The 101,837-nt window shown below is 45.8% G+C and overlaps 4 protein-coding genes across 5 annotated transcripts; 1 reads left to right on the forward strand and 3 right to left on the reverse strand.

Annotated features, from left to right (window-relative positions):
• Positions 1–5,291: 5,291 nt before the first annotated feature.
• On the reverse strand, positions 5,292–5,828 carry NEUROG3 (neurogenin 3; the record flags this gene model as incomplete). Its single annotated transcript, XM_080621538.1, has 1 exon — positions 5,292–5,828. The coding sequence occupies one exon, from the start codon at positions 5,826–5,828 to the stop codon at positions 5,292–5,294; it is 537 nt and encodes a 178-aa protein (XP_080477664.1).
• A 12,320-nt stretch (positions 5,829–18,148) lies between these two features.
• On the reverse strand, positions 18,149–35,979 carry TSPAN15 (tetraspanin 15; the record flags this gene model as incomplete). Its single annotated transcript, XM_080621259.1, has 8 exons — positions 18,149–18,301; positions 18,795–18,911; positions 20,311–20,358; positions 23,798–23,914; positions 25,465–25,560; positions 28,040–28,114; positions 30,307–30,492; positions 35,884–35,979. 8 exons carry the CDS (start codon positions 35,977–35,979, stop codon positions 18,149–18,151), a joined length of 888 nt encoding a protein of 295 aa, XP_080477385.1.
• Positions 35,980–41,052: 5,073 nt separating this feature from the next.
• On the forward strand, positions 41,053–51,131 carry TACR2 (tachykinin receptor 2; the record flags this gene model as incomplete). The annotated part of the gene is made up of 5 exons (XM_080621508.1): positions 41,053–41,456; positions 45,323–45,517; positions 48,642–48,798; positions 49,427–49,623; positions 50,936–51,131. 5 exons carry the CDS (start codon positions 41,053–41,055, stop codon positions 51,129–51,131), a joined length of 1,149 nt encoding a protein of 382 aa, XP_080477634.1.
• A 3,991-nt stretch (positions 51,132–55,122) lies between these two features.
• Positions 55,123–101,463, reverse strand: LOC308223187 (hexokinase-1). 2 transcript variants are annotated; one of them, XM_080621920.1, is made up of 18 exons: positions 101,390–101,463; positions 86,360–86,522; positions 81,084–81,232; positions 76,203–76,322; positions 72,741–72,836; positions 71,404–71,503; positions 71,130–71,313; positions 70,759–70,914; positions 68,539–68,772; positions 66,628–66,932; positions 65,895–66,043; positions 65,675–65,794; positions 64,335–64,430; positions 63,273–63,372; positions 60,694–60,877; positions 58,498–58,653; positions 57,567–57,800; positions 55,123–56,693 (listed from the first exon to the last, which is right to left on the reverse strand). In XM_080621920.1, exons 1-18 carry the CDS (start codon positions 101,453–101,455, stop codon positions 56,549–56,551), a joined length of 2,757 nt encoding a protein of 918 aa, XP_080478046.1. In that variant the 5' UTR covers positions 101,456–101,463; the 3' UTR covers positions 55,123–56,548. The 2 variants fall into 2 exon arrangements, with proteins under 2 accessions (XP_080478046.1, XP_080478047.1); XM_080621921.1 differs by lacking the exon at positions 101,390–101,463 and adding an exon at positions 93,703–94,261.
• Between the last annotated feature and the right edge of the window lie 374 nt (positions 101,464–101,837).

Consider the following 101,837-nt stretch of genomic DNA (forward strand, 5'->3'; position numbering starts at 1 on the left):
ATCCCAATTGCCTCACGCCCAGCAACCTAATCTTGCCCATGTCCCAGCGAATACTGCTATGAGGGTACATGGAGCTGTAGCGGTGCCAACCAGTGCCTGATGGACAAACTCATTCCTCCTGCTTGCCCTGGCATGGGTTTTCTAGGGGCATCCCCGGTCAAAGAATAACCAGGGAGACAGGATGACGGAAGCAAAGCCAACACCAAGCTTTTGCTGTAAAACCCACTCAAGGACACAGTGTGTTCAGGAATGAAGAAGTGATGCTACTGCACTACTCCTCCTTCTCCAAGGAGAGAGCATAGTGTAAGCTGGGAAGAGTCTAACTTGACAGCCAGGGACTTGGATCCACAAGTAGATAGGACTTGCTCAGAGGTTAGCTAGCACAGTCTAGCCCAGTTCCAAATACAAATACACATTGATTTATCCTTTTCTTCTGCACTATGAAGCCCACAACTCCAAAAGGGCAATCTGCACTGGATCAGCCTTGTCAGAAAGCAGGACTGACACATGGGTCATATGCTGCAAAGCCTCTGAGTGGAGAAGCGGACACTGCAGGGAGAGGAGGCACTGCTCCTTGAAGAGCTCACTGCTTGGATGATGCTTTTGCCCTCTCCTTAAAAACCCCTTAAACCTTTAGTTTACATTTTCTTTGATGCAGAAAGCCCCAATTATTTTGGTGAGTGCACAATATGAACCCCAGGCAGAGCTTGAAGGCAGCTTGGGGGCACTGGCATTCAGCGCCCTCCCCCCTCCTACTCTCCTCGTCTGTGCTGTGCAGACAGAATGGAGTTTCTCCTTCCTTACATAAACTTGGGATCTTCTTTCAGCTATTGCTTTTTTTGTATTGATTTTTAAAAGGGAGCACTGCAGCTTTAAAGAGCTTCCCAGACTTGCCTTTGTGACGGGAGGAGAGGGTGGGGTGGTGGCGGAGGTGGGGACCCAGAAGAATGAAATAAAGAGAAGTACAACAAAAAGAAGTTAAAAATGTGAGTGACAAGTTTTCGGCAACAGGCTTCGGCCCCTGTGGGGTCGTTTGGTCAAAGAATGGCAACAAATGAACAAATGAGCTGGATTTTCATGCTTGGTGGACAGTGAATGAATAAGCATCTTTTAAAACCCTATCAGGAACTCTTTGGATTGTCATTATAGCTGGGAGGAGAGGGGAAAGGCAGACTTTTGAGGGCTGACCATGTGAAAGAATCCCAATTCTTTGCCTTTTCTCTGCCAGTGAGTATGGCTACACCAAAATGTGCTGGCAGTGCAGGAGGACAGGCGTGCAGCCACAGTCATCCTGCATCGTCCCAGCACAGGAACATTTCTGGAGGACCCCAGGGCACCCTGATGTAAGTTGGAAGAAGCAAGAGGGTCTGCTCTGATTGCAGAATGCCCCAGGGATACCCAGCAGCATGGAGGGGACAGGCAATTGGTTAGCAGCCCTGGCTGCCTCCTCTGCCAGAAAACTTGATTGCAATGTCAGAGGCAGACAATGTGAAAGGGCAGGAGGCAAGTCACTTAAAGCCATATTTAGAGTGCAGAGTGGAGGTCTGGGGTCAAAGGAATTGCCCTGGGATTATGGGAATCACCTTCATTTTCTCCATAGTCTTCAGACATGAGGGAGCCGGCCAAGAGCAAGGAAGAGGGGAATGAGTTTGTCACTGAGGAAAGGACCCTGATGTTTCCCCTTCCCTGGCCCTGGCAACGAGCATGGCCTCTCTGGGCCATGCAAATCATTTACAGGCTCTGTTTTCAACTGTTCGTTATCCTCAATCCCCTTTAACCTTGATCGGAACAGAGCATTGGTGAGGCAGTTGCAGGAGGCTCCGCTTCGGAGGCATGGCCGGAGTTCACTGACTATCATTACAGCTAGGGTTCAGCAGTAAGATGCAGATACGGAGAAAAAAAAAACCTAAAACTGAGTGTTGGGGGCATGGAAACATCAGCTTGTAGTGAGGAAGTCTCCCCTGGCTGTGAAAATAAAAGTTGAGTCCACCTTGCATGGGATTTCAGCAACCAAATGTGGCAGCACCCAGGCTAAGTTTGTTTTCAACCTGTTGCTTGCACGTATGCAATGGCACAAGCCTCTGTCTCTGAAACGGTCATGGTCCCAGCAGCCACCTGTTTCTTCCACATCAAAAAGTCCCTAGGCCATTACAGCAGCCATGGTTATAAAGGCCAGGCATTGGGGCTGGGACAGCCCCGTCAAGAGAAATGAGACCATCACGCACTAAACATAGAGAAAAGATAAATGGAAAAGGAGTCTTTCAGTCTTCATTATCAAGTTTCCATGGGTTTGCCAAAACCATAGCAACCAGTTCAAGCAATGATTAACCTAATAATGTGGAGGCAAAGAAAAAAAGGGGAAAAAAGCATTCAAGCTCCTAAAGAAGTCACTAGTTCTCCAGAGGTAGTAAATCCGCCTGCCCCCCCCATCCACCCCAGCATATGCCCCCCCTCCCCCCCCCCCCAGCATTTAGCCTCACGGCTGGAAGACCAGAAGCACCCTAAGCCTCCAGAGAAAAGAATCTGCAATGCAGTAAAACCCAGTAAAGCAACCACTTTCAAAAAATACAGCTGTGCAGACATCCCTTTGGACTTTTGTAATACCTGCTGTTATTGAGGCTCTCAGGCTCTTCTTGACTCTTTTCTTGCCTATAGAGACACTGAACTCTCTTTTGCAATTTTGGTGGTTTTTTGCTTTGGTTTGGTTTGGTTTTTTTGCAAAAATGCTACTTTTGTAGACTGAGTGTGTTTGTTACCCTCCTTAGTCTGGCAGCACACACAGATAGTTAGGGCAAGGTGATACCTCCCATAGAGAGATACCAGAGTGGAGCTGGACTAGCAGGGAAAACATTAAATGATTTTATCACCCAAGTAATCACAGTGTTTCTCCTGTGGCCACACACAGAGGCCTTGAAGCACTCTGTAGACTGTTAGAGTATGAAAACAATACGCAATTCAGCCAGAAAAGGGGGGAAGGGGTAGGAATACTATTAGGTCTTTCATTCTGCCTATCTGATCTACGACACAGATAGATCACGTTCAGGACTATAACAGTACACACAGAAATAGGCACACACAGCCCTTTCCTAGTCCTCAACCTTGCCCCATGGCCTGTGTTTCGCCAGAAATGTGGGTATTTCTTCTCAAAGCAGTGAACAGGCAAAGTAGCGGTGCTCTGCCTGGATGAACAGGTCTCAAGATGCAGCAGAAGGAGCAGATCTCCCAAAAAGGTCAAGAAGGAAGAGACACCTGCTTGCCTTGCTTGTCGGCACCGGCATCGTGGTGCCCTCACTCCCTTCTCCCAGGTGCATGAGACACCTGCAGCTCCTCTCTGTGAGACAGTTCATTGACTTGGGGCCGGATCAACTGCACAAGAAGAGATCACTGCTTCTCCAAAATCCACTAAGCCTATGTGTTTTCTGAGATGCAAAGTGTCTTGTTAGCACCAGGGCCAAGCTGACCTCTCCCTTCGCCACAGAACTAGGCAATGTTGCCCACAGCCCACCTGCATGCACAGCACTCAGCAGCTAGCCTGCGCCAGGGCTGAGTCCAGCAAATCTAAGCAGAGATGCACAGGGCGGGGGTTCGCAGCGGCGGGGGTCCGCACCAGGGGAGATTTCTCATGACGTCGAGCCCCGCCGCGGCAAACCCCGAAGGATGAACCCCGACTGAGGGAAACTGGGAGAGGAGGCGGCGCACAGAGGCTTGGGGCCGCGGAAGTCCAGGCCCGGCCTGCCACCGCCTTTCAGCACCATGGCCAGAGCCCGCGGCGCACGTGCGGGACGGAGCGCTGCGGCGTCTCCGCGCAGCGCTCACTGCTCCGAGCACTCACGATCACTCAAGCGCTCCTCACTCCAGTGGTTCATCTCCACCCGAGCTCACCCCACGGCTCCCTGGAAGAGGGAGCTGCACGGACAAGGGTGGGGGGGAGTGAAGGGGGAGCCACGCGGTTGCCCCCAGGTCGGCGGGAGAGGGGATGGACGGCAGGATAAGGCCTCCGGTATCCCGCACGCGGTCAGGTTTCACTCTCGCCTCTTTTGTTGTGGTGCAGGAGAGGGGTCTTAGGGGTGTTTGTGCGTGCGTCTTTTTTTCCAGGAACCAAATTTCTTTTGTTCTACAAATTGCCTCAATAGCTTCTCTTTACCGTGGGCAAACGGGCTCAGCTGAGAACAATTAGCATCACAATGGGCTTTTGGCCTCGCGGGCCGCTTTGTCTAGCGACTGCTGCCCCGCTGGGGCAGCAGCCCGGCCGTAAATCTACCAGCTACAAATTGAGTCCCTAGTAGAAGAAGACCGGGAAGGGTTCGCGAGATTTATGCGGCTTCTCTTCCCTTCTTGCCGTGGCGTGGGAGGTGCTGCGCTTCCCACCTCCCGCGCCTGCTCCGGCTAAACCTCCGGCGAGGATGGGGTCGCCCTGGGGCAACGCTTCCCCGGGAATCTGCACCGTCTCGGGAGCTGGAGCGCTGTGCCCTGGGGACATCCTCAAACTAGCCCCAGGGCCGAGCCTGGCACTGAAAATCCGTCTGCGTGGGGAGGCTCAATCGGCTGCAGGCTCACCCTGCCGGGACGCGGCGAGCAAAACAGGGCGGATGCCCAGCGGGAAGGGGCATCACATGGGCCGGCGGCAGCCTTGCTGGAAACTGCGGCTGCAAAAAGAGGCCGGTTTAAATGCACGCGTGGGCCCCGACGGGCACACACTGGCGTGCACACAAGTTCAGGACTCGCTGCGCAGCTCTCCATGGCCTCTCCTCCGCACACAGGGTACATGGCCCCGGCACCGGGCACACCGCCCGGGTCCCGGAGCAAGGCTCTGCAGGGCCTGTGCTGCCTGCCCCGGCACGGGCTGAGCAGGATTTAGACACCCCCTCCGAGAGCCCTTGGTGGAAAAAACACGGTGTTGCACAGGTCTGACCGCGACACACTTTATTCTCCTCCTCTTCTTCAAAATTCAAGCCAAAACCAACAAACTCAAAACAGCCGCGGCTCCCCTCCCAGATACAAACAGCTGGACCACCGCTGCCAAAAATACTCTTATGTACAAAATACATATTTGTTACTAAATATAATCAATAAATACCAATAGTGACAAATTAATATAATTTACCGATTCCATGTACAAAACCGCGATTTGTTTTTGTCCGCCCGCTCCCGCTGCGCTCCAGCCAAGCGGGACGGGGCAGGGGGCACAGGAGCGGCCGCCGCCCCCCCGACGCGCAGCGCGGGGAGCCCACCCTCCTCTCCCCCGGCGATTTGAAGGCCAAAACCGTGGGGAAAGCAGCCGGGCGGCGGGCTCAGAGGAAGGCGGGGAAGGCGGAGGGGCCACGGCGCAGGGCGGTGGGCGGCGGAGCAGCGGGGCAGGACGAGTCCCAGGGCCCGGGAGAGGCGGCGGGGGGCGGTGGCGGGGGGGGCTCGGGCAGGCCCTGCTCGGCCAGGCGGAGGCTCTGGGTCAGCGCCCAGATATAGTTGTGGGCGAAGCGGAGCGTCTCTATCTTGGTGAGTTTGGCGTCGTCGGGGAAGGTGGGCAGGACGCTGCGGAGCGCGTCCAGGGCGGAGTTGAGGTGATGCATGCGGTTCCTCTCCCGATCGTTGGCCTTCATGCGCCGGCTCCTCTTCTGCTTGCTGAGCAGCCCTTCGCTCCGTGCCTTGCCGCGGCCCCGTCGAGCCTTTCCCTTCCTGCGGACCGCCGTCTCCCGCGGGGTCACGGCGGTGCGGGCCGGCGAGGCACCCCTGCTGCTCCCTGAGCTGCCGTCGGGCGCGGAAGGGGGATCCTCAGCGCCACCGAAATAGGGCTGCCCTTCACCCGGCGAGCGGTCACTCTGCGGAGCCATCCTGCGAAGCCAAGCCTGCGTTAGTCGGCGGGAGCGGCGCTGCGGCCGGCGGAGAGAAAGCCCTCTGCCCTGTGGCTGTACCTGTTGAGCCCGGGCGAGTCTGCAGGGCAGGAGAGCGGCTTTTGCTCCGCACCCTCCACCGCTCCCCCCTCCCCGCTTTCCCTCGAGCGCGGGCAGGAAAGGTTGCGCGGCCGGCACACGACTGCCGTTAAGCCCCTATATATATAGTGCAGGCAGACAATGAGGATTTCCCGGCCGGGCGGCGTGTGCGCCCCCCCGCCGCCGCCAGCACCCACCCCTTGGCACGCTTTTATCTTATCAGCCCACGGAAGCGTGCCGGGTCCGGCACCGCCCGCCTCCCGGCCCTGCCAGAGCCCACCGACTCCCACGCCGCCCCCTTTCCCCAGGCCGGCCCCTGCACGCCCTCGCCCGGGCTCGGCCAGAGCGCCGACCCCGACCTGCGTTTCGGTGGGGGCGGCCGCTCACGCCGGGACTCCGCGGTGGCCGTGGAGGAGGCCGGGACGGGCGGCCCTGGCCCGGGGCCCTAGCGGTGACAGGGGTCTCCCGAGAATTCGGCTGCGCGAAGTGGGTCAAACCCGGGTCCCGCGCCTCGGCATGCTGGGACCGTACAGCCGGAATAGTCGGGGTCTCCCTCTGTGCCAGCCGTTAGAGGTACCTCTGCCCCATTCCGGCTCCTCTCGGCTCGGCGGCAGAGCAACAAAGCGTCAATCTCTGCCCCGGCGCTACGGGACGCTCCCAGGACCCTCCTCCAACCCCGGAGGGGAGGGAAAGGACCCCGCCGCCTCCTGCGACCCCTCTTTACGGCCCCGCAGGGCCATGGACAGCTCCGCTCCCCGGGTACCGACTGGCGGAGCTGCCTTGCTAGCGGCGAGCGCCAGTACGGGGTGGGGGGGAGCGGGACGCCGTTCTCCAACCCCCCACCTCTGTGTCTTTGCTCCCCCCGGGGAAACCGGTGCTGGGTCCCGCAGAGGATGATCCCGGCAGCAGCCCCCGGCTACCCGCGTCCTACTAACTCGGCGCTGGGCCCGGGGAAGGCAGCCTTGCGGCCGCGGCTCAATGCGCAAAACGTGCCAGGGACTTTTGCGCATTGGCTGCGGCGGACTGTGGAGACCTGGCCGGGCCCGGGGCACCGTTCCCCGGCGGAGGGCAGGGAGCCGGGAGCTGCGGGGCAGACTCTCTCCTGTACGGCCCGGCACGCCCGGGGTTGCGGTCAGGGTGACCAGGTAGGCACAGCCCCGGCGGGGCCGGAGCCCCCCGCTACTTCACCAAAGCGTCGTGGCGGATCCCGGCCGGGGACACCGGCTCTAGGAGCGGCCGGGGCTGTCTGCTCGGGCGGCAGCAAGGCGGGGGCAGCTACCCCGACCGGACCCGGCCTCCTGTCCCGCTGGGCGGCCGCGGCCGGCGCGGTGTGGTACGAGGCAGTGCGAGGCGGTGCGATGCGCGCTGCCTCTCCATAGGCGCGGCGGGCGGCCCCGCTCCTCCGCGGCGGCGGCGCTGAGAGGGCGGGGAGTGGGGCCGAGGGAGGCCGGCCCCCGCGGCGGCTCGGGCTCCCCTTCTTGAGGAGCGGCTCGCAGGGCAGGGGAGGATGAATAGGAAGGGCCCGGCAGGGTTTTTTTTTGTGCCTGTGCAATTGGATGACAAAAAAATCTGGCGAGCGAGTTTCCAAGCCTCAGACTGCCCACTTCAAACGTCCTTCAAACAAAAGCTGAAGAGGAAAAGAAAGCCCCACCTGGTACCGCTGTTTGCTAAAATAATAATAAATAGATTTCGTTTAATAAATAATTACAAGAGATTGTAAAGTGGAGTGCTTTGGGAAGCATTAATCATGGGACTGGGGGCAGACATCACCTGCTGGCAAACAAGACAACTTTATTGTTAAATCACCTTCCCACTGCCACTTTCCGATAACTCCCTCCCGTCGCCACAAAGCCCGGCCGGGTATGTTTACTCATGGTTAGCATAACAAGCACCATATTACCACAAACGTGATAAAAATCTCCGGGGGTACTGCAGCGGGCTCCCGCTCACACCTGGCTGGGGCGCCCCGACGCGTAGCTGGCACCCAACGGCCCTTCCAGGAGGGGCCCTTCTGCCGTTTACATTGGCCTAGTTTGTGCTGATTTATAACAGGTTTACTGCAATCCCTATCTCCCGGCCCTATTTGTCTTATTTTATTGAAAACATATGGTAACCAATCCAGCTCCGGCGCATCTCTCGCCTGCCAGGCGTCGGGGACGTTTTGCGAGCCGGGTCCCGGCTGCAGCCCGCCTGCCCGCCAGGGGCTGTTTGCTCAAGAGAGGGGCGGGTAGATAAGACCGGGCCCGCTCTCTACCACTCAGCACCAGGGCCGGGGGTCCACTGGCCACTCTGCACCCCTCATCCGCCCTGGATCCGCTTGTGCGCTCCCGCGCCTTTTTCCCGCTGGGTCGCTGCGGCAGCGGGGAGCGCACGGCGGAGACACCTGCGGTGGGGCCGACCTTTCCTTCGTTCCCCCGCTGCCCCCTGGCAGTGGCTGCTCAGGAGGTACCGTGATTTGCGGTGCCATATGTCGAGCGGCTCGGCGGAGCGCAGCCCTTCAGAGCCGGAGCAGCTGCTTCCCCGGCCCTACCTACCCGGCACATAATACCTGGGAGCCGCAGCCCCGCGTTTCCCTTTGAGAGGACAACGCGGCTGGGCCGGCTCCTCGCCTCTGTTTTGTGACTTTATTGTGACGCCCAACAGATGCACGCCTGCCCCTCCTGCCCCTCGCCCCGGTGCGAGAGCGATGCTCGGGACACAAGTAGCACAGATGCCAGGCGCAAGGTGCACCAGATGCCCCCCTTTGTGAATTCAAACAATATGTCTCCCTTCCTCCCCCCTCTCTGCTCTTCCTATAAGAGAGAGAGGAGAAGGGGCTCGAAAAGAAAATGCATCTAAAAAAAAGAAAAGAAAATAGGAGAAGAAAGGCAAGTCCTGGGAAGCGGCGCCTGGAGCGCGTCCCCTGGAGCAGCCGAAGGTGCGCACGGCCAGGCGCTGCGCCGCGGCCCCGGGAGGGAGCTGGCCCCGGGCTGGGAGAGCTCAGCGCCGAGGGGACACCCCGTCGCGACCCCGGGGAGAGCGGGAGAGGGCCGGCGGTGCCCCCCGGGGCGAAAGGATCACCCTCGGGAAGTCATTAATTACCCGGCGAGCACTGAGCAAGCGGCTTCCCACGACCGAGAACAGGCAGAGCAGCAAAGGCTGCTTGGGAAAAGGATGGCAAAGCTCATTTCACCATGCTAAACCTTCCCATCTTTTGTGGCCAGGGTCCGATACAAAAGAAAGAGTCCAGGGCAACTAGTACATGCACTGAGGGCTTGGCTAGCAAAAGCTCTCCTCGTGTGGGCCAGGGCTACTGGAAAGGATGTCCTCCCCTTCGGTGTCTCTCCCCATGGAGGCAAAGTGAGCTCTGCTCAAGGCAGAAGGGGCTGTGCAAGGAGAAACATCTCCCCAGGGTTAGAGCCCCTTCCATATGCCAAGGACAGGACTGGCACAAATCCCACCAGCTGCAAATACCACCCCCCTCCATAACCAACCAGCAGCCCTCGCTGTCTCTGTGCTGCAGAAATCTGTCTCAAAGTCCTGATGCATGCCAGGGCTGATGGGTTTTTCTTTAGCTCCACTGGAAGCTGGGCTCTGCACCTCACATGCTCTGACTTACAAGGGCTGAGGGCTAAGGCTACTCAGGGGCAGGAAAAGTCCAACCAAGCCCTGGGGTGAAGGATGCTATCACTGCACCAGAAGAGGAGAAGCCCTGATATAGTACACGGCGGAAAGAAAGCCCAACAGTTCCCAGTGTGCAAACTCACTCTACAATAAACCTCCCTCCATGCTTATGTGCCCTTAAAACAGCGCCTGGCAGGAGATGGCATTATAAGGCTGCAAGAGAAGACAGCTGTTCTAACACTGAAACGTATTTTGTGTCAGAATGCAACAGTCATGAGCATAGCAAAGACCTGGATTATCTCTGGATAGGACAGGGGAAAGGAAAAGAAATACCATGGAAAGGAAAGACAGGGAAATAATACGTAGTACAAAAAAAGTCAGTCGGATTCTGGGGTGTGATGCCCACAGGTGGGTGCTGTGAAACCTGTTACGTTATTTATTCAGCCATTCAAGTATCTTCCCAGGTAGGGAAGGATGGTCCTCACCTCTCTGGGAATTGGTCACCTCCCATCATTCCCAGCTCTGCCAGTCTTGATCTCCTCTTGGCTTATGACATGTGGTTCCTTGCCTCAGCCTGTTTCACCTGCCAGAAAAGAGGGTTTCTCCTCTGCTGTGATGACAGCCTGGGCTGTCATCCAGCACACTCCCTCATTCAGTTTTTCCAAGTGCTTTAAGCTTTACAGCAAGTTTCTAGCAAGATCTCGCAGAAGCCACCACCAGGACAACATGGTTGAATGAAACACCATGGGGACTTAGCAGGTATTCAAGCACATGTCCATCTTTAACTTGTCTGCAGCATCACTGGTCCAGAGTGTGCCCCTTCTTGTGTATCTGCCTGCATGGAAATCTCAAAGAGTAACTGTAATTAGAAATCTACTGTCTTCACAGCTACAATTCAACAGCTTTCGTGGCAGGATATCTCCAGCACATGGACCTGCTGGCAATGGTCATCTTCAGTTACTAGATGTAAAGCACAGAAACACAGACTTGAGGCTTCAGTATTCATTTACACCAGCCCTCCTTTGGCCATTTATAAATAGTCATGGACCATGAATATCCTGATCTCATACTGCCATCTTCTTTCCATGGTGCTGGACCACTGCTCAAGCCAAACCACTGGTGGCAGAAGGCATGCAACTCAAAGGTGTGGCATGAATACTTCTCCTGCTGCAAAGTATCCCTCCTCACCCACTTTCCTCTGTTCCAGCCTCACCATTCTCTGGCTCCCACCCCTGTGTTTTCATGCCCCTCTCCTGGCACACCTTGCACTAACGTCCCAGCCAAGCAGCCTCAGTACCCCATCCCAGTTTTCCCCCGCTGTCCCTGCCTATCTACTCACACTCCACCCCAGCTCCCAATACTGATACCCCTCTCCTGACCCTTCATCTAGCACCAGGGTTTATCTGCCAAGCCCTTTGAATTGAAGCCATCTAGGTGCCCTGCACCACTGCAGTGCTGAGAAGACAATTTTGTATTCAGAAGGGACCATTTTCTTCCCCAAGTCAAGTTGTATAATGAGGAGCCCGCAAGCAGCACAGCCCCTCCTGATTGCAGATGCCAGGGCCTCTGGGAAGGTGAGCAGCCAGGCTGACTTCTGTATCTCAATGCAAAATTATTAGCAACAAAAAGGGGGGGGGGGTGTGGAAATCTGGATATTTATACACAAAACACTGTGCAGTTTTAACCCATAATTTTAGCTGCTGCCCAGCTTTGCAAGACAAGTTACCAGCAGCCTGTATCAGTCCTTGGCAATGAGACTTTGGTGAGGCATGGTCTAACATTATGCCAAAAGCTTGTGACAGCGGGAGAAAGGCAGCGATCTCATGGCATGTAATAGCAGGGAAGCCTTAAAGTACTCACTCACCTGTGTGCATCCAGAGTAGTTTAGCTGTTTGTGTGGCTGCACCAGCCTCCAGCTGCAAGGAGGGGAGCACCAGCTCAGTACTAGCCCTGCCTGCACAGCCAAGCTTGAGCATGAGCCAGAGCAGATGCTCCAGCCCATAGCACAACAGACAGTCAGCAGGGATGGGGTTCTCACCCACAAATCCCCTCAGGGATGGAGACCATCCCCAGCTACCCCATGAGGCACTGCCAAGCCCTTTGAAGCCATGCGAGGATCTGAGCTGGATCCGGACCCTGCAGCAGGTCGGTAGCAGAGCACTGGCACCAGAAACCTGGGGGGGCACAGTGCTGCCTCCCCCATGTACATACACATGTCCCATCGGCTTCCTGGGGTTTATCATCACCCTTATCATTTTCCTTTATTACCACATTTCTTCAGACCTACTATGGCTCTTTCAGGTGCCCTGCTCCAGCACCCCCAGCAGCTCCTGCGCACTTTTCAGGCACCTATGGCTCCAGCAAAGCCTCCTTGCTCAAAGACACATCATCCAACGTCCTCTCACCATCCAACATCCCCTCGCCCTGAGGAGTACACCTCTCTCCCCAAGCTCTTCACCACAATCCCCACCGTTTTCCACCATCATTTAAGTTTCTGAAGTAATTTCTTTTTTCTTTTTTGTGCCTTTTTTTTTTTTTTTTTAAGCAAACCATCTACCATATGTTCTGCCCTGAAAGGGGTAATTGTTAGCAGATCATTAAAACACCGTGGTGAGTGCCCTGAGATTCCTTCCCTCCATCTTATGCATTATCCTGTCTCTGTCACCCTTTCAATGTGGCTTTGAGGGCTTTGCTTTTCTAACTTCCTCCTCGGGGAGGAAAAAAAAAGAAAAAGAGAGAAAGAGGCACTAAAGTGACCCTCTTCACAGCTCTCCTCCTTGCTTTTCAATGTCTTTTCGACACCCAGCAATAATTGGGGTAAGGGGCTGGCATGCCGCTGCTGCTGCTGCCAGGCTGAGGGCAGCAGGGCCGCATCCTGCCCCACTCACATGGCACCAGGGTTGGGAAAGTAGGACAAGGTGAAGCAGGAATACTACAGCCACCCCTGGGCACCGATAGCCTGTCTATCCACTGCTGGGCAATGGGACCACTTGCCACGGGATGCTCAAATGGTGCATCTCATTTGTCCTGGCCCCTTTGTCCCCACTCCTGGAACAGGGGCTGCAGGATGACCCCATGACTTACACACATCCCAGGCTAAGATAGTATTTCTTACAAAGCTCATTTTCTTAGGTGGCTTGAATGCTTTCAGTGGCACAAATACATTTTATAAGGAAATAATTTAACAGCTGGCTGGGAACTGAACTAAGCCCAGAGACTGGACATTTCACCTACTTTTCCTAGAGAATGAACACTAGTTTAGTAAACACCAAATGCTGGGAAACTGGGGACCATCAGGGCATGGACCACTTTTACCTAAGCCAGTGTTAGCTGGGGTGAGCACAGACACAAGACCAGCATCTGTCCCCTTTGATGGGACAGGGACCTTCCCAGAGCTGTGCTTGCTCTGTCTCCCAAGCCCTATGCACAGGGAGAGGGACACCCAGGAGGGCTGCGAGCACCATTAGCAGCTGCAGTCCTGTTCACTGCCATGTTTAGCAATGCCATTTTACAAGGAAAGCAAGCCAGTAAAGCTACATCAACCCTGGATATGGCCAATGCTGTGGCCAGCCAGGGGACTGCAAGTCACCATCCCCACTGGGGAGGATGGGGAGGAGACAGCTGTCCCAGTCAGCAAAACCCAGTTACATTTTAAAAATCCCAGAAACTTCAAAGCCCTGCACCCAAACTTCCCCAAAAGCCAGTGTTCTCCAGCAGCTCAACAGCCTTGCCAGTGCCTGCACACAGCTCCAGGGACCTCACAGATTGCTCCTTTTTCGGTCAGGTGTCTGCCAGCCCATTTTCCCTGCTGACTCTTCCCCTTCAGCCAGCAGTTTTATCACTGCACCTTCCAAGCACTCCCCCCTCCTCCCCTTCCATCATTGTTATACTTATTTTAACCCAGCAGGCTGTGGCCTCAAGCAGGAGGAGATGGTGATGATCTGCTTTGCTGCAGCCGAGGGATCAGCCCTGCACAGTTCCTACTATGGGGATCGCCAAGCATCCCAGGAACACTACAGCGAGCAATGCTCAGCGGGTACCAGCAACTCCTTGTGCTTTCCCAGTCAAAGCCTCCATATCCTCAAAATCTACTTCAGGCACAAAGACCTCCACCTGTGGCACTGACCCACAAGAAAGCCCTAGGAGGGCTGAGGACTGAGACAGGAATGTGGTCTGCAAACTGGTATCCAATGCCTAGAAGCACAAGGCTGCTTTGCCCCATTGTGCACATCCCAGGCAGATCAGCTTTTCTCCTCCCCTTTCCAGGGCCACAGCTTTCACCTGCCTCTACCTCTTCATCAAGGAAAAAACTATCCATGAAAGAAAAAGTACCTCCTTCAAAGGAGCATGCTGGAAATGGGCAGGACACCCACTTTTTTGGGGATTTAACAGCTGCTTGCCGAGGGCTTTTATCACTGCTGTGAGGCAAAATTTTAGCCTTTATAGCTGCAGAGACAGATTTCAGGCCAGGAGCTGAATCCAAATGAAAGCAGTACTCCCATCCCCAGTGCGATAACACACTCTGGCTCTGTCAGTTTTAAGAAGCACAATGAACTGAGTATAATTTTGACAAGTTAAACAGCAGAGTTGCTCTCACCACCACAGATGAAGATGCCACCCTCTCTCTGCCCCACACAGAAAGGCACAGACATCAAACGAAGATGCAGACCCAAAGCAACTTAATGTGCTGCCAGTGTGCTTGGGGGTGAGCTGGTCCCTCTGGCCCAGTGGAGTCCAGAGGATCCTGGGGAGTGGGAGCACCTGCACTCTGCAGCTGAACACCCACAAGATTATTTCTTACCAAAACCAATTCCTCAGCTCACACAAGCACCTTTTAACAATCAGCTTGTGCAGAAAAGTCACGAGCACTGGGAAGTCCTAGTGAAGAAAAGGGCTTTAAGATTACGAATCTGCAAAACAACTTTAAGCTAAAGGTTTTTTAGATCTTTAACACAGACTTTTTTCCCCATCAGGAGGAAATTAGCTCATCCTGCCTTCAAAGCCGGTTTTCCAGGCTAGGTCTTAAGGAGCAGCCATATCCTGAGCGCCCCTCTCTGTCTCATGAACAGATACTAACTGCTGTGGAGGTCTGGGGCGAATGAGGGATTTCCACCTTTAAGAGACACAAAGCTAGTGGAAGCTGTGTCTTGAAGGAAGGCAGGAGATAGAGCCGCTGGAGAAATCCCAGTGCCGGTGCCGTACGGACGTGCTGAGTGGAGATTTAATCCACAGTGAGCAGAGATTTAATCAGCGCTTTGTGATATGGCGTCCCCAGACCACCAGAGGGAGAGCTGCTCTCCATGTCTCCTCCAGAACTGCGCTAATTAAAGGTTTTTATCGTGCAACATCATCGGACAGCATATACCATGCATGATATTCCAGCCAGGCCCTCAGCTCACCAGTACGAGTTACCCTAGTGCTGTGCCAAGAGTGTGCCTGGATGGCCTGTAATTATCTGAAATACAGAGGTAAACCTCTATTTCTAGCTGAATGGTGAGCAATTGAGTCTCAGTGCCAAACCCTCCGCATTTCTGAAGCTACGCAGTGACCCCCTGCTCCCTGAACTCACAGGGGAGGGAGAGCGTTTAAATTGGATATCACTGCCCAGTGGTTCGGCAAGCAGTCGGCACGGAGGAGTTCTTGCAACCATTCTGCTTCCCAATCGTTTTAATAGGCAGCTGCTCCACACAGCCATCCCATGACAGGCAGGAAAGCTCCAGGATACAGGGAGGAGAGAGGCAATGCTGGGGTCAGGCAGCAGGGGCTGGTGGGGGCGATTTTTGCAGGCAGGGAGCACAAACAGATACCCAGCACCCATGGAGGGCAGGGCACAGGGAAAGCAGGAGCACACAGAGGATGGGCCATGGGAAACTCACAGTTGTCAGAGCATTTAAAATTACACATGCTCTAAAGAAAATGTGTAACAGTTCTGGGATTTTGCAGAGTTGCCTCAGCCTTTTAAACAGCAGGCAAGGAGCATATTTTGGAGCAGGTTAAGGATGCATGTGTGAGGAGTTGTCCAGCTGTGGCTGCTCCTGCCAGGAAGACAGGGATTGAATTAGATCAGCATTCTTCACCCATTTTAAAATCAACTTTTACATCAGCTGAATGGAAAAGCCCAGATGACCTTCACTAGATTGGCTGCAGAGGTTTTCACAGCCAAATGCAAGTATCAGATCAGGACAACATTTTGAGTGTAGCTTTTCACATGTTTCCAGTTGATTTGTTCGCAGGCGTGGGGACATGCATATTTAAATAGAAGATGCTGGCAGCTAGGTCAGTGATGTGTGCAGAGCACTAGCTGGAGGTGAGCCACAGGTTCACTAACACCACACCACATCCACTCCAGGCCTCACTCGTACAGATGAACCAGGCAGGACTGAGCACATCCCTGTAGGGTCAGCGGCTCAGGATAAAACCAGCCACTTTTAAGTACACAAAATAACTTGTGCACACCACAAACCCATTCAAAAATCAATTTACTAACAGGACATAGCACAGCACACTGAAAAGAGCAAATTCACCTTTCCATCAGTCTCCCCATTAAATCCCATAGCTCAGGTAACCTGGAGGCAGCTGAGAAGAGATTCACTGTGTCCCTCTTCCCCAGCTGCCTCCTGATTGGCATCATCCTTCCCTCCAGCCACCATGGCCTGTGAAGCCAAGAATTAATTTCCTCAGATCTGAGAGAATCTGAGGGTCAATAGTATTCAAATCAATCAGTTATTAATCAATGACACACTCTTAGCTCATGATTGTCAGGTAAACCCACTTCCAAACACTGTGCATGACAAAGAGTGCCAAGAATGGCTGAAAATTCAGTACAGCCTACAGATTTACTTGCTAAAGGACTGGTTCCTGATATCCCCTGAAGTACTCTCCCTGTTCCATTTAAACCACCCAAATTTTAACCACGCTTCCATCACCTCCTGCTTTCCTTTCCAGCCACCACAACATTTACAAGGCACTATTAGTAAAGAAAAACAAAATTACCTTTGTTATCAAAGAAAAATCACCTTTGTCATCCCCTCCTTCACAATTCAATACAGCCTTCTTGCCACCTTAAATTCAAGCGATAGCCCCCTCTTGCTAAAGGGCAAGGCACAGCTCTGCCTCTGGTGATACTTTAAGCTCCTGATGCTTTCAGGTCCCATCTTACCAGCCCACTCTCCTCAGTAAACCAGTTTTGGCTTCAATCTTCTTACCCTTCACCAGCAGTCAGCTCAGTTCTCCAGAGCTGCTCCCTCCTTTTCTCTTTCTTCTCTTTGTACACAAATCCACCCCTCAAGCACACTTTGCTTCTTAATTTACCCCAATACATTACTCAGGACAGAGACCAGGAACATTTAGGCACGATACGAAGGCATTAAATACATAACCATGTGTGGGATCCAACGCTAGAGTGTGCTGTGCATGAAATAACCTCACACTGTGGATAGGCTTGATAATGCTGCAGGACCTCTCTAGACACCATCAGAAACATTGAAGAAGTGGATAAGTCAATCTTTGGCTTCCGGAAACGCATGAAGCTTCCTCAGAAATCCTTAGTGAAGGTACAGACCTAAGCAGCAAACACTGAGTTTTGAAGAAAGCAGGAAACAGGACAAGGAAATTTAATAAAGAAATTAATAAATTATAAAAAAAGACAGGCACAGAAGGAAAGCAGCAATTAGAGAACAATATCAAATATTCCTTTGTGTGGCTTAGTGGAGTGCCAGAAAAGAAGGGATTCAAAAAGACAGGATATTACCCAAGGCATTTCTACCTTTTGATTCAGGGTTTGAGGGACAGGCTTAACTTAGATAAGAAAATTAAAAGTATTTTAAGAAAAAATCTTTGTGCTTTTTAAAAAAAATATTATTTTTATTTTGACAAGAATAAAATTTAGAAACATCTCAACATACAGAACTCCAACAAAAAAAGAAAATCATAAATCACTTAGTTAATTTACTAAAGGGAAAAATACAGTACATACAAGGCTCATACATCCTGTAAGTTTATACAAAAGCCAGACAGTAATAAATTGCATTAAAAATACATCAAGCGTTACCTGACTGATTTGACATTGGCATTTGCCCCATTATTAAAAGGCACAAAAGACTGAGCAATGACAGCATTCAGCACCACATCCATTATTGTCAGTAAATTCATCAAGATTAGCATAAAAAATTATTAAACACATGTTTAATATTTACCATGTAGATCAGTAAGAAATCCTTTTTGGAAAGAGTAAGAAAATAAAGTTGGAAAGGGCAAACATTTAAATACGACATCCCAAGACACAAAGGCTCTCCTAGAAATCTACCTTCAAATCTTCCCAGAACAAGCTTTCCTGGCTGCATATCACTCAGCAATCATTCAAAAGAGATTTAATGATCCACAAGCCCACCTTCCAGCAGTGTCATGATACCGCAGCAGCATCGTCAGCAGCACAGAGCCCTTCTGGTGTGTCCAGACACACCGAGAGGGACGAGGCTACAGAGGTATCAGCACGCTGCCGACCCACCATGGGTCTGCTGGCTGATTCATTACATCCACAGTCTGTAACAGTCAGCACAAACCACAACAGGCAGATTTGCCCTTTTTTTCAGCTACATTCGAGCTGAATACACCTGAAGTCACCCTGGGTAACACATGCAGCAGCCGGCTCCAGCAAATTCAGGGGCAGAGCTCTGCTGCGCTTCTTCAAACAGTCTTTCGCTCAGCTTGTGCTCGTTGATGATATCTTCCACACGAGTTATGTAAAGCAAGGATAACAACACTCCCAGGAACTGCAGAAAGGAATGGCATCTCTAGTCAGAGATCAAATACTGCTTATCTAATGCTTCTCGCAGCAGCTTTTACAAATTTTGTATACACACATCGGTGTCGGCAGGTATGTATTATATATACAGACAGAAACTAACTAACTGTTATTCTTCTTTGCATATAGGGGTGCAAATGGATCACTTTTGTGAAGAGCTAATACAGCAGAAGAATTACCACTCCTGTGCCTCAGAGCATTAGAAAGTCTCAGTAGCAGCAGCTAGGCAGAGAAGACTCAAAACAACCCAAGCAAAACCAAATTAATCCACCAAATCAATCCACCAAATCCTGCAATATATTGCAGTAATGCTACAAAGTTACTGGAATGTCACCTCAGCTTGTAAGCTATGTTAAATTTAAATAAAAAATCATAATTAAATATAGTCAAATGGGATTTTGCATAATGTAGCAACAAATAAGATACTCCCTTTAATGGTTAACACACTGACCCCTTCTTACCTGGGGTAGCAATATGCCAAGCAGCACGCCAGCCATGATGCTGTAGTTGTCCAGAAACCAAATAAGCACTGCGTTTGTGCATCCTCGGACATATATAACATGCTGAACACTCAAGCGCTGCAAGATAACAGAGCAAAGGTTCAAACAGGCAGTTGCACTGGTGTATGATAAAGTAGCACAGGATAACTCAGAATTCAAGGAGGCAAACTTGGTCCTCCTTTCCATCTCTTCAAACTCACTGAACTCAACAAAGACCTCATCGCTAATTGTTCTACGTTGTTCCACACCTGAGCAAGTTTGTTTGTTTGTTTGTTAAAAAAAAAAAAAAAAAAAACCAACTTTTTTTGCAAATACTTTTCTAAAAGAAATGCATCCAATCCTCATTTTAGACCATTTGGAAAGCAAAGAAGTCCTTCTCTAGCTTTTATCTCTGCTTCCAAGTCAAAAGTACAGCAGTGTAAAAATATGAACCAAGTGCTTTGCAATAGACTAAAAAAGGCAGGAACAAGAGGATTTCAGATTCAGCCCTGCAAGCTGTCCTGCACCATGACCCCAACTCATAATATAGAAAACACTTGAGGCTACATAGAGTCCTAAGCAGATGAATGGGGTTAAGTTAAGCATATGCTTAAGTGCTTTGGGGTTAGAGCCAGGCTGGAGCATTTAGGTGATTAAGCCATAAATCAACGAATCTAAATGAAGACAGGTCACATGTAAAGGTAACTGGTAATCCCAAAGACCAACAACTGAAGCTGGCATTATGCACCAAGTGCCTGAAATGAGCTGGGGGACAGGGCTTTTTCAGACCTACCCCCTGTACCAGCACTCCAAAGCTAAGAGCGGAGAACTTGTGCCAGATCCAATTACCAACTTCCCTTCTTAATCACCCTGCAATTAGTGCCTTGAAGAGGCAGTTTCTACTATGGAGTCACTGGGGCCATTCCCAAGAGGGAAGACTGAAGAAGAAGAAGGAGGCCTCATCCTGCTCCTAGAGGGAGGAGAGGGCTGTCAACACCACCTGAAGTCCCACTCCTCTTCCAGGAATAACTATTACAGGCTTAAAAATAAAACACCCACTACTGGGATGTAAAACACTTAAAAACAGCTAAGTTGGCTTTACTGAAACCAATTTTGCCCGGTGAGAAACTTTCAATTTTAATTATTAAAAGCTTTCCTCAACTCAAGTCACTACTTGAAAGTATGAAAGCAGCTTTCCTTTCATTAATTGTGCAATTAGCGTGAGGGGATGAGCTTTGGGAGGATGGGCTCCATGCACACCAAATGAGGAGTTGTGGAAGATTCAGAGAAGGGAAGGTAACACAATCAGTCAAGATTTTATTTTTTTTTTATTTTTTTTTTTTTTTTTTAATATATGAAAGTTATTCCAGATAAAATAATTCCGATTGCTGATTTAACTGTCTGGTAGACTTAAGCATGCAGAAGACATATAACTGATCTAAACCATACAGACAAGCACCACCCTTTCCCTCAACAGGATGGACACTGGTCACATTACCTCTTTGTCAATGGTTTTGTATCCACACATAGTGTTGATAATGCCAGTCTGAAAAGAAAACAAATATAAACTGTAGCAGAAAACAAAAATCACAGAAACATTATTTTTACTCTCCCTGTGTTCACTCAGTTCATATAAAACACCACCATGGTTAATTTCCAGTCCATCACCAGTTTATTCTTAAGCTCCAGGGTCAGATTTAAATAGAGCTATACATTACTTTAGAGAAACCAGTATTGTCAGTATGTCATGACACAGATGTTTGAACCATCTCTATCCAGCAAAACCAGCATGGTATAAGAAACCAAAGCTAGCTATGACAAGAGCTGTATGTAACAGCTGTTTCCACAGAACAGCTGCTTTTAATTTTAAGGTCTTAATAAATTAACACATCTTATTAAGAAAACTGGGGGTTAACATAGCCATCATACCATCACAATGACAAATTTAAGCTCAGAACTATTTAAACGCCAAATAACATCCAATACTATGAATGCTTACAAGACCAAATTTATTATAGGAGAATATATTTTTATATATCACTATACATACTAATACAAAATTCATTTATTAAAAAAAAAAAAAAAGAGCATTTGCATTCATCACAAACTCCTAATGCATTTTGTGTATCCATTTAATGTTTCACACGGATCCTATGTGAAACAAGCATTACCTAGCCTGGCAAAGCTAACCTGAAAATACCATCCTTCACTTGCAAATCAGCCAGTGTAAAGCCCCACCGGCATAAAAGGAAGCAATGAACAAAGCCAAAGACATGAGAGAAAACAAGAACATGCAAATGAGGAAAATAAGGCAGAACAAACTCTGCTGCATTGATACACCCTCCCTCAAAATTAAAACAAGATGTAGAAATGAGACTTCTAAATGCTGCCGGCCTCTGAGCCTGGGGTGCCCAGGCCACCTCCTCAGGAAGGAAGAGGGATGTTTGCAAAAGATGGAAGGAAGACGGATGTTACAGAATGGCAGAAACTCCACCCAGAAGCCAGGCTCTCACTTTGAACACACAAGTGGCTGACAAAAAACAGTCAGTGTATTCCTAAAGAAATCCTCTATTTCACAGGACCTTTGGGGAAATATGAGAGGTACCCATCTGTCAACCACAGGTAATAAAATACCCTTGGAAGTCAAAGGTTGCAATACTAGGCGTCAGCGTGTTGCTGTGTCTGCTGTGATTTCATGTTTACAAAATGCTTCAGCCTAACGGGCAAATGCACAGCCATCCTCATCATCCCCAGAATGTGTGACCATAAGGAATACAGTCATAACATTTAATTTTAAACACAGTATTTGCTAACAGGGCACAAAAAAATAATGCAATGGAGATAAATACATTAGAAACAGATGTTTATAGGCATGGGGACTTATTTTTATCTGCTACACTAGTGTAAGTCTTTAATAAACACTTTGACATAAAAAACAGTCCCTTCAGACCTCCCTAGCATGAGCCTGGCCCATGTTAGCATTTCACAGGCTCAGAATCCAACCTCCAACATTAGCAGGAGTTTTCCATGACTACAAAGCAAATGAGTAATCACAAACCATATCTGTAGTTTTCCAGGAGAGAAACCAGCCTGTATTTGGAATCATTTGTCAAACATACAAGATTTATACATCTTCTGTTTGGGTTGTTTTCACAAGGCAGCTAGCCATACAGCTACAGTGTTAGTATCATCCTGCCAAGTACATGACCAGGCCACTTGGACTTCACAAGGCACATCAATGTCACCCCAGTGAGGCAAAGCCACAAGCCCTAACATACTGCAGCATCTTGCTGAACAGCCTGCTCTTAAATAAGAAGTTTACTTGTTATTTTGGGGCTTCTCCCAACCTTTTGATTAACTTCCTTGAGCACAGCACTTTGCAGGCTACCTTTAGGCAGTAAGTAGTCTCACCCCCTGCTCCCCTGTTGCCAAGGAAGCACATAGAGAATATACACGCTGTTTTCCTTGGAGAAGTTTTTGGTTTAGCACTTTTCCTGCCAGACAGGTTGCATTTGAAATCCTCAACATGTTTGATTACTTGTGCCACCGCTGGAAAGGCACCTGGTATTATTAGACACTGGTTATTGCAGTGCTTCACCTTCACAGTACTGCTGCATTTCCACACATGAACTAACCTTTTAAAATAAGACTTCAAGAGAGAAAAGAGAGCTACAGAAAAACAAGCAGTATTTTAAATGACCACTAAAAAGCCTGATTGCTCTTTACTAGCCAGCTCTATCTTCCTTTACCGTCAACTGAGGGCAAAATCCTGAGCTCTTCCACTCAGCTGTGGTTCAGCAAATACTATTTTCATATACACAACTTTCTTATTCTCAAACACTTAAGACTTAAAGCATAACTGTTTACTTTTGGTTTCTGAGAACAAATCGAAGCTCATCAGAGATTTAAACAGACTTTATTTCATATACAAAAAACGTGTAAGCATACCTAATAAACATCTTCATATTATACACATTTCTCAGCAACACCTAGCAGGATTACATACATAATTACTGCATTTATTTTCCCTTTTTTAATGAAAGAGCCATGCTCAAGACAGATGTTGAAAGGGCAGCACATAACAGGCACCAGTAGGCTATCCATCATGAGCTCTACTGAATCTGCTCTTACACATACTCAGTTTTCTGTCTCATGTTCAGACCAAAGACCAAAACCCAGTGAGGCAGGGATTGCCCACACTGGTTTTAAGCGGAGGAATAGTTCTTCATCAAATTCAGGATTACATCCATCCCTCAAATGAAGAACAATGAATTAAAAGTGTAAAAATTTTTATAACACACCTTTACATGGAACTTAATGCCTGCTCAAGTGCTGCCAGCACCAGGTAATACCAGTTCATTGTAGACTGAGAAACTGGTTCAGATTCCAGCTGACAAGGTGTCCTTCCAGGGAGGATTTACAGGGTGGCAAGATGAACAGTTTTCAGGGATGGATTAAGGCAGAGACAGAGCAGCAGCTCCAGTCTAGATGTGCACCAAGGACGCACTGACCCTGAGGCAATTTGCCCACATTTCTGGATTTTACTGGAAGATGCGGTCATTTTGTTTGGTTTTTACTTCACGCAGCAGCTGGTGCCCATCACTCCAACCCCCACCAATGGAAGCAGTAGGGATCCAGGCTTCCTGGCAAAGCTGGAGCCGCAAACCCCTGGGGAAACACCAGCAAAACTTCATTTTAAGCAGCCCTGGTCCAGGCGAGCCATGAGGTTAGAGGAGCTCCCAGATACCTTCTGCATTTCTAGGACTGCCCTGCACAGTGGCACAGGAAGATGGACCAGAGCTAACACATCTAATTCATTATTTTTTAATTTTCAGGCTGTCAAGACCAATGGATCCATAGCTCCTGTTTTGGGGAGGGACTCTTTTCCTCCACTTCTTCCCTCAGACTTTCTAAAGTAAGGTACTCTTTTAAGCAAACAGTGGTAACCCAGCACATAGCCATGATGCTGAGATACTGAGACTTACTTTATTTGTGACACAGCAAGTGTAGGGCACCCCGCAGGCCAGCGGTCCTGGTGCCGCACAGTTGTGGTACACATTTTGTGACCAATCTCTATAATCTTCTCCACCACAGCACTTAAACTGGACAAAAGAAGACACAAAGGGCAAAGGTAAAAATAAATAAAGAAAGAAATAAAGAAAACCTCTTCTAAGAAAGTAAAAATAAAATAATCTTAAGACTATTGAGGTACCCAGCAATTCTGTCATTTCATCGGCAGGGTACATATGAAAGTATATGACAGATGCAACTGAAAAGAATTAAAGATACAGGTAGCATTCCTCTGTCAGTCATCGAGCTATTACCCAGGGTGCCAGAGCAAAGTACTTGGTGCTACATTCCACCTCCCATCTTTTCCGAGCTGAAAAATTATCCTTTCAGTTCTAGACATCATTAAGCAATGTTTTTACGTTTGCTCCATCTTGAGCTGTAATATACCTCTTCAATTTTGTTCTAGGATTGTGACTACATTTCTGAATGAGTCTAAAACACAGGTGTTGCTATAAGGCATAAAAATAGTTTCACCAAAACATTTTGGGTGTAATTTAGTAAAACTGAAAGCTGCAAACAAATACTTTGAGTTTACATCGACTTAATACAAATATTCACTTTATATATTCTAAATGAAGGGGAAAGAAGCAGTATATTTAATCAGTGAAATGTATATTAGCTGCACATATACATAATTTTGGGCAGTGCATGGAAACTGTAAAGCATTATGAAATGTAATGACAAAATTTCCTCGGGATTGGTTGCCTTTGACAGGCTTTCTGTGGTGATTTTGTTTTTCAAAGCAGGCTGCCATCTCCATAATGATGTCATAAAATGCACGTATCACTTCCTAAGTTAACTTCTTTTCTTTTTAATCATTATTTGGCATGGTCACTGACATCACATGAGCCCTGACATCACATTTCTGAGCGTTTTCTGCTGCTTCTACATCCTCTGATCTGTGCAGCAGAACTCTTCAATAATCCAATAAACATTTCAACAGACCAGCCTTAATTAAAAAAAGGCTGTGAGTCAACTACACGTGCCATTAAGTAATGCTCAGCTGGGCCTAACACAGTTTCTGAATTTTAATTACAGGTATATACAATTCCACTGACATTGACTTTAAATAACCACCTCATTAAAGAGCCTGCTATGTGCCCTCAAGTGAAAATACAACATCCCGGGTTCAAACAGCCTAACCGCCACCTAATTTCTTATTACCCAGAGCTTCCTGTTCATGAGATGCTTTTGAACATCTTGGACTGGCAGGCAGAAACACTGAGCACAAGAGCTTGGGTGGAATTTAGGCTGAATTTGTCATAATCCAGCTGTAAGGCCCCTATAAGCCTACCTGTTTGCAGGATCTGGCCTTGAGCATCCGAACCACAACTACCAAGCCAAAAGCTGCATTTTGCACCCTTCTTGAAGTGATTTAGAGTGCTTCAAATGGCAGCTGGGATGCTGGATGAGCCCTGACCACAGCAATGCCATAACAGATGACATCTGAGATCTCATCCTGCTCATCAATAAGAACTTGATTATCTCAGGACTGGAAAAGCTCAAAGCTGTCACCAACAACCTGCAGCACCTTGGCACTGAATTAATCACAAAAAAGAAAAAAACACAAACCAAAACAAACCTGCTTTTGAACAGAATCCATTATGTTTTTGAAGTCTAAATCATCATAATAATTCTCAATTCCTCTTCTAATATTATCATTCAAAAAGTTGATTGTCTGGAAGGCAAAAGTAAAACAAGATTCACAGGTTACACACACCAAAACAAAACTACAAGAGCAGGTTAAAGTGACAAGTGTAACTGATAAGCACAAAAGGAAAGGAACCTTTTTTTTTTTTTTAAGGAAAAAAGAAATACCAGTTTAAAATAAATCACAATAAATCATAAAATCATAGCACAGTCCTGCAGGGCCTGACCATCCATGCTCTTTTAAGGAGGCAGCCTCACTGCTGGAGAGGCAGTAATAGTATGGCACTTCTTCAGCAAGGTGCTGCTTCTCCGAGACTCTCCAAGCATCTCCCAGTGATGGTCCTGTTATTCCCAGGAAGGATCCCTCCCACTGGACACTGAGGATCCCCATCACCTTTTGGGTGACAGAAAGGTGGTTTTGGGTGGTGGATCTTGGCACCGCGAGTGGTCTTCACCACGCCCTGGGCAACAAGAGCTGATTGTGTCCCTGCTCCCGTATTGCATGAATTTTCCTTTCCATTAGTTTTCTTTTCACCATTTAATTTTCCAAAGACTCCATAATTGCCAGATAAAAAGCTTTATTCCACCTTAAGCATAAAAAAAAAAAAAGTAGTAGCTGTGTGTTTTACAGTGATTGCTTTGAGAAATATGGCAGAGGAGCAGTGGCTGATACAAAATGATGTATCAGTGGCTGATATAAAATATGTCTCTTCAGTTTGGCAGATTAGAAATCAACAAAACGTTTTCAAGTTCAGAAGATGAGGAAAAAAAGAGAAATACTCCAGAAAAAGAGTATTTAGTTTTCAGCATCCAGCACAATCACAGCATGGCAAAAACTGAGACGAATCATAACCAGAACGTAACAACTCTCCTTTTAATCCAGCGGCTACAATGATCCAAGTTAAATCCTTATAGGTCAGAAAGAAACCTGAAATAGACCTGCTTATTTTCTCGGTGTTACAAACTGCAACACTTAGAAACAAAGCAGAACAAAATCAATTATCACAATGTTGTTTAGGATTAACATGGGATTTTTCAGGACTAGCCTAACTGGCGAAGAAGGAACAGCAGCAAATACCGATGACTCTCACACTACCTCTATCACCTCATTTAGACTATACAGATTTGAGAAGGAAATAGAGAAAGAAATTAGGAAAATTAGAGACATGCAAAACAATCAGCATTTAAATAGAGGCTATGACCCTAGGCTTTTGTTCAATACTTCCTTCTCCTCCCCATACTAGCTCAAACTTCTCCCTTTATCTTGTAAAACAAGTAGAGACCTAAACGTAGCTGTCCTGCGCAGACAGACAATACATGAGTCAGGAAAATGCTTACTTGTATACAATACTTACTTGTACAAAACCCCCAACAATATATTTTCTTTGTCCAAAAGTCAACAGCAACTCTTCCTTGCCCTCTCAGCAAATATCATCTTTGGCCTTTACTTCATTTTCTGTCAACCAAATTCTCGGTATCCCATGAGGCCCACACTCTCACACCAGGCAGGCTGATCCGCTTCCTTCAGAGAAGGCTGGAGCTCCCACCACAATTCAGAATATATCTGTGCGGGGCTAAGGCGACACCTATGGCAATGGCTAATGACAGCTTCTAGAAACAAAGATAACTCATCCTCTGCTCTCACCAGCCAAGTTCACAACTCCAGTTCAGCATGGAGTGAGAAGAAAACACTAGCTAGGGAGAACACTATACTATTTCAAAATAACTGTCAGTTGTTATTTAAAAAAAGAAAGCTTTATTTTATTTCTTTTAATAACATGTAACATAGTCTGTGTGACTTCTTTTTGTGGAAGTGAGATCAGTAGGCTGGGGTGCAGAAGGAAGAGGTCTTATTATTCAGCATCTCCTTTTAATGCTCATATTTTGCCAGATTAGAAAAAAATCAAAGCATGGAAATTCAGTACTTGCTATAGTTAACATATTTATGTTTCAAAGCATTTCTAACAGGGAAAAAAAAAAAAAGTCTGCTTCTTTCTGTTTAGAAAAAACTAAGGGGTTTATACAGTTATAGCATGCTTGTAAATGATGAGGTCACCTATAGAAATTAGTTATGTTGCTTATGGATGAGGGCAGGGAAGAGCTGTCCTACAGGTAACATAAAACATTTTGGCCACTACAAAATAACAGCTTCCGAATCCAGCTGGAAACTTCCCATATTGGCAGTTTCAGGCCCAGATGGCAAATCAGAAAAAAGCACTTTGTAACACTTGAAGAGCTGGAAACTCATTTTGCCTGAATTGCACATTCACAGTTACCAGATTTTCTTCATATTATTTAATCTGGAATTCATCTCCAGAATGGGTGGCAAATCCCACCCATCCGCAAACCTGCAAGGTACTGAAAAGTGGGGACCTGCCTTCAGGCCTCCATCAATTAGTGCTCAGGTGACAATTTAAACACCTTTTATTTGCTCAGTAGCATAGCTGTAACATCATGGACTGTGAGTTATGTTCTTGGTGATCAAAACCTAAACACATGCAGCTCACCTGATTTCTGAAGATCAGGGCCACCACTCCACCGGTCAGCTCAATCAGCAAGCAGATACCAAGAATGTACATGAACTGCAGAAAAAAAATTGCAAATGAGTCTTTCCACAGAACAAACCCATTATTTTTTCAGTTAGTGTCCTTATGTGTGTAACATTGAATTGCCAACATACTCGGCTTTCTGCATATGAGATGTCAGTTCAAAAAAAGATATAAAACTATGGTTTTATAAAACTGTTCATGTCACAAGGAAGCCTTTCTTACACACTTGAGTCATCCTGGGTTTTGCCAAATTGGCAAACACATTATTTTTCTGCTTTGAGTAGACTCAAAACCAATAGATGCATTTATCATGCCAAGATACTTCTCTTCATAACAGCATCCCAGAGAAGCATACTAATGGGCTGCACAAACCACACCAAACTTAACGTTTTTATGCTTCCTACAAAACCAGTACTTACCTGTTAGCTTTCATTTCTTGGGTAAAGCAGCGCTTTAGGATAATCCAAACCAGCTTCTACTAAATTGCCGGTGTCAAATCAAAGCAAATTTCTGGGCTTAGTACCTTTCAGTGTGTTGCTTCAGAAGAGTGAACTGCATTACCAAGCCAGCTGAGCACAGAGGCTGCACGATTGACACTAATAGGGTTACAGTGCTCAGTGGTAACAAAAATTGCATCTGCTAGCTCTTATTTATTTGTGTGTGCGTATATACACAAGCTCACAAATGCACTCATACACGACCACACCATATGCATCTGTGACTACTCATCAAAATGCATGCAAAATATAAATAATACGAAGAAATCCATAGCAACACCATGAGATGGCTGCAACGAGTCAGTACTTGAAATGTTTTTCCAACCGAAAGGATTCTTTAGGCATAAAATATGGCTGTTATGTGAATTTAGGTCTGCTTCTTAATAATGAACTTCAGCAGCAGCAAAGTTTTATGATCTCTCATCTGAAAATAATCTCTAATGCTCTGCCCCCAAAGATGGTTTAATTTCTGTGCTCTCAACACCCAGTATCAGTGTCATGAATTCATTAGACACGTATCTTTGCTCCTGCTAAATCTGGAATCAGCCTGAGAGCAGATACCAGGGACTTTCTTCATTTAAATAGCCTACCAAGTTTGCTGCCACAATGGGGACAGAAAACAGCCTCGGTATCAGATGAAGACACACCACCACGCTCAGAATGAAAGAAGCCACCAGTGCCTAGGGACCAGTGCAACTCAGTAAAATTCCAGCATAATTTCAAAATCCACAGTTACCTCTTGCTTTTTCTCACATAACATGCCATGCACTTGGCATTGCTTTAGGCTGAACTGCCATGAAGGTGAAAATCACGTTTTCACGCTTTATTTTTAATTAGTCGTATGTGCAACTTCCATCTGCAACCACAGTATTACATAGGAATTTCCCTAAAATTTACCCTTTTAGAGGCACTGGAGAGGAAAAAAGGTCCCTTTCATTCCTCCCTTAGGCCCCTTCTCTCAAAGCTCTATGGTGCTACACAGCTAACACTGTAACACACATTTCTCCATCTCCCCCCTACATTTCACTTCCCAGACAAAGGCAGACAGATTCCAGCCACCACCAGCCTGATAGATGTCAACTTGAGCTCAGGTTTCTTTCTCTAGTAGTCTCCTCTGGGTTGAAACAAGTAGTGTTTGGAGAAACATCAGAGACCACAACTCATCTCTGCACTCAATGTCCCAGCAAGTAGGTCCCAGCTTTAGGAAATGCCCCCCTACTGGTGGGGAGAGGCTGCAGCCAGACGTCGCCTTTTCGTTCAGCCAAGGGGCAGCAAGATTTCCTCTTCCCTAACACAGTTCCCCTAAGCAGGGCATGTACCTACAGTACGGCCAGACCAGAGAAAGAGCAGGCACCGTGGTGCCAGGCTAGCGTCAAATGGTATGTCAACAGCTGAGTTTGCACAATATCCACACTGGCTGATAATAATTCACATTCCTGGTTGTTTTCCTTAACTATCGGAAAGTAGTTTGCTCAGCGCTAGGCTCTGACCCTCATCTGTCCTATCACTGGCAAGATGAAATACTGCTTCTCCCTGCTGGAAGGACATCCACATACCACAGTTTTAGGGGACCACTGCCATAAACCAGTTTTATGTTTAATAAAAATCAGAAAAGCAACTTTATTAAATCTTTTTTCCAATGCACAGTTACTAGGTTTGAATTCAGGTGGCACTGAAAAGCAAAAGCAACGAGCCTTAAAAGTTAAGATTAAAAAACCCAACACTTACTGCTTGAAGAAGGCATAAATTGTCTCTTAAAGAAGCCAGCACCCCCACAAAAGACACCAGGAACATTATAATGCCCAAAAGTATTAAAATAATTGCTGGGGCTAGAAAGGCACTTTCTAGAGTTTTGTACTTTTGTCTTTCAACTTCTGCATAAATCCCAACCGCGAGGACAAGGGCTCCGATCACCTGGAACAGAAAAAGAGAAGAGCACAGATGTTACTCCTTCTCCTAGTAAACACAGAGATGACATTTTGTGAGTATACATGTACCTGTGACTACTCACTTCAGAATTCATTATAAACAATGAAAACCTCAAACCACAAGTTTGGATGAAGAAAATTAAAAAAAAAAAAAGAAAAAAACCAAACAAAAATCCTAAAGTAGAGAAAAGCTAAGTTAGAAAAAACCTGAGACTTGTTCATTTCAAAATATATTTAATACAGTTTTAACACAGGGGAAGTTAAACAAACTGAAACACACATCACTGTTTGAAATGTAATTTATTACCCATCTGAGATCACATACATTACATATACTAGTAAATACCACAGCTCTGACGTTCCTTCTTTGCACATCTGTGTGTGTGAACACGCATATATGCCTCAAACATAACACAATTTCTAAGTCAGTCTGCAATGAACAGCTTAAGCATTCCTTCAGATCGCCTCCTATTGTAGTACTTAGGCTCAGCAAATACAGCCAGGTGGATGCTATGCCTCCACTCCTGTCACCAGGGGAAATGCACAGATACTCTTTAAAAAAAGCAAGCTTGAAATCACATCATTTTCTTGAGTAACCACCAGATGAAGCTGACAAGCAAAACAATGCACTGCATTTAACAAGGTAAAGATATTTCGATCAAAATAATCAATGCTAAGTCAAAATCATTTGGCATTAAATCTCTTATCACATGCTGAAAAAGTCACTTTGGATAATGCTAAATTACAATAAAAAGCAAATCCCACAATACTTGATAATGAAAATTGCAATGGAAAAGACTTTACTGACAACTCCAGCTGCCAGGCACATCCCCAGGGAAAAGACCAGATTCAAATCAATTGCTTTGGCCATCTGATGAACAACATTCCTCTCTTCTGACCCGACATTTCCACAGGAACCCCGAGTCTGCTCCCCACACATCAATGGCAAGGAAAGCACACTTCTTAATCATACCAGGCTTTTGGTTACCACATGCTATATCCCAGACAAAGGTCCAGACAAACACAAGACATACTCACTTGCAAGACTGTGAGCCAAAGACTTGGGTTTTTTTTTTTAATTATGGGATATCTTATAAGAAATATTAACTTACTAGAAATCTGTGATTTTCTACAGAAACTAATAATAAGCCCAAAGGACAATACGTGGGAAATGCCACCAAGTTGTCATTTAAAAAAGAAAAATCTCAGAAGGATTCAGCCACAACAATAAACATATCGAAGCTATTTAAAAAGCAACTTAGAATTTTACACAACCAAATTCAGAGTAACTTCTCTGAAAAATTCAGAAACTGTGCTGTAAGGTTACAGAAGAGAAAACACAGCGGACAATTAACAGGTACCCAAATTTACCACTTGTACGCTTCCACTGTAAAATTGTAATTACAGTTTTTTTATTACCAAATGGTTGATTTGTACTGTTAGCTTTAGTCCTTAGAAAAATCAGTTACCTGGGTAACAAATTATAAATGTCTTTGCAAGCAGACGACAACATAAACAACTCAGTTTGAAATGTTTAAATACACTACAGCAATTGAGGAAAGAACCTCAGAATCATATAAAACAATTACAGATTATAAAACTGGTGAGCGCACACGTACACGTGATTCAGGAGTTCTACTTTGATGATGAAGATAATTGCAATAATATAAAAATAAAATAAAAACTTGATACCTTCATGTCCCAACTGCATTTACCCTGCTTGGAAAGCAGCAGATAATACAACTTAAAGACAGGCTCTCCTGCAAACACTAAGGCAGCATTTAACAAGGTCAACATTTGTCTGGTAGTTTCCTTGCTTAGAAAATAAATAAAATAAATAAAAAAATATATTAAAAAAAAAAAAACACCACCACCACCTGGACATAAACCAAATGAATTCAGGCTTGATGGGGATTATTTGAATTTCAGAAATGTGTGGTTTCAAGACTAGAACATTTTACTGAAACCTTTCTCTTAGCCCTAGTTTTCTCATCAAAACATTCAATCTAAGATTTTTTTTGTCTGCTTTAAAGTTTCAAAGATGCCGGTGAGTAGAAATATAAGACACATTCTCACTTTAAGAGCTTCAGATATATAGACACATACAGTGATCTTCATATACATATGCATCTTCACCCCTTTCTATAGTCATTTTTGCTCACACATCCTCCAAGGCCACTTCTAGTATTCTAAATGTACAAGAAACTTCATGCTTTTTGCTTTCTGACACCAGCTTGGTCCCCAAAAAAGCCCCAATTCCCCTCCTCAAATTCCCCTCCACTACAGCTTTTACTGTCCCAAGGACCAAGGTGGTTAATGTCACATCCCAGACAAACGACAGGATTAAAGCTATCTTGTTACCCACAGGGGATTTCTTACCATCCCTCTGATCTGTTCTAGAAGTGCACCAAGCCACTTGTTCTGGAAGGCTTCAGACATTACAACTGTGTCCCTCCCGAAGAAGAGGACTACAACAAATGCCCATGTAATAAAACTCCCCCCAAGCAATCCCAAATTAACAGTTCTGCAAACTGGCATGCAGAGGGCACATGCCACAGAAACACTTCACGCTGCATTCAGCAGCTCAGTTGCTATGCCAGGGAAAAAGCATCAGCTAATAAATAAAAATCTCTGATCAACCTATCATCTAGTAGATGCACAGGAATTCCAAGTTTTATACAGATTTTGAAACATAAAATCTATTACAGGGCAAAAAAGCCCACCTAAGTACGCCATTAAAACCCTCACTCTTTACAAGCAGGATTCATGCTTTTATTATCTTCTCTCTTTTTAAGCATTTCACAAAAATATTTTAAACCTTTAGTACGGTCAAACCAACAGCAGCAATTATTTACACCAAGCAGATGTGCTTACTTTGGAACCATCCCACCCAAGCCTCTTCTCCGGGGCTGTACTCTCCTTTCCTGTGACTAGGGGAGGAAACACAACTTTTATGTAGGCAGTCCACCAATATACATGCTGTTTACATCCTGCATCCTTCACAACATCTCCCAGTTTGGCAATTCACACTGTGTCCACAGGAAAAATTAACTGGCCTTGACTCACATTAAATGAGTATCCACCAGCAAATACAGGGACTTTCTCTGGGGCTTTTCCACGCACAGAAACTGCTTTCCCAAGAGAAAGGAAATCCATTTCTTTATAAGCAGTGGCTTTAACCCTGTACTTACAATACCTATTTTTAAATACAGTGCCCGCTCAACAACAGCACCTTCTGTTTAAAATGCTGGATGTTGTTTCAGCCAGGCAAGAAAAACCACACTACAGCCCCGTTCACCAGCAAAACAGTTGCCTGGAAAAGTTTTCTAAAAAGCCCCAGATGACATGGGAAGACGCAGCAGCGACTGGGCCTGCAGCAAACACCCCCTCTGGCACTCCCAGCGATGCTTTCATTTCCTTTCTGCTTTTGGGTAAGGCTGATATTTAGTTCCTGGTGACTTTAAGCGATCCTGGGGAATTGAATCCGGCTGCTCATCATCACAGATGTACCAGAGGAACAGCACATCAGGGAGGAAACGAATGACTGCAGCATCCTGTACATCAAAACCCAAAAAAGCAGCAAAGGAACACAAATCAGCCAAAATTTAAGCAGGCCGATACTTCACGGCCAAACTTTACTTCCATTTACACTATTTTTTAATTATATTTTTTGTAAGTAAAAAACACAGCTGGAAAACCACCACACCACTGACATTCACGGCCGATGAGATCTGCTTTGCTAAGCTAAAATAAAAGAAAATTCTGAGAGAGAAACCCACTCACCATTCCCCACACAATACGGCATGTGTTCAGACAGAACACCAGGAGCACACTGCCCAGTGCCAGCCTTCCCAACAGCAAAAGCCATCAGCTCCCATCCTTCCCCTTCCCATAGCCCCCATCCTGCCTACCGCCCTTTCTCTCTCCCTGAGCAAACCATCTCCCCAGCAGAGCTGACAAACAGAAGCTCTTGGCTATAAACAAAGGCAGAGCGTTGAAAATCCAGAGCGAGCAACTACAAAGAGTAAATAAAATCCTGAGGCTGCTTGAAAAGGGGCTTTGTCCTCCACGGACACTCACAGAAACATATCAGAAGGGCTCTTTTTCTGGTACCAGATTAATGTTTGCATCCCACCAGCAAGGGCCCTTGCCAACGGAAAATGCGGGGTAGACAATATGCACAGCTCTTCATAAATGATAGGCTGCAAGAAAAGGGTTTGAAAAATAATGCAACAAATTTCCCTTTTCCGAAAATCGCACCTGTGGAATAGCTGCTATGGAGTAACACAGGAAACTTCAGGAACCTAAACCCAAGGGCTTTCCTTGATTGATCTGTCTGCTAAGAAAAATATAAGATTCCCAGGATCCCAAAAAGTCTGAATTACACCCAAACACTCTGCTTTTCAATTTTTCTTCATCCTTAAATCATAGCTTTAATCAGACACCTACTATCAAACCTGGTGGATCTAAACCTCTTCTGCCACATAAACATGCCAAAAGCTTTATGTTCCCACCTTATAAACACGGTGTCTACTAAGACAGAAACACAGACCAGTAAAACGAGCTTAAGTAGTGTCTAAACTGAAAGAGGCTGAAAGAAACCCCACCTAAGCATCTCATACATCGGTACAGCCTGGAGCCAACATAGCCAGACAGCATCACTAGTATCCTGGGGCCTGAAAAACCACGTTTTAGAAACACAGTCCTTACAAAGAGCCCCAAGAGCTCCTTCCAGCACAGGGGGTGTCTGGTCAGGGTGAATTTGACATTATTTGATAAATCAGTGGTGACAGTATGGCCCCATCCTCCGGGACTTTGTTACTTTTAGGAGACAGCACATGGCTTTTAGCACACCTGGCTAAGGGCAACAAGTGTGACACACCTTTAAGTTTTAAAGCTTTACAGTATCACCCAGCCAAGGCTCAGAAAAGGAATTACCCTGTACACTGATCACCGGCTGTGTAGGGCAAAGGCTTTATTTGCCCAGCTCCCCTAGGGTGAAAAGCAGTATTTAATACATGCATAAACGATTGTTATCAGCCAAACTTTCAACCCTTACAGGTCCCCATCCGCCAAAACTCGCTTGCCGGTGCCTCGGAAAGGCCGGGGCGCTGCACCCACAGACACAGGTGTGTCACCCGCGGCTCAGCGACGGAACCATTAATTATTGCAAAACCCCGGTGCCTTGTGCAGGAGGGACCTCGCTGCCCGGGAGGACGCCGCGCTCCCGCGAAAGCCGAGCACGGGATCCACGGCTGCTACCCACGGACGCCCCGGGACCACCGCAAGCTTGACAGCCCCAAACTGGGGGCGGCAGCCGCTCTCCGCCGGCCGTACACACAGACGCAACCCCCGCCGCGGCAGCCGCCGCTCTCACCCAGAAGGTGGTGGAGTAGGTGATGAGGGTGAGCTTCAGGCAGAGATAGGACAGCCTGCCGCAGTACCGCACTTGCTCCGCGTCCCCCGCCGCCATCCTCCCTCCCCGCCGCACCTGCCACCGCCCGTCCCCTCCCCTTCCCGGCGGCCCGTGCCCGGCGGAAGGGAGCGGCCGCCCCGTCGGGCGGGTCCGGGGGCGCCGCCGCTTCCGGGAGCGGGACCAGCTCGGGAGATGTGGGGAGCGTCGGTGGGATGAGTGCCGGGGGATGTGGAGGGTGGTGGCGTGGCGCACGGCCGAGAAACACAAAGAACACGGGGCGGGAGGAAGAGGGAGGGTGTCGGGAGCTGAATGAAAAGCTCCGAAGCGCTCCCGGCTGCGGCTTTTTATTTTATTTTTCCTTTTGTTTTTTTTAGCCGTTCCCTTGGCAAATGCCGCGCTGCTCGGGGGCTGCGGCCTCGGGACTAACCCCGCAGCCGGAGTCGTCATAAAAAATTGTATCGCTACTCAAACAGCCGCCTTACAGTGCTGCCGGAGCGGCACACGCATCCACAGACCTCGGCAATTGCCATGGAAAACCGCGTGGGCAAAAATCCAGAGTCTGGGTTTCTGGTTCAGCATACATAAACAGTGCAAAGCAGAATCCCTACACTTTACAGGAGCACGATTAAGCAATATCAGAGCATTTACCTTTAATTACAACACCCAGGCAATTGCCTGTGCAAAGAGGGTCCCATCCTGCAAGTAACACAGCAGAAGTGCAACAGTTAATGGGCATATCGAACTGGCCCCATTTTCTGCCTATGCCGACGTTTATCCACATGCCTCTGCTGTGACAGTGAGCCAGTGTTGGATCTTACACAGCGGTCATGAACTGCAAACACTATTCATGCCTACGAGATGAAATAACCCCTTTCAAGCTGGCAGTGCTGCACTCCTGCCCCACAAAGGGCTATTTTCCTCAGGGAAAAAAAGTCTCATTCAAAGTGGCAGACAACTGTCACAGAGTTGGTTGTTGTATCCTGGCCCAGAGCAGACAGACAGCATTGAAAATCAGTGTCTGGTATCTGAGAAGATGAAGTGCCGCAGCATTTATTCTTAAGTTACCTGGCAAAGAGATTGTGGAAAACCTCAGAGCTTATATGTAAAAGTGGTCAGTCATACATTTCGTTAGGTACTTACCATATAATAGCAGTTGCTCCCAAAACCTCTCTTATAAAGCCTAAAGTATATTCCTGTTACAAAAAGTGCCATTGCTTTTGCACGTCGTGCTAAACTCTGCTTCTGGGGGGAAAAGAATACAGCCCAGAGCCCTGCCAGTGACAGAACAGCTCCTCACCTCTTAGGTTTCTGGCAATAATGCATAATATAATGTCCTAGAGCATTCATCTTCTAAAATATCAACAACTTAATTTTTCAGGCAAATTTGCAAATATCCACCAGTAGCATGCAGGCTGGAAATCACATCACTTAAGTGCAGGGAATTAGTGTCCACTGCACATTCTTTATGTCTCTTGGGCATTGTTCACATCCAAACGTGTTCCTGTTGTTTATGCATTTTCCTTGTTTATGTATTTAACTAAGTTAATAGTTTTGGTTTGATTTTCCTAATGTTTCACCTTGTCATTCGTGCTGTGATTTCTGCAAACAAAATTTCAGGGTACAACCAGCTAGATGCAGAAGCCGATTAAAAGGAGTGTCCATTTTCCTCATATTGTCACTCTAAACTGAGGCAATACATAAAAAAAGGTTTCTGTTACAAAGCTGTATGAATATAATTGAACAATCCTTTGCCTGAATCCCAGATTTTGTCTAGACAGTGAAATGGCAAGATTTCTGGACACAATTAGTATAGTTTAGCAGCAAAGAGTGGTTTAAAGTAAGATGTTACGAATTGCCTGCAATGCTGATGGTCCTCTCCACCTCAGCCCCAAGCAGCACAGAGCTGCAGTTTTCCAACCAAGAGTATGGCATCTCTACCAGCATTGAGACAGATCATGTATTACATGATCCCAAGACCATCCAATGGCTCAAATTCCTTGGCTTGGAATTCCATTGCTTGGTTGTTGCAAGTGTGTACAAGGCTTGGTAAATCCCATGGACAGTCTCCAAAAGCAGAGTCTGCAGAGCACTTGGCCCAGGTGTTTAGGAGATCTGCAGAGAAGAAAAGTGAACCTGTAGCTAGCCCTGCAGCAAAGAGCATCATGATGACCCTATGCTTTTTAGAGCAGCCAGCAGCATTTTTGCTGCTTTCTTCCATCCCAAGCCTGGCTGATCAAACTGCAGTCTGGCTGCGCATCGCCACACCCAAGGTGAATTCTGATGGTCCTCACATCCCTTTGTCAGATCTGTTCCCTAGACAAAGATCCTTCCTCCCAAAGCAGAGCCCAGCATGCAATACTGTTAAATCCTCTACTGCCTGAGTTACCTTGTATTGTTTTTCCAAAACACAAAATGCACCTTATTCACCCTCCTGAGCTTCCAGACCTGCGTCTTTTGTTTGCATCTCTCACCCTGTGCCCAGTACTGGGATCAGTGACTCAGCATGGCCTCAAACAATCCTGCCAGTAATAAAAACAGTGAAACCAGCCAAACCCAACCACTGCTCTCAGATAGCCCCTTTCCCTGGTATAACTCCATAATCATTGGAGAGGCAGGTTTTACCGTAGTCCCAGGCAAGTGCAGCTTTTCTTGTAGCCTGCTTTTGAGAAAAGGCGCTGCACTTTGCAAGTGAAAATGCCAACAGCACACGCTAAATTGCTGGCCTGGCTCCAGTATGACAACCTTGCCAATGCACAACCAGCAAATGAATAAAAGGTGTGGGTGTGTATAAACAAAAGCAAGTCCCTGCTGACTTATATGAGGAAATGTTGACCAAAGGGTGCCTGCTGTCCGACTACCACCCGAGTAACAGATCATCGACCAGGGCAGACGGTTCCGTTGAAGGTTCCTAGGAAACAGAGGCACCCTGATCATCTTCAAAGTCAGCTGAGAGAGGTTATGTTTCACCACTGAAACATCAAAAAGTACAGCTCTTTTTCTAAGCACTTGCTAATGTTCCACTTTTTGTAACAAATACTGATAAAGCATTTTAGCTGCATTCTCAGCTAAAGAACTGGATGGTTTTGCTCATATTCTCCTTGGAATTTGAAGAGATTTGAGAGAGATAAAAGAAAATAATAATCTGAAGAACACTATTAGATGTTGAGTTTGTATTGCAAATCATGAACAGTTCTCCTGGACTGTATACAGAAAATGGAAGGTTCATAAGCTGTTTAATGAGGTGTCAGTGGAAGACTTTCAAAAAGAGTCTGAAACTGCTTTGCATTGCATATGGGAAGACACATACAAGAGTATTTTTGCAGTTTCTGGGTAGGGAAGTGGGTTGGGATTACCTGCAAGGAAGTCCATCATGATGAGAAGGAGATACTGCATGTAGTACTACAGGTATTAATTTCTAAAAACCAAAGCTGGGATAATACCGTATCAGAGAAGACCTGCTTTAAAGAGTTGTGGATGGGTTAGGTGATGGGTTAACTGAAGACTGCCTCCAGAAATTAGTGAAGCAAGGAATAGAGTCCAGGCTGAGCTGGTGGAAAAGATCCTGAACTCGTAAATACTGCCCTGCTACAGGGGAGACTGGCACAGCTGCAGCGCCAGCAATTACCGGAGCTGGAAAACTACTGCCATCCAAGGGCCATGCACACAGGGGGAGTTCTTCATTTTATGTTACTTTCCGAATCCTGAAAACAGGTTTTAATATCTGAAACATTTTCAGCTTCCAACAGAGCAGGCACAAGCCGGTGCCAAGTACTCTTTGAAATCTCAGCCTTGATGTGTTGCTTATATTTATGTTCTTTACTGCAAAGCTGACAGCAAGCAAGAGCACTGTGCTCTGCGCAGAGAAGAGAGCCAGGAGTTCCACTTTCCCATGAGGATCAGATAATTCTTCTTGCATGCATGAGGTTAATAAGTTTCTACAGCACAGTCCTGGAAAGGGGATGGAGCAGTCCAAAGGGGCAATGCCCCTTATTAAGCCCCTCAGCAACACAGGGCATGGAGGCTGGGAGCTGAGGCTTCTCTGGGTGTTTCTACGCTGGACAGCAGCTGGAGAAGGATTTCTGGAGCTTTTGGTGAAATTCAGGGTGCCAAATTCCCATTGAAGGCTTACTAGAAGTTCCAGCTCACAAATGCCTCTATCTTGGCATTATTCACCAGTGACCCCTCAAGCACTAACAGGACATGTTGCTGTAATTTAAATAAATTAAATCATACCAAATCTACTAAATAGGGATGGTTGAGTCCTATTATATAAGGCAGTCACCATTAAGCAAAATCTATTAAAAATGTGAATAAGCCTCCAACTCACTGCAGACAGCAAGACCATCTTGCTAAAATTGTGCTGGATATATTTTGTTTCATTCTTAGGCATGCAGAGAGCTTGCAGGAAGCCAGGGTCCTGGAAATACAAGGATTGCAGAACTGATAAACCTGGCAAAGTAACTACCCTTGCATTTAAGTCTGTAAAATCCTGGTAGAGCAGCACATCCATTTCAGAAGTTATTTCAGAACAAGCTGGGGGGGAGGAGAGGGAACTTTTAAGTACCATTTTGCCATATTTCATTTGATGTCAAATTGGTTGTTTAGTTTTCGCCTGCAAGAGACTCCACCTCCTTTCAAAAGTCCCCTTAAACTCCGCAGAGAAGTTATCCCAGCACAGCTCCTGCCTCACCCTTAACAGTTACATCGGCAAAGAAAACCAAATGTCCTCAGTCTCGCTGCAGAGGATCAAATACCTGGTGCCTTGGAAAACCACTGCCCTCAAAAAGAAGGATTTCCACTTGGATTGAAGTTTTTCCTGGCTTGATATTTCCTTTTACGTTTTCTTGGCCCTACAAATAATCTAAAGGAAGAGAGTTGTTCTCTAGTTTTTGCTCTTCAAGCATAGGTTAAAATGCCAGGCAAGGAAGGGTCCCTCGGTACCACTCATCTCCTGAAACTACATGGCGTCATTTGGAAAACAGGACGAGAGGACATGAGACATCTCATCCCAACATCTTTTTAATGGCACTTAGGTCATATGCATGGGGATTCATAGCGGCAGCATCTACTGCAAGAAAATTAGCAGATGCCGGAAGATTTCATTTTATGCTTCGCTGAAGAAAAAAAACCATGAGCACATTTTCCGTTTTAAATGCTAGCAATATGTCACAAACTGAGTCCCTTGAGGACAGCAGCAACTGGACAGCAGTAACCCAGTTTACCCAACCGGGCTGGCGAATTGCTTTGTGGGCTATCACCTATTCCTTCATTGTTATCACATCCATCGTTGGCAACATCACCATCATTTGGATTATTCTTGCACACAGGAGAATGAGGACCGCTACCAATTACTTTATCGTTAATTTGGCTCTTTCGGATTTGCTGATGTCCACTTTCAATACCATCTTCAACTTTATTTACGCCAGTCACAACGTCTGGTATTTTGGTGAGGAATTCTGCAGGTTTCAGAACTGGTTTCCCATCACTGCAATGTTTGTGAGCATTTATTCCATGACAGCTGTGGCTGCAGAGAGGTAAGAGGTGAATGGAGAAGATAAGGTCCAAAAAATCCACTGTAAGCTATAAAAAATTCTTGCAATACTTTGTGCAATTGTCCTGCACCTACTCTATCAGGTGCCTTATCAGCAAAGTGAGAGGAGTGCCAAGCAAACAGACTGTGGGGTTTGATCCTAGTTATGGTGTGAAAGGAAGGCTCTTCTGGTTTATCCCTCGTCTGAATCACACCCAAATCCATACCAAGTGGCAGTGGATGGTATTTTGTTGTTCCCACATTACTGATCACAAATTGTTTCCCAGTCATCCTGCAAACCATTTTATTTATTTTTTTTTTTAAACCACGAGAAGGACCCATCATTTGGACAGAGCTGGAGTGATAGGCATATATTGGAGTGCTGAATGTGTCAGCATCCAAGATTCTGCTTGTGAGTCCAGCAAACCACCAGAAATAATGGGAGTTGGATCCAGAATGTCAGTCTGCTCCAAGAGTTCACAGGAATGACTTATTCCAAGAGGGAGGAAAGTAATTACAATGATTTTGTTTGACTTCTAAAGTAATTTGGCATTTTCATCATGCTCTTTTACGTCTGCCAAGTCTGTTTCACTCAAGCTTAAATTTGCGGAGTCTGAATGTGTTTACAGCTCATTGTTAAGTAGCCTGATGCTGTTTTTCTTTTTACTAGAAAGAGGCCAAAAAATCCATGGGAATTTCCTCTTTTAAAGGCAATGGCATGTGAAAGAAGTTGAGGAGGTTAAGCTCCCTTCTAGGCTCTTTGCTCTCCTTCCCTTTATCCTTCCTGTCGTCTGTCCATTATTTCCACTCTCTGCCTGGTGCTGGAAACATCTGTATCTTTTTCATCCTATGTCCCTGCTTAACCTGACGGCAAAGGTCTTCCCTGGGGCAGCCCAATACTGAATCCAGAAAACTTGTCAGTCCTTCATCAAGCCCTCCTGTTGACTTCGCAGTTTTGTTCAGGTTTCCCCCACTCCTTATCACGGATGTGAATCCACAAAAGGCCCTCCCGGCTCCCTCAGGAGCAGAGCCAGCATCCCTCTGGAGCTATGCAAAAAGCATTGCTCCGTGAGTCATTGGGGTCACATTCGTAACCTCTGTCCTGCTCACAGCTTGGCTCACCTCGGCACGCCCAGCTGCAGGAAGCAATCAATAGACAAATCAAACCAGATAAACAAACTAGCAGGAGAAAGGTGGCTTTGCCCTGTGTGCCTGTGACGCCTGCTGCAACCCACACTGGAGCTGGGGATATGGCACAGCACAGGGTAGTGGCTTCTGTGGTTACTGGAAGGATTGCTAATAAGAACAGGGATGAGTGATGTGTTTATCAGCCTGCAGTTGTCCAGATGAAAGTAAATCCCTATTTAGAAGTAATGACAGCTCAGTTTTAGACTCAAGTACTCTTTTGCTGTTCTTTTTAATAATGAGTTGTTGGTAACTGCTATTTTATACATGTGGTCTGCCAAAAAATATTATTTAAAAAACCAAACAAAATCCATTTCAGCCTGTCCTCACGTCTCGCCACTCCCATTCCTTGTGGACTTCTGGCGAAAGTACCTTTACAGCCAAAATCTCTTCAGTCACATGGCACGGATCAGAAAGAAAACTTGGCATCTCGCTGCAAACCATATTTAGCTATTCTTTGCTTAGCCTTAAAATAGATCCTGACACTGTCTCCTGGAAACTCGCGGCTTCCATTTATTGTTATGAGAACTTGCGTCCACTTGGGGTCCGTTGTTTAACTTTGCTAAAACAGTGTCTTTTGAAGTGGTTTCTTGTAAGGAAGGAGGCTGAGAAGTGACAGCTCTAAAAGTCATCCTTGTCTGCTGTGGGAAAGGCCCTAGCTATATTGCTCACTGTTGGGTTTACAGAACACAGAATGGCTGGGGTCAGAAAGGACTTCTGGAGATGATCCAACCCCCTGCTAAAGCAGGCTCACCTAGAGAAGGTTGCACAGGATCACAACCAGGCGGGTTTTGAATCTTTCCAGAGAAGACAACTCCACAACCTCTCTGTGCAGCCTGTTCCACTACTCTGCTACCCTCAGTGTAAATAAGTTTTCCCTCATGTTTAGATGGCACTTTCTGTGTCTCAGTTTGTGCCCATTGCCCCTTACCCTGTCACTGGACACCATTGAAAAGAGTCTGGCTCCATCCTGATCAGGATCTGACACCTGCCATTGAGCATACTTGTATGCATTGACAAGACCCCCTCTCAGTCGTTTCTTCTCCAGGCTAAACAGACACAGCTCTCTCAGCCTTTCCTCATAAGAGGGATGCTCCAGACCCCTGTTTATCTCTGTAGCCCTCTGCTGGACCCTCTCCAGTAGCTCCTTGTCTTTCTTGTACTGAGGAGCCCAGCACTGGACACAGTACTCCAGGTGTGGTCTCACTAGGGCAGGGCAGAGCAGAGCGAGAGGACCATCTCCCTCGACCTGCTAGCCACACTCTTTCTAATGCACCCCAGGATACTATTGGCCTTCCTGGGAGCAGGGCTTGGAGAGAGGGCAGAGGGAGCATGAGCAGTAGGGGGCAAAGGCAGCCCTGCCACACAGCAAGAGTAGCCAGAAGACCTGAGCAGATTCAGTAAATCCAACTCCAATGGGCAGGAGCTTGCCTAAAAGCACCACTCGCCTTGGATGCACCTCTGGCTGAGTAGGAAAGCCTTCACCCAGCAGCCCAGGTAACACCTTCTGTACCTGCAACTTAGGCTGCTTCAGCAGCACAGTTGAGTGGCATCATTTATATACAGGATTTGTGTTTCACTGAGAGTCACAAATCAATTCTAGAGAATATTCACACTTGGTTCCTCCCTGACCAGATTTGAGCACTGTATAATACTGCCTATGATGAGCTAAAGAAAAGCAAGGCAACATGGAAATTTTATAGCTAAAAAAGGCTCTGCTGCCAGGCAGCTCGGGCTTACTTACTGTGCCGCCTGTCCATGCAGCCGCCCTCTACCCTGCACCAGCAGCCAGGCAGAGCTCCCTCCCAGTGACCTGGCCAAGAGACAGCACAGGGTTTGTCAGATTTTTGCTATGAAAACAAGGAGGCAATTGGCATTTTCCACTTCGTTCTGCCTTTGTAACAACCATGTCGAAGAGTACAGAAAGTATGACAAGAAATGCATAATTGATTATGTAGTCATTACGATACCATGCATTTCTACACAGGGAACTTAAAACCAGAGAGCGCCCCAGGCTTGCGTGTAATCCAATAGTCAGATGTGCCATGAGGGCTCTGAGCAGGTGTGGGATAAAAGGGTCAGCCTTTCTTTTCCACTGCAAGCACAAGCACTTGAGCATTTACAGGCAGAGGTGGATGGCACAAGAGTTTTCCACGGCTAAGAATCAGTGGGGAATAATTTAGGGTAAAGGATACTCAAGACCCCAGTCTGCTGTTGTGATAACATGGGGCATCACAGGAGGTCAACATAATTTGGGGGAAAAAGAGCATTCGGGGCTTTTCTTTTGGTAGAGGAAGGAGACATGGCACAGTTTTAAACAACACGTATCTCTAAACTAACATTAACAGCTCACAGCATGGAATTCCAGACCAAACACATTAAGCATTTGAAAAATTAATTTTAAAAAAAATTTTAAAACTCCAAGAAAGGGGAATACTTACAAAGACCATATCCAGAAGGCACAGATGACTGCTTCCTCCTCATACCTTAAACCATTCCCCATGACTTGCAGTTGTTCTCTTCAGAAGATATTTAGGTCCTTCAAATTATTTATAGCATGGAACCTATCAAAATCTCTCTATAAATAAAGCCCACTATACCATTCTGGTGAGTTTTTACACTTGCTTGTATTTGTTGTATAGATTACCAACGCAACTGTGAAAGCATTACCTATTTTTCTTGCAGGTACGTGGCAATAATTCATCCCTTCAAGCCCAGGCTCTCTGCTGGAAGCACCAGAGTCATCATAGGGATAATCTGGCTGGTGGCATTTGGGCTTGCCTTCCCACAGTGCTTCTACGCTGAGATCATGATGGACAATGGAACGACAAAATGCATCGTTGTCTGGCCGGATGATGTCGGCTCAAAGCACCAGCTCACGTAAGAGAAATGAGAAAACTCCTAATTCATGCGAACATTAAACAGGAAATTCATTTAATTTCCAAACTGTTGGCTACAGGGAGAGCGGGCAGGGTGGAACCACACAGCAGGGGAATATGGGTGTGAGGCAGGCAATCTAAGCTCAGTTTCAGCCAGCTGTGGAAAAAGCTCCAGGTGATCACTGCTCAGGGTAGGGAAGGGTGATCTATCCTCCCCTCCTCTGAAAACTGGTTATAAGATCTAGACACCCCAGATAAAGGGCTCAGTGGATTTAAGAGAAACCAGCACAGCCTGGTTCCAAGGATTTTGGATTTTTCTCCCTCTATCAGGCAGGAAGAAACTGGGTATCTTTAATGCTGAAAGCTAAGCATTTAGCTTAAAAATCAGGCTGCTTGTTTGGGTTAGGGGAGGAGTGGGAAGGAGGAACATGTTTCAAATATCCTAAGGTTTTACAGATCGACTTATCTGGGCACACATACGTGCTCCCAAAAGCTCCTGACCGTCACAGCAATTTCCTCCTGCTTTAAAACATGATTGTTCAGACACATGAAACAAGCCATACCTTGCATTTGGGGGATGTGCTGTGATTAATCATTATTCAAAGTACATGATACACAGAGTAGTTTGAGAAATTTATCAAGCAAAACATATTTATACTAAGAAGTAATGGAAGAACTGCAGAAAAGGAACAAATCCATTAACAAAATGGAAACAATTTTTCAAACCAAAAGAAAGTGCTAAACTCCCCGTGTCTCTTCTTCACTGTGAACTGCTTTTGTCCAGCTGCATGTACCAGGGACATTTTTCCCTTCTCAGTCTTCATTTCTGGCAGACAGCTGGATGCCTCCTATGGTTAGTTATTACCAAATCAACTGTTTCTCACACTAATATGTGCCAAGTTTCAGAAGCTCTATGTAAGTTTGGGCAACTTGCAGCAAATCCAGCCACTGGTGCCCAGTTGTCCCCAGTCTCCAGAGTCACAGAAGAATAAAGAGTAAAATCAGGCTCACGTCATGTTGGGTGATGCTCCTCCCAGGGGTCCTTGGCTGGTAGCCCATGACACATGCTGGGAAACACAGTGTGCAAGCTCCTGTCGATTAAGAAGTAGGGGTAATAGCTGATTGCTTTTAAGTAAGTCACTGATGACCATTTAGATGAAGTTTAGTGTGAGGTTTATTTCTCCCGCATCCATGGTTTGAAACAAGAATTTCCCAGTATAGTGACAAAAACCTCTGGCAAATTGGACAGGCTGGTCCTGAATGCAAATAATGGGGCAGGTTCTTTCTGGGATCCCCAGCTTAGGAGCAGCAGTTCCTGAACTCAGAACATGACTTCATTCACCAGCTTACTCTCCCTGAACAGCCTCAGACTTGCAGGTTGCAGTAGCTCTCCTGGAGAGGAAGTTGGAAGCAGTGCTCCCCAGAAATCATCTTGAGTGATGGAGCTGTTGGGACAGATGCCTGCAGTACAGACCACTGAGAAAAAAAGCCATATGCCATTCATGTGCTAGTCCCAATACAGAGGGAAAGAAATACTAAGAAACCCAAAGAAAAAAAACAGCAGTGGAAAACTGGGTTCCTCTGTTGACTGTGGGTTCTCAAAATCCTTCGTAGTTGAGTAAAAGCAGCCTTCAAGATTTCTAGACTTCAGAACAAAGGAAAATCCTTTTCTGTGGGAAAAATGTGTATAAGTATGATAGAAACAGGTGAAAAAAAGACTCAAACAATGTACTGCTGTGACTGCCAGTGCCTGAGAAATACTGGATGCAAAGGGACTGAATCTGTAGAACTTTAACCAAAATAAAAAACCTTAACCACAAGAGGATAATTTTATTTTTAACTCGCGACAGGTTAACTTTGCAGCAAAGCAGCAAAATTACAACACTAAAAGTTCCTTTTTGTCATGAGCCGCTTAGGCTCCTATCCTCTCCTGTTCCTCACAGGATGGGAACTCTAAAAGGGCTTTGCTGATTAGACCTTCAAAAGAGGTACTGCTCTGAGGACAGTTGGGAAAGGTGGAAAACAGGCAGGGACTTGCCATGTTTCACAGATACAATATTTTTCTATATGCAGCCACCACTTTGATATCTGCAAACATTCCAAGCAGCAAACACCACCGTGCACCCCAACACCCATTTCGACAGCCCTCTGCAAAGCAGTGGACCCCGCTCGCTAATGCAGCAAGTAACTCCAGGGCGTTGTCATGCTGAGAAAGACCATTTGCACCCAGCCTTTTGTGGCCATTGCCAGCAGTGTGTGCCAGAGCCCTCTTGCCTAATCCTAGTTTTTACACTGTTTATGTTAATTTGACAGCTGCTGTAACCGAGTGAGCAGGTTGTTCCCTCCCTATAAATGGTGGTTGCTTAAAATAATCGACCCCCAGCATGAAGGAACCAGCAGAAGCTTGCAGGGTAACGTGGAAGGCTAAGAAGGGCTGAGCTAAAACACAGCCAAAGGAGGTGCCAGCACTTTTGGCTGGAGCAGTAACCCAGTAAGTAGCCTGTTGGTGATACATGATTGTGTGCACACACACAAACAAAACCAGCCAGGAACACAAGTACAGCAATAACTGCCATTCACTTTCTGCACGCTGTAAGCAGGCAATATTCCTTCCTTGCTGTCTGCAGTCTTACCTGATGGCTTTGTGCATGCTGTTAGCAGTCAGCTACATCTTGCAGTTCCTGATCCAGGTATTTTCACTGTTGCCAAAATGAGCTGTTGGCAACACTGCATTTGTCAAGTTGCTCTGTGGTTTTCAGAATATCCCTTTTCAATATCTGTCATATAAGGTTCATATCTTTACAGCACAAGTCTTAGATGTGTCTCTTTCTCGACTGCAGAGGGATAGCAAAGTTCAGTGCTCTCTGATAGAAAATAAACCATATTATTTCATCTTGAAAGAACAGTGAATCCAGTCCAAGGACTAATCGTTACAACACAAGAGAGATAAGCTCTTGCTGTTTACAGAAGTCCCTGTAATGATGTTTGTAGGCAAAATTTCTGCTTCTTTGTGCTTTGAAGTTGAACTTCATGGGAGCCAGGCATACATGTCCAAATGGCAATTTCTGAAAGAGCCTTTCAAGAGACATACTGACTATGAAAACATGCTTGTTCTTCTTTTTCAGGTATCACATTGCAGTGATCGTGTTGATTTATTTACTGCCTTTACTGGTGATGTTTGTTGCATACAGCATTATAGGAATTACTCTGTGGAGCAGTGCAGTTCCAGGCAACCACCTTAACAGAGCCCGCTACGAACACCAAGTTAATGCCAAAAAAAAGGTCAGAAGTGAAACTTAAAAATAATTACTCTCAACGCACCAGTGCTGCTGGCTCCAATTCCAAAATGGAGCTTCCATTTGATACAAACTCTTGTGGGATTGGGCATGAAAGGTTGACAAAATATTTTGAGCTGGGGGTAAAGGGCATCACCCAGCAAGTATGAAAAGAAATTGTGATCTACATGCGCCAGCCATCATCCAGAGAAGAAAGGCTCACATCAGTAGGCAGCAGGCCAGTTCCCAGCAGTCCTTAGAGAGTGAAGCCCAGTGTCCAGGGAAGCCACACAGTGCAGGATAAACCAGGGCAAAACTCTGGACAGGGTGGGAGAGGTTTCAATGCAACAGCAGTTACCTCATTTCCCTACTACATCCCTCTGATGTAGCTGCAAGCAGTTCCTCCGCAGAAAGTCCACTCGGTGCACCAGGAATCATTTGCTCTCTCAGGCTGTTCCTGGTTTCCATCATCAGTGCTCGGGTTTTTTGCCCTAACAGCTCAGGTCTACATACCATATGCAGCACTTCAGGAGTAGAAAACAGACCCAAACCAAATGCAGCATTTCCCATTTCCCCAGAAGGCTCATATGACCACCCAGAGGCCCAGGAATAACACAGTGGTTTTGTTTTCCTAGTTTGTGAAGACCATGGTGGTAGTTGTGATTATTTTTGCTGTCTGCTGGCTGCCCTATCACATATACTTCATCCTGGGAAGCTTCAAGGAAGACATCTACCAGCAGAAATACATTCAACAGGTTTATCTTGCAGTCTTTCTCCTTGCCATGAGTTCAACAATGTACAACCCCATCATATACTGCTGCCTTAACCAAAGGTGAGTAGTGTGCATGTGAGTGAGCAGAGAAAACAAAAATCTCAATCTGAAAAAGCAAAAATCCCTGGAGGTGAGAACAACTGTGATTTTCAACTGCAGTGCTTAGGCTGAACAGACAAATTATACTCTGCTAATAATGTGAGATGATCCACACCATGAGTGAGATTTTAATTCAACCCTTAAGATTTTCAGCCTCTGAACAAAGCACAGGCAGCAGGCATATGATCAGCAGAGCCACTCTTGTACACATTTCCACACACAGACTCCCTTATTTCCAAGGAAGGAGAGAGGAATCTGTAACCCCTGCAATGCATCTGCTGACCTAATGCTGGGCTGGGTTGGCCAGCCATTCCTCCCAGACCACCGCCCTCCCAGCACAGCCCTGTGCCCCTCACACAGGGCCTGGTCTCACCCCTGTGGGCAATAGGAGCAGCTCACGGGTGACCTGCCAGGAGTCCCATCCCGGCAGGCTGCCGCGAGCGAGTGGCTGGGAGAGCACAACCCCGTTGTGCCAAGAGATGTCCCTCTTTCGCTGTGGTAAGGACGGCTGCTCCTGGGACGCTGGCGCGGCAGGACGCCGAGTATGGGGAGCTGCTCTGGCTGCCTTGCGGATATCCATGCCAGATCCTGCCCGCGCATCCTACTGACAGACCCTTCCCTAATCTGCATCTCTCTTCAGCCTAGCTGCTTGCGCAGTGAGCAGTAAGCTTTAAGGGTATTTATTATACACCTTATCCAGCACCTCCAGTGCAGTTTCATTGCGTTTTCACCAGCAAAACGCTTAACTCCAGGGTGATGCAAGGAAGCTCAGTCCTTAGGAGCATTTCGAACAGCATCCTGCCCATAAACTTACAAAAGGCGGCAGCTTTGCAGCCCATTCAGCCAATCTGCACTTAAAGCCAAGCATCCAAACACATCCTTCTCCTCTCAGAAAGCAGACAGCTTCCTCATTTAATTATTCATGATTTTTAAAAAACCTTCCAGTGGGAAAGCACACATATTTTTCTCAGATTCTACACTTCTCACAAATGCTGCTATCAGCATGGTCATCACCGTCTACTGAGCATATCAGACATCCTGCCATTTCACTGATCATATATATTTACTTAAAATATAAGGAAATCTCATCATGAACTATTGCACTTCTCCTCCATGGTTTTATACATTTAGCTCTTCATCTCACTTCTTTGATTTCAATAGAAACATTTTTTTGCATGGACATTCAGAGGTAAAACCAAGTCACGCATTTGCTCTTTCTCTGTGCAATTAAAAAGATCAATTCACCATTTCATTTCTTTTCTTGCATGTATAGGTTTCGTTCCGGCTTCAAATTAGCCTTCCGGTGGTGTCCATGCATAAAAGCAACTGAGAAAGACAAACTCAAACTCACGTCCCCATCTCTTTACCAGACAACCCACCGGAAGTCAAGAACAACAAGTTTTGATACAGAAACTCAATTGAATGAGAAGGAGAAGACATCATTTACCCTCACCCAGCTAACACTCTGATTTTCTCCTTCTGTTTCTGGCTTTGTTCTAATTCAGAATTCCAAGGCAGCAGATTTATAGAAGCCTGAGACTGGTCCTTTTTTCTGGAGCAAGTGTTTCTGTCAGGATGTTTTTATATGCCATCAGCATTGAAAGCAGCCTATTGATAATGCTTGTATCCACATGGGCTCAAATATCACCCAGCTATGTATACAGGATCAGCTCTCTCCTACACCAACAACTGCAATACAGAACACAGAGAGCTTGCCTGTGAGGTGAGCCGCAAAGCAGACCGGAGGCACTGTCCATCACTAGAATTATCAATTATTCTCTTCCAGATAGCGACCTCCTTTCTGTTGCACCAAGACACTTAAATCTGGAAAAGGGGTGGTGAAGCAGAAAGGCTGGGGCACATTTGGTCCAGTTTGGATGGACCCTTGGGGCTACGTGTGCAACTGGAGTCCCATGGCCCAGCAGCCCCATGGTGGACATGACTGTGGAGCAAAGAACAAAGGCAAACACTAACACATCCGGACTGAAAAGCCTGCCCTGAAAATTTTCTGAATTCTGAGAGTCTCATGCCTGCAATTTCATCAGCACTGTCCCACATCAGTTACAAGTCAGTTACTGAAGATGTCTTTGTTGGATGCATTTCTACTACCTTGTACCAAAATGTCATTTTCCTATTAAATTGTACCCAAGTGATTTATCCAACTTCACATTGTTAATTGTTGTGCCCAGTTTGGAAAGTGAGAGTCTCTGAAGGGTCAGTAGCCTGGTGTGTGATGCTCACTGGCTTGGTCAGGGCTCGTGGTTACAATCTGAATCCATCTCCTTTATCTCCTCTTAGTCCTAACAACAGTCTCCCCATCGCTGTCTCTTCCCAGATAGTCCCCTTCATCTTCCCTTTCCAGACTTACCCCATATTTATCATCACTGTTCTTCTCTTTTCAGATATGAAAATAAAGGCTGAAATACCATCTTCAAAGCCTGAGGTATTATGTGCAGGCATGCAAATCAAGAGAAGCTGCAATATAAACATTTATATAAAAGTAATACAGCATTTAATACTGGTGCAATAATTAGCACCTCAGAATCACCTTCACCTTTCATGACAAGTTTGTATATACTATCACAGAGACATACATTAGCATACAAAAAGCTCCTACAATGTCAGAAAGATCCAGTTATTTAAAATATTTCACCTTGCTCTGTGAAAGCAAAACTACGAAGGATTAAATTCTGCAATAAATTCAGAGAAAAGTTTGTGGCTTGAACTGCAAGAGTACTCAAGGGCATGACTTTACTTCTCCACTTAACCTGCCTCACATCCCTGGCTGCTGTGGAGAACAATTATGTTGCAAACAAACTTGTCTCGCTAATGGGACAACAGAGCACAGGGCTGTATGCCCTTCTTAAAGAGTTATTTTAAATCATTCCAGCAGGTAGTGTCTAATCTAGATGTTATCTGTCCAGCCCTCTTAACTGGCCAGCCTGCTCTTCCCAAGACTGTACTACTGGTGCACACAAGGGAAAGGAAGAGCAGAAAGAGGCATTTAAAGCCAGCCATCACTGAGTCTTTTTTGAAGGGATTCAAAACAATTAGGGAGGAATGCTCTGCAAGGCACAGATCTCTGGGATCAGACTAGAGGTTGCAAAGACTCTTGCTCCAAGGAACTGAATGGCACATACATGCAGAGTTCACTATTTCATATACATAAGCTTTACTTCACCCATGCTCACCCAATGTAATTGTATGAGGCCTTTAAACCCTTTAAATCCTGCAGCTTTCTAATGCAAATCTTCTTAGACCAAACAGGCCTATCTTCAGCATCACAGCTTCCATCACACCTTAACAGCCAGCAAGAACCTATTTCAGACGCCCAAATGTCACAAGTGCGCTGGCAGTCCCTCCCCTGTACAGTCCCTGATAGGCACCAATGTCTTCTGACAGCTCAAGGCATCTTTCTCTCTTGTTCAGGTGCAGGAAGCAGAGGATGGATGATTTCTTCAGGTCACAAGTGAAAGTCCCTGTGCCCTGAAGGACTCACACTGCAGATCCTGAAAAGTTACTTTGGTAAAACCAGCAAGAGTTAAGAAAGCAGAGATGCTCTGAGCCCTTGTTAGATACCGCAAGGCATGCCAAGGCAGATTACAGTACTTCTGTGATACATGGGGTAACGGGAACACCATGCTCCATAGTAAATACATGCAATTCTTCATATAAATACAGACATGATTAAATACTGTGCAGCAGTAAAACACCTACGGGTCAGCAATAAATCCCTCCTCTTCACAGTCACCTGTACTCTAAGCAGCAATGGAGTCCCTGCAGCCAGCAAAGAAAAATACTTGGAAAAACTAATTTTTATGGCAAAGGAATGAACAAAAAGCACAAAACAGGGTTCAGAAGTTCAGAAACACTTTATTTTGCCTTCTGCTATTTTCTTAAGAAAACAAAACTAAACAAAGTCTGCTTGTTTTAAAACCCATTCAAAAGGCTTCTGAGAGAATCCCCAGAGGAGTAAGGAGCAGATAACATTACAACAGTGGTATGCAAATGGTCTTTTCCCCAGGAAATGTAAGATTCTGTGTTCATATTGCAGTAACTACATGTTAACAATTAAGAGGACTAGGATTTTATTCACCAAGCCTAAAAGCTTTAAGTAAGACATCTCAGTCATTGCTTGGATAACATCGGAGACATTTCTTCAGACAGTTATAGCTTGTGATTCACTTGGAACAGCTTCCTAGAGGTAAGAAGTAGTCTGGAAATGGAAAGCCCATCAGATCTCCCTTTGAAAAAGAACTGCCGTGTCTTATCAACTACATCATCTATGGTCCACAGTAGGAAGAATTGTGCTGTCAGAAACACAAACTCACACCCTATTTGTTATGGGCTGGATCCAATAAACAAAACAACCTATGCCAGCATCTTCAAAATTCACAGTCATCCCAAGACCAAGCTTAACTTTCACTTCTCATTCATCCTCTATCCTGCACTGACCCAAGCCCTCAGATGCTGAAGAGCTCCAAACCCAGGTCCTTAGGGACAGCTCACACTACCCCTATAGCACTGCTGATGGCACGCATAAGATTTGCAAATATCCAAGCAGTTAAAATGTAACATGTCCCCTGCACACAAAAAGTTTCTCGCCGCCTTCTGTCTCCTATTGGGGTCACAGCTGCACATGAAGGGTGTCAGCGACTATTCAAGCTGTAACATAAAATGGATTATTGGAGAAGCACAGCTTTAGTGTGTGCAAAAGGGTCTTTCAAAAGGAACTCCAACACAGGATGTGCAAAACAGTGTATAAGAACCTGTGATTCTGCAAACATTAAGCCTATGCACACAGGGAGTGTAACAGACTCTGACATGCATCAGACTTCTTTGGGGACACAGCGACTGTAACATATCCATCACTGTGTATCTACCTGATATAATCACATTGGTTTTGGTGCAGTGCACTGAAGTTTTCCTGCACTGCAGATCCTCCTGCGTGAGATGCACCCAGACAAACTACATGTCCCTAAGACTTGGGCATTGTCAGCTCTGTGCCTCTGCTGAACTGCATTAGGAAACACGAGGCATAGGGACCTGGGGTAAAATCCACCCTATTTGAACCTGACCCGGAATGCCCGGGAATAAAAACACACACACAAAACACAGGCACCACTGGGATTAGTTTGCAGCTCTCCCTACACAATAGCTCTTCCCAAAGCACTAAGCCACCAGCCAACAGCACCTCTTCCAGAAAGAACCACTAAACACCAGTTAACGCACATCAAAAAAAGTTTAATATTTTCACAAATATCACGTAACACTAGTACCAGAGCTACTAGTGTGCAAAGTAAAAAGACTCTCTACCTTTGCAAAACCACTTAGGCATGCGATTTTTCAGGTAGACACACACTTAAAGCTGCAACGACTGTGACTTACGTGTTACTTTACAACATTCACTCACAGTGCACCATAATGCATATTGAAATGATACTGATAGGTAGAGCAATCCAAATCTTTGGGGAGTGGAACAAGGACAAAGAGGAATAGCCTGCAAATTTCCACCTACTTTCTGCAGGAAAAGGCAGCAGGGAAAACCATGCAGACATCTCAAATTCATTTTTGGTAGAAGAGCAGGAATTAAGGACTACTGTGTGGTCTCCCTTGTTGCAGAAAGTGGTGTGACTTGCAAATGTTTTCAACATTTACCTTCCTGTGTCTCAATTTAAGTAATATGACTGGTATGCAAATATAATAATGGCATTGACTCGACAGAGGACAGTATACACCAAGTGCATATGATCTTTGTTGTTGCTTTAATCCTTGGAATAAGCTGGGTCTGATTTTGGCTTTCTGGCTTGTTTAGTTTACGCACCCAGGTCATCAAAGGCAAGATCAAATTCAAACCCTCATATTCCTTTCTGATCACTAACTCTAGCTGCATGTTTGCGTTTTGAGTGGCAGCTTAATTAACACTATTAAAGATTAAAGCTTTGTGTGGAAGCAAATACCCATTTAAGGCGAGAGACGGAAGTATACACATCCGAGTGACACTGACTAGCTGCAGATTCAGTAGAAGAGCAGCTGTGGTGCCCTGATCTAGACTGACAAGAAGAGACAGAAAATATTTTTTATAAGAACTCTTAAACAGAAGAATACAGCACAACTCTCATAGGGACCATAAACCTACCAGTTTCCCATCTCTGGAGATTTGGATTACCCCAATCACCAACCACTTTGTTTTAATCTTCAGGGATTTCTTGCTGAGAAACAAGTAACACAACACTATTCACAGAAGCAATGGGAAATACCAATGGAACCAGATCTGTGGGACAAGGGCGTTTACTTTTACCATGACAAAACAGGCATCAAGGAAGCAAGTAAGTCGCACTGTCAAGTCCCACTATAGTTACGTGCGTGCACAGTGCTGACATACCATAATGTTTTCACAATTGCTTTAGATGAAACAACAGTAGGTAGATATGCAGGAGGGAACTGTTGCTTCCCCTTCACTAGAAGTATCAACAACCAGGTCTGGTGGTCAGTGTGTTGGCGGTGCGCTTATCAGGGATGCCGCAAAGAACACATTTGGTACAATTCAACGGTAGCTCTCAACGCATATCACTTGGCGGTAATTTCGTCTTAGACAACAACTGATTTTTGACAGCTGCAGAAATTATAGACTGATTTTTCCATGACCTACAGATGGGGAAGGTACCAACAAGGTGAATAAGAAACATGCAGATTGGGGTCCAGAAACAGGAGATATTATTAACAGCACACATTCTATCTTGTATTCTACTTTTTACGTCATTAGCTGTATTTTCTTTTTCCCCGATAAAGCAGTGAGTTCTGGGTTTTTACCAGTTCTGACTATGCAGTCACTGCTTTACGAGAAAGTGCTCACAAGACAGAATCGGGGCCACAATTGTAGAGTTCAGTTCTGCTCGGCATCACGAAGCCTGCATCCCACTGCTGTGATGAGTGCTGCCCCCTTCCCGCTACCGTCTTCTGACAGCAGGAAGGTCACATCGCAGTTGGGTGCCAGGTCTTTGACTGTTTGGTGCATGATCCTTGAAAAGCTGTAAAAAGAAACAATGGCAATGGGTGAGGGAGGTACTGCAGCACCTACAAGAGCGTAGCACTGCCACAGGCCTTTACAATGCCCCTACCTTCACTGGGGAAAGAATTAGGTCTGTAGTGGTTTAACCTCAGCCAGCATCTAAGCAGCACACAGCCACTCTCTCATTTCCTCCCCACAGTGGGATGGGGGAGAGCATCGGAAGAGTAAAAGCGAGAAAACTCTTGACTGGGTTCAGATAAAGACAGTTTAATGGGACAGACACAAGGGTGGATTTGAAGACTGGGAGCAGTGGGAGTTAAAGGAAAAATGCACTTGCATCCCACCCCTGCCTCTCTGTCTTTGTGGGGTTAACCTAGATTGCTAGTATCACAGCAAAGGGGAGAGAAGGTATCACGCACAGTTGTCTCCTTCCTACACATCTCTCTTCATGCACACCAGACAGGGGCACTAGTCCTCTCCTCCTCCTGCTGCAGGCTCTTTTAGACTCCTGCCCTGACCTGCCATTGCTTTGCAGCCACCCATCTCCTCCGCACACTGAACAGAAACATCCTGCAAAGAGGCATCAGGCATTTCAGCACTGCTCTGTCATTGCCTTTGCATAGCAAAGAGAATCTTCCCTTGCTATGCAGCTTCCAACATGTTCAGCAAGCTGTGTCCCCTTCAGTTTCTCACTGCCCCAAGGATGCTTTCCAATTCCTTCTTGTCCCTCTTGTTGCCCTTTAGAAAGCCCTGGCCACCCCTGATTAAAACTTTTTAAGTAGTTCTTATCCTAGCAAATAAAAGAGACCAGTTTGGTGCATCAAGAAAATGGATGTACAAGCAACAAGCTACAGATTACAAGCAAATACATGCGGAGAAAGTGAATACTTACTGTGGATGTAGTTTGTACAGAGTTCCATCCACACCGACTGTTATCTCCAGGTGCTCTAATCCTCTGTTCTCCCTAATTTTATCTACCATTGCAGCCATTCCAGCACCGCATAACTGAGCTGCTCGCCTCGACACTGCTCCGCACACTGTCTTCACAATGATACTGTCATCGCAGGTGCTGTTGAGCCCCAGCTGCTGGAGGATGGCTCGCACCTGCAGCAAGGCTAACCTGTCACTGCAGATGCAGAAGAGCACAGTGTTAAAGATTTCCCTCAGTCAAGCCACTGCAACAAATCCACTATATTGATGGCTGCATCCATGCATCCACATCAGGCAGCAGCCTTTCCTGTCAGCGCAAGAGACCTCAAGAAATGCAAATTCATTCACACCAGCACCATTCTGCAGTGTAGGAGAGGGATACAAGACAGCAAAGGAGGCTCCAAGTCCACTCTGCAATGCCTCCCTTTCTCTCTTCTTACCCAAGGGCATTTCAGGAAGATACTTTTCATGCCCACCTGAGGGTTTTCCCCCTCTTAAAGACTGAACAGGTTTTGAGATTGCTTTGAAATACAGAGTCCAATCAAGACACAAAAATATCCAGTAAAGAAATCCTCATTCAGTACAACAGTTATAGCTACACACACAAGGGGCACAGGAGAATGGCTTGATTTCCAAGCAAGCAAATAAAATAATACAGTAAGGGAACCCTTGACAGTCCTTCCCATGATTTAGCAGTAAGCATCACTAGAAATTCAGATGATGTTGTAAAGAGTCCTCCTACAAATGTGCAGCCTCTTACTGAAACCGAAATTATCTCTGGAGAACCAAGCAATACTTTCCAGCTGTCCCTCCCCTCTAGCACTGTCACCTCATGACACATGACCACATGATATTATTTCCCCCTAAAACAGCCTCCTGTGCAGTGTTCTTACCTCTCAATCTGAGAAAGGAACTTGGTTTCAAAGATGTGTCTGGTCTTCAGTGTCTCTGAAATCTGGCCTCTGAACAGGAATCCCCGTTTAGTGAAGTCAATCAAAATATTGCGGACTATTTCCCCCAGGTACATCCCACTGATCATTTTCTCATACCTGTAATGAAAGACAGCAGCACAGCTCAGAGGGACACTGCTCACATTTGCAAAGGCAGCAGCATTGCAGCTGTATTATCAACCAGGCGTTCTGCCCATGCACATGCCTGCGTACAGACTACATATTTCATGTCCCAACAAAAAATGGCCATTTACTAGAAAAATTGGTCAAGAAAAAGTATCAAGAGTCAGTGGGAAGCCTTGTGAGCCCATGTACAAACACTTCATCTGTTCCTTACTACCATGTTCCCCCAGCCAGGCTGTTGTTAACAATGGCTGGTATTTCTACCAGATGGAAGAAATGAAAAACTGTCACCAGAGAGCACAACCATGCTCAGATGAAAGCCAAATTTGCCATGCGTCCTCCAGTGACAGCTCTGAATAGACCCCAGGGAAAACATATCTCCACTGCACATTTGGGAGCCCTCTTGAAGCATGGCTGAGACCTTCAACAAAAAAAACGCTCAGTGGCTCTGTGCAGCAAAATTACAGGAAAATCACAATGTAGTCACTGCAAGTGCAGCGTTTTTATGGGAATACTGTGCTGCAAACCCTGTGAAAGGTAAAGGATGTGAAAAGGTACATCCAGTATGTTCACAAAATCACTGCCTTTTAAACTAGCAAGCTGGCTGCCCAGGGTTGGTTTAAGCTTTTCAGTTATTTCCAGCACCCGTTTCTAGTATGGAACAAGCAGTCCAAAAACCACAGCAAGGAACCAAGCTGTCTTGAGCCCCTCTTGCCCCCTGACTTTGCACACAGGATGTGAGTCTCCCATGCAGGCCTGCCCCCAGGATAGAGAGGGAGAATATTTTCCATCTGCAGATCTCTTCCAAGCACACAAGGAGCGGCCCATAAGTGATGCTTGGCAAAGGTACATGGCAGCCCTGTGCTGAGGAGCGCAGGAGTCTGCTTTGCACTCCTTCCTCTCCAGCATCATTCTGGTTGGAAGGGAACATTTGGGGTTCTGTTATAGTTGTGCCATTACCAATGAGCACTGAACACTTCCACTTCATGAAAAGTGCATTCATTAAAGAATCCTTTATTTCACCTCCTGAAGCTCTAAAGCAGCGTTTCTGCCCTGAATTGAGTGGAGCCCAGCATGCCATCCCACTGGAAGCAGGCCACACAATCCATTTAATACTATGAGCTCTCTCAGGCTTGTACCCAGCAAGTGTCCTCCCTGTTGAGTGCCTAACTCTCTCTGGAATAAATTAATCCCCCCGGAAGTCTCTGCTATTGCCTTTGGCTTCTTACTCCATGCCAACTCTGCTGCTGCATCAGGCTTGCTCAGCGTCAGCTTGAGCCCTAACTTTTAAAGAGCTTCCCAAGGGACCTGCCAAGTTGTCTGCATCCCCCAGGTTTTCAGGCAGATTTACTCTGAAAGCTCCTGGCATCAAAGCATTGCTGCAGAGAAACTATGAAGAACTGTAGTCTGGGCACGCAGCAGTCACAACCCAGTTTTATCAGTGCTGGGTACACCTCCCTGTCAGCCTTTTCTTGAAGGGGACAGGGAAGAACTTGCCCAGACAAAAGCTAGACCCCAAAAAGCAAACTCCAGGGCCAATAATTAAGCAGGTCCTCTAACATGACATCCAGAAAACTGCCTTAAATAAGAGCTGGCTACAACTGCTAGAAAGCTCCTGAATGAGCAGCTCCACACTCCAACCATGCTGGCTGGTCTAAGCTGAAGACTTCTAGAGGCAGAGCCCCCTACAAAGAGTTCAGCTAGAAGAGATTAAACTGAGACCAAGAACAAAAGAATGACAAGCCATCTTAACTCCCTCAGTACAACACAGTGAGAAAAAGGGTCTCTTAGTAATGTCAAGGCTCTTGAAGTTCTCACCAAAAACCCTGCTGAAGTCCCACAGCAGCAAATAAGCTTCATAAAAGCACAAAAGAGGGAGATCCCACAGGACCGCAGGGCTGCAGTCATCTTCCACTCTTAACCTCTGCCTTCTCCGACTAGGAGAAATCAAATTCTCTCTTAAAAGCATTTCAGGCAGCCTGGCTTATACTTAACACACCATTTATCCTGCAGTACCTTTGCTTTCCAGCATTTAGTGAATAGTCATCAACTGCTTTGTCATATATTGTCCTGATATCGTCCAGGCATCCATTATCCCCGAATGCTCCCCACTCTGTGTTCACGCACATCCGTCCTTGCTCACCATCCACCATCTCTATGTTTCTCATCTCTTCCATGTAACAGGCATTGCTGCCAGTTCCTAAAAGAAGGAAATACTGAAATTACTCTTTAGAACAAAACAAGCTAGAACAAGCACGACAGCCCTGACAACCCTTCTGGGGGACGAATGTGCTTTTTTCTGAATGATAAAGTCAAATTATCATTTGAAACATCACAAAAAAATCCCACTCTTCAATAATCCTAAACTGAAGGAGACTATTAGGGCTATGGTGCACTGCTTAAGATGGCTCAGAGAAGAGCCTCACCCAGGCCAGCTGGGCTGAGGGTCCCATGCTACAGGGAGGAGCAGGGAAGTGCCAAGGAACAGGGAGTGCCATCTTTTGGCATACCAACCTTCATCCTTCCTGCACCACTGAACCCAAAACCATAGCCAGCAGCCAGCTGGATTTTGAAGTTAGGAGCCACCTTCCACAAAGCCCAAGGCTCCACAAAATTCAGGGGGAAATTTGCCGAATTGAAAACCTCAGCAAGTTCTGAGGCACGAGGCCAAAGAAAACCCCAGGAGTTTTACCAGCTAACTGCAGCATAATTTCAGATTTTGCTTGGGGTTGTTTTTTTTGTTTTTTATCTAATTGCTTAAATAGCTTCTCCAGCAGGAAGGTTACTTCCATGTTGAAATGATGCCATATCAGATTCTGCTTAAAGGAGATCCTAAGGAGTGTGGCAATTACAAAGTGCTCTATGTACCCACAGGCCTTAAGAGCAAAGACTTATTAGCAAAGAGAGGCATCTTTTGCAGCTACCTGGAACAAAAGTTTTCTTGAAGTTGCCTACCAAACTCTCATGTAACCCTGCATCACACATTCTGCACCAATTATATAAACAAGTCTGTGTTCCTCTGCAATTTTTCTAGGGTACAATATCAATAAAGTCTGAGCAAAACTAGATCCTCCCACAGTACTACCCTGCTGCAGGAAAGCTGAGCCACAGCACTGGGTCTGGCAGGGAGGAGAGGAAGTTTGGGCTTGCAGACCAAGACCCAGGTTTGCAGGACCAAACCCAGTTGTAGACCATCAGCACTGGCCAACCTCCCAACTCCAAATCTCACTGTCCAGAATAAGGTAAGTAAGGGCTGCCTGAATATGTGAATACCTATTCAATACAGACTGTTAGACTGAGAAGCTTCTAGATGATCTCCTGTTGCCAGCAGATGAAAAGCAGAGACCTGGACTCATCAGTGGCAGCTTCCAAAGTACTCAGCAGTGGAGACTAAAGCATCGGCTCTCCTGGGCAAGAGAGGCAGCACTGGGCACAAACAGAGCACCAGCATGATGTGAACTTGCCCTTGCAAGAATATTTTTCCTTGACAAGCAACAGCAGGAAAGTCCACACACCTCCCTGCACTGAGGACAGCAGGACAACTGCTGGCTCATGTAGCTCCTCAGCAAGCACCATCAGTCAAGCCAAGGCAATTCAGGCAGGGCAGAGGGAGGTGCTGGAGCGCTGGAGATTTCACTCTCATTATCCCAGATGTACCCATACCACCTCCAGTGCCCTGCTTTGCACACAGGTACACTGGCTGGAGAGCCTATCTGGCAAGGCTGCAGCAGACGGTCCTCAGAAGATGTTTTCAGCTCCCCAAGGACACGCTGTCCTTCCTGCAGGGAACTCTGTCCCTGAAAACACACCGCTGACAGAGCTGTGCAGACACAATTTCCTACCCACACTGCCCTGTGCTGATTCATCCTGGACATTTTCCAACTGTCTGGAGGAAAAATTGGTGGCATTTTCCTCCAAAGCCACCTCACAACTGAAAGCATTCTTAAAGCTTGCAGGTGCCTCATCCCGTCCTCTCCCACTGAAAACCCACTGCTATGGAGAGCTTTCGGAATACGCACCGCGCCATGCCTCAGGCACCCCAAGCGTGACATTTGCAAAGGCATGGGCAGCCACCTGTGGAATTATTTCAGTTGCCTCTCTTCTGGGAAAGAGGCTGTCAGTTGCTGCACTTTGTCTGTCAGAGCTTTCTATCGCATGCCATTCAGGTATTGTGGCTGTGCTTTACAAGTTTATTCTGAGAGACCACATGCTCAAGGGAAGTTGTGGGCTACCTGAGCACCCCGGCAGGGAAACTCTGACAGGCTAAACTAACCCAAGATGCTGGTGAGGCTGAGTCCATATTTGCTCACTTCACAAGCAGCAAAGTGATAGACAGGATTTGTTCAGCACTACAGCCTATGCTTGTATCTCAACTGATCATGGACAGACCTAAGCTGGCTGTTGAATTTCATTCCTAACTCCTTCTTGCAGCTTACTTCTGAAGGGGCAGCTGTTAATCTCAAAATCTTTCACTCCTGGACACCCCAGATATATTTTCAGTTAACCACAGGGATGTGTCCATGAGAATACAGACAGACAAGTTGACATGCTTTTTAGTAAGAAAGTGCCAAATTAAAAGCAGCTCTGACACATACCCACAATGAGTCCAATTTCACAGTTTGGGTCTTCATAAGCACAAGTCATCATTGTGCCCACTGTATCATTCACCACAGCCACCACATCCAAGTCAAACTCCTTTGGAAGACAGAAATACAACAGTGAGAACTTTAGAGCAACTCCTCACACCAAAGAGGACACAAAAGGAGCACACCAAACGGGGAGCCATGAAAACACACTGGAAACAACTGCAAATACCAGCATGATTTTACACATGTAAAAATAGGAGCTTAATCTTCCAGCAGGTACTAAGGCTCCTCGCACACTCTACATAAGATAGACTATGTCTTCACAAGAAGTATATTCCTGCATATATGTTCTCTTTAGTTCAGGTAAATCTAAGTACAGATCTTGCGTATAGACACATGGTAGAGGGCTATTGCCATTCTGTATTATAGCAGTGCAGTAGCAAATCCAGTAGTAAAGGTTTTAAAATCTCTTTTTCACTTCCTGATAGGAATTCTGTAAAATTAATGATCTCCTCAGGCTATTTTTCTTTCCTTCCTAGAAAGTTTCAGCTAAGCTGCTTGAGGATTTTTCAAGATCAAGGGTTTGAGGGGGGAGAGGGAACTGTCATTTAGGGTGCACTGATGTGCATTCCTACAGTCACTGTATTGAAAACTCCTCCTATCTCCATGCTCTGATGCAATGAAAATTGCCATAGGGTTTGAAAGAAGTCTTGAAAGTTCTGCCAAATTTGGAAAGTTAGAATCCTGGGGAAAAAAAACAAAACTCAAGCAATAAGACAAAATCTCCAGTGTAGCTCATATTGAGTAGCAATTTCAGTTTGGTGGCTGAACTCTCCCATTTCCACTGTGCACTCTCTAGACTGTCAGCACAGCCACATGGCATTGGCAGCGCTGTACCTGGACCTGCTGCAAGGCAAACACCTTCTGTTGTGGACAGGAGGCACAGCCCATGTCCTCAAAGCACACAAACCCTACGAGAGGAAGCCAGCCTGACCCACAAGATCTGTCAAGTATGGAGGCAAGGGAGAAGTAGGAGGTGAAAAAGAAAACAAAAACAGAAGAAAATATTACCTCTCTCCTTTTAATTCCTTCTCTAAGCAAATACACCACATCCTCTCCCTCACAATCTGTAGCTTTGAAACCTTTTGTCCAGTTGAGAAGGATACCCTAAAAAGAAAGAAAATAGGTTATCAAGTTTCCTGGTGCATTACAAATTGCCCCCAGAGTCCTACAGTCCTCTAAGGGATGATGACTGAGCATTTCTATCTGATAACTTCCCTGCATTTGCTCGCCTCACCAGACCATAAAAGCACAAAATCACAACACCTCACACAGGTGACCAGAGGATATCACACAATTCTGACCGTACATCCCAGCCAGTGGCCATGAATATTTGTGACCAGTTGGTATGTGGACTCATAGGGGCCCTCAGCTCACAGGAGGCTCTCCAGGATTCACCCAGGTGCTATGTTTTGTTGAACAACTTGTCTTCTCTCTCCATCACACTCCAAAGCCTCCCTGGCTTGACCCAGCCTCCTATCATCAGCAGGGTGGCAGTATTTTAGAGCTGGAAATTTGAATGCTGCTCCAAACATCACTGCCTATTTCCCCCTTCCTTATATATGAATAGTCATCTTATTTTCACTAAGACTAGAATGTTACTCTGTACACTTGACATTTCAAATGCTTTAGTATTAGGTTATACAGAAAAGCCTCTATGAAAAGGAGTCTCTCTTACTATATGTGAAATTTGCATCTAAAACTACTAATAATGCTTAGTCTCCAAATTTCCAGAGCAATGCAACAAACTATAAAAAAAGTGTGTCAGAAAATATGTATTTTCTTTAAAAAAAGCAAAAAGTACACAGGAAACTATTTACAGCCGGACAGGGGGAGTTGGTGGAAGTAAGTGGCAGTGAAGAAGTTAAACATGAAAGTGAAAAGAAAAAGGGCACACTTGACAGGGACATGCTGTAGGCTACACTGTCGCCCTTAGGGTGACATAGCCAAGCAAGCCCCGGTCCATCTGGTCCATACAGTGAGATGAGATCAGCTGGGGAACAGGCACTGGCAGCAGGGATGGACTTTTCCTTACTGCTTGCAAAACCAGGGAAGTATCACAGTCCAGCAAGTTTATATGATTGGAAAAAAAACATGATACCTTAAAAAATGGATATCACCACCATGAAAAATTTAAATGCTCTTATCTGTCACAGCATTGGGCTGAGGAGTATTTGCTTTGTTACTTTTAAAGGAACTATTTATAGGAGCAGCTGTACTGGTCAGGGTCAGATCATGAACACTCCCCATGTACAACCTCCGTATAAGTCACATAAATGATATGAAGACAGACAAATCAGGCATAGCATAAGCACAAAAGCAGATTCAAAAGATACTAAGACGGAACTTACAGCATCCAGACTGGTCTGCTTGCAAGGGAAGGAAAACGTGAAGCCAAGTGGAAGTCGTGCACCTTTTATCCCCATATAATCCAGGAAGTCAGAAATGCAGGTAACAATGTGATCAAACAGCTTTAAAGAGAAAAGTCATACATTTGAAGTTGTACATGTTACATGCTCTTAACAAATTTGAAAAGCAGCAGTGCTGCTAAAGAGACACACAAATACTCACCTCTTCTCCTGTTCCCTGCATCACCTCTATAGGAATGGCATAGATTTTGTTGTGCATCTCAACTGTTCTTCTTTTACCACTGCGGATTTTCACCAGCAAAACTCTAAAGTTTGTCCCTCCAAGGTCAAGTGCCAGAAAGTCTCCATTCTCTGTAAAAGAACATGTGTGTATATTTAAAGAACCATAAGCAAAACCTAAAAAAGTGCTTTCCCTGGAAGGCACTTCGATAGAAAATCTCTTAGAAACTCAGTTGGGAAGATCTTCACCAAAGGAGTATTTAGATGCTGCTCTGATTATTGCAGCCCTTTGTGTGTGTGTGTGTGTGGTTTGTAGTTTCATTTTGTATTAAAACAACAGGGAAAGGGACCAACACAACTGCTCCCTGAGAAGAAGCAGAAATTTGGCCAGCAACCCTGAAATGCAAAGAACTGCCCAGGTGGTGCAAACAGGGTTTGGGTTATGAATTCAGCTATGGTCTCCTCTCCCCAGGACACGGATAGCTTGGACCCTGGGGAAGGACATGGGGCCAGGCTGCCAGCAACCAGCATAAGGGCAGCGCAGGCTGCCCTGCCCATGACTGAGATTTCCTCCTTTCCATAGCTCAAAAGGCTCCTCTTCCGTTGTACCAGATCTGTTCACCCTCCACCAAACCCAAACCCCTTCACTTCTCAAGAGAGCCCAGTCTGGTCACCTCGTGGCTGAGCCAGTGCCCTCACTCCAGCAAGACATTTACCTGTCCCATCCGGCGTGCTGCGGACAAACGTGGGCAGCATTTTCACTTTGGCAGTCTCATGAGTCTTCTTCTTCAGCCCTGCTTCCATCTCCGCCCTCATCCTCTTCTTCACCTGCAGCAGCTGCTCATGGGTGAGCTTGAACTCAGCCAGTGTCTCATCAATGAGCCGGTGCTGTTCTGACAGCCGGTATGCCACTGCTGTCACCATCGCTGCTCCCTTCCCGCTGCCGCTCTCCGAGAGCAGGAACCGCACCTCTGAGTCAGGTACCAAGCGCCGAGTGGTTTTGTGCAAGCGCCGGGCGTACCTGTGGGGAGGGGAGGCTGCAAGCCTCTGTCTGTGTCACCTCCCCAGCAGTCCCCAGAATTTCTGCTGCCAATGCAGACCAACCGCAAAGGGAGCAAGGAGCCTCACCATGCCCAAACTAGCTACAGACTCTCCAGTAGGAAAACTGCCATGTCTTCCCTGTGGCCTCTTTCTTCATGAGTTTCTAAGAAATGCCAGCAAAAAGCAAGGGGGAGCATCAGTATCATCCCCTGGACCTGATCCTAGATGGAAGAAACCCCCTGGCCCCAGTACTGCTCCAATTCCCTCTCCTGGGGTTATCAAGCTGTCTAAACTTACTGGTTTAGATGGTGTGGGGAAAGAGTTCAGGAATAAAAATTGCCATCTATGTTATCTTAACACACCCCTGACCTACCATCTGGAAAAGCTATCCAAAATAGCATTATTGGAAATATTTTTGTTGGCCAAAATTTTATATTTTTCTTTAAGGAATTCTTTTCCCCCCAACAAAAAGATGAGAAACTAAAAGTAAATGTTAAACGTATTTCTCCTTTCAAAAGTTTCCTCACAAATGACACTGAGCCCACCTAGCCAGCTCCAATACCAAGGTATGTCCTATATGCTGTGCACCTGCTTACTCACAGCTAAATCCTCCAGCGAAGACTGGAAACTGACTTGTTCTCACCAGTTCTTATTTACTAAATAGAAACCATTTACTATGTGCGCATAAACCACACCTGCACACTGCATGTGTCTTTCATTTCTTTATTCTGAACTTGGAAATCCTTACGCAGGTGCAGCCGCTTCCAAGCATCCGCAGCATTAGGGCTTGGGCACTGGGGATATGACACTAACACACTTAAATCCTGTTATGAGGACCAGGTACACCTGCAGCGGAAGAGCTCAAATTCCTTTCTGATTTCTACATAAATCTAAACAGCTGTTTGATTAAAAATGTGACTTTCAAGATGGGGAAAACCAAGTCAAAACCAGTTTTTTAAATGCCATTCGAAATGTAAGCACCATGGTTTTTTCCCTTGGAAACCCCAAGTATCTTCAGAGAAGACTGAAAAAAAATAGGGTTAGGCACAGTCATTTTCTAAACAACTGAGTTTAAATTGAAAACAGAGATCAAGGTGCATTAATGCAGGTCTCCTTAAAGCACAAAGTAATATTTTGTACAAAGAAAAGTCTCCTACTAAGAGGTCTTTTGAGATCCCTTAAGATATGTGCTCAAACCACCATTGTTTTCATTAATCTTTCAGTATCCAGTTACTCAGTTTTGGGGTTGGTTTTTTGTTTTGTTTTTTTTTTGTTTGTTTGTTTGTTTTTTGTTTTTTTTGGTGTTTTTTTTTTTTTTTTTTTTTTTGGTTGGTTGGTTGGTTTTTTTTTTTTGTTTTGTTTTGTTGTTTTTTTTTAAGATGTCACCCTACTTCTTCACTTAAAGACATCTCCCTTTTCCACTAAGCTCCCATCTCAGACCAAACCCCCACACCCACATTTTGGGTTCCTCATCTCACACCCAAACTGCATGCCTGGGTGACATCTTGGGGTTACATGCTCAACCCTTTGCAAGCCAGAGACTGTGGCAGGTGAAGAGTGTTAACGGAAGGAGCAGAGAGACTCACTGTGGATGCATCTTGTAGAGGGAGCCGTCAACCCCCACGGTGGTCCGGAGGCGGCCAACCCCTTTGTTATCTCGCAGCTGGTTGAGGATGGCACCCAGTGTAGAGGCTACCAGGTTGGCTGAGCGGAAGGACACGATGGTACAGACGTGCTGGACGGCAATGCAGTCCTCATGGGACGGCTCCACCCCCAGGCGGGTTAAAATTTCTTTGGCTTTGTTCAAACCTTCCTTGCTTCTACAGAGAGGAATAAAGGATACTTCTTAGTGGGAGAACTATAAAATGCAGGACTGAAGCACATCTGACCATGAGTGTCCCTGCTTGGGGTTTGAGAAAGGGGTCATAAGGAAAATTTCTTGGAGATTTGGACTGGAAAGCTCCTCAAGGCTTGAAATAAAAAGCTCTAAATATGCATTCATTCACAGATAGAAACAGCTTTCCATTAAAGCCTGGTGCAAACATGCCACCTGCAAACCATGTAATTCCACGTACTAAAGCAGCCACCTATGGGCAGGATTACTCCCATATGTACCCAAGAGCCTGCCCTCCTTCAAATTCATTTCCCATGAGGCAGACATATATTATGCCACTGGCAACCTGTCCAATTATAATCATGTGCAAGTCTCTTTCCAACACAGTACATTTCTGTTGTGCACATGATCAGAACAAATCTTCTACCAAGCAAGCTTCTTGTACTCCAAAAGTGAACACACAAAGCATGGGACCAGGACCAGCCGTATCCTGCAGAGATGGGGCATCCCCTACAAGCACAGCATGTGTGGTAGCTCAGGTTACAGTTGGCCTGCGCCAGACCCAAAGCAGGGCAGCAATCACACGACAGCTCCTTCAGTGCACTCCTAAGAAAACTAACAGCTTCTAAGCACTTTTACAGACCTGGAGGAATTACATCCATCTTGATCACACTGATGCTTTAAACTTCAGCTTCTCTCTGGAGCCAGAAGCACGAGCCCCACAAAAGCATACACCTAAATCCCACGCTCACTTGCTCATATGTCTCAATAAACTAAGAGCATGAAAAACAAAACCCTAAGTCATTTCATCCTAATGGGTCTCTTTTCAGGCTTTTATGATCTCCCTGAATTTCTGTTTCTTGAACTGTGTTTTCCCTCATCAGCAACCAGCATGAGAGCAAAGTTTCTGGCAAAACTTATCCATGTCCAGCTCGGTCATTTCCCAGACAAAAACCACAAGGAGTATATCTTGTCATTACTAACTGCACTCCATATATCTTTCTAAGGACTGTTGCATCTTGCCAGCATCAGCAAGAAATGTGAAGCTTCACAGGGATGTGCCCTCTACTTAGAACCAAAGTGCTCTTCAGGAAGTGAGGCGGGATTTCAGGGCTAATTTTGCTCTTAACTGAATTTCTTGATACCTGCATTTTTCTCATTGCTGTTTAACTTTATATTGGTCCATTATACAGACCTCTGTGCTTAAGATGAATGAACACACACACTTAACAGAAATCTGTGCAGATAAGACCATCTGCAGGGACAGGGGTGAAACAAGGCAGGGGCCAGATGCTATAGAAGTTACTGGCTATTCCCTTCGGACTGCATTCATAACCAATAGTACCTCTATACGTGTGCACCAAAATCAGCAACATTTCAAAAAGAAAAGCCAGCGCAATGACTACAGTACAAACCATCCCAGTGATGCAGATTTTAAAAATGCAGGGGGGAGACACAGTAAGTACTCCCCAAAGGGGTGATGACACCATAAGAAACCAACTGGTGCATAGCTCAGAGGTCGCCATGTAGCACCCAGCACTGCCTATGAGACTGAATGCTTTGCCTTGTCACACTTGTTTTCTTTCTGCCCAGTGATCCCGTGGATACAGCAAGGAGCAGCACAAGTATTTGCTCAGAGGCACTAAGCCAATTCACCCCTGTGTTTAGCTGCAGGGTACAAACTTCTGAGATTTTGTGAGCAGGTGAGAGGTAGCACAGAGCATACCCTATAGCTGCACAGACTGATTGGCTTTCACAGTTCCTTCCAACACAGAAAAAGGGAGAAATGTATCTTAGGGAGGAAGGCACAGACTGTCTGCTGGGGGTCCCCATATGGCAGCTCTGCACCTGTGCTAGAGGATGGCAGCCACCCCAGTGCAGCACATCTCCTCACAAAGTAAAAAGAGATACTGGAAAATTAACATTCAGAGTCACTATGAAACCCAGGGAGTGAAAAGGGTTAGGTACTTACTTTTCTATGGCAGAAACGTGCTTTGTCTCAAACTTCCCTTTGGTGAGAAGCTCAGGGGTGATTCTCCCCTCAAAGAGCAGCCCCTCCTTGGCCATCTTCACCAGGATGAGCCTTACCAGCTCCCCCATGTACAGCCCACTGACCATCTTCTCAAACCTGTGGGAGAGGATAGCAGCAGTCACCCATCCATCCCCGGGCAACACTGGGAGGCAGAGCCCAGCTGTGCCATCACACTGCCCAGCCCAGCCTGCTGTTTGCTTCACCACAAAAGTTGAACTTTCTTGAACTGCTGAATTCATAACACAAGTGGAAGACGGACCATGGAGTGGAAAACAAAAGAAACTAAGCTCACAAATTACTGTCTCACTCACAGCTGCTTCCCAGGATTAAGGGATCCACGGTCAATCTCTCGATCAAACTCAGTCCTGATGTCTTCTAGCGAGCCATCATCTCCAAAGGCCCCCCATTCTGTGTTAATGCACATTCTGCCTTCATCCCCCTCCACTAGGTCAATGTGCCTCATCTCCTCCATGTAACAGGCATTGGTACCAGTGCCTTTAGGGAAAGGACATCAGAAAGTGATAAACAAACAGGCCACGCAAGAGAGAAAAGACACATGCATGCTGCAGAAGCAATGTGCGTTACCAATGATTAAGCCAACTTCACAGCGCTGGTCATCAAACCCACAGGTCATCATAGTCCCAACAGTGTCATTCACAACAGCCATGATATCTGCATCGTAGTCCTGAGGGAGGAACAAAATGTTACTTGGACTAAATGGCTTATCTGAAAAACAGTGCTTGGTTTATCACTGGTTTGCTTGTATCGGCTAATTTCACAAGGAACAGAAGACAGTTTGCCTGAATACCTCAGCTCATCTTTTTAAACATCATCTGCTCTGTCTGCCAGTTTCCTGTCCCACATACCCAAGAAGACAATTGACAAGCAGACTAACGCACCAAGCAAACAATAAAAGAGCAGCAGCATAATTTTAGACAGCAAAGACCTCATATAAGCACCCTTAGGCAGAAAAGAAATGGGCTATACATGAGGGAGGGAGAAACTCTTCAGCTAAACATCATGGAGTAATATGATGCAGTTGCTTGAGGAGTCGATCTAGAAAATATTCTCAAGTTATGTATTTCTCATAGAATTCACTTAAAACATTTAGGAGTTTTATTACAAGTGAAGATTTTGACACAAAAATATAAGTAAATAATGCAATTAAATAAGCTATCCAAATGACATTCACTCATTCCTTTCCAGCTTCTTCAGTGCATTATTCTTCCTGATACCAAGTCTGATGTCCAGTGACAGTAAAACTCAGGTTTGCTTAAGAGTCCACAACTGCCCAAATAGAGCAAATACTGCCCAGTGTCTGATGAATTTGGATGCTGAATAATCAACATATCACCTGGCTGCAAGCATTATGCAAACCCAAATTAATTCCATCTCACACTCAGTACCTTTTTGTTTAAATCAGCAGCCAGGTCACCTTCACCCTCTATAAAATCAGCAGCAAGGAACTGCAGGGAGCAACGCAGCTCACTGAGCCTGAAATTCCCCTTCTCTTCCACTCTGCTCCTCTGCTGCTCCCAAGCAAGGCAGCTGCACAACACAACTGAATGCAGACCATGAGATGCAGTTTGCCGGGAATGGGACATGCTGGTATCACTGAAAAGCTGTGGTACTGACACACAACACTTTCTCCGTTTTTGGAGAGTGATAAAATTGTGGAAGGTTGCCAGCGACAAACCACAACATAGTGCTTCAGTTTTGTGCTATGAGGAAAATCACAGCTTCCACATAGTAACTCTGACATCAATTCATCTTCCCAACAAATGGCAAAACCACAGATCTTCATGCAAGAAAGCAGAGCTACTCCATCACTCAGATCACACGCTCAAGTCACTGATGTGAAGGACAAAGAAACTCCATTTTGCTGTGATACAGAGCTAAAAAAAACATAAAGTACAATTTACCCCACGTTTCTTGATGGCTTTGTTAAGCAGCTTCACAACATCTGCTCCCTCCACTCCACTTGCTTTGAAGCGCTTTGTCCAGGTTATCAGAATACCCTGATAAAACAAGAGAGTAATATTCAACAGGATGCCACCCAGGCACAGCTACAGGTTGGGCAGAGAAGAGATTCAGAGCAGCCCTGCGGAGAAGGACTTGGGGGTGTTGGTCGATGAGAAAATGAACATGAGCCGGCTTCAGTGTGCGCTCGCAGCCCAGAAAGCCAACCATATCCTGGGCTGCATCAAGAGGAGTGTGACCAGCAGGTCGAAGGAGGTGATCCTGCCCCTCTACTCTGCTCTCGTGAGACCTCACTTGGAGTATTGTGTGCAGTTCTGGTGTCCTCAACATAAAAAGGACATGGAACTGTTGGAACAAGTCCAGAGGAGGGCCATAAGGATGATCAGGGGAGTGGAGCACCTCCTGTATGAAGATAGGCTGAGAAAGTTGGGGCTGTTCAGCCTGGAGAAGAGAAGGCTGCGTGGAGACCTCATAGCAGCCTTCCAGTATCTGAAGGGGGCCTATAGGAATGCTGGGGAGGGACTCTTCATCAGGGACTGTAGTGACAGGACAAGGGGTAACGGGTTCAAACTTAAACAGGGGAAGTTTAGATTGGATATAAGGAAGAAATTCTTTACTGTGAGGGTGGTGAGGCACTGGAATGGGTTGCCCAGGGAGGTTGTGAGTGCTCCATCCTTGGCAGTGTTCAAGGTCAGGCTGGATGAGGCCTTGGGTGGCATGGTTTAGTGTGAGGTGTCCCTGCCCATGGCAGGGGGGTTGGAGCTAGATGATCTTAGGGTCCTTTCCAACCCTAACTATTCTATGATTCTATTCTATAAGACAAAAATTGATTTTTTTTTCCTTAAAAACAAGATTTTATACTTCAAATCACCTTCAGGTCTCTCTTCCTACATGACCTAGCAACTCAACCTGAGACACTTGGTGGTCTTTGATTCTCTTTACAGTAAACTCAGTTAGGAAACTGTTTTCCTTTCCCTTGCTAGAAAATGGTTTGTTTGCAGTTTGTATTTTCAGCCCACTCTTATCCTTGCTGTTCCTTGACAGTTTTTCTTGGAAAACCATGTAATCCTTTCAGGCCATGGAAATTGATTGCTTTCAAAAAAGCTGACTGCACAGGACTAACCAAAACGAAGTGATGTTTGTATGTCCAGGACTCAGCTGCGGCAAAGATCAGACTGCTACAAATTTGCTGCCTGAAGTCCCAGCTGTCCAGGCTTCTTTCACTGTGAGATCACGTTTACAGGTTAGGGCAAATGGAAATACCGGAAAGGTAGCAATGCATGGCCCGGACTTACAGCATGGATCAAAAAGGGAATCCTGACATTGAATTCCTTGTCTGCAAACTATGATACAGAGTCTTCATGTGCCCCAAGGTAATGACTGCATCTGAATTTTTATTTTTTAGATAATACCTGGCTGACTCAGAGCATTTGGTATATGAGTAAATAATAATAAAAGGAAAAAAAAATGCATTGACAGTAGTTAACAGGAAAGACAAATCAGCTCAGCTATTCACACCCATCACAAAATTCACATCTATCACAACAGGAGTCCAAGAAGCTAAGAACCAGAAAAGTTGAAGCCTATAGGCACCAGAAGCCATTGCCCAGGTGCACATTTGCCCATATCTCAGCTTAAAAATCAATCACACATCTTGTGCACATCCCCCTTCCCAACAGGGGACAGAAGGGTCAGGGCAGCTTTTTCCAGGCCAGGAGGTATTTGTCCTACCACTAAACCACAAACTCAGTTTGTGCAAGTTTTGCCACTGTGCTGCCCTCATTAGCATTATTTAGAAACCCAGCCCCATGATGCTGCACAGCCAAACCGTGGGCAAAGCCCAGTCTGCAAGCACAGCTTTAATGAGCAAAAGGGCCCCTTGCTCCATGTACGTTTTATCATTCAGGAAACTGGTCAAACCACACTGGCAGACAGCAGCTCCTTTCAGCATGACCAGCCACTCTGCTGGAAGGATGTTTTGCTTCACCAGCAAGACCCTGGCAGCAGGAAGGAGCCCTTGGAGTGCAGCAGGGTTGAACAAGACGCAACCATGCAGTGCCATCTTGTCACCCTTGGAGAAAACAGGGACCACCCTGCCTACTCCTGCTCAACAAGCACAAGAAAACAGCACCCGAGCAAGCACAGCCTCACAGAAGCAGCAATTCAGGAAAAGATCTGGCCTACCGGGTCCAGAAAAATGCATTTTCAAATGTCAAAAACATCACAAAAACTCTTGGAACCGAGTTTCATTTTTTGACTTTTTTTAGTTCTTTTTTAAATTGAGACTCTTACTATCTTACTCTTACTCTCTTCCTCCACTCTGCTATGGCTCATCTCCAAGTCTCTACAGGTATCCCCAAGCCATCCCACATGCTACCTACCTGCCCCTGCCGCAGACAAGCATGATTTCATCCCAGCTGGCTTAAGCAAACCAGCCTGCAAACAGGCAACTTTCATCATGCAGCTAAACAAATTTTCTCAAGGGCGACTCAACTTCACAACCACATCCCCAGCATGACTCTGCTGCAGTCAACAGCCTGAGCCCTACCATGCACCATGGACAGATTGGAGAGCTGCACCAAAATCAACTCATCTTTCCTGAACTGATGCACAAAAAGGCAGTGCTCTGTTCTTAACTCTGTTCAGACCCTGACTTATTAAGCACCTTTGGTTTCAGCTCAGCATAGCTCAAGAAATGCGAAATGTAATAAAAATCATGCCTCACCTGGCTCTCCTCAGCACCAGCATCTGGGGAGCTGTTGCACCAGGCTAACCTAGAGACCTGCGAGCTAGAAAAGCAGGTCGTGTTTTAACAGTATAACCTCTTCACTTTTTGTGTGGATTTAACTTTCCTGCATTAATTTGCTACACTGTTGCCATAGCAATGCTGTAGCAGGAGGCTGCTGAGTCATTTGTGCTACAATGAGCAAAGAAAGAAAACACCATAGCATCCTTGTAATGGGAATCCCATCAATCACTTCATACAACACTAGTAATTTCCACTCTTTTTTAAAGCACATTGCTTCCAGGTGGCCTGCCCAGTGCACTTGTGAAGTTCAGAAAACTCTCAGCAAACGCTGCTGGGCTGGGTTCTTCCCAGTTACGCCCCATGGAGTGGTGAAAAAGGCTGCACAGGAGGCAGGAAAAAACTGCTGTTGCGTTTACATGGTAAACCATAATACTGAGGAGCTGACACAGAGGCGATACAAAACATCAGATGCCTCTTCATCATCTGTTAACCAGCTATTTCAGACAGAAATGTAAACACAAAAATGAAGACTGGCAGTGAAATATAACACTCATTTATCCTGAAAATGAGACCTGTCGGGATACTGCTTTCATACCAGTGTTTTAATAACACAGTAGCTCTTCTGCAAATTAAGAAAATTGTGAAATCTTCTTACCTCATCTAGCTTGGATTGTCGACAGGGGAAAGAAAACGTAAACCCAACCGGTAATTTCTTGTCTTTGATTTGTTGTTTCTCCATGAAGTCACCCAGGCATTCAGCAACATGATCGAAAAGCTATTAGAAAAGTACAAAACCACCACAATTAGACATACAGTTTCAGGAAGAATATATTTCAAACTGCATATAAAAACTGTACTGGTTGAAGGGAATGGGGAAAATAGCTGCTCCAAATTGTCAAAGACATATAAATGACATAGCTATGAAAATACTCTCAGGCAGTGTATATTAACACCTTAATAATTAATAAATTATGAAATACATTGTCCTTTTATGCACCTAATTCTGCATGGCGTCTTTTATACCCATATAAAAATGCTTTTCCTGAAACAAGGGGCATGTGACTCTTGAACCTGCCATAAACCTTCCATCTAACATTTTATGACAACAGAACTGTTCTTTTAACCTTTCAATAACAGGAAGGAGCACCTCAAAAGAACAGGAGGTTGAGCACTTTTACAGTAACACAGAGAAGATTACATCTGCTTCACTCAAGCATTGCTGAGATTGGAGAACCCAGCACTTTGCAGGAGCCACACAAAAGGACATCATCTCTCAAAACTATTCCTAAAGCACACAACAAAGAAACGAAAAGGAAGCCCAGGGGATTTTTGTAAGTATTTTACATGTTCTGAGAAACAACCCGAAATGGGAACATTTTCTGCATTTTTTAAAATGCTAATTACACAGGCAGCCTGCAGCAAGCTCACAGGTGCCAATTCCCACCCAGACGCACCCTGTGACAATAGCATTATGTGTCCCTGCCAGCTAGGCCAGGAGCCAGGCATGCCAGGGAGTGTGTGGACATAAAGGCAAGCGATGTCTCTCACACCGAGGTCTTTGGAAAGACACTCAGGTAGATCACAACACTCAAAGCTGCAATCAAGCCTTAGCAACCGAAGCAATGAAAATACACATTTGTATCTACCAGTACAAAAATGCCAGACATGCCTTGAACTGACACATACCACAAATGGATGTCAAACTACTAACAAGTCACCGCTTGCCCCAAAAGATAACTGTGATTCGCATTTTAACTCCCTGAAAAAGAATCCCCAAACCAATAAACAAAAACAACGCAACTCTCTCTGCAGCACTGGTAGGATGGGGCCAGGTAAAATGCCCAGAAGACTGGGGATAATTGGAAGGGAGTACAATAAGATATCTATGGGTCACAATTAGCCTGCGTAGCTTTATTAGGAACAATTTACAGTCTCAAAGATATGGGAAAGCATTAGACATGCTGCAACAATTACTAAAAATGAAGAGGAATATTTTGCCATTCAAAGCAGGTCAAGAATTGATGTGTGTAATGTTACAAGTAAAGCCATTCCTAAAATTAGGTCAGATTTGATTACGCATAAATGGAGTAGTTTCCCCTTGTCCTGGGCAAATCATGGACATTTTTCTGAGCACACACAGCAAAACAGCATGGGAAAATAATGTAAGACTATTTTTAGCTGTCCAAACGAGGGAGAGAGGTAAAGGAGCTATGAAAAGAACTATAGTTAAGTAATAAAATACAACAACTTCTCCAGGAGGAACACAAAAATAACAGGAGTATATGTTTTTATTATGCTTTCCATCTAAAGTATCTTGCTAAACACTCAATCCTACTAAACTTTCAGCTCCTCTCAAGACTACAACCAACCACCAGGGGCCAACCTCAAACCCCTCAGGAATTCAGGGAACAAGAAACAGAAATATTGACAGTGGATGTTACCAAAATCACTCTTATGCAATGAACCATGACTGCATACAGAAGAGATGGGTCCTGCTTTTTAAGTCCATCTGCAGAAGATCCCTGGGCATTCCTCTAGCAGTCTGGAAAGTCCATGCACCTGCTGGTGTTCACAGTCCCAGCACAACCTGCTGAAGCTCGCCTCTGTGAGTTAGCATGCATGCTTGCTGCAAGCAATGTACCATCAGTCATCAGGGCTCTGGGCTGGCAGTGGGGCGCGTGAGCATAACCCATGCCACAGCCTGCACAGGCAGTTAACTATTAGCCACATTCTAGAGTAGCAGTGTGTAGTCAGTAATGCATGGTCTGGCTGGGCTACTGTTTTTAGTAAAAGCACAGAGGGAAGGCACTGCTCAAAAGGAGAAAATGTACAAAAAAAAAAAGAAAAAAGAGAGGGGCATTTATTAATTTTGCTACCACTGATGATTTTAAGATTTTTCATAAGGAGATTCTGTGAAGCATTGTACATGCCCCTGCCATATTAACATCCAAACCTCACAGATGCCAAACAACTCCAACAGGACACTAGAGGCAAAAAGTTCCTGTGTATTTCATTAAAGTAGGGCAGGCAGATTGACGAAAAATCCAAATTCCCATCCACCCACAGGTGTGTGGAAGGGAACAGTGAGGCCAATATTTTATCAAATGTCAGAGACGGAGCAAACACCAGAGCCAAGAGGAAAGGACCAGGCATATTTTACACCTTTGTAGACCTGAAGTGATACAACCATAAGATGGCAGAGCAATACGATACCAAGTTTCATTACTTCCTCTGGTCACAAAGCTACCTGCTCAGATTGGGCTCCAAGAAGTCTCCACAAGGATGCATTTGGCTGGCAGCCAGCAGACTTTGGCAAGCAACTGAAGATCTGAGCTCAAGCCCCTGAAAGGGGAAGATTTAAGGAGCAAGGAAAACACATCTTTGGATCGGGAGGACAGCCGCAAATCCATAACCTACCTCCAGTGGTGGCAGAACACAAAAAGCAACAGCAAAATCAAGCCTCAGGCATGCTCCCATTTGCTGAGTTGACACAGAACACAGGCTTCTTACAAATTTTAGACCTGCTATCGCACTGCTGAAGTCAATGAGAGTTTTGCCCTTAGTTTTGACAGGGAACTGTTTCCAACTGGCAAAGGTGTCAGCCCATTCCTGACAGGCAGAAATAGAAGTTTGAATGCAGTGGAGTAGAAAATATCAAAACGAACCATGCTAGTGAGGCATGAAGCCATAAATCACAATCCCTTCAGTAAGCTGATTATGTCTTAGGCTTTAAGACTACTCAGTTACTCACTGAAGTTAATGACACAGCTTGCAGAAAACATACTAGTAACCTACCCAGTGTGGGCAGCTCAGTCCAAGTGTTCCACTAATCTGGCTCAGGGATTTCAGAGAACCTCAACTGTACACATCAGTCATAAGCATCAAATCATCACCTGCCTGTGTACCTCCCAGGCATCCATCATGCTTCCCTGTAAACTCTCACAGCAAGTGTTTTAGTCATGGTTGGATATCGTCATGAGATAACTTCGAACCGGATGGACTTCTGGTGATACTTCCAGTTCTCCTTTTCCTGCTACTTAAATACTGGGAGTCACTGTTCCCCCAAGATCAGTGGATGCCTTGCTCGCCTCTCTTTCAGTTTAAAAAGCATAACAAAGCCTATCAGTCTGAGCTACACATTGGTGATTCTGCCAAATGGCCTTAGGATATTTAAAAATTACAACATAAACTTGACAAAGCCACAGAAAGAACGAAGACCTGATGTCTCCTTTCCTGGCTTCTCCTTACCATCTTTATCATGTCTCCATCAAGTCTCACCTTAAGTCAACCTGCCTTTCCTTCCTGGACAGACACTTGCCCCCAGGTATGTGGGCAGCCCTGCTGCTTGCCTCTCCAGCTCCCAAAATCCCTTGATGGATGAGCAACCTCTGCTCCAAACCTGCCTCCTGACTTCTCTGCCTCCACCAGCAACAGGCAGCTCAGCTCCCCTCCAACACCGTTTTGTGGAAAAGCCACTGCACAACCTTTTGTCCAGAAAGCAAAGTAGCAATGTTATGAAAAGTCTTTACAAGACAGGTACTTATTGCTGTGGTTCAGATATGACAACAATCCTTATACCAGTGCTACTTACAAGCTGTGATTGCCATCTTACTGTTGCACAGGAATGCAGCAGCAGTTATTACATATATTAAAGTTACTAAGGTTTCTACAGAAAACATATTAAGGATAGAAATGCTCTTTTGCACAATTTTTCTTTTTTTTCCTCTTTTATTTATCCTTTAGAAACAAGCTATAAATTTTCTGCAGATCTCATACTCCAAAATAGCACCCCATTCTAGTAAAAAGTGTAAAAAACTTTACCGTTTTCAATGCTGAAAACAACCTGTTTTGTTTTACAAAACACAGAGACAAATCTGTCAGCAAAATATTCATTGTAATCCATTTTCTGATCATAAAGAGAAAATAAATTCTTCTAAAGAACCTTCTAAAATTCCAAGTAAATGGATCCAAACATTTTCTACCTTGGAACATGGGAGACTAAAAAAAAACCCTATCATTTATTCAGCAAAAAAAAAGTTGAGGTTGTGCCAAAACATTCTATCAGCTTCCTGTAATTTTTCTAATCTACTTGTACTTTTCATGTGAATGCCAAGTTGCTCAGACTGCCAAGACAGATATGTGGCTGTCATTGGTATTTCTATCCCTCATCTAACATTACAGTTGCAGAGTTGGTCATGCTTGTTGCTTACAAAGACTAAGCTGCTTTCCTGCTCTCCTTTCCTACCTGTAAAAATTGATTTTTATAGTAAAGTCAGAGGTTTTATTTCTAGGCCATTTTTTCCCTAACTCAGCCAAAAATCTCCCATACAATGACAGCAGATTTGCAGCACCCATGCATGCTCTATTACACTAGCTACTGCTTATTTATTTTCAGTATTGACAAAGAGCTGTAGTCAAGTCTGCATGCTTGTAGGTGCAACTGTTAAGATGCTATGGTCATTCTGGTGGTGTTTTTCTAAAATGGCAGTGTGAAAGCAGCTAATCTTTAGAGACATCCTAAGGAAGAGGTGCTTACCCGTGTTCCACTGCCATGCATGATATCTTCAGGTGTATTATAAATTTCACTTTCCATTTGTACCGTCTGCTTTTTTTCATGTGACACCTTCACCCGCAGAATTCGGAAATAAGAACCGCCAAGATCCAGTGCAATGAAATCTCCTTTCTCTATATGGAAAACAAGACACAAGTGATTAAAAATTGCATGCAACACAAATCTGGGAAACATCAAGCTTGGTTGAATATAACGCACAGGCAGACGTCCTATGCCTACAAAGAGGAAGTTCGAGCTGCAGGGTGTCCACATGATGCAACAACCTGATTCCCTACAATTTAACATGAAGTTGGTACGGACACCTGCAATGAGGGTTTCATAGAATCATAGACTAGTTTGGGTTGTAAGGGACCTTAAAGTTCATTTAGTTTCAACCTCCCCGCCATGGGCAGGGACACCTTTCACTAGACCAGGTTGCTCAAAGTCCCCTCCAGCCTGGCCTTGAACACAGTCCGGGATGGGGCAGCCACAACTTCTCTAGACAACCTGTTCCAGTGTTTCACCACCCTCTTAGTAAAGAATTTCTTCCTAATCTAAATCTACTCTCTTCCAGTTTAAAACTATCCACCCTTGCCCTATCACTACATGCCCTTGTAAAAAGTCCTTCTCTAGAATGGACTAACAGTGGACTGTCTGTATCCAGATCTCATGATGAAGCTTGGCAGGGCAAAGAAAGCCTAAAAGAAGTTGAAAATAGAGACAGTAAAATGAAGGGATGCCAGACCACTAATGAGCAGTCTTTTGCTGTAAACAAACAGGTGTCATTTTGGCAAATAACAGTGAATGGTGGCTGGATTGTGCACTGCTGTAAAATCAACGAATTACACACAGATGTAGTTAAAGCAGGAACCACTTAATTCACACTCGGAAGCTGAGATTCACTCCAAACTGCAGTCAAGATAAGAGAAGTCAGAGAAACAGTTTGAAAAAGTATAGGGTGTCCCCGTACTGCTGCAGGAGTTGTGATCCCTTGCACAGAGCTCCTAAATACCTCCCCAGAAACCAGGGAAAGAGTTAGGATACCTCCATCTGTGATGGAGAGGGATGTTTCAAAGGTCTGAAGCCAAATCCACTACCCTACCAGCTCCACAAACCTCAGGCAACACAGACGCGTGGCCAGGCTACCTGAGGAATGACACCTTCACGACGCATTGGAGAGCAAGGCAAATATATTTGACTGAACTGCTTGTGCTATCTCACCTTATCAAAGAGGGAGCAAACACAGCGATCATTAAAGTCTGTGAAAAGATAATATTTGGGGAAGCAGTGTGCACAACTTGTCACACAGGAGTGTGTGTCCAGGTCAATCACCAAGGCTCTTTGCCAGCATTTATGTCTGTACATGGCAACCCCAGGCTCCCCAAGGCTGCTCAAAGGACAGTGAAGCAGAGGAACATGGTACCTTCTCATCTTGGTTTCCTCATCAATTTGTACTTTTCTGCAGTGTCAGAAGTGCCCCATGCCATGACAGGATCAGCTGCCTCCCCTCTATCCTGCACCCTGATGCATATTGCCAGTCCCATCCTCTGGAGCAATTTGGCCTCTTTTCATTCTGCCTTATGAATTTGAACTAGGACTTTGGGAAGGTCATTCCAAACATCACTGGTTTTCCACTTCTACTTGGACTCAATGTGGAAAGACTTCTAGTAGTTGGGAAGACAGTACCTTGTGATGTGTTACCTCAAAATGAGACTCTGCTCTCAGAGCCTCCTGACCTGATGCTGTCATTAAAATATCATGTATGCAATTTACCCACAAGGAGTTCCAGACCAAGATTTCCCTCTGAGATTACTCTGCCAAATCTCAGATCAACACTTCTAAAGTCTGATTTAGTGAGCTGCTCCTTCCTCTTCATCACACCATGCACCTCCAGGAGCCCCATCAAGCTCAGCAACGTTGATGAGCTGGATGAGGCATCCCTCAGGGCAGGAGCTCTATCAGAAACAGCCTAAGAGAGGCAAAGACACAGCAAAAGCCCATACACTTGTCCAGGGTTGCAGAAACAGAAACAGAACACTGTCATGCGAGAAACCACAATGACAATAAGCTACATAAAGAAAAACATAGCGAAATGACAGCGGAAGCCCACAACTCCTAATAATCCTCCTGATTTTACTGCACTGCAATGCAACTTTTCCTTCTTGCTGCTTAAGACACAGGGAGACTCAACTTGCAGAAATACAGAACTTACAGCACTTCCCTACCTGTTTTCAAACAGCCTGGCTTTAAACATCACTTTGCTCCAGTAAAAACATCATTTAAAAACATGAATATATCCAAACTGTAGGCCCAGTTCCATTTATTGGGTTCAGCATAACAAATTCAGTAACTCATAACCCCTTTCACAGCAACAAGACTAGAAGTCAAACATTTACAAGTGTCTCATTAAGCCAAATACCCAAATAAGCTTTATCATATGAGTATCATTTGTTGAATGCAAGCCATTACCTCCAATAAATAATGGAAAAATCAACACTGGACCAGATGGCCCTTACACCTTAGTACATACCTCAAGCAAATACTGCACTTCACATAGAAGTATCTTCCCAGGCAGTAAATTAACAAATTAGCATGTTTGATTTCCAGCACCATCAAGCTTATCACAAGGTAAAATTTATTATTAACCTTTTCAGTTAAAAAGAAAAAAGAACTCTGAACTAGAGTGTAAAGCTTTCATACGCAAAGTAGTAGCTTTCTTTCAGTGTACTTCAGGAATTAAACCCATGTAGCAGCATTTAATCTATGCTTTGTAACACCAAGGGGCAATCAAACCTGCTGTAAATCTATTTAGGAACATCCTTCAAAAGCATTTTGAATTACTTTGAAATACTATTCTGAGCACTCTGGACAAAAAACCTTGTGGCTTTTGTAAATTAAGCAACTCTGAATGAAGCAAAAAGACTTGCTAACACCAATATCTCCAGAGTCCCCAAAATTATCACTCAAAAGCTCCTTGTTAATAAAGTACACAAGCACTGGTCTGAAAATAAATAACAGTATTTTTCTGAATAGTCAGCTCTCATAATAATAATCAGACTCAGAGGAAAGAGCTTACAAGGCACTAACTAGAGACAGGCCAGAGAAGAGGGCAAGCTTTCAGCCTCTGCCTTTTACAGAGGAACAGTTGAAGGCAGAAACTGCCATGAGCCAGGAGCCAACCCCACACTCTGGGCACAGCAACATGGACATATCCATGAGGGCCCCCCAGAGACTTTAGGAGGAAGAGGGAACAGGACTCTGCATCTGCCCTGGCTTCATCTATGTGATGGCTGAGCCAGACATGGCAGGCGTGGACGTGAGTCAGGGAAATAAATATCATGACACCTACCCACAGCAAATATTGCTCATACCTGGGATCAGAACATGCCCTTTCTGGGAAATAATTAAATGGTTTTGCCTGCATTTCTAACAGCTATCCAAACAGACACAACCTGCATATACAGATTACTATCATGTTATACAGAAATTGTCTGGGGCAAAGCACTGCCTTGCTCTAATCCATGCTGCAACATTCACTGCCCATAGTCCTGGAGGGGCCATCAGGAGCCAAATGGGCACAGGATCAAGAACTGAGCACCCTGTACACAATACACGAGGTTGCTTTTTTAAGTAGGTATGTAATACATGATCTGAAGTTAATGCCTTGACATACAGACACACTTACATTCAACAAGGGCTACCCACTGCTCTGGCTCATGTTCAGTCCCAGCAGCATTGAGCAATCTCTCATACTTCTGCCCTTTTCCCTTTGTGCCACACTGCTTCTTGAAGTCTCTCTAGTTTGTGAAAATGGAGCAATTCGCAAACGTATTTGGCTCACTGAAAGCAGCCGAGATTTGCTAACCTGCAGTGCCCTGACAGAAGAGGGTACTGGAGACAGGTCTATACTCAGCTCAAATCAAAACACATATGAAGGAAAATATGGGGATTTTGGAGTTGGTAAAAACACTGGGATTCTATGCAAAAACCCTCAAGTCACCTCACGCGTGCAAATCCTTAGAGCAAGTCCTGCCCGTGACCCAGCTGTGTGTGACAGCTTCTGGCCTTCTCAACAGGCTCCAAATTTCAACACAACATTTCAACATAACAACCAGCAGTGCTAAATTAAGGGAAACACAGGATTCAAGCCTGCTCTTTCTTTGGTTTTTTGTTGGGTTTTGTTTTTTTTTTTTTAAGAGGGTATTTACATTTCAACTAAAAAGCTTAAGGTGGCAGAAAGCAACAGTGAAGCAGAACTATCAATGATTTCCCCTGCCAGACAGCACCAAATAACACAAAGCACCAGGCTTCATGTTCTTTCACCCAACAAATTCTTTATTTTAACTCAGGAAAAGCCTCAAAACAGGTAATCGTATTATGCAGTTGTTGCAATTGTGCAATTTCTGCACACAGGGACTTAATTTGTGTTAGGCACCAAACTAGTTACCAATGCATGCTACACAAGAAGGAAATCTACTGTTACTACTAAATAATAAACACTATTATATACTGTTAATATATATTTATATACCCTATATATAGTTGGGGGGGGGTTGTTTAGTTTGTTTGTTTGGGTTTTTTCATAAGCACAAGTAATGGGGACAATCTTGATCTCAAGTACCAACACAGCATCTTTTTGATTTCTGATAGCTCTTTGTGCCACTTTTATCAGGTACAGTGAGCATAAAAAAATAAGTCCTACATCTCAATGGAAAAAGCTCAGTACACCAGAGCAGCAGCTTCTGAGCCACACACTGCACCTCCTTGAGTTCTGCAAGTTTTCCCCTTAGACCGTCTGCAAAAGGTAGCTACAAAAATCAAAACAAATGCCAGGAAACTCAAATTCAGCATACAACAGTATTTTTTCCACTGGGGAAAAAATAAGAAGAGATGTTGAGTCAAAAACCAAATGACTAAAAGCCACTGTCAAGACTCTAGGTCACATGAGTATGAACTGCATAAATCAAACATCTTCCTATGTGAAGTATTGACAGCTGGCAGACAAATCTCAGCAGGACTGTTAGTAAACTGATTAATAGGAAGGGCTCTTCCATTGGCACCAAAATGGGTTTGACACTGAATTCACAAAATCCTCCAGCATCTGTGGGAACTGACCTGCACACAGAAGGGAGGCTGCCTTTGAGGAGGTGCCAGGGCTTGGCAGAAAGTAAATTGCTCTTGTTCTTGGCAGTATTGGTGTATTTCTAACAGGTTTCCCATGAAGCACACCATCTTTAATACACAAATACTCAGCTCCTTACCTGAACCATCAGGAATGGACCTCACAAATGTAGGAAGCATCTTCACTGCAGCCGTTGGGTTAAAATCTCTGGAGAGGCCATTCTTCATCTCTCTCCTGAAGCGAGCCATAACATCTATCAGAGTTTCATCAGAGAGTCGCATAGCGTAAAGGTATTTGTCAATCTGGGGAAAACAAACAAACAAACAAAACCATCACAGAGTGAAAGACTGCCCTGAAGTGCCCATGGGGGGCTATATTTCTTTAATTGCAAGAATAGCATATAGCCCCAGCTTGGCCATGGAGCTCTGGCCAGGCTGACAACACAGCCACACACTTCACGCCTTGTCTTTTTGACTCAAAATCAGGAAAATGTGCAAGTGCTAGGACACATGTGAGCTGAAGTCCACCCCATCCTACTGTTTTCCCAAGGCGAGACCCAGTCCACACCACTCTGCCTCCTCTTTTCCACACAAACCCATTCACCCACAGCCTCACACCACAATCTCCAGCCCTCACACCACTTCTCAGCTTTCCTGGCTGCCCATGAGCTGAACAGCTGAAGCTAAAAATCCCTCTTTTGGCACCTTGTCCCAGCTGGAGTTATGTGGGTGTCACTGTAGTTCACAGAGGTGCCTTGTATTTAAAGCGTTTCATTCTGAAAGACTCATCACAGCAGCTTCAGGGCTACATCCTAGGCTGCAAAATTATTTCTGTGTACCAGACCACTTTCCCTATCCCACTGACAGGGATATCCACTGATATTCAAAGCTATCACAGCCAGAGAGGCAGAAGAGGCAGAACTTGGCTGTGAGCAGGTAGCAGCTTCCTCCTCAAGACAAAACATCAAATTAAAAGTTGTTGACTTCTCCCTTGTGGCTTCCCAAAACAGGAACTTTCTTCACCTCACTGGAAAAAGGAGGCCGCTCCAGTTTTCCAATAATACTGCCTTCTATAACATTATACCCATCTTCAGCATCAGGAAGACTGAGAGATGCTTTGATGCTTCAAAAATACAACTTGGCCTTGGGGAGTTCTTGCTAAATGCACATGTCCCACCCCTTTCACCTCAGCTGCCAGTCTATTCTTGCCTTGTTTCATTATCTGCTTGGAAATTTGGTTCTGCAAACAGCTCAGATCCAAGCCACACCTTTGGGATCACTTTCATTTGCAGCTTAGCAGGACCAAGAAAATAAAACCCTCCCGTGCTTTCTGTCCTCAGCAAAACTGGAAAAGCTACCTCATTTTAAACCCCAGGCCATCTCTGTGCCAAGGCTGCCTGTGTCTCCTTTGCTGCTCTGGAAGCATTGAGAGCAACTCATCCAATTTCTCCATTGGCATTGTGTCTTACAGGGCCGATGCCACAATAAAACATGCCATGTGAAACATATACATGCAAGTACTCCATATACTGAGGACTTGAGACAGAAAACAATGAATCATGTCATTTTCAAAGGAAATGCAGACAATCAAAATGTAATTAAACCCTAAACTGATCGTAAAACCAGTGCAAATTTAATTGCTCCTGCAGAAAGTACTTCTGCCACGTGTACTCGAGGTCTGCACCAAAGATACTGTACCTCCGTGAGCCAGATGCCCTCCTACTGTGACCAAGCATTTACATGGACAAGGGAGAAAGACATGGATGCTCCTGCTGGGCACAGCTACTCAGCCTGATGCTGAACCACAGCAAGCCTGAATCATGGGGCCAGAGCCAGAGGCTACACAAGCTCTGATGTGTTCAGCGCCATTGCTCGCAGAGGAAGGGCAAAACAGCCATGAAATAGACACTACGGGGAAGTTACAGTGCAACAATATGAAATTATACCATACATTTGCTCCATGAACTGGTGAAGTGACAGTGCAGGCGTATAGCTGAATGGCAGAAGAGCTGAGCCCAGATTCTCTGCAACAGAGGCCAAATGCAAGACCCCAGGGCAGCATCCCCAGCTGGGTCCCATGCCACCCCAAGGGCTGACAGCCCCCTCACAGAGACAACCACAGCCACTGGCATCATTTTGCTCCAAGAACAAAAACCTGATGGGACATACTCTTTCTTGTGGCCCCAAATGCTGTCTCATCATTTGCAGAGGCTGGTCTCAGGCTGAGCAGGAAGGTAGGCAAACCCTACCATAGCTGGATTGCTTTTATTAGCAGACATCATGTATAAGCCATGATGTCAGAGCATTAAGTTATTCTCTTTCCAAGGGGGAGGGAGAAGGGGGAAACCCTCTTATTAAGGCTGAGCTTTCAGCAGCCCAAGCTGCCGCTCACAAGCCTGATTCCCCAAATCTCCCAGTGAAAGTTCAGTAACACATCATTCACACAGACTTCACTGTGTAACTAAAATACCCCTCTACACAGCCCCATTGCTGCATCCTCCTCTCAAAAACAGGGCTGAGGGATTTCTCCTCACAAAAAGCCCTGTAGTGAATGCAGGTTTTGGCATTTGCACAGTGAAGATCAGACAAGCCCATTCTCCACAGCTCTGCTCCTCCACTGCTGAGGGAAAACAGGAGGGAGGGCTCTCTTGTCTTCTATTTTGGGTGAAAAAACAATGAGCACTGTCAGCGCCCTTACATAATTGGGCTGGACCCCCCTGCAGCAGGGAGCATCACCTCGCATTGCATCACATTGCGTTGCATCGCATCAAGGCCATCTTTACCGCTGAGACTCACGGGGCGGGGAGGCGGGGGCGATGGGAACTAAACCTCGGTTTGAAACAAAATCTCTCCCGTGTGCTGCAGTTTCCACAACAAAACAAAAAACAAAACAAACAAACGGAAAAAAAAAAAATAAAAGAAAGAAAAAAATTATTTTTTTTCCCCCGGGCAGGAAAAGAATGAGTCATTCTGGCAGTGCAGCTGCTAAGGAAAAAGCACTGCTCTCCTGTGCTGGCAGCACAGGCAGACCTGCGAGGGAAAACCCTCAGCAAACAGCCACAAATAACGGGGAGGGGGGAACTGGAGGCTGGATTATGGGACGTAGGTTTAATAACTCCCTGCTTTGCCTGCAATAAAAGCCGATCAGAAAGCAAATCTCAGACTTATCCGAAGGGAAGCTGCGGAGCGGCCAGCAGGGACAGAGATGGGAGCTGCCGGCAGCACCAAGCCAGACATGCAGCCTCCCATGGCTGCAGCCCCGTGGGAGACGGGTGCCAGCCCTTCTCTGGGAATGGCAGAGAGCAGGAGCAATTTCAGTCAGGCAGTTGTGTGGGCAAGGAGCAGAAAACACTTCTCTATTTAGCTGCCATTTCAGAACCACCCCCCAGGAACGGCATCTTCCCAGAGTGCCACTACAGGAGCCCTCCAAAAATTCTACCCCTTTATTTTTTCTCCTTAAAAAACCAGCCAGCCAGAATCTGCGAGCAAATTTTTTTGTAAATAGGATTTCATAATCCGAACCATATGTGTGTCATTTCTCTTGGTCTCATAGGGAAGATACTTTTTGCACTTGGGGAAAATAAGCTTCTGAAAATCCAGCCGTCGCAGCAGTCTCCACGGAAAGTTGTGAATAATTATAAGCGCATAATGAAACAGGCAGCACTGAGGGCCATTCCTAAAATGCGTGCTTCATTCCCTGGACACTGACAATAGTCAACAGTATCCAAGAAGAGGGAACTCCCACAACAGTTTCAGAAATCATTAGCACCTAGTTTACTGACACAGCCTTTGCATGAAAATGCTCCACCATGTAAACATTTTTCTGCAAAGTTAATCACACTCCATACTCCTTTCAGCATCAGGAAGATTCACCAGGAGCCAAGACATGTTAAAACAAGTAGTTTAGACATTTTGAAGCAGGGTTACTTATAACTTACCAGGTTCGTTCCTAAAAAGCCTTTATACTGGCAGGTTACCACTATGGGGCTTTTTGTGATGCCAGTTGGTACATTTTACACCCCATTCCATTATGTTCTTTTCAAGGTTAAATGATATTTAAATCTCATTCTTGAATTGCAAAACTTTTTTCTTCTCTCATCAGGTAATAAAACAAAAAGGTATTGCTCCCGTGACAAACAGAAACGAGGCAACACCTAGAGGATCCCTTTGCTGGGGCCAGCTACTGCAGGTATAAACCTGTTGGGAAAAGGTACTCTAAAGCAGTTTTACAAAGGTTCTCCTGCACAAAGGCCAGTGGCACAGATACCAGGGATGCTTCATGGATGGGAGTCAGCCTTTTAGAGAAAGAGGGCCTCAGTTTGGGTTGTGCAAAATCCACTGTCACAGCAAGACTCCTGCTGATGCCACTGAAGGATCACAAACGTTCAGTGAAAAGATGTTTTCAAAAACATCTGCATAATTTATCCTGCTTGAGGTAAAACTACACCCTTATTTTTATGGTACAGAGCATTATTTGTTGGCTTGCTTCTGCACACTAGGGTTATGTGCAAGTGCCCATACACATGATTTCATTGGAAAATGCCCCCTTGCAGGGGCTGCAGGGCCACAGGGCTGCCAGCATGCAATGAACAACCAGCACCTTCAGCACTAAACATCCATCCTGCCTATTCTTCCTGCTGGCCACAACTCACCTTGAAAAATCATAGTACATAGAATGGTTTGGGTTGGAAGGGACCTCAAAGATCATCTAGCTCCAATTCGCAAGCCATGAGCAGGGCCACCTTCCCCTAGACCAGGCTGCTCAAAGCTCCACCCTTGAACACTTCCATGAGTTTTCTGAACAACCTGTTCCAGTGCCTCACCACCCTTCCCAGTAAAGAACTCCTCCCTAATATCTACTCTAATCTAGCTTCTTTCAGTTTAAAGCCATTCCCCCTTGTCCTGTCATTATATGCCCTTGTTAAAAAGTCCCTCTCTAGATTTCTTGTAGGCCCCTTTAAGTACTGGAAGCTGCTTTAAGCTCCCCAGAACCTTCTTTTCTCCAGGAGGAACAAGCCCAGCTCTCTCAGCCTGTCTCCATAGGAGAGGTGCTCCAGCCCTCTGGTCATCTTTATGTTCCAGAAACTGTAAATTTGAAAAAAAATTACTCTCAAGCTTAAGGGGGGTGTAGAAACCCAGCAAAACCAGTATGGAAGCACTAGTTCTTAGACCCAGAGTGTCTTGACAGCCTGAAACCACCAGACCCACCTGCGCACCTCAGCAGGGTTCCTACCATAGAAAGGCAGCCCCGAGCATAGTGCCATGCAGGAATGGGAACCCAAAAAACACAAGAAGGAAACAAGATCACAGAGGAAGAAGGATGTTCAGCCTTGGTGGAGACCCAGTAACAAACACATTCCCAAATTCACCTCATTGGTACTTTTAGCCCGTTCACATCCCTCCTGTGACCCACAGCAGCATGCTCAAGGTGACCTGTCACCCATGCCTCCGAATGCTGAGCAGATGGCTGCCATGGACCAGCAAGGCAGAGGAGTAGCCATTGTGGCCCGGAGCCCCATGGGGCAGAGTGCTGAGGGGGTAACACCTTGGTCGGCAGCCCCCAGCCAGAAGCACATACCAGCAGAAAGTGCTGCCCTTCCGGAAGCACAGAGGAGAGGGAGGGACCTGAAATGAAGCCATGTAGGCACGTATTCCCATAAGCAGCATGCTGTGATGGGGCACAAGCCTCACAAGCAGCACTTTGAGACAGAGCCCCACAGGGAACCAGGGAGCAGAGCCCAGTGGTTCCAGGGCAGCAGAACTATGGGGCAGAGCCTCTGACTGCTGCAGAAACCCTCCCTACAGGACAGCCAAAACTGAGGGGTCTCAATATCCGTTCCGAAAGGATATAAACAGGAAAAGCTGTCTTACATCCTCCCAAACCAGTCGCCTGCTTGGTTTGGGGTTTTTTTTTTAATTGGATTTTTATTTTATTTTTCAGACAAAACCACACTGATCCATAAGAACGCTTTACAGTTCCCTGGCCAAACAATTCCCATGCTGTCAGACAATAGCCGCCCCATCGTGCCGAACCAGCCTGTAATAAATAACCCCCGGGAACACCACAGTTTCCCCGCTGCCTGCATGCTCCCACCGCACCTTCCCCACACAGCCTTTCTGCAGGTCCTCAGCCAGCGCGCACCCTTGTGCTTGTGCTTATCCTGGGTTTCTAAATATAACAGGCACAGCGAGACAGAGAAGGCCGTAACCCAGGCATGCATGCCTGGCGCCAGCAGCAGCATTTACAAATCCTCCAGAAAAAGGAAAATAAGGGAAAAAGGAGAGCTACGTACACAGGGCCAGAAGGTACAGAAAGCTACAGGCTGCGCAAAGCCTTCAGCTCCTCGCAACAACTGCTGGGTGTAAAAGCAAAAGACCTAAACCACAGAAGGAGATGTGGAAAATATGGGGTGCTGCCTTGTGTTTTATCCAAGAGAGCAGTTGGCATGGATGGGCATGGCTGGAGTGAGGCAGGAAGGGTCACCCACATACAGCAGCTGGGGTCTCCCTAGGCGCAGCCAGAAGCCCAAAGGAAGGAGATGCTCTCCTCCCACCAGGCCGAGCCCCGAGACCACTACAAATCAGCCCTGCTAACGCTGACACTGAGGCATCCCAAAGATACTTTTGGGATGCCTTCAAGCAGGTGCTCAGCCATGTGCCTAGGTGGGTCACGCAGCACTGCCGGAGGTGGCAGAGGGGAAGCCTCTGCTCCCTGACGTCAGCCTGGCTCTGAGACAGAGCTGGGTGATATTTGCAATTATTTTCCCAATTTGTGTCCCTGCATCCCTAGCCCCAGGCTCTCCACTCCCTACAGCACTGCAATATGCTTAGCCAGGACCTAACTGCCATGTTTTTATTTATCCTGTGCTCTACACCCATTTCGTTGTGGCAGTGCTAAATCACAGGGCTACAAACAACCATACAGCAGCAATCTCCTAATGCTAAAGGAAAAGAAAAGCAGCCCATACAAATACTGCTTCTTACTAAGCACAACTGACAACCACTTCCTGAAAATTCAGAACCTGCAGTGACACATAATTCAAAAACTGCCTGCTCTTTGCCTTCGTCACCCCTTTGTTGGAGTGACAGATGCCCACAGGCACCCTGGGGAAGAAGGGGAAGTCCCCTCTGCAGGAATGCTGATGCCTTCTACAAACCCAAAAGGCCATCACCACCACCCTATTTGCCAAAGCCTCCAGCTCCTGCCTCACTTTGCCGAGCTCCGTTTCTGCGGCCTGGCCCGCTGTGCATCACCCGCGCCAGGCAGCCTCCACACTGACCCCCCGATCCGCTCTCCACCGGGGATGCTCTGGGGGGACCGTCTGGCTATGCTTAAAAAAGGGTTTATTGCCCTTTCTCCCACAGCACGGTCGCTACGGGCACAAAGCAACAAAACCAGCAGGAAAAAGAAATTAAATATAAAATAATAAAAAAATGAGGGATCTGTGCGGGGGGCAGCCCTCCCTCCGGGGGGTCAATCTACCTTTTTGACCTGATCCTCCTTCAGCTCCGTGAAGTAGTAGGCCAGGAGTTGGGCGGCGATCATCCTGCCGGCTGCAGCGGGCGGCTCCGCGCACGCAGCGATGCGGCGACCAGGGATGGCCGCGCTGCCGCCGCCGCAGCACCTCCCCTTTCCCCTCCCTCCGCCTCATGGAGGCCGGCCCCGGCCCCGCCCGCAGCCCCCGCTCCCACAGCCGGGCCACGCGAGCCCCTTTCGGTGTTATTTCTGGCAGGCAGGGCCGGGAGGATGAGGAGGGCAATGCCCTGCCGTACCCCGAAGGGTCTTTCACAGCAGCCTTGGAGACAGGCTGCTGAAGGCTTCCCGCCGCTCCTTGAACTCTGCTGTGGTACGGGTATACTGAAAAGGAAAATACATAAAAGAATAAATAAATAAATAAATTTAGGGAAAAAAAAAAGTAACCCAAGAATGTTTCCAGAAGAGCCTCTGGGCTCAGAAATCGTTGAGAAAATAGCAAAATGTCAGGAACCTCCATTAATACCAAACATCCCCACCCGGGTGTGATGCCTTCTCCCAGAGCAAGCAGGACCCAGCCTGGATCCCCTAGGCTTCAGGCTGAGCTGCTATGAGACTTGCAGGGCCGGGGAGGGGATGTTTGGTGTGTTTTGGAGCAGGTAAGTGCTTTGACAGTTGTACTTTTGGGGACCTCGTGTTTCCATCAGCAAAATCCCCACATCAAATATACCGATGGACAGAACCTTTTCTCCCTTTGCATGCTGCCCAGGTTTTAGCCACATTGAAGTGCATTCCCCAGCATCCCAAGGAGGCATCCATCACTGTGAAACCTCTGAGGGCCCCCATGCACATGCAAAGTGACACAGTGCCTCTCCAAAAGCTGAAGGCCAAATGCAGATGGCCAAGGTGACACATGTCAGCAGCTCGCAGGGCTTTTGCCTGAGGCCTTGTCAGTCCATGGGGAACTTGTCAGTCCCAGGAACACATACCCATGCAAACACTGGTGATACTGGAGGTGTGATTTGCATAGAGATTGTCTACCAAAGTCTAAGTGATTAAAAACCTGTTTCTTGAGTTTCCAGCTTCCTTTTCAGTGCTATTTCAAATGACTGCACTGGCCAAAATCAAGAGCTACTTTGGCAGACATACCCTCCTTTAGATTGCTCTAGTTGCTGCAGGCAGGGTGGACAGGATTTCCTTCCCCACCTTGCTGCATTAGATTTAAGCTCAGAGAGATTTTCATTGAGCATTTCACTGATGTGCTTGTGTTACTCCTGCTCAGTTTCTTGGCAAGCTAATGAGCAAACATGCCTGTGGTCTCCGGCCTGCCTCAGTGCAAGCTCACCGGCATCGCTGTGCGACCAGGCGCAGTTGGAGCTCACAGGCGGCACAGAAGTGTGGGGCCGAGCAGCATCATCCTGGCAGCATCCGGCAGCGTCACCCAATCCCTTACATAGGCTGATCAAGCTCTCACTCAAGTGTAATTCACTGTTTAGCCACACTCATCCTCTTCTGCCAGTTAGAAACTATTTTTTATTCCCAGCCCAGGCTCACTCCTGTTTATGCTTTGTCATTTGTTAAACCTTGTCCTTCAGCTGAAATTACTCTCCTCCATCTCGTATTCTATAAATACAGAGGAAAGTAACCATATACATCCTCAGCTTTTGCATCACCAAGGAAGACAGACCTGGCTCTTTTTCAATCTCCTTTCCCTGAGAAGCCCAGGCTGGTTTAGCAGCCTTTTTCCTCACTTGTTCCAGTCTGAACTCATCTCTATTGAACAAGCAGCTGAAGTTGGGTAAGTTATTCCAGTGAAGGCAAAAGCCATTGTGCTAACATTCACAGTTCTCCTACTGGAAATATGTCACCAATCCCCTTCCCATTAACAAGCACAAACCGTGAGGCTCCCAAGCTTAACTGGGACATCAAGATTCCCCCATGCCATCAGCCACCACTCCCAGGAGACGGCAGACCTTTCATCCAGTGCAAAAAAAAATCCTCCTTGTCCCCCTTTCCCCAGCATGGCAATGGCATCCTGGCTGCCAGAGATATCCTCACCAAAGAGCTGCTCTGCAGCAGCCTGAATAAAAATTTAGAAGCAAAAAGTCACTTTCTGCACATATGCATTTATATTTGCCTTTCATTGCTGTAGGAACACCACCTGGCACTGCTCAGTTCCCACAGACTATAGGTTAGCAGAGCTGTCTCTACAGGAGGTTTACAAACCCTACTCTCTATCCCCTCCAGCTCAGATGCCTAAATACACAATACCACCCCCCCCCCAGTTACCTGCAGGAATGCTTACTCATTCAGCTAAAACACTTTGTCACAAGTTTAAGTTGTTTTCAACTAATCTTTGACCAAAGAAAGCAAGTCAAACCATCTCCTCTGGCTCTCAAGGAATTTGAATTAGCCACCTAAGAGTTTGGGAGGTCCAAGACACACAAAGTGGTTATGAATAAGAATGGTCTTCTCTTTAACATACCTGTCTTAGGAATGTGCAAACAGTTGCTGAACATGGTATTCAGGAAAAACGAACTCTACAACCTAAACACCATTAAAGAAAAAGTAACAGTCCATCCAAGGTAAAACAGCTGCTGTGTTTGAACATCTAATATTTTTAAACTGCTCCTTGCAAGGATAAGTAAGAGCGCATGACCAGCTTTGATGCTGTAACCAGTGCTGGGGTGAATAAGCTTTCCTCGTACCAGAGAGCTAGAAGGGCATCTAAATATCCCTACAGACACCCAAACCATTTGCAAGCCCTCTTTGCATTGACAGGCCAGCAGTGAGCACACAGGTGTTATTCTGGGGAGGCCTGGGAGGAGCTGTGCACAGGCTGCCTGTAATGACCAACCTGCTCTTCATCTTTGCCTCTGCAACTCTTGCATACTTCCTTACCATCTAGCCCTGGGTTTTCCCTTCTGCTTTACTGGAAGAGATCAATTCAGCAGCCAATTAATTACCAGCACCTAATGTACACTGCCAGGCATCCAGCAGGCTATTTTGAAAGCCACTGTCCTTTAAGACAAATTACTGGAGGCTGAACATGACACCCGATGACTTGCAGCTATTTTGATTGTACTCTAATCATATTGTCCAGGTTTGACTGTACTGAAGTGTTTCAAATGACTGAAGTAATTCTGTGCATCAGGTCTCCTGGATGCAGGTTTGTGGGTTTTTTCTGCTTTGCACAGTTCTTCATTCAATATTTACTGCTCTACACAAGTCTGCATTCAGATTTGACACCTATACAATGAGAGGATTTTGCGTTTAATCATGCCCATCACAGTTTTGAGGTACACAGTTGCTATATGCTTTCTATTTTTGTAAGGAAACAATGAAGTTGTAGCTGTGTTTGTTGTTCTTTTTTTAAGTGTCTGGAGAATGATCCATCCATTTTTCCTCACGTTGCATTTTCCTTTCAAAATACTTAAAGCAAAGTGAAAGAAAGCAACATCTCTAAGAAACAAGTTCCCAATTCATGACAGCACCTCTGACTAAGAAGGGAATTTTTAAGTAGCCTTTGAAGCTCCCATTCCAGGGTAGGAAACTACATGTTTGCACAGAAATAATCATCATTCATTTGTGCTGAAAATGGTGCCGAAGCTACTAAGAAAATCTAAAAGCAGCAGAGATATTGATTTGATAAGCAATTCAATCGAACAAGGTTAAATGTATTATGCAATTTCACCTTGCCAGGAGGCACAGCAAGCAGACACTACCATACAGCCAACCATGAAGCTTTATCTCGTATTTCCCCTATTAAGAAACAAGATGAGCTAGGAAGGCCTTGAGGGGAGCTCATTCCATGCACAGAAAAGGCCATGCCACACGCAGATGGAGCTGTACACACATAGAAAGTGGTTTTTATGTTCCTGGTAGAGCACACAAGGCATATGTTTCCAAAAGATGAGCACTTTCCTTGGGAAACATGGAGCAAGGCACTGGATAAACAAAGAGCCAGGACAGGCTCAGCACATCTCATGGAGCTAACTACCACAGCGTTTGCCTCCATTCAAACACTGGCAGGGCTTGAAGCCAGGGACTGCATGTGGCTGTTGGGCCCTGCTCCAGTAAGTGTATTGAGAGAGAGGATGGCCACAACCAGTCCCAGGAAAGCAGGATCTTGCCCTCTGGTGACAAAGGCTGAGGACTGCCAGTGCTAATGACTGGCTAACAGCTGTTTGGGTTTTTTTCTTTAATTAATAATTTTGTTTTATATTTATATTATACACTTTGTATCCAAATACATCTATTTTTCTGTATTATCAACATTATAATTTATAATTAAAATAATTTAATTAAGAAGCTAACAGCATTTTCCATGCCTGGCAGCGTATCCAGACCATTGTGCAGTGTCACCTCCACACATATACCACTGTTATCGCATACCACAGCAGCAATACACAGGTCTGTGCACAGCCCCAATGCTGTCCTCATTGGGTCCCCCAGAGAGGGGACAGGGTGCAGAGCCCATGTGGTACTGGGCAAAACACAAGAAATCATCCCTTATACTTTGTCCCGTGCCTCAATAGAGGGTTGCCACAATACCCAGCGTATTTTAGGCACCAAGACTAACAGGGAATTCTGACCTGTTTTGTTGGAGTTGCTCCAGAGGGAGAGCAAGCTACTTTTTAACAAAGTCCCTTTGGAAGGATTTTAGCACCGTTCATTGAGCTGAGCATTTCAGGGTCAAACGACACAAGTCAGAGCTATGATTTTCCAGACTTAAGTCCCAGTGACCTCCAAAGACAAGGCAGTGTTTCTGTAAGCTGTATACTACACAACTAAGGATCACAAACAGCCATGTCTAGACTGTGGCCATGGTGAGAGGAGAGTGGAGAAGGAAGCAAATCCAGCAAAAGAGGAGCACTCTCTACTGGTCTGCACAGGAACAGAGACTCCTGGAGCAGATGGATATTCTCTGTGTCTCACGTCCTCACATCTGAACAGCAGATGTGGAGAGCTGAAACACTTTTTACTTTTATTTCTTTAAAGTATTTGCTGTTCTTCAGCATCAGACGGATGCAGAGAACATGACCCTGACAAAACCAAGAGATGTAAACCAGGAAGCAGATAAACAGAAGCCCAAACCCTATGATTTACAGCAAAGTTCCACTATTTGGGAGGCCTGGCTGACGATTTCTTTTTAAAATTCTTGGTGATAGCAATCTTCTTTAAACTGGGGGCAAACCAGATTACTCCGTTGTTAGTTAACTGATACTTCCAAAAGCTATGTGCTATGCTGCGAAGGACTTCTCTACCCAAATCCTCCATGGGGAAAAGAGGAAACAGCTCTCTGGAGTCACACCACCACAAAACTTAGCCTCTAGCTCCTGTGTTGCACAGCAGAGCTACTCTACGCAGCTGAGGAAGTTACTAAAAACTTTGTGCTCTTTACTGGTTTCTTGTGCATTGTTTCAAGAGAAAAAGGAAAAAAACAACAACCACACCCATCATAAAAAAAAGGGGGGGCTAAAAATGAAACCATAAAACCCCCAATGCACATGAGAGGGCACTAAAGGCAGCACAGCTGAAGGGTCACGGTTTAAGTGGAGGATTAACAGCACTATTTGTGTCCAAACTTCCCCTGCTGGCTGGAGGTGAAGTAGGATGAGGAGAGGCATTTCCTTGCTGTAGGGAGAGGAACCTATTATCTGGTATTTTATAACGTTTAAAAAAGCTAATTGAAACCCCAAACACTGTCCCATGATGGATTCCTTCCCTGTAGCAGTGTACACAATAGCTGCTGGAGGGGCAGCTCTCTCACAGCATGGTCTCCTTTCTGCTTCAGGCATCCCCAAAAAGAAGCACAGAGACCGACTGGAAGAAACAGACCCTTTTGCTGTGCGGCTGATAGATAAACCAGGAAACTGTTTCCCATTCTGTTTCATTCCCCGGCAGATAAAGCAAAGTCACTGTTGTACTAAAATGCTTTGTAGATGATCACAGGCATCTCCGCATCCCAATGAAGAATCCCCAGCCATGACAACATGTCTGTCTCAGTGATAGCTCTGGGGAGTGCAGGCATAAGCCTGCGTCCACCCACAGTGCCAACAGCCATACTGTTGTTACCCATCGATCCCAGCCAAGGAAGTGTGTGGTTAAAGCAATGTCAAGATAACAGTAAGCAGCTAACACAGAATACAACACATTCTTCTCCATGCAAGATGCTGGGTCTTGTATTAATGCAAGTTACAGTTAATTAAAAGTCAAGAGGTTTTCCAACCCACTGTGGTTTTTCAACACAGATCCAGCCTGCTCACATTCCTGGGCACTTTGCATGCAGGTCTACTCACTTCGCTTTATCCCCTACACATAAACGTGAAATACAAGTGTAATCCGTCCAAACTTATCTTTTTTCCCCTTCTGTCTGGGTATTCACCACAAGAACTTCTCTCTCCTCAGTGCTACAACTCATTTTACAATAATCTACAAAAGGAAAGTAATAACCATCCCAGTTTTCTGACTCAAGTTGGGACCCTGCATTAATTTTACATTTTTCCCACTGAGGTGAGAATTGCTGCATCAAGCAACCACTTTTTCTAGTGCATTGGCAGCCAGTTATTATTGCGAACCATATACATATAAAACAGACCATACACACACACGTATTTATACGCACACAGAAGCATATCAACAAACTCAGTTTATAAGGCAATAGAAGGGCAGTGGTACTATGTTGATGAACCTAATGCTAATGAGCTGCCTTTCATACCAGGAAGTGAAGCAATTGTTTTATTTCATAAACATCTCTTGACTCCAGCATGCTGAAATGAGAACAAATGCAGATTTCTGACACTCTACTAAATCTTCATCACTAGTAAAAAAATGTTAAAAGAAATTACACTGGAAAAGGAGCAAATATAGGGTGCAAATGGCTTTGAAATTGAGGAAGTCAAGGGATGAATTTAAAGTATGACAGCTTGATTCAAATCTTTTATCTTGAGGAGGCAGTTCAATACCAGATAGAGGGTGTCTGCATAACCAGCAATTCACTTCAGTGATGAAGCAGTTACAATTACTTAAATAAAGGAAAATATAACCTAATTTATTCTACTATACAGAGACAGCTATCCTGAATCTGCATTCAGCTGCTCACGGATCATAGAGCTTGTTCGTCAAAGTTTATTCCCACACTCATTGTGTGGGAAGAATTACAAAAACAAAGTGAATTCTTCATTCTTGCAAAAAGCAGTTAACCGCCAGCAAACTGCTGGTTTCTGTGCACTGGTATGCACTACCCCAAGAAGGTCTGAATGTCAGAGTCCAAACTGATGCCTTTTAACTATAGTGCATCTTTGCTGCGTGATCAGTGAAACCATAACGAAGAGATAGTACTTTCAGCATAGAGAATGGGACCTGCCCTGCTCTTTTGGCTATCCACTAATTCAAAACAAGGTGATACCTCTCAACCCAGGCGAAGAGGCCAGTTTCCACTTCATATACGTCTTTCTGCTTGATCCAGCACTCGATGCTAGTGAAAATCAGTTTGCATTGCAAGTCCCAAACCCACAGGGATGCAGACATTAGTTGCAGAGGCCTTAAGTTTGTGCTCCTTTTCCAGCAAGACGCAGTGTAAAAGACTCTCCTTCCAGGCCAGGTTAATATCCTCATGATACGGAACTCTCCCCAATACTAACTTAATGACCCCCACCCTTTAGCCCAGAAGGGATGTGAAGCAGGTACTTACTTTGCACAATGGGGAGCAGCAGTAGCCAGGCATGTCCAGGGCATTAGGCTCCTTCCACATGGCCATAGCAGGAGCACCTCTTGCCACATCACATTGTCATCACAGGGGGCTGTCAACAAGAAAGGAGGCAGAACTATAGGTTTCCACATCTCCCTCCCCAACCTCAGGATGCCTCTGAAAGCCACACACTCCACAGACAGGTGCTCTCTTAAAAACGCATCCAGCAGCTGGCATACAGCAGATGCAAACCTATGGCTAGCATCACACCGAGAGAGAGGGGAAAGTGGGGTCATACGGGTTATAGGCCACATGTGTGATCCAGAGTAATGGTAGAAATGGGGATTGCGTTGGCAAAGCACCAATCCTTGCATGGCTCTGAGACACAGTGGTGCCGTGGGATTCCTGCTGCACACAGGGAAGGAGAATTTAGCAAGCAAATGCTGAGCGA

Source organism: Psittacula echo, assembly GCF_963264785.1.
Source record: "Psittacula echo genome assembly, chromosome: 6".
NCBI classification, from domain to species: domain Eukaryota; kingdom Metazoa; phylum Chordata; class Aves; order Psittaciformes; family Psittacidae; genus Psittacula; species Psittacula echo.

Excerpts from the sequence above, each read along its gene's own strand:
- LOC308223187 (XM_080621920.1), bottom strand. The coding sequence starts at position 101,455 with ATGGCCATGTGGAAGGAGCCTAATGCCCTGGACATGCCTGGCTACTGC. Across the intron at positions 76,323-81,083 it reads TGCATGGCAGTGGAACACGG|CTTTTCGATCATGTTGCTGA; the intron begins GTAAGCACCTCT and ends CTTTTCTAATAG. Across the intron at positions 71,504-72,740 it reads AAGCCATCAAGAAACGTGGG|GACTACGATGCAGATATCAT; the intron begins GTAAATTGTACT and ends TTCCTCCCTCAG.